The sequence below is a fragment of the Clinocottus analis genome, unplaced genomic scaffold (assembly GCF_023055335.1).
Source record: "Clinocottus analis isolate CAN_PGR_092001 unplaced genomic scaffold, fCliAna1.0.p SCAF_13, whole genome shotgun sequence".
NCBI lineage: Eukaryota > Metazoa > Chordata > Actinopteri > Perciformes > Cottidae > Clinocottus > Clinocottus analis.
In genome coordinates, this window is record NW_027175854.1 from 11,094,669 (window position 1) to 11,211,356 (window position 116,688).

Consider the following 116,688-nt stretch of genomic DNA (forward strand, 5'->3'; position numbering starts at 1 on the left):
TTTCTGAAAACATTGAGGACAGAAAGAGGTAGTGAAGTACTGTGTGTGTGAGGGGATTGGATAATGTATCAAGTTATCATATTAAAATATCATAACTTAAAAAAATCCAAAGGAATATCTGGAAATTATCCTATTACCAACTTGTTCCAGTCAGTACTAGTATTTTACACTAATACGTGAATACAGTTTATTTTTGTATTGTTGGTTAAACTGTTTAAAATGCAACTGGGCTTTGAATTTTAAACTGTACTCACATATTTGAGTAAAATATTAGTACTAAATGGAACAAGATGGTAATGGGCCAGAAAGGAAACCAAGCCAGGAGGAAACAGTCAAATGAATGAGGTCCTATCTCCTCTCTCTGCTCTTCAGGCTGATAAGATTATGACTCAGACAGTGAAGGCATAGGTAGATAATCCACGGCCAGCCACTGCAACTAAGAAACTTTCACACGAGATTTTGTTTTAGAGCCTGTTTTTCAGAGGATAACCAGCATATGAGCAACCTGGGATATCTGTGCTACATCAGTCTCACATAATGCTCATCTTGGTGGAGTCAGATTATCAAAATTTTCACTAGGATGTGACCAAAAACGTCAATGTAAAACGGATTCTCCACTCAAAACATTTTTTTCACCACTTTTTTTATTCTTGTATGTACATCTTGTTATGGTAAGTCTGTCTAACCTGCTCATGGTCATATTCTTTTGTACTCTACACACAATCTGGATGTTTTAAATGAAACATGTAGAAGTAAAATCGCACCGTCAGAGATTTGAATAGTGACCCTGATTGGGATGAGGGGCTGCTGACCTCATCGGGCAGGTAACCACTCAGTCTCGGGGTCCTGTGGGGGAGACCCATTAGAAGAGCCTAAGCGCACTAGCTTCAGGGTTTGTGTGGCGGCTGCAGCTGTCCTCCTGCATGGAGCTGCACGCTGCAGCAGAGCGACGGCGGCAGCTGTTGATTGGCAGCTCTAATGACATGCGGCAGTATTCAAACCAGAATGGAGGAGAGGAAGAGGCTGTCTGTTGGACAGATGCCAACATGTCCCTCTCCTTCTCTTCCTCCTTTTCTTTGTGTCTCCATTTCCACCACTTGTACATTGCTCCTCTTTCCCTCCATCTCTTCCCTTCCTTTCACCTTTCCTTTTTCTTCCTCTCCACCTCTCCTCCATTCCTCCCTCCTTGTGTTATTTTCTTCCATATTGTTTACCCCTCATTCAGCCCCTCGTTTAAAATCTTTTGTTTTTCTTCCTTTACTTTTTTTAAGTCTGTTTATTTTTACCCTTCTTTCCCAATTTCTATTTTTCAATGTTATCTTTCCCTTTACCATTTCTTTATACTTCCCTACTTTCCTTTTCTGTTGCTTTTCCTAGTTTTTCTTATTTCTCTCCATTCATTCCTCTCCACCCCTCCTTCTCGTCACTCTCGGTGTGTGTGTGCGTGTGTGTGTGTGTGTGTGTGTGTGTGTGTGTGTGTGTGTGTTGCTGACAGCTGCAGATCATTAGTGTAGCAGGTAGATGCGCACACACACCGACCACTTTACGCACACAAACACGCACATGGCGGATAGGCACACCGCTGCACCTGGCCTATTGCAGACAGAGCGTGTAAGAATGAGTATGCAGAGCCGAGGATGACAGAGATAAATAAACATTTTTGAAAAAAGATTTGAAATGGGCTTATTTTTAGTCGAGGCAACACACACACAAACATGCATATGCATGTTCAGATACAGTCTATAACCTCTGAGTAGTTAAGAGACCCAAAACAGGGCGAGATTAATGTTTCTACCCGCCACCAGAGACTAGTGCACGTAGGCTACACCGCAACGGGCAGGAAACACACACACACACACACACACATACACACACACACACACACACACACACACACACACACACACACACACACACTCCTTATCTGCTGACGTCTACATTTCCATTGTGGAATTTATGCTAAATATGCATATCTTAATTGCATTATTTGAAATAATTAGCCAGTGTATTTTTCCCGTCCGTTCATGAGCTGAGCAAACAGTGCTGCACTGCGGGAGGGTGCGGGGGCGCTGCCCCGCCTGCCGCCGCCACTTTGACAAAATTAATCCACTTCCCGTTTGCTAATTATTATCAGTTCTGCTGTGCGGTTACACAAACTGAGAGTCAGGGGTAGATGGAAGGGAATTATCCAACCTTTCCTCATGTCCTTCTTCCTATGTCAAAAGGTAATCGAATAAAAAGTGAGAGAGGGAAGACAGAAAATGAAAAGCGATGGATGGGAAATTGTGAAGTCGTTACATGCATGACACAATAACAAAATTGTCTTTGAAAAAAAAGGGTGGAATAGAGAAAACAACGTGTTGATGTTGAGGAATGGATTGTAGGATCAAAGTGAGCAGGCGAAAGTTAAGGGATGGAGTAGCATCATTTTGACTGCGAAGGAAGAAAAGAATGAGAAAAGTAAAGATGTGAAGATGAAAATAAAGAAAACCAGTGAAATAGGAAAGGAAGATTAGTGACAAGAATTGGGACAAATATATGCAGTCAGTAGGGAGACAGTAGTCATAAATTAACACTTCAAGAAAGAAAAAGACATAACATTTTAATATGCGCTTTAAACTTACATCACCAAAAATGGGAGCAGAATTCTTCATCAAGTCGAATTGAGACCAAAGCCACTGATTTTACATATAAAAAACAAACTATATAGCCTGGCCTTACAAGAGCATATAAGTCAATTGTACATGTTCATAACACAATTCAACCATTAGTATTAACATATGACTTAAAGGACTCGAAAGTGACTCGAGAGATCTCTTCTCAATCTATATATCCTGATGCCACACATGATTGGTGCACCTTTTTTGGAAAGCTTACGACCCACGGAATCCGCCAATTGTGCCAAAACCACTGTCTGACAAAATATCCTCAGCAAAATATCACTACAATAAACTACAATGCATTTTTTTCCAGCCAAAAAACTGAAATATGACTTACTTGTGGATTAAACAATACTTCCTGTGTGTGTATTGGTGCATCTGCTTGAGCAGAATTACAATGTTGTGGAACCAGAGGCATCCAAGGTCCAGGAAGAAAGTTAGGGCATTTTCGCTTTCAGCTGACCTAAACCTATGGTTCATGAAATCTGGAATAAATTAATTATTATATTTAACTTCACTTCATCAAAGTCAATCTTTACAGAAATACTGTTAACACATACTGCTCTTTTATAGTGGAAGAAACACGATGATTTGCATAATTAAAAAGAGGATTTTTTGTTGTCTTCTTTCCTGAGTTCTATTATTAACTAACAAACCAGTAACACATTTACTGCTATATGAACCTCTTAGCTGGTCACACAAGTGTGTTCTGTGTATTATACCTTTTCAAAATTATTCAAATAGCCATTGTGGTTGAGGAGATATTCTGTATTTAGTATGGGTATGCAAACCATTCGGAAATTGGAGAAAAATGGCTTGGGGGCTAAACACGTTTATATTACATAGTTTAGTTTTAGATTCACCAAAGAAAAATCTGAACCCCTTACCAAGAAGACAGGAGATGAAAATACACCTTCTTTACATTTAGTGCTTTGATGGATTTAGCTTATTTGTTGCCTCTGAGGTGTAAGAAAATGGCCTAAAAACTCAATGACGCCTATTAATCACAGCCACAGCTAATGATTGCTCCTTTACTTCCCATGAGCACGGAACATGTTATCTCCTCCCTGAAGATGAAAAGGTTAGTGTGATCCTTTAAACCTCCAAACACACTTAAGAGTTACTGAAGGGGTTAACGATACATGCTGAGGCCTTCAGGGACACACTGCGGACTCTGAAATGTGATGGCTGATTGAATAGTCACACATATGATGACTAGGGATGGGTATCGTTTGTTTTTTTCCGATACTGGTGCTAAACCGATGCTTTTAAAACAATACCGGTACCTAAACGGTGTGTGAACCATTTTTGTTGCTGTTTGATAGCCGATTTGATCCCTGGTTTGATTCCCGTCAAAGTGTCCTTGAGCAAGACATTGAACCCCCGGTGTTTCACGGCTGCCCACTGCTTCTTAATTACTAAGGATGGGTTAGAGTGCAAAAAATAAATTTCCCCACTGTGCGACTAATAAGGGATTAATTATTATCATTGAAGGAGTTTATCCAACTCTGTGGTCATTTTTTAGTCTTTATTCAGTGATGTTGTTCAGTTGTTTTGAGTTATATTGAATGGTTAGTTTTAGGGCCGGGCAAAGGAGAAACAATTAATTGTATGATTTTTCTGCAATTAATCGCATTATGCGCCAAATTCAATTATAAATTTAAAAAAAACTAGTGTATCACACACTTTCCAGGAGCCTTAAAACTCAGGACTCAAAATGGAATAAACCCAGCACTTCCAAAAATGGAGGCAGCATTCTTCATCAGGAGGTCTTCCTCACTGTTAAAGTCCTCGGTCTCACATGAATCGATACCAAAGCAACTGATGTAGCAAAAAAAAAACTGCATAGCCTGGCCTTAAAAGAGCATATAAGTCCATTTTACATGTTTATAACACAATTCAACCATAAATATTGACATAAACCATAAATAAGTGACTCGAGAGAGCTTCCTAAGTTATGGAAATATCTCTTTTCATATCCCTAGCTTCATTCCACACATGATTGGCACACCTTTCTGGAAAGATTACAACCTACAGAATCCGCCAATTGACCAGTACAGTTGAGATGTTTGGATGTGGTCAGAAATGTTCTGAACACATCCATATCAGTCACTACTTTGAAGACCGGATGTTGTGTCCCGTGGATCTTTCCGCTCGTTTGAATATGTGTCACGTCAGTGTCAGCTGCAGCTGATTGATCAGGAGAATGATCTGAGTGTCTGCTGAGTTTACTGCACTTGATGGAGTTTATCACCCACTTTGGGATGCATTCCCAAGCAGCCCGTCTTAGAAAAAGACGGAAACCAGTAACGGTTGGCCAAGCAGTCTTCAGACCGGCCCCGTTGCCGGACTCACACCGCCCCTTTTCTTTTCCTCCGCAGAGTTTAGAAATTTAAATATGCTTAAATTCAACGGGAAAGCAAAAAAAACAATAACACAAACACACGATTATTAACGTATTTGTAATAAACAATAAAATGTCAATGTAATACGTCAATCACAAACGTATTTGTAATATTGGTGGGGACAAGTGTGTCTTTCCCAAACTTTGGTCATGACTTGTCTCTATGGCCCCTATGCAAATCTATGCCTTTGACCTTCAGTCAGAACCTACAAGCAGGTCCCATCCACTACCCTTCTCTCAATGATTATTGGATGTTCAGCTGCCCCTCAAATCAAGAGGACCAGGAACAATCGTTCCTGTTTTAGAGATGCAGACTAACGCTCCTGCCTCCGATCACAAGTTAATGGCTGCTCTACATGGTCATCGGCACCCTCGTTTAAGGTGTTTCAGCCCCGCCGAGCCGGCTCCAGCTCAGCCTTCATCCTGAGCAGTCCACCTTAACAACACTCTGCCTGGCATTCAAACAAGCTTTGTTTACTGACAGGATTTGGCAGTCAGCCATTTTGTTTTTTGCACATTTACATAAACACCAAATGGTGCCTGTTTCGTGTGTGTGTGTGTGTGTGTGTGTGTGTGTGTGTGTGTGTGTGTGTGTGTGTGTGTGTGTATGTGTATGTGTGTATGTGCGTGCATGCAGGGGCCTCAGCTAGTCCCCTCCCTCGTCGCAGCAGCAGATGAAAATCGGAGGCAGTTTGAGATTCATTTGAGCGCGGCAGTCTGCCCGGACTCCGTTTTTCCCGCAAAAGCCGATGAACTTGACACAAATGCTCACGAGCTGCAAGTTCATCTCTCCGTACCTTAATGTAGTTGATTACTAAATTATGCAATGACCCAGCCAAAGACATCGAGGGGGGATGTGATGGTGTGGGGGGGAGAGGGTTTAGCTGCCAGTGATTTTTCCAGAATTGCCCTGTTTTTAGAAATACTTCCTGGCTCGCCGTCACCCCGGGCTAAACATGTGTGCCAGGCAGCACAGCAGAAAATAAATGAAGAAGTTTCTCTCTCTCGCCCCCTCTCTCCTTCCTCCCCTCCACTGGACTGCAATATAACCCTCATACATCAGGCGGACAGAGACACGTTCCATAAACTTAAATGTTCAGTATTATTAATTTGGCCACTTTAAGCAGCACATGCATAGACATGTAAAGTGAATCTGCTGTGTTCTGCGTTAAATGTGTAACATTAAACCAGGTTCAAACTGTTTTAACTGACCGAAGATGAACTATTCTGTATTTTCCATGAAGTGTTTCTCTATGACTCTATGGTATGTGTGGATTAATTCTTTGTCCTGTCTGTTAACCTATTCAGACTTCATAGTCAGTAGGAGTGTAATGGTGATGCCCTTTTTTATTTTTACTATATTTCTACTTTTATGAATCCCTAAAGCGAAACCAGTATGGTCACTCATTCACAGTAACAAAAAAGGAAAAAAAGAAGAGAGAGACAGGTCACAATATGTGACAAACTTCCCCTATAACACTAACATCTTCCAGGAGGCATCAAGTGTGGATGTTACTTTACAGCTGCTCCAGGGCTCCTGAAGCTGACCTTCTGTGTGTATATACTGTTTGTAATAGTTTAATGTAAACTATTTTTAAGTTTTAAATTTAGTTTTTGTTCAGAACTCAGCCACTTTTCAAAGCTGCGAGCCAATGGCTCAGCCGAGAGAGACGTGGAGAGGCAATAGACATTCACTGAATTAAATTTAGCACCTTCAAATTAGTTAAACAGGAAGCAATTCAGGGTTAAGTGTCTTGCTCAAAAACACAAGGATGGACCAGCGGAGCTGGGGCTCGAACCACCGATTGAAAGACAGGCATGCTAACTAACCACTGAGCTACAGTTGCCTTACAGCAACTGTAGCTCAGTGGTTAGTAACTCTTGCCTTACAAGAAAAAAACAAATGTATAACTTGTTTGTGCAAGCGACTTATTAGGACCCATATGTGTGTTTGTTTATGTAAATAAAGTCAGTATGACGTGAGAAAAGTGGTAGTCGGGTGACGTAATATGAATAGCGACAAAGTCCATGTAAGGAGGAGGTCGAGTTGGAGGGATGGATCAAACAAACATAGGACTTTCACCCGTGAGGCCGCTGTTTGTGTCCCATGTCAAACCAGGGTCAACACTTTGGGTTATTTTACGTCACGTACCAAACATCATTTAGTTTCATCTGAACCATGAACTTTTTTCCTCATGAAGTTCTGTTTCACAATATTGACCAACATTTTAAACTGTGACCATTTCACAATGGTAACAATTGCATTTCTTCACTCTGCTGTATGGTTTGTTAGGTTTGAGTGTACTCAATTTGAGATTCTTGATTGGAGTCTACACATAAACTTTTCAAACAGACTTTGACTTGCCTACTTATCGTATTCAGTTGTTTAGATATGATCATTCATCATTATATTCAAGGTGAATATTGTCATTTTGTTTTTTGTTCAGAGGGATGTTAAGTTGTTATTTTTGTAAGTATCATCCACTCTCTCTTCTCTCTCTGGTATGTGTGACTGCATGTGTGTGTTCTCTTTTTTTGTATTTCACAGCTCCATCAGAAGTAATATCTAATAAATACAAGAAGATTGTGAATGTTTTTAGAAAAACAACACTCAATTTAAGTCTTTATTTCCTTCAGTCCTCTTTCCTTCCCGAGATTCACAATCACGTCCTTTCTTCCTCCCTCCCTCTGTTTCCGCTCTGATGAAGACTCCCGTCTCTTCGGGCTGTAATTAGGCAGCTCTGCCTCTGCGTTCAGTCATGGGTGGCTCATTGTGCACATGGATTCCTCTGCAACGCTTAATTGGCTAAACATTGTTTAGCCCATTTAGTTTTTTCTTCTCTACTTGTATTCCTTTTATTATTATTATTACTATTATTATTATCATCATTGTTTCCCCATCCTGCCCTCAAACTCACCCTGTTTCCTTGTCCTTTTTGTGTTCGCATTCTCTCTCCATCCGTACCACTTTCTTCACGTCCATTTTGACTTCTTTTTTGTTCTCCCCTGAGTCTTCATGTTGCTCTCTTTTGCCTTCCCTCTCTCTGTCCTCCTCTCATCTGGCTGTGCTCCAAATCCAGCAGGGTTTTAGCCCGTGGTCCTAATTGTCAGGACGAGGCTAGATCCTGTATGAGACGGCCATATGGTGCCTGGCTGCAGGGTTAAACTCCCCGGGCGTTTTTAAGGTGAATAGAACACTGTAAAAGAGAAATGTATACTCTATATAAGCTCATTAAATTCTGGAATTAGGTGAAAATTACGAAAAATATGTGTTTATAATGATTCAATCTTGTACCTCTAGTGCTTTTCCTGAGAGTTCTAGATACAAATGTCAGACTCGTGAGGCTCAGCTCTCATCATCTTGTGGCTCTCGTTACTGGATGGCGAAGCACCAATAACGAGCAGATGATGTCGATGACATGGCAAACGTACAGATTACTGGACAAATAGGGACCCGCAGATTACCATCACAGTGTGAAATAAAGGTCTTCAGTTAAAATACACAACTAGTAGTTTTGGTGAGAAACTTGCATAAACATAGGTATCAAATAGGTATTACCTATATAATACCTTGAAGCTCCTACTGAAGATAACATTTGTTTTCTTAAAAAATCCATTTAAGAAATACAATCTTTTTTTCCTAATCATTTGAATTGTGTGATTTTGAGAGGGGAAACACTATATCACTAGAAATCCCTTACACCACCGACATACGGAGTTATTCACTCAGGCGACTCCTCAGTGAATGCAACCCTGCAGAACATTCAAAGGGCCTCAACGAGGCCCCTTTGAATGTTCTGAACCGTCGACTGCATTTGAAGTAGCACACCAAGGTGTCAGAGTGAAACTCTGTTTGAAATGTAAGAAGTGCAGGCGTGTGTCAACTGAAGTATTTCATATTTTATCAGACACACACTATGCACCTCAACTTAGATTCCCACAGCGGCCAACTGCTTATTTCCTCTTCACATTTAATGTTTCACAGCGGCTTCAGTCTGTTGCAATATTATTATTATCGTCACCTGAGTACCGAAATAATCTAACCGGGTGAGTTTAAACCTTTGGTGGGAAATCTGCTACACAGATTTCTATACTGTTCTTCTTTTTTTTGGAGCAACTGTGTATCTAATATTTCCTCACATTACTTCCTAACGTCCCTTTTGCAGTTCATGAAATGTTTTCTGTTCAACCAGAAAAAGCTTAACAGCAGAAATATCCTTCAGAGGCAACACATGTCCAAACAGCTCATTTAGCGGATGAACTGCATCTGGACACATTTACATCTGTAGTCTTTGCAAAAACTACAAGTTTTGGGCCCCTGGCAATCATTTGGGACAGGCTCGGTAAATATCCCAGAGAGTCCACCTACATTAACTGTTAAGTAACTGCCCAAAACAAGCTTTTTAACGCTTCTTCAGTCCTTAAATTCCCATCCTTTCCCATATGGGACGAGAAAACCCAAACAAAACCATCAAAAAGCACGAAGGATATCATTCGATCCTGAACAACAATCCAATCCTCAAAGACATTCGACATCAATTCAGCTGTCAGACCATCTGTGGAAGTGTTTTCTAAAATACAGTAGGACAAATTACATAATTTAAAAACATAATTTAGGACAACAACATGGGTTCAAATTACCAATATAGTTTGGATTAATATGGCAATTATTTTCCATTTTTATTCTCCATTTTATTCATTTTGCTCGAGTATAATTCATTCCCTATATTATGTAGCATGAATATCGTAGGAGTGCTATAAGTATGAAAAACATAATATTAATGAAAATGTGTCTTCATTTATATTATTAAGTAAATACAAATGCTATTTTTAGTGTTTCCTAAAAAAAATATGATCATTTAAGCAATAATATAACTAACAGGAATGAAAACAGGCTAACATTATTGAGTCATTAGGATTGGGTCATTTTAGTACTTAGTTTTGGTTGTTTATAAATATTTGAATGAAATAAAATGAGTACATTGACACAATAAAAAGTTATATATTACAGTGTTGTTATTAATATACACATGACATTGTCAATACTAATTGTATTATATGTGTTTAAAGTCAATGACATTTCATTTCAACATGAATGGAAAATTGGTTTAAATAAGTTCAATTATCCCGAAACAGTCTTTGTTTTATTCCACTTAAAGCGTTTGTTTCCATTTGTTTCCAGCAGCAGAAAAAAGAGCCAACAGATGAAGTTTGCTCTGCGCTCCGAAAACTTCTTTCAAAGGTTTGTTTTTCAAATTGCATCTGTGAGTGTGTGTGTTCCTCATGGTTAATGTATGCAGATAACCTGCTCCGTATGTTAACGGTCAGCAGTTCAACTATGCTAATATCCACACACATAGTTTCCATTACTTTAGAGGACATTACATTGACTTACACTCATTTTCTCCAACTTATTTACCCCAACCTGAAACCAAGGCTCCACCCTAAAATGTAATGGTTACCGTTATTGGTTATTACATGCGAGTGAGTCTACAGTGCACAGGTATGGCTGGTGTGTGTGTGTGTGTGTGTGTGTGTGTGTGTGTGTGTGTGTGTGTGTGTGTGTGTGTGTGTGTGTGTGCGTGTGTGTGTGTGCGTGTGTGTGTGTGTGTGTGTGTGTGTGTGCGCGTGTGTGTGTGCGCGTGTGTGTGTGAGTGTGTGTGTGTGTGTGTGTGTGTGTGTGCGTGCGTGTGTGTGTGTGTGCGTGTGTGTGTGTGCGTGTGTGTGTGTGTGTGTGTTGTAGGCATAAAAGGGTCCCAATGGGAACTTGGGATCCAGCTGCTGACTTCAGAACAAATGACATCTGCTGCTCAATACAAATACACACACACACACACACACACACACACACACACACACACACACACACACACCACCTCACCAGCACTATCAAGAGTACATATAAACACACACGCACATGCTAACTGGTGGTGCGACACACACACGTTGGAGTGCAACAGATGTAGTGTGGGCCTGAGACACATGCTCGCCCTCCGCCTTCTCAGGTGGTGAGAGAGCAGAGACAGAGCGAGAGAACATGTCCCCTGAGTGAAAGAACTGTCCTGAAGACTTCCGTCACATTTCCGACTGAACAATATATTTATTTTAAAGAGTAATATTGATAATATAATAAGAATTAAATCAAATTACTAAACCAGGAAAAGGAAAAGGAAAAAAAGATGATGGCAAACTGGATAAGTTGCAAATTAATACAGGAAACAAACCGCGAAATATCGTAATGTTTGTTGTTGCAATACTTAGCATATTGCAAAAACATCGCGATGGGACTTAAGTATCGTGATAATATTGTATTGTGGGGCCTCTCGGGATTCCTACTCCTTCTGTTTTTTTGTTTTGGCAAGATGAAGAGAATAGAAGATATACTGCATACATGTGTCTGGCACTGTCTCCTTCTCAAGTAATTATAGCTTTTGTTTGTTAAGGGGAAACAGAATTCCGGTAGATGTGAAACTACAATATTATACTTGGGTATTTTAGTAATATTCTAAAGTTGCTGGGTTGCATGTTCTCCTCATTAATACATGGTTTCCCTCCAGGTGGCCCAGTTTCTGTGTACTTTGAAACACAGTTGGTGCTCGGGCCCGTGCGTGATGCTCACTTCCCTCTGAGCTTCATCTCTTCTTGTTTTGTATTCTGGGTTTAACAATTTTGTTAAAAGAAATTCAGCCATTTGTAAAATGAATCAAAAGTATATTTAGTTCATTTTCTCCTCAGTATTATGTGTATATGTATTCTGTGAGTGTGCTTTTTTCTGCATGCCTAGTGCTTTGCATCTTTGCATATCCTCCTCACTTTTATATTTATCTGTAGCTTTATGTTTGTGTAAGAATGTGTGTGCATGTGTGCGTGTGTGTGTGTATGTGTGTATGCGGAGAGGGTGGGGGTGATTTGGGGGGAGGGGGTCAGCGGATCAGAGCAGCAGGTGCAGGGATCGTGGCGACGCCCCCGGGCCGACCGCGGGGCTCGAACGCTCGCTGTGGCGATTAATCACCCGGCAAAATGCTTCTGACGTGCTGAAGAGGGAAAGAGAGGAGCTTCATGTCTCTGCATCCTTCACTGACCGTGTGTGTGTGTGTGTGTGTGTATGGGGGGCGGGGGGTGGAGGATATGTGTGTGTGTGTGTGCGTGTGTGTGTGTGTGTGTGTGTGTGTGTGTGTGTGTGTGTGTGTGTGTTAAAGAGAGAGAGAGAGAGAGAGAGAGAGAGAGAGAGAGAGACAGAGACAGAGACAGAGACAGAGACAGAGAGGATGGGGATACACACACACACACACACACACACACACAGTTTAAAAGTTGTAGTGTAAAGCAAAATACAGTTTCACGCAACTTATTTCATCATCATTTCTACCAGTAATAATAACATTGTACTGAGTTAACAGCTGAGATCTAGGAGCACAGATCTTTAGTGATATCACTAAAGTGTGACGGGTCAACGACTACGAGCAGTCAGGCCATCAGGCGGGTTTTAAACAAACCTTTACAAATGTATTATATTTCTCTAGATTACTGTGATATAAATTGTGGCAAAAAAAGAAGGTTTCTGACTGACTTCCGCTTACGTAAACGTTCTCTCAGTGACTTCCCTGTCAGTGGGTCTTGTTCAATTAGGAAGTTTTCTTCTTTTTGGCTGCTTTCTTTAAATTTGTATCAAGGCAGGAACGTTTAACAACTCTGTCCTGACCGTCACTCACGTGCTAGCTTAACAGAAATTCAGAGAGCAAACTTTAGCATTAACTGATGTGCCAGAAAATAAGCTTTTGTGTGTGGCATAAAAACACTATGAATAAAAATGATGAAGTAAAAGTATTGAAACAGATGTGTATTTCTTTATTTAAAGCTACAGTCATTCTCCTTTGGGGCCAAGCTGAAAACATATTGATATATTGTATGTGAAAACAAAATATATTGTGTGTGGCACAACTAAAAACAGTAAGGTAAGAGAAAAGAGCAAAAGTATGTGCTGAGTATGAGCACGGTGAATGGGTGGGTGGAGTTGCTTTATAAAAAAAAGACCCTGTGCCAACTGACCCTGTTTGATCAAAGTATTGGACAATAATTTACATTTTCAACTAATGACGCAATAAATTAAAAGAAAAGGGAGGCCGGAAGTGAGTACAATATAACCTGTGAGGGACATGAATGTGTGACACTAACTGTCAGCACGAATATCTGGTCTAGGCTGAAATGGCAACTATTAGATGGAATAGCACTAAATTCGGTTCAAAGGGTTGCACTGATACACCGACATTGTCGCACAGCTTTCATGATGAAAACAATCTTACATTTTTAACCAGCAGACACAAACAATAACGCACACATTAGGACTCACAAAGAGGGATGGTGAATGCAGACAAAACAGATGCTGCTTAGCGAATCTGTATTGGTATTAGTCTGTCAGCCCGATGACGTTTTTAAGAGAATTATTATTATTGATGAGAAGCATAAATCTTTGCATATTATTTGCCCTTTATTGGGTTAGGTGTAACGCAATATTCTCTCTCTCTCTCTCTCTCTCTCTCTCTCTCTCTCTCTCTCTCTCTCTCTCTCTCTCTCTCACTCTTTCTCTCTCTCTCTCTCTCTCTCTCTCTCTCTCTCTCTCTCTCTCTCTCTCTCTCTCTCTCTCCCCCCTGACACTCCTCAAAGCATCCAATGAAGCAGACAGTCACACAGAAAAGAGCAATATACGAATGTTAATATGCACAAATCCAAACATGGCAAGATAACCAGATTTCACTTGTTTGAACTATAAAACAAATGGACCATGCTTTGACTCATGGCAAAAAATAAAAATAACAAGGGTGACAGCAAAAGATCTAAAGGATCATTTTTTCATTACAGATTTTTAACAAGCCCAGTCTGTGCATATTAGTTTGTTTACATGTGGTTTACGTAGTTTTAAAATATATTATTTGATTTAATTTGTTTGTTTTTTTAACTTGGTTTGGAAATAATAATAATACTTTGTACTGCACTCATAAGCTTTTCATCCGGATGTTCACCATCTATCAAAACATTTTGTAAAGTTTGGTGCTTTTCCACAACTTTATTGAGCAACATGCTGCTCGAAAAGCATGAGCAAGAAAAACAGAGATAATGAATCTCTGAGAAGTACATTTTACTCAGGGCCCCTCCACAACACAATTGTCACCAAAACAAGCAACAAGGCATCAATAGCATATTTTATAGTGAGTGGTATTCACATTGACAAGGCACCAATCTGCTGTGGTCAGTAATCAATTTTCTTCTAGTTCATCTGGAATAACTTTACTGCCCTATTTTGTGATCTTGCTTTTGTATGTTTTGTATTTTCTCTTAGCTGGACTCCAACTCATGTTGCCGTCTTGACGTGCAGTCCTGGGGACTTTTAACGTTCTTAGTAAACCACTGCTCTGGTGCATGATCCAGCTTTGAGAAGGAGTAAAAGTGTATGTAGAGACGTTTGTGTGTGTTTACTTACAGCAGCGTTTATTGTCTTTTGGGGGCAAGCTGAAAACACAACGAGGGACTTGTTATTGTGTTTTGTCTCCTACAAATGACATTCCCCTAGAACGAAAACATATTGGCCGCGTTTCCCAGATTCGATCGTTCTTAAGGACTTAAGAAGGCTCGAAAGAAGCGTTCGGCTAAGAAGGAGCGCTAAGATACGAGTGTTTCCCAGACGCGTTCTTAACTGCCTTCATAAGATCTCGTCAAAGAAGCTTCTAAAGACGCTCTTAGTGGGAGCTGTTCACCGCCGTGTTGCTGAAACTAAATCAAACGATTCCAGGCAAATCGATCACCACTTTATCAACGCATAAATCACACACAACACCCTGTGGTGCCCACACACTAGTGCAATTACGCTACGCGCGTGTGTGTGTGCCATCCACGACACCAATCACCCGGGGATCCCAGCCATGGCATAAAATCCACGGTGGACCTGGCGGACCTCGTCCAGTGTGGTGGGCATTCTGATGTGTGTCCTGGCATGAAGCAGGAGGATCGGTGTCACGGCTGCCACACTCCGTGAAACCGATGCCTTGCTGAGGCCGGTGCCGTCCCCCACCACCTCCAGGAGGCGCCCCACTGCGTAAAACCGCAGGCTGAGGGCAACATTGCAGCGGGTTGGCCTCTGGATGTGTGGTGACACTCGCGTGATGAGGCGTTGCGTCTCCACACGGGGAAGTCGGTACTTGGACTGGACAGCCCGGTACTCTAGCACATTAAGTGGAGAAGTGCTGACGCACATATGCATTTATGTAAACTATCTGGCTTTGCTGTTGGTTAGCAGCGAGATGATGCTGTATCGCAGCCATGGTGTCTCTCACGCGTGGACTTCAGCAACGCCTTTAGACGTGGAGCCTCTATTCATGAGGTTCCAGCCGGGTTCAGTTACACCTGTCGGTTTCCCTGATATCTATGGAATACCACAGGGTTGTTGATGTTTATATAGCTAACGTAAACTTATATGCAGATGCCGAATGTGAGTGAAAACGTAATGAGTGATAGTAATGCTGATTCATTTTATAGCTACAGGAACACAGGGGAAATTCTTTATTTTTATATCGTTATTTTTCTTTTTACGCTATTATTTTTCTTGCGTCAGTGTTCTGCAGCTGTGGGCGCACATTCATCATTACGCATGGTTTTAGTATTATTTTGAATGTCAGATATAACTTTCCCTGACGCGGCTGCAGTGAGCGTTTAGTCGCTAAGAAGGCTGGTAAGAGTGGGTCAGACTGATCTTACGTTTCGTTCTTAGTGAAAGAGCATCTTAAGCTAAGAACGACTCTGGGTAACACGTTGTTCTTTCACAGCGCTCTTAGGGCGCTCCTAAGACGCTCTTAGCGCTTAAGAGCGTCTTAACGAATCTGGGAAACGCGGCCATTGATGTTTACTGAGGGAATAAATCAAGAGAGAAGTCATTTCCTCATACTTTTCTACAACCAGAGGAGTCGCCACCTGATGGTTATTGAAATTTATGCAATTTTCAGCATTGGCTTCACTTTTTAGGACCGGAGATTGCCACCTGGTTAAAACAGTGATTAGGTGCAGCTTCACATACAGTATATAGTTTAATGCAGTATTTTCTTTCTGTCGGCTGCAAAAGAGTAAAAAAAAAAGCTGAACAGTGGCAGAGAGTTAGTGACAGAAAGCATCATTTGAGTCTTCATTAAAGAAAGGTAGGAACAAAGAACAGAAAGGAAGTGAGAGGGATGACAGAGAGCAGTGGTATTACCTCTGCTGGAAGGGAGAAACCAAGAGGATTTTTATAATGTCTTATTTGTATTGTTTGGGTCTCAGCTGGTGGAGAACAATGTCTTCTGTGTGAGAGTGTGTATATGTGAGATACATGCAAACACACACCTACATCAGTACTAAGTGAAACTGCCCTCTGAGGTTAAAATTTACATAACGATAACGTATTAGTTTGATTTATCGGTTAAAATCCACACTTCCTATTTTTTGTTGGCTTTTTCTTATCCCCTGGGTGAAGCAGTTTACTGATCCGCTGTCCCTAATCGGCAGAGCAAGGCACTCAAACAGCTCTGGTTGAGAGTTCTATTCCCTGTGGGGCCACACATGCTAAAACTGAGTGCTAACTTTGTCCAGCTAAATGAGATATATATCATAAATGTTTCATGTTAATAAAGTTATTGGAATAGGGGAGGAAGAGATTTCGGAGTCCCCTGGGGGGGTGAAGTGAGCCGAGGGAGTTGAAATGTTATGAAGAATTAGGTTACGCATAAAAGGAGAGGGCGCTTTAATGAAAAAAAAAAGCCTGTTTAGAGAGCATATCCCACAGTGTTACACAGTGCTGTGATACTTTTGTGTTGCATGTGTAACAATGTGCTGATGCATACTGTTGTACTCTTTATTGTCATTTTAATCCCATCAGTCAGAATATTTTCAACATGTTTTATGACATAAAAGATGAGGCTAGTATTAATCCCTATTTTGACTTCCCTGTCTGTGGCACTCATGCAGCCACAAGTATATACACTCCTGCTGGAGACATACATCTTTGCAAAGCTCACAAAATTTTATTTTGAAAATAAAAAAAGGCCCAAATATTTTATGAAACAGCTGGTCACTAGCATTTTCTGACACATTTTACCCAAAAGGGTGAAAATAAGGCATTTGTTGGGTACTATTTCCAGCAGCGGATTAAGAGACATTCAGTGCTCTAGTGTGTATTTACAACAGAAGGAATGTGTACGTGGGATTGAGTCAGAGTAAACACATATTGTATATCAGGAGGGTGTTGAACGTTCAGAAACAGAGACATCAGCATAGTGGCTCAGAGAGCACAGAACACTGCGACGTGACAATTTTTTGTATTGGTGACTCGTTGGCTAGCGAACAAGATACTTCAGGAAAACAAGAGTGTGTTCTCACACCTAATGCAAAGCAATGCTGCAAGTCCTTGAGCTAATTTATGCGAAATACACCAGGGATTTATTTCTGTGCTGAAATTAAAATCTGGAGGAAAGACTATCCTCGATTGGTTGAATGGACACTGATAAACGCCTGGATTGAGGATGACTCCTGTAAACAAAAATATTGGTGTCATTTCACCTAATACCTTAATGAAGGATGGAAGGATGAGTGGACGGACTGAGGAGGGTTGTAATGGGTAGAAGAGGGCAATCAAACAACTTGCAGGGGTTCTTCGCAGCTGCACTCACACATTTGAAATGCTTTATTTGAACACACCAACAAACACGCACACACATTAGCATACAGAGCGTATTTAATGCAATTGCATCTCTACGGTGCATCAGACCTTTGAGTTCAATCCAAATGAACAATTTCAAATAGAATTGTATTACGCCAAATCATATTTTCTTTCAAAGATTAGAATTTAAACCAAAGGTCCGAACTAACTTCTTTCCCCACTGCCTTGAAAAATAACCTAAATTGTCCTGAAGTCAGTGGAAACTGTGGACAACTCCAAATGTAATCATTTCACGTTGTTATTGTCATCTATAGTAGTCATTTGCATAAAAACTCCACTTAAGTGATTAGAATATAAATTTATGCTGTTTAATATAAATACTTGATTTGATTAAAGCATGTATTGCCATTAATAACCCTAACTAGTGTTAGGAAGTTAACAGGTTATGATTCCCTGTCTAACATCCAATATTATTGCTGTGAAAAACATCTCCTTGCCAAAATCGGAATTTTTACAAGATAAAATTTGAACACATCATGGTAGAGTTATCATTTTCCAGAGCTTGAATGCATCAGGATTCAGTCAACGCAACCTCCGTTGACATTAGCCATCAGCTCCTGTAGCAGCAGGAGAGAGCCGGTCCCTGTGACGACTCTGAGCAGCACGATGGGAGCAAATTGAATTCGTCGTTCAAAATGTTTTGGAGACTGTTCATCCACAGCTTATTTTGGGCCAAGCGTTATGGCTTCACTTGGGCTAAAGAACTTCCACACTGACGACAGACATTTGAGACCAATCGGCCAGTCACCGGTCTGTTTGAGTGATCAGCTGATCACACTCCTGAGGTGGAGCTAATATCAGATGAAAGGATGCAGCCGGACACACCGGTGTGTCCAGACTACATGGAGGGCAGAGGAGACACATCTTTTTACTTCAGCCAACTAGGTTGTGCTTGTAGTCCACAACAAGACCTCAAACAGTAATGACAAAACCCTGTTACGCTATTTCTTTTTACTTGTATGAGATGGACAGTGTAATTTGTCATTGCTTAACGAGTGGCTACATGTCCTGGTTTATGTCACGACTTCAGTTAGAAAAAGCAATCCTTCACGTCAAAATCCAATGTTTTTGTTGGCTGACCCATCCACCCAGACATTCACCCGCCTTCTTCCTCTGGTCCTAATGGACAAGATGCATGATTATTACGGCCACCAGGCGGCATCTTCCGTTCAAAGCAAACATGTTATGTTTTTATTTTTGCTCAAACAGCTACTGCTGTCGAGGATCCCAGTAAGCCCACCATAAAGCAGACTTTAGCATAATTTACTAAATGAGCATCATGCTGTATTGAAGAAGATTTTGAACTAGAGATTGAGACCTACACTCATGTTTACAATGTTGACTGTAATAAACTAAGAGAGAAGTAGAGTTATGTTCTCAACATAACTCTGATTGTATATATAACAAATGTATACAATCAGACATGTTTTTACAACCTGAGGAGTTGCCCCCTGAGGGCCAGTAGCGAGAATGCAAGTTATAAAACACTTCATAATCGGCTTCAGTTTTCTGAACTGGACATCACCCCTGCCCTGCACAAATGTTTAAAAAGGATTTATAAAAACTAAAGAATAGTATGAACATTCCAATGCAATTTTTCCATGCTTTAATTTAAATTGCAATTGTAATTTGCACATATAATCAAAGCGCCAACATTCCCAGGTAAGATGTAGCCATCAGTCAATCAGCACAGTCTCCAATCAACATTTGCACTTTGAAGCTGATCGATGAAATAATTTGATCATCTTTTCCTCATTCGTTTACCCAACGTCTACTTACACATTCACTCCTTCTTGCTTGTTCATCCAGTCAGTCATTGCTCCCTCACTCAGGTGTGCATTTATTCACGTCGATGTTGTTTTTTCTTTAATATGCATGTTGAGTGCATTCGGTGGGGTTTGACTTCAATCAAACATACTTTTTAATTTAATACGTTTGATCAGCAGTTTAATGAATTCATCTGTTCGTTCGTCGGCTCCATACTCTCCCAGTCAACACGATTTAAATCTTTCGGCTGTGATCTGTGCAGGTGTCTGCCGTGACTATCAAACTCAACTCAAACAGAATAACACTCACTCATACTCACACGCACACGCACACGCACACACACACACACACACACACACACACACACACATTAATATGATCTCTCTGTTGAGACAAACAACAACAAAGAAAATAACTAAATATAAATAGATTTGTAGGCTTTTGTCTTCTTTGTACGCAAAGAGATAATTTATAATTTATCCCAAAATAAGGCTGCGTGTGTGTGTGTGTGTGTGTGTATGTGTGTGCATGTGTGTGTGTGTGTGTGTGTGTGTGTGTATGTGTGTGTGTTTGTATGTGTGTGTGTGTGTGTGTGTGTGTGTGTGTGTGTGTGTGTGTGTGTGTGTCCGTTACATTTGCAGAACGGACCTTTAAAGGATTCGGCTCTTTTGTGAACACAATCGTCTGTGGACGAGGAAGTCTAGTGTCACGAGCTGATCCTCCGCTGTCTTTAGTGGATGAATCATTCTAACAAACAGCCAGTTAACTAACTAAACCATCAATCAGTTCATCTCCCTCCTCAAAATCTCCATGCTGATTATATTACATAAAATAAGTCATACGGCTGCATTTTGTGTTTTTTATACTAAATGTGTGTGTTTTGCCAGTAGCATGAGCAAGCCCTTCCCCGTTTCCCTGCACTTCTCCTTCTGTGTGTTTCTATAGTAACCTTGGCTAAAATCCAAACAGCCGGTAGGGCCCTCTGAAGGGCACTACACAGGCAAGATGAAAGATTTCCACCATGCCACTGCAGCTTCCAGGCAACAGATAAATGTGATTTTTAAAGGAGGACATGCTTCCACTCAGCGGAGGAGCGACAGTGAATATCAGGGTGACAGTGGCCCGTCCAACCTTTTTTAGATGGACTAATAATAGCCGGCTTCCACATTGGCCGTACCGGCTGGTATGCTTCACTGCTCCCCGTCTGATCAAATCTCAAAACATTTCAAATAAAGCTGTTGCCAACATGGTGCGTTTAAAGCCTTGTTGCAAAGCTCTGGTACAGTGACGACTATGACAGCTAAGAATGTCGCTTACTGTAGTACAGAGGAGAAACAGATAGGGACCATTCACTTCAATACAATAATGCATTTCTGAGGAGAAGCATCTAGTGGCCATTAGAGAAACTGCAGATTTCAGAACCCTGATGAAAAAGCATTTATGAAACACAACACACAAATAAAGAATATTATTGTGGGGACGGGACTATTGGTTCACCATTTTGCACCAGCTAAACGGTTAGCAGACTCATTAGCACATTAGCTTAGCTTTGTTTTGTACTTGCTGGCTAACGCTGGCGCAATGTCGAAATAGGTAAAAAGTGTGGCGGAAGTGTATTCAGTTGGATGCGATCTGAAACTATGCCGCCAGATGCTACCAGTGTGTCGGATAAAATGACAACCTGTGAGAGCTTCCTCTGTTGGTAATGTGTGTCTCTCTGACGCCTCACAGGCCCGCACCGTCAGGAGAGCTTTCTATTTGTTAAGTCATGACATTTTATTTTGTGTTCCTAAAGGAAAATAATGTTTTAGCCCTAGCTTGGTGTCTGTGATGTCAGCACCTATTTTAAAAACCTGTGAAACCTAAATGTGCAATCAATTCAACATAAGAGAACAAAAATGCTTTGAAAAATTGTAAAGATTTTTTTTTTAGGCATTAAAAAAGGAGGAAGGATGGGCTATTATTTCCACGCTCACTTAGTCGTGTGTTTCGTTCCCAGACACATCGCTGTTCGTACGGCTGTTGCGACGGCGACCGGCCAGGGAGCTCAAAGCTCTGAGCATTGGTATTGCTGTTTGTACCTTGAAAGATTCATAAAGCACCACATCCACATGAATCTTTCACTAAGGAAATGATTGTCGTAAACATGAAGTGCCATCCCTGCCACTGTGCGCTGAAAAATTCATGCTTTTTAAGGCATAAATTATGACACGGAGCTCTGCAGGAGGGAGGGACATCCTCCCCCTCCTGACTGAGGAACACACACAAACACACACACACACACACACACACACACACACACACGTAGCATAGCAAACCAGAATGAGACATCCAAAGGTTACAATACACAAAAGGGAAATAATCTCTGTTACACTAGATGGAGGTTCCATTCAACTCGGGTCTTATTGTGATAGTTTTCTCCATTATGTCAACATAACCAAGTCAATTATTAAGAAACATTGAGGGTAAAAAGTGAAGTTGTTACCTAAAACTGTCAGCGGGATAAACATCAATCATTGTTTACAGATCGGCCGTCCAGTTTAACTTTGAACCTGCTGTATTTAGGGGAGATGTATGTTTTCTTGTGCAACGAGGGATTACATTTTAAAAACAGAGATAATCAGAAAGCCTTTTCTATTCCAAGTGGAAGCTCATTTCCGGAGCGCTTTGTAAATATATAATGACAATTCAAAAAATACATTTTTGTTTTAATTAAACCATCAAGAAAAAAGGATTTCAAAAAGAAAAAAATGTAAATGCTATCTTGTCATCTAAAGTGGATTTTTTCAATCTGATTTGAAACAGTTCAAATGATTATGAAATACTTTGTGTATTTATTTAAATACTTGTTTGATCAAAAATTAATCTTGGCATCAGTCAGTCAATCAATTATGTATTATAGAGAGCTATAGAGATTATAGAGGGAATTATGACCTATTTAACTTCCTAACGCTAGCTCTAATATCTTGTTTAATATTGTCGTGAAAATATCTCCTTCCAACACGACTGAGTAGAGCTGGAACGCAGCATCATTCAAGTCAATGTAACCTCCGTCACCATTGTTATCATTGCAGGTCCTCGGTTTCACTCCATGGTTCTGAAGTGTTTGTGTGTGTGTGTGTGTGTGTGTGTGTGTGTGTGTGTGTGTGTGTGTGTGTGTGTGTGTGTGTGTGTGTGTGTGTGTGTGTGTGTGTGTGTGTTCCTCCGTCTGTCTCTTTCCCGCTCTCACTGCCAGGTCCTGATTTTTTTCCTGGGGAGTGTGTGGTCCTATCTGTGTGAGCATCCTCCTTCTCTTTCTCTCTCTCTCTCTCTTTCTCTCTCTCTCTCTCTCTCTCTCTCTCTCTCTGTCTCTCTCTCTATCTCTTTCTCTCTCTCTCGCTCTCTCTCGCTCTCTCTCTCTGTATATTCGGCCCTCACCTCGAGGCGAGTCGATCCTCTTACAGTAATACCATTCCCTAATCTCAGAGGCGTATCAGAGGGAGCTCAGAGCGCTCAGCGTTAATAGGTTCACACAAATGGGATCTAGTCAAAAAAAAACTCCCAATCCTCCTGCCACTGTAAATATGGAGAGCATTATCTAAGTCCGCCTGGAGGCCTCCGATGTGGAACTAATGCAGATTTGACAGAGAGACTGAGAGATAGCGGCCAAAAAAGAGAAAAAAAGAAGGTGATTTAACATGCTGTTAGCAGTGTTACAGCAGTCGTTTTATTGGTTGCCGGGATGAATTGGGTAGAATCTTAACTTTTTAAACCCAGATGGGGTTTGATGCTATTCATGTAGGATTGCCTTAACCAGGAGAAACCATTAAATGTTAATATATAAATGTGTAAGGGATTTAAGGGTATACAATTAAGTTATTTATTGACTTAAATGTAGTTAAAAGCTCATAAAACACCTTTGTTTTGGTTATTTCTCGTGAGAGAATTTTTGCATATATTTTTGTGTGTGTGCTCTTCGTATAGATTTAAAGTTGCCTCTGTCTGGTCTTTATCTGAGAAAAAATCAGCACCAAAAGGAAACAATTCTGAACCTGCACTAACTTTATTGATGACTGTTAATAAAGAGATAGATCACTCTTATTATTGCGCTTTTCCATCACAGTCTACTGTATATGTCTGACGGCCTCTTAGTAACGATGAAGATGATGAAATTAAAATGAATGTCCAAAGAAATCACACTCTTTAGTAAAGTGACGCATATGAAAGAAACCTGCGGGCTGCTGGCAGCTGGCAGTCAGATTTACTTTCATTGATGGATTGATGGATGCAGTGATAAAAAAGTTTTTTTTTTGGTGGATTCACAAAAAAGTGCCTCCAAGTGGATGTTTGGTATTTTACAACACTGTCAGCTCCACTAGAGCAGAAATGATGATCAAAGAGTGACTATTTTATGCAGTGTAAATTTAATAAGACAAATAAGCACAAACTAAACAAATGTCAAGCGTGTGCAGAAGGAAGGAGCGATTGATCGCTTGGATTAAAACTAAACGTCTACAAATCAGAGACATGTAATAAATTAAGAATCTCATGATGTGTCCAGTGTGTGCTCCATGGGCACAAAAACATTAAGCACATTAAAATAAATAACTTCTTCACTGAGGGAACGGGGGCCACGTCGGGGGAAAGTGTTGAACGGGACTCAAACTACACAGTCAGGGAAGCTGCGGGAACATATGATGGAAAAATATGATCTATGAGGGAAAAAACAAAACCTGTAGAGATGTGTCTGTACCATGTGAGCTGCCGTGCTCAGCTCCTGCACCTGAACTTCACACATGCTGAGAGGAATCAGAGCACAGCTGAGGGAGACAGATGCAGTCCTGCAGTGACGCCCAGAGGCTCCAACCGGTACTGCTTCACTCAAATACACAACACACACCGTGATGTATATTCACAAAGCTGCAGGTGCAGATATTTTCACCACTGTGTGAAGATCTTATGTTCAGTTGGTTTGCATTTCCAGAATTTCTTTCCATAACTAGAGTTATAAAAGCCTTAATGACTCAACCACTGCTGTCAATAAAAGTCCAGGACCATGATACAAAGACTACAGAGCTAGCGTTTGAGGTTCTCTTGTATTTCTGGATCTCTGTCCATTTTGGCTGCCTCACACAGCCCTCATTGTTATCATATGTTGATACTTAGTGAAGAGTTCTGTAAGATTCTCCGATATGTCCGGAGGAAACTCGAAATAATGCATGCAGCGCATAATTAGACCGATACCCACTTAGAACATAGATAGATGGATACGATAAAAGAGCGATTCAATTTTGGACACATCCAAGTAATATAGACTCCCTCTCATATCAGTAACAAGAGAGTTTCAAGTCTTCTTCAATTCAGCATAATTTTCATTTAGTAAATGTTGTTTTATTTAGTCAAACAGACCATAATGCAGGGTATACTTTAGGGTGGGTTTACTTTGATTGACAGGTCGTTGCAGAGACATAAGCAGTGTCAATTCTCCACAATCCACATATGATCACTTCCGTTCTTTGGCAGTTTAAAAAACCCAATCTGGCGAAGGCCGTAATCCAATAGTATCCCTTAAAGGCCTCCGTAGTGACGCCTCGCAGGGTGCCATGATGACGCCTCTACAGATCGCTGCTTCAGAGCAAACGCAGCACGATTAAAAGCAAAATTATAAAACAGTTATAACCATAATATAAACTATAATTCAGAGAAGGCTTAGAAGGCCCTGACGGCCTGCCACTGATGTATAGAGATATGTTTTGAAGACTTTTCAGCACAGGTATATATTTAAGTAAATGTCAGTTGCTTCTCAGGCCAGACTGAGAAAGACAGTTCATTAATAAGGAGCATACTGCCTTTTCTTGTAGAATTTTCACAAACTTACAAGAAATACTTTTCTTTTTTTTTTGAGAGGGGAAAAAAAAATATTTATTTTGTTCACATGCAATCAGTAAATCCTTTTCAAGTACTAGTACTGTCTTTCTTACATATTCACTTCATAAATGCAGTCTGTTGAACCTGTATATTATCCCTGTAGTGTATAAAAAGTATCAAAGTAATGATAATGACACATAAATATGTATATATGGGTTGAAATTTACGTTAAGTTGATGCATATTCTCAAATAATTGATTGATTATTTGGTCTATAAAATGTTACAAAATACTGAGCAATACAAATAAATATATCCAAAGACCCATAGTGACACTTTAATTATGAACCTGCTCATGCAGAAGAATAAAGATAATGTTGATGTTAGAAAGCGCAATGTCCCATTTTATGGTTTCTGCGTCTGTCTTTTGAACGGCAGCCTGTCAGGAAAAGGAGTCAGTCAGGGAAGGAGCACATGTTAATTTGTTCAACAATGTCAGTGTGTCAATATTTTCATATATCCGTCTCCACTCCCAGCCCCTTAGTCCTACATGCTTCAGTTGGGTTGGATTTGTTTTTTATGTCACTTTTTCACCACGAGGTGTCCCCCTTGGCCGAGTTTTCCTTTGGTGACTTTTAAAAGTCTTTCAGCACAGCAGAGATTTTGACTTGTCTTATTTTCTGTATTCTGTGTTTAGCTTTCTTCTGCTTTTTTCTGTTTTACTTCCTGTTTATTCACGTCTTTCCTTGAAATCTAAATGAATTCCATGGAAAACAGTTTTTATAGGAAGCACAGCTAAGTAAACGCTTGACCTCCTTTGGAAGCTGACTTATGCGTGTATTTACTTGAGGTGCTAAGGTATCAGCATGCATTTCACATCAACCTTGAGGCAATGAAGTTACAAATTTAAGGATCTGTTTTTATTGCAGTGTGAATATTGTGAAATTATGAATATCATTATTACATTGTCGCTGATTTTGAATTATCATATCACAATTATCATGATGTCATTGAAGCTGAATTTGAATTCAATTTTCACCCAAACAGTAAAATCTCAAGGCCATACACATGGACAGAGCAGGGATCAGTCTGAACAAGGCTGCGTTGTACTTTTAATTTACAAGTTTAAGGATATGCCGTTTAAATATGAATATCATTATTTCATTTGAGCTTTTAGGCTCGGCTTCTTTGTGCTGCGTACCGCCCCCGTACCGTAACACCTTGAATAGAGGTGCATTCAGAATTGCAATTGCGGCTCAAGCCTAGTTCATGCTTCTGCGTCAGGTCGACGGCGTACCTACGGCGTAGTACCGCGTCGACGCAGACCCCTACGCCACAGCTGACGTGCACCTCCCTAAAATATGCTATGAAACCGGAAATGAGAGACTCAGAAAGGATGTGGTTAGCGGACCAATCACAGCCTTCCGGGCTGCGTACGGCTCGCGTTGCTTTGACGGACAGTCAGAAATTTTGGGTGACGCATGCAAGCACGCAAAATGGCCGATTTGACCACGCAAGGTCGGCCATGCGTGGCTTGCGTGGTTGCGTGTCTGCGTAAAACCCGAGTATAAATCAGCCTTAAGATTGCCTCATCCATGTCTTCCATTTGTTTCATTCATTTATTCAGTGTTCCCTATTCTACTTCATTATTCACCTGTACTTTTGTTTCAGATCACCTCAGTTTTTGCCATTTTGTTTTCACAAAAGTTTCGATTGGCTGACCCACCCAGATCAGTTTCACCTGTCCCTCATAATTCCTGCCAGGGCTTGACCTCCTGCACATGTGTCCTCACTTCCCCAATTAGTCATTCTCACATAAAACTGTTCCTTAGTTGTTGTTTTTTGCCAGCTACCCCTCATTGTCATGTGTTCTGATTGTCAGTTTCCCTGCAGCCTTCTGACTATTTGTACCTTTGCCACCAGTAAACTGACTTGTCAATAAATGATTTCAGTAGTCCTGCTTCCTCCTCAACTCTCTGCATTTGGGTCTAATCCCTGTATGAGTGTTCCCTGCACTGTGACACGGTCAGGCTACAGTCCAAAATACAAGTGGTGACCACAAGACAGCTTCTATAACTGGGTTGTAAAAGGTGAGCTATGAAGTGAACAAAAATGACTCATAATTAATTAGATGGGTGTGTTGAACATTGTGTCATACAGCTGCTCCATACATAAACCAAAGTCTACTAAAGGGACAGAGGACGAGGTCAAAACATTGATTTCTTCTCTGAGCAGGGTAATCTGAGGTTGTGCTGTGTGAGGAGGATGTTTTTTTAGGTGGAATCCTTCCAATCTGATCTAATCTGAAACACATCACTTCATGTTCTAAAGAGGAGAATCTAAAACACGCTTACTTGCTTCAACCACTCCTCTCCCTAGAATGTATCAAAACCTGTGTAGTGGCAATTTTGCAATTCCACTTTGACAATGAGCCACAAGACAAGAATCACGTCAGTATTGTCACAGTTTTTTAATTCTCGGAGCATGGTACTCAAAACAACCTTTTCCTTGATTCCTTTTCTGTACATGCGCCCTCCTACCAAGGCTCTTTCTTCTTACAAAACATCCCTATCTGCTTCAGTTCTCATCTAAAGCAATGTGGCAATTTTGCTTCTCTCCTACAAACTATGGCCTCTCTGATTGTTACCAGTTAGCAAACCCTTGGCTAGTTCTCCAACAGGTCAAGGCTGAACCTTTTTGTTAAAGGTACAGTAGCATGAATGCAATATAATATTATTAGGCATGTTTTAATTTGTGTATAATCACCTGAAAATAAATTGACCACTAAGTTCCTTCGGTAGCCGAGATTGGACAAACCAAACACTGACTCTTAATGGGACCATTCATGTTTTCACTTCAACCACCAAGTTTCCACCTGACCACTCTGTGAATAACAAAACAAAGCTACTTGGTTAGGTTCAGGAAAAGATCATGGTAAATAATATGCATTTAAATATGGGACATAATATACTGTTTGGACAAATGCTCGATGAGGTTGTGTTCTAAAGGAGGACAGGCTGTGTAGTTCCTCTTATGCCTGATAAGTCCTCCTTCCTCGCCCTGCTCTCAAACACAGCCATTTCCAGTCAGTCCTTGTGTTGCCTGCTTCCTCCGCCCCTCACAGATCTGCAAGTTCACATATGGGTGTAACCAACATTCTGTAAGGTGCAAGTGGTCACGCCTCATTCAATGAATACCAGTAAACATGAAAAAGGGAGCTCAGTTCCCAGCTGATATATTGTGTGCCAAAGTGAAACTGTATTCTCTGTCTCAGAGATAAAATGGTGCAGCAAGGAATTCAGGTGGACCAGGAAAAGCTCTGCTGTTCGATCTGTCTGGATCTACTTAGTAATCCAGTGACAACTTCATGTGGACACAACTACTGCATGAGTTGTATCAAAAGCCACTGGGATGAAGAGGACAGGAAGAATATCTTTAGCTGTCCTCAGTGCAGACTGGCCTTCACACCGAGGCCTTTGCTGATGAAAAACACCATGCTGGCAGATTTAGTGGAGGAAGTGAAGAGGGCGGGACTCCAAGCTGCTGCTCCCGCTATGCGGGACCTGAAGATGTGGCCTGTGATTTCTGCACTGGGAGAAAACTGAAAGCCCTAAAGTCCTGCCTGCAGTGTGTGGTCTCCTACTGTGAGCATCACCTCAAGCCTCACTATGAATCCCTTGCCTTTGAGAATCACAAGCTGGTGGACCCCTCCAAGGAGCTTCAGGAGAACATCTGTACTCATCACAACGAGGTAATGAAGACCGTCTGCCGCACTGATCAACACTGTATCTGTTATCTGTGCTCCATGGACAAACATAGAGGTCACGACACAGTCTCAGCTGCAGCAGAAAGGACTGAGAGGCAGAAAGGACTGAGAGGCAGAAAGCCCTCGGGGCGAGTCGACAGAAGATTCAGCAGAACATCCAGGACCGAGAGAGAGACGAGAAGATGCTTCAGCGGGAGGTGGAGGCTATTCACAAATACTCCTGATGAATTATAACTATTTTTCCTTATCTTATTTTCTCATTGCACAGCTTCTGAAGAACCTCCCTAGAAAATGTATCTGTTGGTCACTGTATAATCACAGCTACATATTCATGAAACTAGGAATTTATTTCATCCCCCCAAAAAAGTTCCTGTTAAGAGTTATATTATTTTATATCAAATTAAATGCATTCAATAATTATACTAAACACCACTGTATGTATTTAAATTATTACAGATAGATAACATGTAAACCTGATTTATATTGGACACTCAAAAAACTTATTTTCAAATAAAAAAAAAGTTCCTGAAAAATTTCGCCAACTACTGACACTTAGGTAGTTCTTAATATTAATATTGCCTTAATCACGTTAAATTAAAACAAATAAAATGAGAGCCACAATAAATTAACACTTGTTTTTTAGATTGCCAAATGTGCCCTTGGCTTTTATTAACAACCACGCGATAAAATACAGTCGTATGACAGAGACCAAACTGTTGCCGGTACAATCAGCAGCCTCCATTCATTCCGTAATAAAAAGATATTGTCCGCATACAGTACGAGGTGATATAGTAACAGAACAGGAATGTGTCAGTTTTGGCTTACTGCTGTTTTAAGAAAGTTATTATTATCAGGAATCCTCATTGTGTCACATGCAATGTAACTTCCAAGAAGTAAAAAAAAAAAAACAACCTCCCTAGACATTATCAAATGGAGATAATCCTAAACCTCCTTGCTGCGTATCCTTCCATTGGAAGTAGTGCTTGAATTTACATTCTGCAAACACGGTTATTGAAGGAAGACAAACTAGAGCTCCTTGCAGCTTTCGTACAGTATCTTTCAGGCATCTCAGGATATATTAAAAGAACAAAAAGATGAGATATAGAACCAATGATGGGAATCGGGTTTGAAAGAGGTATATAAAAGATTTTAAGGCAAAAACAAAAAGGGTGAGGTCCCTTAAAGTAGTGACTATAATATCAATCTGGTAGGGACACTTTGGACAGATGATGCAGCACAGGATGGAAAATCACTATTTACAAGTTATTTTTAAATTAAGACACACTTTAGAACATCCAACCACCATGCATAGCCTGGCATAGTAACATCCCGTCATTATTTATAATAAAACATTAAAATAGCATACACCTTGATATGTTCAGCTTGAGCCTGCTGTAATTTGAAGGACAATCTTTGTATTTGCATCTCAACATATGGAAGTAAAACTAAACTAATGTCTGATTTAATGCAGCTAACGGACAAATTGACTGGCATGAATAGATATCTTATTTATTTGAATAAAACACATCAAGACATCCGGCTAAAACTCTGAATGCCACAAATAAGCATATTAAATAACGTAACGGCTCCACATCCAGTCTCAGCAGCCCTAAGCAGGGACAAACTGACTAAAAATAAGGCTTGTATTTTTAAAAATCCTGAGTTAAACCACATTGTCAGTCACATAGTTGCTGCATGACTTAAAAAACCTGATAACGGCAGTAGTCTTTTTGGTGAGCTTTTTTTCCCTTTTTGAATCGGATATTAACAAGGAGTCTGTGCATAGAGGAGAAACTGTCGGCAGGGAGTCAAAGTCTCCCTGTAAGGTACTTAAATAACCCACGGGAAGAGGTCGCTCTAAACGCCAACCGGGTTTCTTTGTGCCATTTTCGATATTGACCACTTAAGCGTTGATTCCACAGACCAAAATGAAGACTATCCAATTGTTCCTCAAACTCCTTGTGGATACAGTTCTGCTCCATCTCCCACTTTGCTCCATCAGATGTTCTCGGCCTCTCTCTGGGGAACCTCCCTGATGCTGTTCTGGGCCCCCCCGCGGCCTGTCGGGCGCCGCCGGATGCTTCTCCCAGACGAGATGAGGTCGGCATAGCCACGGGAATGAGAGAAAGCGTAGGCAGAGCGGCGGGATCGCTGGCCACGCTGGAAGGTCGGCGGCTTTTTCCTCTCCTCCTCTTCCATCTCTATCTCATACCTCTTCCTGTTCCTCTGGATCTGGAGGGGATGAGCAGGGAACATTAGTGGAACACTGATGTGTTGGAAGAAGTGACATCTTATGACCATTTCATTTTAAAGACAGACTTAGAAGCATGTATGTTGTACCTTATCTCCTATAGAGGGCCAGATGCTTTTATGGAGGAACTGGATGCAGATGATGGGCAGCAAGCTGATGCCCACAGTCAGGATGATGGTTAACCACAGGTAGGGCTGACGCAGAGCGTTTGACGCTGCACCTGCAAACAAAACAATATACGCGTTGTGAGAAGTGTGAAGACAGCGGGGTTTGATGTGTCACTTTAGAGCAAAATTCTTCAGGTTGAGTCATGCGTTTGCTTTATTCTTTGTAAATACACACAAGCGGCGTGTGGGCCTGATATCCCAATTATGAAATACATATTTTACCATTGTTGAAAATACATTTCAGCTGTTACTCTCAAATAGCCGTACAGTATACCTTATCACATGTGACTGACTAAAAGCGCTGCCTTCAGTCTGTGTGCCGAAGGGGATACTATTCTCTGTCCGACGACGGCCTGCGAGTAATAAGGTAAATTAACTTGTATGGCGCTTTTCTTGTCTTCCGATCGCTGTAAGCTCTAAAACACTACTCGTCATTTACTGATAGCTGGGGCTACCATGCAAGGGGCCACCTGATTTTCCTTCAAAAAGCTTAGCCTAGTTTGTCATAGTGCAGACATTTGTTTGTCAATTTATTTTTCTGGCTACAAAACATTTTTTTTTGTTTTGTTTCAGAAGCAACTCTGAGTGTTTAGGAGAATATGAAGCCAGATGAGCAGAAATAACCGCGTCGCACTGTGGTGGACGGTTGGTAACTAACCAGTGAAGGTGAACGGTGCGGGAAAGATGACGTGGATTCCTGCGCTGTGGATGTCAAACATAATGCCAAAGTAGATGGCTATGCTGCCCAGGACCGCAAAGCAGTTCACAAAGGTCCAGTAGGATGTATCCAGAGATATCTGAACAAAAATGGGGGAAGGAGATGACGAAGGTCAGCAGGTCAATCATGCAAAATAAATAAAATAAAACTTCCACCTCGTACTTCTCCTTAATTAGCTTTAAGATTGGAAAACCCAATTATGCCATAATGACAGCATCATATATATTAATTTCTCAAAGTAACTTACCTGCAGGTTGACGGTAAAAATGAGCGACGAGGCGGTGACAACAGCGAAGGACTGGTAGTCGGAGGGGGCCTCTCCGTCCTGCCCCATGGTCTGCAGGAAGGCTCCGTAGGGGATGAAGAAGATGATGAGCGAGATGAAGATGCCGTGGAACAAGCTGACGAAGAAGTTCTTGTAGTTGAACAACGTCCCCAGCTGGCCGGGTTGATAGAGTTTAGGGAATTTCAGGCTCAGTTTGTCATTAACGTCCTGCAGAGAGAAGAGGAGAATGAGGAGGAGGGTTAATAAACACATTGACCCACATCTTATCCTAAACATTATCTTTCACTCAACAATGTTGGTAAATCAAGAGTTATACACAAAAAAATGTATTTGTAAAACCAATAATGTACCCGCTGCCAATGACCTTTATCTGGACTGGTATTTGAGTTAACAAAGGCAGTTTATTACCTGGTCAAGAAGTCCAACAAGCAGAACAGGCAAGCTGCTGTAAGCGAGATTGTAGAGAGTAATGAACCAGTCTTCGTAGGCGACCTGCAAACAGGAGAACAATAGTCAGTGTGTTTGTTGATTATCAGCACGTTACGCAAGTTGTGATTAAAGGCGAGCTGTGAGGTAGTGGACTTCGTCACTGTGACGTCACCCATTGATGTCCGATGACATTTTGAATTTTTTTTGCAAACCGAAGGAACATGAGGAAGCCCTAAATCAGACTCTAATTTATGGTTAAATTGACTCTAGATTTAATTCAATTCAGTTTATATTATATAGCCCAAAGTCACAACTATAAAATTAGCCTCAGAGGGCTTTACCATCTTTAGACATAACATCCCTGTCCCGGGACCTCACAACGGATCAGGAAAAACTCCCGAGACAGAATATGACAGAAATTATTAATATAGTGAGTAGATGGACTTTAATTTACTCAATGAACATCAGACTGTATTGAATATTTGAAATTCATGTTTACTGAGGGAATAAAAGGGAGTTATTTTCTCAGACTTTGATTTAAATCTGACAATTATTATAATATATTTGTTTTAAAGTAGAGGAGTCGCCCCTAATAGTCATTAGAGAGAATGCAGGTTCAAGCCACTTCCACATTGGCTTCACTTTTCAGGAGCAAAAGCCCTGAAGAAGATTGTCTTTGTTTAAGGATATCTGAATATCTGATATCTGAACAAAAATGGGGGACAGAATAACCTTAAAATAATCCAAATTATTTCATATATATTCATATAAATCCAGCAACCCCCCAAAAAAATAAAAAAACAGGGACACAATTAGTTTATGGTTTTAAAAACATCTGACGGGGACAAATGCTGCTGACCTGTGCTGAGTAACCGTTGAAGAAGGAGTACCAGAAGTGGACCAGTGTGAAAGCGAAGTTCTTGAAGAAGAAGAAACGGAGGAACTTGCACATTCGAATGTACGACCAGCGTCCGTGCACCAGCAGGAGGCGCTGCAGGAAGCGGAACTGAGCGAAGGCGTAGTCACTGGACATGACGGCCTGCATCCCCTCCTGACCGCTGATGCCCACCCCAATGTCGGCAGCTGGGGGAGGGAAGCCAGAGGGTTAGAGATTAGAGTAGAGTCACTGGAATGCTTTGCACGCAGAAAGCAGTTTGTGCTTTAAAAGGGAAGTTTGTTTGCGTCCTCACTCTTGATCATGTTGACGTCGTTGGCTCCGTCTCCGATGGACAACGTCACAGCCTTCTTGTACTTCTTCACCAAACTCACCACATTGCCCTTCTGCTTCGGTGTGACGCGGCAGCAGATGACCGCCTCGCACTCACAGGCCATATCCACAAAGTCGATCTGCAGAAACAGTTTACCGCGTTTGTTATCGAGTCGACCCGTCATTCGATGTCACCATCTATGCAATCGCGTAGAATGTTTAAACATTCGTGCCACTGCACCTGTCTCATCTCCTTCTCCCAGTCGTCCATCGGCTGTCCGTCCTGAGGGTTGGTGGCAGGCGCCCGCTTTCCCAGACGACGCAGGCGCAGGCGACGACGCTTCTTCTTCTTCTCATACAAAATCTCGTTCTGGGAAAAAAAAAAAATAGTACAATCAAAATTCAAAACTTGTCATTTGAAAAAAGTGTTCATCTTGACATTGAGCTCACCAGCCATCCTCCAGTGATGATGAGAGCGTTTTTGCCCGGCGCAGGAAAGAAAGGCTCCGCGGGTTTCTTTTTGCCTCGACGGGAAGTTTGAGGCCCGGTTCTCCGGTTGGCCTGACGGACCCCCAGCTTTACACTGCAAACACAGAAACAGCAGACAAACTCTTACACGAGTCAAAAGACTTTGACTTCAGGATGTTGAGGTGAGGGATGAGGGATCGGTTTCATGTGAAATTTAGTTTATTTGTCACAAATCACAAATTTGTCTCAGAGGGCTTCACAATATTTACAGCACACCACATCCTCTGTCATAGGATCTTTGCTCCGGAACAGGAAAAACTGTCAAAAACAACTGTAAAAAAAATAAAAAGCAAGAGCGCAACAGACAACGTAATGTGACAATTAAATGTTAATGTCATTAATATTATTATCATGAAGAATAATATAAAAGTTTGACTCCGAGTTCCAGAGAGCAAGGCATTTGGCCAAGTATGAATATGAACATGTACATAAGCCTGTCTTCTAATATTGTAGAATAGGAATATTAAAGATCTCCTTAGTTGATCTTGAATGCTTTATTAGACATCATTATATTACTATTTAAGCAGTGACTTTTGAAATCAACTCACTTGATGTCTTCTCCGTAGTGGATCTGCATGTCGTCGGTCAAAAGTGAACAAGAATATCCAATGTTCTCTGCCGTTTCTGGGGGAAAAGATGGAACATATTGTGGAAGATTTTATTATTAATTCAAGAAGATGCCGTAGCATGTTCTAATCAGACAAATGGTTTGATCTGTAACTTATAAAAACAGCATGAAGGAAGCAGCTTAATAACAGCAACATTATTGGATTAAGATTGTTGGTGTCGATCCAGTTTAATGTTTCATAATAAAGAGAGGGCACGTTCATTCATAAATGCCAAAATGTACCTCAACCAAAAAACAATTGTTCCCCCCCACCTTCATTCAGACAGTGGTTCTTACTGCCTTAAAATCACAAGTTGAAGTCAGCTAACTGTGCAACTCTAATGGTACCTTTCTTATCTCCAGTCAGCACCCAGATCTTGATGTCGGCCTTTGCCAATGTGGCGATGGTCTCCGGTACTCCGTCCTGCAACTTGTCCTCGATGGCTGTTGCCCCAATCAGCTGGACAGAGAGACATGGCCGGTTAATTTGTACAGATTTTAATTGAATAATGAAAAATAGAGCTAAGGTAGCAGTGCGTAGGATATAGTAGCACCTATCGGTGAGGTTTCAGACTGAAACAAACTGAATACACACCCCCGCCTTTTCTATGCGTGTATTAGGTAATGTAAAAAAATAAAAAGGCTCCCTCTCAAGCCAGTGTTTGGTTTGTCCTTTCTGAGCGGCTGTAGTAAGTTGCAACAAAGTGGACTTTGTTAGTTTAAGTGCTTCCACACTAATAAAAACATGATTATATTCCATTTAATTATTTCCATTGTTGTTTATCCCACTCACCATTAGGTTGCCCTCAATCTGCTCGTAAACGTGGTCGAGGGCGGCGTCTCTGTTGGACATGGCCACCTGGGCCTCTTTGTGTGCTCGGGACCAGGCTTCGAACTCTGCTGTGGTGATGTCTTTGTAGCACAAGCACAGCGTCCGCAGGGTCGCGTTAGCAAAGACCTGAAGCACAAAAACACAAACCACGTTTCCTTCAAAACAGAAGCAGCTCCGTTCGCGCATGTTGCGGTTTCTCATTGTATACGGCAGTGAAATACAACAGTGTAAATGAGAGGCAGGCTCTGCAGACTCACATCCAGATCAGTCTGGGTGGTTTCCTTGTGTCTCGAGTTTGGGGAAAGTCGCTCGTAGATGACTGTATCGGCTCCTTTACAGTAGAGACGGATGCGTCCATCAGGGAACTTCACTGAGAGAGAGAATCAACAGAGTATTTAGCCTCTACACAAAGTTTAGGACTGGTCTTGAATTGTTGGGACTTGAGTCAAAAATTTGTAGCTAAGTGGGTGTACTCGTACAGATGATGGACATGCGCTTGCGGTCAGAGTTGAAGTCGAGCAATGCCAGCATTTCGTAGGTTTTCTCCTCATGCATCTCCCTGATGGTGATGGTGTCCTGCGTGCGAGACAGGAACACGTAGCCGAAGTTTCTGGCAGCAGTCACCAGGGCACCCTCATCGGGGGACGCCGCCTGGTACACTAGATCACCTGAGGGGAAGATGTAAACCTGTACATGAGGCCCTGTCCGATGCAATGCCTGCAGTTCTCTCTTTTATGTTAATGCACCCATCTGTGCTGTGTTTTTTATTTACATTATATTCATTGACAATATCTAAAATGCTGCTTAATGCAGCTTCAGAGGGATATTTTGTACCCAGTTTCTAGTCCCAGCCCAGGGGTACTGCTGTAGACGGGGACAGCAGCAAAAACGAGTTGTAAATGTCGAAAAGTATATTCTACATTTAGAATATTTTTACAGCTTTATCTTACCGTCAGAAAGCCCTTTCTGACGTGAAATTGAAGCAGTTACATCCATCTACGCTCTATTCAAAGCAACCAGACTCCACTGACAGAAACAATAATTTTACATCACAGGTCTACCGTCGCCTTGATCGGTTTGTTTGTTATCGTGTGACTGATTAATCCAAAGTAACCCTTTTAAAAACACAAAAGTTACACATCTGTTCTGTGAGGTAAAATTACTATTTTTGATAATTAAGTCTGGTGGCTTTGATAAGAGCACAGATAACGGCTGGAGTTACGTCAGAAATGGCTGATAATGGCTGAAAGATGAGTTAAAGACGTGACAATATTCTAAAACTAGCATACACATGAACTGATATTTATTTAGTTGGGTGTCTAAAATAAGTCCATATCAGCACATCACTTTTCTCCAGTGCTGCTTCTCCAAATTTCATCTCCTGTAAATAAAACACAGACTATGGAGTCACCTCATTCAACCACATTTCAAAACATTCTCTTTAGGATGCATTTGGATTGATACACAGGTGCTCAATAGATCCACTCCCTTTGCCCCAAACTCAGGATCTTGGGATTACCGTCTTTGTGCTCCACCATGACGGTATGGCAGAGAGAGAGCAGCTTGAAGAACTCGTTAGCATCTTTATCCTCCCCGGATCGGATGCGGGCAACCAGAGCATGATCCATGAACGTGAACTTTCTGTCTGCCTGCCGGTTCCAGCTCCAGTCCACTGGCTAACAGGGCGGAAAAACAAGTCCAAATAGTCAGCAATTATTAAGTAGCTCACTGATCAAAAACAATACTACTTTTGTAATATTGTTTTTTCCCTCTTTAGCTTAGCAGTCAAAACAATTTACATCTGAAGAGCAACTTGTTGTTCATTTTAATATTCAGTGATTATTGGTGATATACACTTATTGGTGTTATACACCGTTGAATATTATCATAATTTTGTATATGAAAATCAATTTACAACCTAAAGTATGGAAATTAATTAAATATAATTTTTCTATTGAAAATTTTCTCCTGCAAATTTGATAAACCTTGAAAACATTTTGTAAGGTAAGCCCTTACTACTAAACACACTGTTTATGTTGTTCCCTGAAAAAAGATAAATGTTTCTTCTGTTCATAAAAACTGTATACTGTTAACTTGCTGTTGCTCCGAGAGTGCCTGTTACATTGTGCTGATAAGATTACTTTAAAATAAAAGCGTGCAATACACTATTTTTTCATTTATTATTGAATTTGGCACGTAATGTGATTAATTGCAGAAAAATAGTCAAATGAATCAGTTTAATTGTTTTAACTTTTCCTAGCCCTAATATTTAAACGTTACCTTTCCTCGATCCAGCGTCACTCCCTCTGCTGTGGTCGGGTCACCTGTGGACAGGAGAGCAAAAACTTGGAATGAGTCATAGCAGTATAAATACATAAAGAACATAGACATGGATAGAGGCAAAGAAGAAGTACCTCATGAATAACATATTTTTTGTCTTCTCCTGATTTCTATGACGTTTGTACAAGCTTTTTTCCAACCTCGGGAGCTTTCACAATAAATATTGAGTGAAACGTAGTAATCATACTCTTAAAAATAGTGACTATAATAAAGTAATTTGAGATCAAGGGATTTGAGTCAAAGTGGGAGAAAAAAATCTGTCCCTTCTTTCTGCATTTGGTCTGCTTTAACTTGCGCACTGTGGCATTGAACCAGGCTGAATAGAAAAGTATCAGGCTTCGGAAAGCGCCCCATAGGAGTTCCCCGACATGTTCATTTTCCTTTGTTAAGCACCTTACCCACATGCCAGACTGACACAGCAAAGCTATTTGCAAACTTTTAATCGGTTACCTTTGGTCGATTTGTCACTCAACAATCAGTTTTCTGCTGTTATCTATCTCTTTGGTTTCCTACCAAAGGGATCATTAAAAGGCTTGTTCTTCATCTTTCCGATAACAGTGTTGTGAATAGGTTCAGGTAGAGAAAACACACTCGAGGACCTGCAGAAACTTCTTGTATGTGACTTTTTGACTTCATGTCACAACCACACTGTACATTTGTAGCCATGTTTAGTGCACTTTGTACACTGTTTGTGCAACATTGTCATCACATTCTTGTGCAATACCTTTAGTATATTTTGTGCCTTATTTTTATTTATTTTTTAACTTTATTGTAATTTGGTTTGTAGGACACATCAAAATAAGCTTCTCATTGTAAAAGTAACTTTGTTATATGTGAACATGACATTAAAACATCTTAAATCTGCAGATGGCTTTGGTATCATAAAACAGCATTCATTCTGATAAAAAGCAGCAGGTGTCATTCGCGTTTCTCTTTAATCGCCACTTCTCAATGGGTTCCTTTCCATTTCTAAGATGAGTGAGGCACCAAATTTTGCCAAGGAGACTCAGTTCTCACAAAAATGTCAAATTTAGACGCATTCTTGCATTTGTGCGAATTAAAGCGGATCGTACCGTAGCTGCGTCCAGCGATGGTGCATTTCTTGAACTCCATGATGTTCTGTGTGAGAGTTCCCGTCTTGTCGGAGAAGATGTACTCAATCTGACCAAGCTGCTCGTTCAGGGTGGTGGTTCGAGCCTGCACTCATGAAAAGTGAAAAAATGATCAAGGCAAAGATATCACTGCCGATCTGCTACTTTGTTTTTTTTCCAACTGCATTCCTTCGTGCTCTTCAGTTCAGAATAGTCAGCGGCCATGATTTATCATCTCAATATTAATCTTTGGTAATTTTATCAGCTGCCAAAACATAGAACAACTCAATTTCCTGTTGGAAATGCTGAGAAGCAGTTAAAAAAGCTTTGGAAAAAGCTAGTAAGTGAACCTTGAGTTAAGAAATATTTTATCTTTTGTTAATGGCTGTTAAAAAAAAGAGATAGTTAGAAAATACACTTGATTTTTAACATGTTTTCGTATTACCTGAATATCTGATAAATTGTATTGATATAGTGTCGGCTTTGTGGAGTACTACAAATACATGAATATGAGCTTTTGCTTTGTTTTAGTGAAATGGGAGTACATACAGCACTTTTCAAACTGGTGAATGACTTTTCATTGTGAAGGAACTTAAACTGTCGGCTTTTTACCATTTTCTATTAAATGCAACATAAACCTCAGCATATGATGTAAACAACACCCTCCCATAATATTTGGGGATAATGAAGGTCTATGGACTGAAATATGTCAATAGGAATTTATTGGTAATTTCCATCTCTTGGGAAAAAGTATTACATCCTCTGTGCACAGGATGTTCCGCATGTTACATTTAGAATCTAAACTTCTAAAAGCAGGAGTAATGTACCTTTGCTGGTGTGTCTTTGTCTGGGTAATACATCTGCATGTCCCAGTTGATGAACTTGCTCTGGCCGAGACGAATCACCTCCACACTGAACACAAAGCACACAAATAGGAGATGAAGTCTGGACTTGAACAACTATTTCTTGGAGGTGGAGTTGCTCTCTGACAACGGTGCGTCAGAACTCCTCAGGTTTTCTTGCTGAAGTCTACAGGAAAATTGGTAGAGAGGAAGAAACCAATGCCATGAGGCCACTCCTGCTGCCAACTTGACATCAAACCTAACCAGGAAGCAAATGTGGCTCTGTGTTAAACTTAAAGAGTATTAATTGAAGATTTAAAGATGCACTGTGCAAACTCCCTACAGATGTTTCCCAAAGGAAAGCCAAATTAACTTCTGAGCCATGTAAATGACATCAGTCCCTCAACAGCTCCCAAAAGAACAGTAGATCTTTTGGTCCAACATTTTTTGAATATAGGTCAAACCCCTTCTTCTTACATTTTAGAAAAGGGTAAAACAAACTATATTAAAAATGTCCATACATTACATTCATTGCATAGAAACTCCTTCCAACCTCTGCCGATAGTGAGCATCCCTATCACACAATGTTAGACTAGCTTGAAATCTACAAAAGTAGCTTGAAAAGGAAAAAAACTTGATTGCATGAGAGTCTACGGAGCCGGACACAACAGTTTGTCTGGTTAGTGCCAGCCAATGCTACGCAATGTTTAGCCGGTCTACATCAAAGCGAAGGTTTCCCGAGATTGGTAACAACCCCATGTCTAGCCAGAGTATAGAAATTCTGTGGTAGGTCTTTCCTATGGAGCGTATAGACACTTAACAGTATGTATGAAAAAAGCCAGTATACTTAAAACTACTCATTCCAACACCTAAATATGTGGGCGAAGTTTTATTTACCTGACATATAGTGAAATGGGCACCATGGTGTTGAGCACGATGATGTATCCCCAGAAGCTGAGGAAGCCTCTGTAGGAGGCACTCTGGTTTTTGTTGTCGAACAGATACCAGGCCTTGGAGCCGATCTCATCATACCAGAAGGTGTGCCCGATGGCCAGACCTGCCGCCACCAGGATCAGCAGCACGAAGATCTACAGGAAGGAAATCAGAAACACAATTACTCAATGGGTGACTCTCAAACAGGACCAGAAATATTGGTGAACAACCAGGACCAGTCTAGGTAAAAAAATTGAATAAATTACGAGGTTAGAGGGTAATATTCCAAGACAAATGCTGGAATATTATGAATTCATAAAAAGAACTACATCATTTAACTTTGCGAAGTTGGATCAACCTCGTCACACAACAGACCCAACCTTTAAAGACTGCTGTAACTTGAGCCGCCAAGTGCAAAACTGTGGCAATGCATAATCATAAATAATACAAAATGTTGGCACTTGGTTACCACAGTCTTTAAAAAGTTGGCCTCTGTGGTGTGATAAGGTTAATTAAACCGTGCAAAGTTGTGGAACAAAGTGTTTTTCAACAAGTTTTTGTGTCACAAACTTAAGACTTTCTAATTTTAGAGCATATTCAAGTTTTGCAAATTTGCAATCTTGTTCTTGTAAATTACCACTTTAATCAAAGTATTTACAATAAAAAAGTTTGTTACGGTGATGAGTTTCACATTTTATATGTCTTACCGTGTAAACCATGTAGTTCATCAACTCGTCAATTTTGGTCCTCTTGAATCTTGTCTTCCCTCCGTTCCTCATGATTTTGGTGTCGGCTCCTACGACATCGTATATCAAAATGGTAAACGCAAGCCGTTGCAATCAGTCATAGTGAATTTTTCTAATTCCTAAATAGTTTGGAGTGTAAAATGTACAAAATAATGAGAAATGCAGAAGACTTCTTCAAAAATATTTCTTTGTGTTGGCAACCAGCCAAATCCCAAAGATAGTCAACAAACAATCATGTCAGACAAAGAAAGCAAGTTATCAATTATTGAAATTGCTGCCGATTCCTTTCTTTTTAGTCAATAAATTAATCATTTCATTGTCCCTGCCTCTGGATCAGGTGTCACCTAACGTAAGTAAATCCAAAGAAATGTTTTCATAATTTATGTGGCAACGTCATTTTGTGTCAAGGGTTTTGCACCTGCGAAGATCACAAGTCCGTGACACGCCTCGGTGTTGCGAATCGTGCAGCCTCGGAGCAGCATGTTGTCCAGGTCTAGAGGGTAGCGCACCCCGTCCCACAGCATCGTCCCCATGAACTTGTCCAGGCGGTTATTCGGCTCCTCGCACTCGATCAGTGCTTTGAGAGAAACGAAAAAGGACACGAGGGCGGCTTTCAATTATATTAGAAAGTGAAATATCCAGAAGTTAAGGAGAGCGTCGATCTTCATAAGAGTATCCTGCATCAAGTTGTTCTTTTTTCCATGTTGGTATAAATGAAAATGTTTCAAGTTTTTTTCCATTACGGTTAGAATTATTATTCCTCTCAATACATAGAATAAATAATTTTAGGAATGTAAATTTTTTATTTAAAATAACAACTTTCTTCTGTTCTCAGAAAAGTCTGTTGGAGTGACTGTAGTGCACTATGCCTACCATTAAACTCAGCCAGCTGACGAACCTCCTGCAGTTTCTCATCAGTCACTCTGAGTCCCAGCTTGAACTTCAGGTTGGTTTCCCTGCAGGAAAAAAAACATACGGACTAAAAACCAAGCCCTGAGGAAAGCAGAATCTCAGCCAAACAAAATAAAATTCTGTTTCCTTCCATTTAAATAAAAAACATTGTAATTGAATGTAATGATTTTTGTTTTTCATTTAAAAATCGCAAAACATACGCTCACGCGGTCAGGCCTGTTTAGCTCTTTACACATTTGCTCTCCTTTTATCAGTGAGTCATGTGTTGACGGAACTGAAACTACGGCTCAAACTAAAAGTTGTCAGAGCAAAAACGCTCTTAATACTCTAAACTAAATATATTCCATTACTTAACATCACAGCAATACTATAGTTCAAAACTAAGTATTGATAATCAGTGGCAGGCTGTGGATTTGGTACCTGCAGAAGCTGTTTAGTTTAACAGCTGATCGTGGCTTGCAAAAAAAAAGTTGGAGAGTCTTACCCATCAAGTTCAGCTGTTTCTACATAGGTGAGGCTGTTTGGGTTGGTGCTTGATAACAGCAGGATGTCAGCCTCAAGAGAAAAAAACAAAATATATATACACAGTATTAAAAAAAATAGAATTTATCAAGCAGACTAAAGGGTTTAACACTCAAATCTGACCATTAATTTGCTTCAGGTGCATTCTGCCCCGCTTCAAAGGGGCCCAGTGTGCAGGATTTAAAAAGGGATCTATTAAGCAGAAATGGAAAATAATATTCTAAAACTATGTTTGAGAATGTGCCACTGTCGTTGTTGTTAATCAGTTGATTTCACAACTAAATCAAAATTTTATTGTATCTGGGTTTATAAATCTTTGTAGAACAATACTGCACAATAAAGTCACATATGATCTCTTCTTATTCGAAGCTAACAGACTCCATTACTTTGTTCCTCGCAACAAAACTGGGTATTGGCACAGCCTTTGACTTTATCACTCATCAGATAATTTACAGGAGTGGCTCAATGCATTTACATATGGGCCTAAAATTAGCTCTCAACTTGGCTAACAGGAAACTAGATGTTGGACCTCACAGACCTTTCTGCAGCCTAATAAAAACACAAGAACGAACAGGGCTACTGATAGCACTCGCAGCTGTTTGATTGTCAAATAATTTGATTCAGTGATCACTGTCGGGCAGGAAACAGAATATAAGTACATTAGCTACCTGCCCTAACTTTAGGATGGGCTTACTTACTGACCGCGAGACTGAACAGATCTACAGCAGTTAGCCACGTTATCACTAGCTAACTAGGATACAGGACCCCCATTCTACCAGATGTAACCAGGTAATATGGTATGTTTATTTATGTAATACAATACATTGATCAATAGTACCAAGTTCACATTTAATAACCTGTTGGTTTCAAGGTCACCCTTTTGGGTTAGCCGGAAATAGCAAAAATCCTCATACCGGAATAAAGTCGTTCTTCTTCAGACGAACCACATCTCCAACCTGGATGTTCCTCCACTTTGAGTCTTGAAACCTGAAGCAGAGACCGATCAGAGTTTCTATATTTATATGTTGTCATCACTTTTTAAAAAAGAAAGTTTGGGGAGCATATACTTACTGGCCCACATTGTACAGAAAAAAAACTCAAATACAACACAAAACACATTTGGATATATGTCAGAGAATTTGAGCTACTGGCATTTTTCAAAAATGGCTTTAGTTCTTAAAGATGGCGGATATCTTGTTTTATAGTAAGAGTAGAAAATTTTCTTTGTTCTGACCCGCCGTCCAGTAGCACGTCACACTTCCTGTTGTTGATCTCCTTGTCCATCCTGTGCCGCGCCTGAAACAATTGTAATTAAATCTTTGTCTGAAATTGATTTCTTTGCACTTGTATGTACAATGTAATGTACAACCTTGTGTAAATAATATTTGGCTTCAAAACAAATATACTTGTGTATTGGCTAAATTAAAACTGACTAGACATATTAAATGTATTTAAATTCTCTGAAGTTATTGACAGCAATGACAGCATTCTCTCAAAGTTTTTTGGATGAAGGATTGCTGGAGATACATGTTGCTACAGCAGAAGTTTGACGTTTTTTGGATTAAAAAGAATCCTAATTGAAATTGTTGAAATAAATTATAAAAACCTGACATTGATTAATCAGCGTGCGTGTGTCATGTCTTACCAGATCGTCCACCAGGTCTTTGATGGCAGTGATTCCCAGCACCACCACCAAAGGAATCAGTGTTGTGTACCAGGGCAGAGTAGTAATGTCTGGAATAATCTAGCAAAATAAAATAAAAATAAAACAGTTGATGGCACTTACTGGCCTTTTTATCATTGTAAGAACTCCGTAAATCAGAAGAGAGGGTTGATGTGTTTTTCAGATATACCTGTAAGATAAGCAGAGCCAGGAAATAGAGGTTGGCCACTCTCTTAAACTGCTCGTACAGGTTCAAGGGGAGAAAGGTGAGGACGTTGTACTTGTAAGTCTTGATGTCGTTTCCCTGCCGAGGAGAAACATAATGATATGATGGGGTGCAAAGTCAGTGAGCATTTTATCCTGTGCTGATGAACGTACATGATCTCTTAAAAAGGGAGACTCCTCTGATTTTACACATGAAATGTGGTCTGTTGGTCATATGGAATACTACTCAACCTGTGAAAACAGTTGTATGATGTTGCCTGTAGGATACTAAAAAAATAATCGTTATCGTGATGAGATCCAGCTTATTTATCTGATCAAATTGATAACAGAAACAACGCGTTTTAAAGTGCTTATCAGGCAGTTTTGACCATGCTAATAAACACTGCTACTTATATTTTGAGCATTTTTAACTTCTATAAGAAGTGAATGCAGTCGTGGTGATGTCAAAGTAGAGTAATTTTCTCATAGTACGTACTGTTGCATGCAGTGGATTACATTGAAATTTAGCTGATGCTTTTATCCAAAGCAACTTACATTTTTTCTAGACATTGTAGACGAGGTAATTCAGGGTTAAGTATTTTGCTTAAGGACACATTGTCATGGACTAGCATAGCCAGGGCTTGAATTATTCTCTGATCAAATTGAATGCCTGTCTTTCAGACAGACAACCAATTGCACCAGGAGCCATTTGTCCAGAATTGGCAAGTATCATGGGGTCTGGAGTACTGAGGCAGTGCTGGGTTTCATCTGAGGATAACCTTTTGAACTTTTACATAACAGCCTGGTTTCCACTCAGCAGAGAGTCCTTCCCTCCCACAGTGCCCCCTACCAAGACACTGAAGCCCTACCCACTCCATGTCTGTTCTGAGAGTTTTATTTCACAGAACAACATCAACTGTGCTGCATGGAGGCCAGTGACTGTTCCACCTGACCCCAAAGGTGTTGGATGGGCTCACAGTCAGGGCTCTGTGCAGGACAATAGACTTCATGCACCAGGTCAAATAAAGTGTTGGGACAAAGTTGGAAACACGCCACAGTCTTATTATATAATTGGCTGGCTTATAACCAACTCTGGAACTAGCCTAAACCAGGAAAAACAGCACCAGACTAAAAGTATGTGGACAGGTGACACTGTTAGAGTATTGCTTTGCTGAAATGTTTCATTATTTATTTTTTTAAACATTCATAACCTTGTCTACCATCTCTCTCAACCATTTTTATGGGTCAACCTAGGACTCTAAATGTACAAAGGGTTACTGTTGAAGTTGTTCGAAACATGTTTTGGGTTCAGTCCCACAAAGTCCTGCTGTGTCTAATGTGTCCATTAGTAAGATCCAGGTCAGCTAAACTGGGCGATCAGCTTTCAGCCTCCGCAAAGACTGATGACACAAAAACACTCAAATGACTCAGCAAAAACAGAGAAGTGACATAAGGAGGAGGCAAACACAAAAACTAATTTCCAATAAAAACACAGCTGACTTCCTTGTTAGTATTGTACAACAAGTTTACCGAGGCATTCATGTTTTATTCTCACTTTTCTTTGGGAATTTTATCAAATGTTGTACCAGGCCTAAAATGGACATGTATAGTATGAGGTAGGTTAAAGTGAACTGATGCCTATCTTACACATGGTCTTGTTTGCTCAGTGAAAGATACATTTAGTATTTCATACTCAAAACCAACATCACCTATGGTGCATCAATTTCTTTGCCATTAAAAAAATGTTCAATGTTTTTATTAAGAAAAACCTCGCTATGAATTACTATAACAAAGTTAAAGGATAAAATATCAAATTAATAATTGTTTACAGACTTGAGAGCAGTTGAACTATTTTTTTGGAGACAGTGGATTAAAAAAAGAATAAAAAAGTGTGGATATTTGTAGACCAGCTGCTATAATCAAACAGCAAAGTGGTCTGTATCTGCCAGTATGGATCATCAAGGGTCAGTAATTTGTATTGGCAGCAAAAAAACACAATCAGGGATCTATAAAAGTTATTTGCTCCCTTTTTCCTTTTGAGATTAACCAATCTGTGACTGATCCGAACTGTGAATTTAAGGTTCCGTTGCACCACTAAAATGAACTGAAACCAATGTCTTGAAGGAAGACCATTTACCTGCTGACTGATGGCTGATTTGAAATAGACAGCAGGATGAATAGCTCATTCAAAACATTTCAAACACAAAATCTATTGGTCAGTGTGTCAGCTTTGCTCAGTTCAGGATTAATTTCTACCAGAACCAACAACGGGAAGGATAAAAGTTGCCTTTGGACAATTAAAGTCCATTAAATAGCAGTTGTATGTAAGGCATGACAGAACTTACTGAGTATCTGCTCTTCTTGATGCATAGGAAGACCTTTTTCTGAAACTCTGGCAGGTGGTGATAAGGTCGGTCGTTGGCTTTCACCTTCCATGCCATCTCTGAAAAAGAACACAATATTGAATATGGTTTCCTTAACTAAAATGTAATATGTAAACTGCAGAATAAATATTTTACTTCGATGCACAAACTGAAACTAAATAAATGTTCTTATATGTGTGAAGTTCATTCATAGAATGAAGTAAAAGAAAGTCAGAAGTATGTCTATAGCGTCTCACCGCTTGGCCTCGCTTCCGCCGGGGGTTGCGGGGCTCCTGGCGGCTCTTCTGCTTCCTCCTCTTCAGAGCTTACGTCCAGTTCGTCATCAGTCTCGTCGTCGCTGTACGGCATGACCTCATCATCAGGCCCCAGGGAACCCTGGGAGTTCACACGATGCCGATTCATCTTGGCACCTCCGGTATCTCTGAGAAAGAAAATGTTTCATTTAGGGGTTTTTTTTACCCACATTAGCCATTTAAGATAGCGAGGCTTTAGCCCCGACTGAAGTTGTCTGGACTATTATGATATACGACTCGGCGATTTTCTTTCGAAGAACTATAACAGACAGCAAGGCTTTTTTCACCACCATCACAAAAATCATTTAAAATTCCCTGAAGTTAGCGTTATCGGTCAGAAATTATCTTTTTACTTTATCATCAATAGTAGTTATTTGATTTTAAAAAAAGACATGCATTCAAATGAATAAATGATGGTTGCTGCCGTGTATCCAAACTGGTCAAGGAAAGATGGTAAGGAGAATTCATGAGGGAGTGGGGATTAGACAACCAGTGTTTAGTAAATTTAACTGCACTCTGAGTAAGTGGAGTAGTTATCACCAGACGGCAGGCAGATGTTAGTGACGTCAGTCTGCAACGTTAAAACTACAATGTTCCGAAGATAGACTACAAAAAAAGATCTTGAATACTTTGTCCGTGTGTGTTCTTATAATGTTGTTTCGTGCAGACGATTTAAACAACCCGGTTCATAGTGTGACTTCATTAACGAGGTTCAAATAGAAATTAAAGGAGGAATATGAAAGTGAAACCGTGGTAAACGCTTAACTAGTTTGACACCAACTATTTCTTTAGTTTCAAACTAACAACATATCCATTTATGGTTTATATAGAGATTATAATCTGATTATAAGAATATACAGTTAATGAAACACCACACAACTCAGTTTGACCTAGAAGTGTAGACTTTAGTGTGTTATTGTAATGTGACAAAATAGTTGACTCAAAAGATAATACTCGAGACTGAAGAGCTTGTCCTGTTTCACACTTATCCAAGCTTCTGTAACTGAAGTCAAATAAAAGAATGAGGGGCTAAGGCACAACACCAAAGAGAGAATATCAACAGCAGTTTTTAGCAACAGCAATATAACATTTGTAGTTTTCCAGGAGGTTCAACAGATTGAAAGTCTTTCCAAGTTACGGCAACTGTTATTTACATGATCTGCGTTCGTCGGTCATGATCGTTTGTTCTTGTAAACGGCCAAATGGTGCATCATTTTAAATGTTGAAGCTGCAAGGAATTGTGGGGCGGCATCATCTCCTTTCCTTTCGTAAAGGAAGATCCAGTGTTTCCAATGCTAAATGAGATAAAGTAAGCAAGCATTAAAACTCCTTTCCTTTGCATTAAGAGAATTTAACCAGCACTTCTACTGGCGGCCACTTGGGTACTTCCGGGTAATTTCACTCAGTTAGGCATCTTTCTAACCAAAAATGACTATTTGACCGCAGCCCTGTTGGTTGAAGCGGTTATGAAATCATCTGAAATTAGATGCAGTCTAACCTAGTTCATTTGAAGCATGCTGAGGTCTTTGGGATTTTGTACTTTAAGTAAAATGGTGTTGAGCAAAGACCAGTGCTGAAAACGCCCCTTCAGAAACTGACAGTGCAGCCCTTTTTGTATGGGCAGTAAATGCCGTACATGCACTTGTTTTTTGACGTCCATACATTTGCTCTAAGTGTATGGATGTCGAAAAAACAAGTGCATGTATAGTTTAGATTATAGATTACCAAAATAGGCCCAAGAATAAAAGGTGCGACAGAAGCAAAGAAACGCTGAGACAGATCGCAAACGTTTGCAGCAACTGTCTTTACATCGACCAGCCAAACATGTAAAAAAGAAAAAGGCACATCATGACTTTTTACTTTTGAAACTAAATGTATCCAGAAAGACCGGACTGCCAAGAAAGAACTCTGACAGAACAGGAATGTAGATTCAGTGAGTCAGAAAAGAAGAATGATAAATGAATCAGCTGTTCGTAAAAAAGACAGAAGTTTATCTGGCGCAATACATCTCAACTTTACCATCCACACGCAATCTATTGTCTATAGCCATCGACACCCAATAAACAAATACAGAAATAGAAAGCTGCAGTTTAGCTCCTGATGTCATGTGATCGTTGTGAATGACTTTGCGTTGCACATTTGTGTGTTAAAGTGTTGTAATGAATATGTACACATCTGCGACTGAGGAATGGACCACACCTTCTCGACGTAGGATTTTCCTCTCACGAGACACCAACATATTCATTCTAATCCAACGGCGCTTGTGCGTCAACACTAATGTGTAGCCACGTCAACGTACTGGTTTTGCCGAAGTTTTTAAAGAGTGAAGGGAGCAGAGTAAACACACAGCACCAAGTCAAAGGTCGGTGGGGAGGGAGGATTCAAAAAGTCTTGACCCAGTCTAACATATTCCTGCTGCAGAAAAACCACCCAACAGCTCCTGGTTAGCAGGTACTGAGTTTGGGTTAGCGCTTGGAACCAAGTCAGCTTAATGTTTAGTGATGCGGAGTGTAGCACAAGTGATACGGTTCTTTAGTCCGGTTTCCAAGAAAAACTGCACCTAAAAGACCCTCAACAGGGTCACACAAGGACTATGGCAGGACTCAAGCTTGTGAAATTAAAAGTGTGAAGAGAAAGATGGTGGCAGTTTATAATCGAGACCAAATGTCTTTTTCCCCTTCAAGATATGTCAATTTTCAAATTCCATCACTGCGTAGATTTTAGTTTTCTTGGTTGGTAGGAATTTACATTGTATTTTAATTTAAAACTTCATTGCGGGACATAAGTTTACAGTCTCATAACAAGAACATTTGGCTTAAAGCACCAATGTGCCCCAAGTACAGCCTCACAGGGCTAATAGCATGGCTGTGGATTCTTGTTAAGATCCATTTGGCAGTGTTGGTTGAAGTTCTGTACTCTAAATATTTTTGTAAATGTAAAAAAGTACATTAAAAATGTAAAAAGTACATCAGTACATTTTCGAACTCAAACTCAAGAGATGGCCACCGGTGGTCTTTAAAATGAGTCTCAGACACTTTTTAGCAAGATGGATTAAAGACGCCTCGACTGAAACACGTCTTCATCTGAAGATAGTCTGGCGTGTCTTCGTCTGTAACATCCAGTCAAACAACGTGCCACACCAAATTACCCGACCTAGACTGCGTTACTCGTTTAGAGATGCGCCAATGCTGGAGGAATGTGCGGTGCTTTAAATAAGAGCTTGATTCAGAAACACTTCTACTTACACTTACTTTGGAGTGTCAGTAAACACATAGTCCAAATGAGGCTCAGTTATTAAACGTTACATATTTTAAATCATTGAGGTTCATGATATAGTCAACTAATTATACTGATGGGCTGTCAGGCAGCATAAGTCTGAGTGAGAGAAACGACCATTTCTAAAGTTTTAGTAGTTTTGGAGTTCATACCATCCCCTCCCCGGGCGGGATTCTTCAGATCCCTTTGGTTTTTGCTTTTATGGCATGCCCTTACATGCAAATAATGCAAAAAGAACAAAAGTCAGGCAGCAAAGGCCGAGGCGATGCAAAGGCCGGGGTGATCCATGTGGAAACAACAAACAGCCCAGACTGCTCTAGTGTCGGCAGTGCATAAGAGTCAGTTTCGCAAGAGTTCAACAGAGATGTGAAAAATCACATGAACGGATGACATTAAGTTCATTATCTGGTATTGTTAGCCGGGTGTGAAGAGCCGCTGGTATCAGAAGTGCTTTTCTTTAAGTGATACTCCCACACAGCATGGTTTAAAAATTACATATTTAAGTTATGACCAACATAAAGTTATTTTAAACCAGTTTTGCACGGCAGACAGGTGTCAATACTGCAATTCCCATTAGCTCATGGAGAAGAAGACAGTCCAAGGTGTGAATCACAGCAGCAGTAGCACACTTTTAAGAGACAAAATAGTCTTGGGCTGCAACAAATCATTTATGTCGTAACCAAATAAACTGACGATTAGTCTTCTAGATTAAAAGTCCGGTCGATAAAATGTTTGAAAATAGTGACTGTCCATCTAGATTGTTATCCAAGGTGATGTCTCTAAATGTCTGTCTGAAAGCCAAAGATACTAAGTTTAGTGTGATGGAAGACAAAAAAAAAAACTGTAGGAAATCTCCAGATTTGAGAGGATTTAACAATTAATCAATTATCAAAACAGTTTGCGTTTAGTTTTTTCGTCAATGATCTGTTCAATTGAACAGATTGTTGAAGCTACAATACATTTGAATTGTAAGCCTATCCTCTACGTAGGCGTCTAACTTTTATTTCAACAATTTGATTAGTGCTCAAGCTGCTAGTCAAGTGTGGAAACACTGTCTACAGGAAGCAAACCAGCACTTATGCTACCGGTAAGTTCCTTTTTTTTTTTTTAATTAAAATTTTTTAAAAATCAGCCCTTTTGCGGCTCCGCTGAAAAATACCAACTAAGAAAATACAGAACTGGGGGTTCAGCAGCAGCAGGTCTGCAGGAAATGGCCATCTCGGAAAACAGGTTTTTGGTAATTGGTTTTGTGCCAAGCATCGCTTTGGCAACAACAAAGAGCAAAGAGGGAGGGATTCATGGGGGGTTGGGACGGAGAAGAGCATACCTGAGCAACGACAGTGAAACCTGAGACGAGGGACGAGGTGCGGCTCTCACTCACAGGTGAGGAGGAGACTTAAAAAAATTGTTTTAAATGTGGTAAAGAAAGACACTTTGCGTGGTTAAACACGCCCTGAAAGCACACAGAGAATCTGTAGAAATACTTGTTTAGTTTTCTATTGTCCTGTCCAGTTCTAAGGCTCTGTGAGTGATGGAAAGAAAAAGATCAACTCTTCAAATATTATTTCACATCAGTGATCAGTTTCTTTCTGCAGCAAACTACTGGCTAAAAATAAAACTAATCCAAGCGGGAAACATACAAGGTTCCTGCACAATTTTACCAATACATTTCCATGACTGTTACATTTTTTTACGGCAAATCTTTATGACCAGAGTTCCTCTAAAATATCTGTCTACACATGAACATTGATAAATGGTTCTGATATTATCCGGTGAAATGTTCAGCGACGAAACAGAATTGTCCCACCATAAAACTATGGCTTGACCAATAGATTATTCTCCGTAGATTACTCAACCACATGAACTGCATTATACAGGTGGTTGGTAAGCAAATATCCAGGACTTTTACAAAACTTTCTGGGTGTATTCATACTTTAAATAATAACTACAATATTGAGCAGTAGTTATTGTAGTAGTGGTATTTGCTTGATATGAGATTTGTGTCTTAGTTTCAGGACGTAGTATCATCTTCAGTTGGTGAACACAAAAACAGACACACAAGCAGAGGCATGCCAGTGTAAGCCAAAAACATTTTTCCAGGACAGTGGAGAAGATTTTGGCTAAGGTAAAAAAAATATCCTTGTGTTCAACCGTGTTGTCAAAAAACAGAAAAAAAGTTTTCTTCATTTTTTAAAAAAAAACATTCAGGGCATATTTGTATTTGATCCATTAATGTTGGTAGAAAATAGATAATATAGTACATTTTCCAATCATTTTTTTTTCCTGCAGGGACATTTTTCTTTAAACCTTTGCAGACATGGCAAACGTATCGACCTTCCTCAAGTGATCATGTATGGTCGGCAGAGCCGGTGAGTTTGAGACGAGTGAAAGATATTCCACTTATTAGTTCTGTTTTGGGATGAGCTCCGGGTGTGATGCAGTTCCGGGTTAAAGCAGAGGTGGAAAGTAAGTGCGTGTGTGTGACTGAGCGTATGAGGTTAATGCAGAGTCGGTTTCTGCAGCACCTTAGGGTGGTGGTGGGTATCTGTTATGAGTCTGTAACAACAGGTGGGAAACAAAAAGAATACAAGGCTGCCAGTTTCTCTACTGCCTGGTCTCTACTACTCTCTACCACTTAACACAGCGACTTTACTCACAACCGTGCACAATGCGCTGCTCTTTTGCTTCATCCATCCTCTTTTGCTTTTTTTGTTAAAAGGAAATAAAGCAATCAGTTAAAATTCACCTAAAAATAAATATAAGGAAACAAGAAGCAGCTTCCTCATTGATTTCTATGGGAACATTGGCACGCTCCAAAATTATGTAAAGCTTTCATGCTAAACATGAAAGAATTAGCTTTAAAGTTATCAAATGTACAGTGTCACGCACGCACATCTATGTTGTGGAAGCTGCACAACGCACTGTTCCAATGGGGAACTACCTTATTTACAGCTTGACTTTCTTGGGTCTTTAAAAAGGCTAAGAATGTGTTGAAATGCATTTTGTAGCTTTAAAGAGTCAATTTCAAGGCTTTACCTGACAAGTATTGTCAATATCAAGTAATCTAAGGACTATTTTTATTATTAATTTAAATGTTTAGTTGTGGGAAAGGTTAATTAACAATGCTATAATTAAATAAATAGCTGTAAATCTTCCCTCTGAAGAAGCTGGATTTCTGCACGACAGTGTGTGTGTGTGTGTGTGTGTGTGTGTGTGTGTGTGTGTGTGTGTGTGTGTGTGTGTGTGTGTGTGTGTGTGCATGTAGATAGATAGATCTATATATCTATACAGATAGATTTTTTTTTAAACAACAAACAAAAGGAATTGGAACAAGCAACACGTCGCAGTCAAAGAGCTTCAGTCCCAAACAGATTCCAAAACAAACAGGAGAGGCTGTGACGTCGTCACTGCTGTGAAACCGTCGAGTTCAATTTGACTCTCAAGACACAATTCAAAATTTCCCGTCGCTGGTCTCGCGGTCAAAACCATTTCCATCAGGAGGCAAACATTTCCATAAGCAAAATGGACTCGGACTTGCTTTGGCTGCAGAAGGAGAACTCCGCTTCTTGTATATGGAAAAACATAAATAAGAAACACGCGTCACTTGTGTTTGTTTAGACACATCAAAAGCCACAGCAGCTATTTGATCATGTGGGCGTGTTTCGCAACCTGTCCGGCTTCTGTTTGTGTTGTGACACGGAAGAGTTACAACGCACTTTATTTTATATAATGTTTATGGATGTAAGATTAATAAGATGACATTCATTTAATTTTCTCAATAGGGTTGTGACAAGTGAATTTAAGTTAAAAAAGGTATCACAATGAGAATACAATGTGTACAACACTTTTATTTTTTTTGTGACAAGTGCATTTCAGTTCAGTGTCTTCACTGCTCATTAACTATGTGCAATGAAAGTAGTTTTGATTATTATCAATATGTGATATACATATTAGGACTAGCCAGGTGGTACACAGCAAGTTGTAATTTTAGCTCTATTTACTGCAATATGTATAATACCATCATATATTGTGTCACGATACGCATTGTATTGAGACATGTTTGCCAATACAGATTGGATTCGATACTTTTGGTATATGGGAGGTTGTGCAACATTATTATAATAGATCGTAAACAATTAAAATGTACACTATGCGAAGAGGGACTTGGAGACAAGTATCATGCTACAGTGCACGGTCTATCAGTTGAAGTTCTGCTGGAATGTATGTTGAGAGCACTGTGCCAACTTCCCTTGATATAAAACATAGCCTTTTAACCGGTCACGCGGTAACTTAGGAGCCACTTTCTCGAAAACCATAACTCCTGAAAAAAAACATGTGAACCGGTGGTTGATGAATTCATGCTGATGTGAATTTCCAAAAGTATTTGAAAAAGTAACTGACACATATAAAAAAAAAAAAATTCTTTAAAGTTTTTAATTTGTGAATAGAATTTGTTGTGCTGTATTGTTACCTTGTAAGGCAGCTTTTAGTTGTGTTTTTAATGGAGGGAAACTGCTCAGTGTCTTTGAGAAATTAAAAACCAATGTGAAGTTTGGCTACATCACTACTTTTATCATTGCCTTCCTTTATGTACAGTTTATAAAAAGGTACATCTAGCTAAAACTGAGGCAGTCCACTAACTTTTAAAAACAGTCCTGACTTTGCAGGTGTGCAGCCTACTGCTTTTAATTTATTAACAAAGTCTTCATTAATTTATCTGTGGGGATGGGAATAGACACTATTGCAGTAGTAGCCTACTTTACATGTGTTTTAAGCTAAAGGCGCTCAAAATACCAACAAAAAATATATAGGCTCATGTTAACGTTTCAAGCTAACATTTTAACCCCCAAACAAACACAAAGCTTCGAGAGAGCGCGAGCTAGACAGAGCGACGCCCAGGTGAAACCCTCACCTGCCCTATGTGCATTTTAAACGACATTCTGTCATGAAAAACACATTTCAAAAACTCAAAGTACAACACGCTGGAATAGCCACATACTCAACTAGACTTACCCCGTGTCCTTGGTCAAATTTCTTGCTTTTTTGTTGTTTGAAAAGGTGAACGTGGTTCTCAGTCGGTGTCCCGGGCGTTTTGTCACCGCACCATGTTTTCCTCTTCTTCCTGCTTGTATAGAGCAGACAGGCAGTTGTGGCTCTGCGCCCTCCTCCTTCTCCTCCTCCTCCTCCTCCTTCGTCTTTTTCTTATTCTTCCTCCACCCCCTCGCTACCTCGCCTCACCTGCTTTGCACGCGGACTAACCTGCCGGACCGGTCCGAGACGTCAAAAGCTTTATACACAACGCGTGGCATTCAGTGAGGCGACGCGGAAGAGGGCGCGGATGGGTTCCTGGTCACGTGACACACAGGTAAAAGGTGTGTAATTGAATTCCTAATTGTGGCCCTTTAAGGGGCGGATGCTGCCTGCCCGCCGTCACTGGCACAATTAAATGAATATTTGTTTGTGGGTATTTTTGTTTCCATTATTAAAAATTAACATAATTTACAGCATTCCGTTTTTGTTTAAGTTTGCTGCATATAGTTATGAATGATTTTGCCAAGTAAACATCTCAGATGGTAAGATGTAAAATATACAACCAAAAAATATAAAAAGTAAAGTATCAATGTTTTTTTTTATGACAAGGAAGAAATAACATTGAATAATACATACAATATAAAGCACGTAGTGCATGCTTACATAAAAAAAAAACATTGACAAGTAATAATTAAATTGTAGTAGTTGTAATAATAGTTGCGTGGTCAAATTGGGAGTTATGTCTGTTTTTTTACTGGTTGTGCACCGGGGATTGTTTTTTTAAAGTTGTTGTTTTTTCACTGCCAATTTGTACGAGCATCATTCGATTTGTGCAAGCATAATTTTTAGGAGAATGTGATTTGATCGACAAACGCCATCGTGAATTACAATTTCCCTCAAAGTCACTCAGCTTTAGGTAGACCAACCAACGTTGGGCCCAGGATTTCATCTTATGCACCTTGCACCAAAGCCTAATCTCAACCATTGGGACAGAGCCCACTGTTAAACATCAGAGCGCCATCTAAGGCCACGGGTACTGTGGGTGTTGCCACTGTTGATTTGCCAACTTTCCCTCGGATGCTGTGACACAAAATGGATCGTTTTTTGAAACAGAAAAGTGATGCAGGAGACAAAGTCTGTACGAGTTAACGCTGCAAAGCGTGTCATGAGGAAATATGACCTTGTATACATTAGATTTGGATTCATAATGTTCTTTAGCTCATTAATAACACGTAGATACAGCCCAAATTGCGTTTTTGTCATGTTGTTTTTTTTCTTATTTAAGGTGGTCCTCAGATTACCATATACATAAATGATTAAAAAAATATAACTTTTATGAATTTTATGTCAAATCTGATTCATAGTGTTGTTAAAGTACAAAACTAATGATGGCGTGAGTGACAACTGGCTTTAGAGAGGAGTCAAACCCTTAAATTTGTTAGTGCCTTGCTCTATAGATTTGTTGTCAGAACTCAGTTTAAATTTTGTAGCTTAAGCCTGCAGGTACAATAAACTAAAAGAATTTTGAGATTTTTGGGATAAGAGATAAGCTATTTTACAATTGTGGCTTTATAAAAAAAACGCTTTCTGTCTTCAAAATATCATAAATAAACATTTTTTTGTATTACAGTTAGGCTGCAATATGAATTTTTACAAAAAGGTAATGTAAAATCTAATAAAACAGCTGACCCCTGAGTATTAAAAGAACATTCCACTGATTGCACATCAAGTTGTCACAAGGAGTAATTGTCATACTTTGCAAAAGTCTTCTGTCAATTCAAAGAGAGAAAATAACCCTAATGATGTCAGAGTGATGTCATCAGGGTTATTTCTACTTGATCTTGAGCCTTACATATTTATTTTTAGCAGAGAGTCTGTAATATGGATGTTTGGAGTTGTTATAGCCTTGCATTCCAAGTTGGATCAATGTAAATGTATGATCTAATAAACCCTAGGGACAAAAAGACAACATATCTGGTCTTCTAATTTTGACTTCTTTTTTTATGATCGGAGTCCCCAACTGGAAATAGAAGTGCTATACCAAATCACTGGAGTGCCCTTTTAATTTTAAATTCAGGCATGACAGCATGACCAATATCCTCAGTAACTTGATTTAAAACAAACAAACAATTGCAGCACCAGCATGCTGTTTTTTTGGAAGTGGTTTAGTATTCAGCTTGCAAGGTGGTGTAGTGGTTTGCGCTGTCACCTTGAGTCCCGTAAAGTAGAACACCATTTAGTAAAAGAGTTATTGATCCAACAATTTCGAATCTGTGAATTTCTTTCCAACTTTACCGGACTGTCACCTTGAGACAAGCCCGTGTTTGGTTCCCGGTCTGGACAGTCATTCTGTGTAGACTTTGCATATTGTCTTTGTGACACCCCAGGTTTTCGGGCTTCCTCCCACAGTACAAATACAGGCATCTTAGGTTAATTTAATTCCGAGTTGCCCGTCGGAGTCAATGTGAGCGTGAAGTGGGTGCGAATGGTTGTTTATCTAAATTTGCCCTGCGGTAGACTGGCCACCAGTCCAGAGTGTACCCTGCCCAATGTCAGATAGGATCGGCTCCACCGTATTGAATGGTTTAGTATTATTTTTTCCTTATCCTGTAGAGGGCAGCAAAAAGTAAAGGAGCGTTTAAACTGCCAAAAATAAATCGCAGAAGGAAAAAAAACGTCTTTCCGGTGGTCTATCGGCCAATCAGGAGGCCACATCCGGAAACAGCTCACTGTACCTGTAGTGTGGTTCTGAAAGCAGCTAGTTAGCTAATATAGTGTCAGAAAGCTAAAAACACAATACTTGATTTTAATTTGGTCACCCAGTTTCCTGTCCTGAACAACAACCGGGTTACCAGCTCACACTGCAGCCCCACACGGTACCATGGTTGGTGTTAAAGTCATCGCCAGCGACCCGGACTTCCAACCGGAGCTAGCGGCCGCCGGCTCCAGGCTCGCCGTGGTGAAGTTTACAATGGCTGGGTAAGCTCACCGACCCGGCTTCCGAGGCCTTGCTCACCTACGGCGCGGAGCACTTTAGATTGTCCCGTCAACGCAGGACTGGAAGGCGTTCGCGGATCGTCGTTTCGCGGGTTTAGGAAGCTGACACGAGCCGGATAGCCACGTTAGGTGTAGATTTATTTGTGTTACTGCCGGGAAAACAAGTTTAGCATGCTATCCGTAGTAGCTGTTAGCTCTATTGCCGACAATGACATAGCAGTATTACAACGACTTGGCTGCTCGTTGTTCGTGAGATTAAATGATAAAAAAACAACGACAATACCCGTTCATAATGGTAATATTTCCCCTCGCGACTGTCAGGGTTCTTTGTAATGTTAGCTTTGTCTTTCCACTTTAACCGAAAGGCTTTTACACGGTAACTGAGTCTGAGTAGGTGGCGTTACATGAGTTTCTGTACTATGCTTTTATACGAGAACCATTTCATTTACAGCTTGGGAAATATGACTTTTGTTCTGGATTCCCAGGTTAGCTTGTCATGAAGTCGGTGAATGAAATGCCTCTGAGATTTATGTGAGAAATTCAGGCAAGATCCATTTATGACCTATGGTAATACTTTAATGGGCGTTTACCAAAGCTGTCTTCATGCTGCGGGCTGAATCAATTAATAGAATAAGTGTGTGTGTGTATATATATATGTGTGTGTATATATATATATATATATATATATATATATATATATATATATATATATATATATATATAATGTGTGTGTATATATGTGTGTATTGGAGACTGTCAGGTACTAAATTACTTTTTCATCCTTTACTATCACAGAAACTGTTTGTTAATAAAATGTAGTAGGTTTATTAACGGCAATTGACTTCTTGATGACAGACTGATTGTTTAAGCACTACCCAAGAGACCGGAGCAGACAACTAACACACTGTCCTCTGAACCTCTTCCTTCAGGTGTCGGCCCTGTGTCAGGATAGCTCCCGCCTTCAACACGTTGAGTAACAAGTACCCACAGGTCGTCTTCCTCGAAGTAGATGTTCACATCTGTCAGGTAAGTGTCTGTGCTTTAACCTTATAAAAACCGCGCCCACCAAACCGCCCCCGTGCCCATTACGACACGCAAAGAAAAACAGTTTTCATCTGTCGTTTCCTTTATTTTCCCCACAACCACATTATTTGATTATTGTTTAACTTCATTTCACATTGCTACAATACCGCAACCCTTTTGAGAAGACATCAGCTCTGTACAAAATATTAAACGTAACCGTTAAGTTTATGTACTTAGTTAAATATATATATATATATATATATATATATATATATATATATATATATATATATATATATATATATATATATAGGGGCTATAGGGCGAATAATGTGTTAAGGGGAGGAATGGCTGTTGAGTCACTTTCCAGGTGTAGCATTCATGACAGTGTTTATCAGATCATGATTATTTTGAGCAGTGTCAGACCAGACTAAAGTCAGGTCAGGAAACTTGAGTTGGTTGAGTTGGACCCAAAAACTTCTACTTTTCTGTGTGGCTTGGTGTTGCAGAGTCAAAGCAACAGAAAGTAGATCTGTTACAGAAATGTAGAATACACGGCAGAGAGATGTTGCACAGTAAAATAACTAACCAGTTTCAGCTCAAACTTTTCAACAGCGTTTCTTCTCTCTTTCTCAGGCAACAGCGGCCGCCAACAACATCTCAGCCACGCCAACGTTCCTGTTCTTCAGGAACCGGGTTCGGGTGGACCAGTATCAGGGGGCAGACTCTGCGGGTCTGGAAGAGAAAATCAAACAGCACACAGAGAACGACCCGGGAAACAGCGAGGACTCCGACATTCCAAAGGGATACGTGAGTTCTCAACATTACTGAATAACTTTGGAACTTTGTGTGCAGAATTTAATATTACATTTAAAAAAGTCTGCCACTCCATACACCCTTTTTCTAGAAATAGAGATAAAGATCTAATATAGATATAATAAATGAAATCTAAAGGGAAAAAGAAATTAACCAGAAAACACACAAAAGTTGGAGACAGAAGAGAAGCATGTGCAGAATTACTGTGAGTCGAAGAGGATGTCAATCAGATGCCTTAAAAAGACATGTATACATGCTTTTTAAAAGAAATAAACATTAAAAAAGGCAAAGGAATTCATTTCTGTCTGGTTTGGTTTGTGTTTGCAGATGGACCTCATGCCTTTTGTCAGCAAAGCCGGCTGCGAGTGCCTCAATGAGAGCGACGACTGCGGCTTTGATAACTGCTTAATCAAAGACTCCACCTACATGGAGTCCGACTGTGATGAGCAGGTACGAGCGGTTCACTCCCAACACCTCGCCACCCGACTGCGCGGTATCACAATCGCAAGAACGATGGTCAACTCACAACTCTGTTTGTGCATTATTTGCACAAGTATATCTTTTTTATTTTAAATTGGAAGAATGTTGGCATTTTCAATCGGGGTCTTAAAGGAAAGCCTGCCTCAACTTTTGCCGCCTCATAGCACACTGCATTGGTCAATCTGCATCCTCAAAGTTAAACAGTTTCTTTCAGACTATGGCTTGTGTGTAATTAATGGTACCTCATTTTACTTGGAATTTGATGGTCATTTTGTCTATTTTGTTGCCGTAACTTGATCTCGTCTAGTTGCTGATAACTATCGCCTTCAACCAGCCTGTGAAGCTCTTCTCTATGAAGCTCCTGTCCTCGGACTTAGGTGAGTTTTTAATGCTGCTTTGCACTTAATCATCTAAATCCCCCATCTGGAGGTATTGCAATGAGAATATATTGTTGTTCTCTGACAGCTAACATCCTCTCCGTTGCTCCTTCCTCCCTGCCTACTTCCCTCCCTCCTCTCGTTGTCCCCTCTCCTCCACGTCGCCTGTCTCCATGTCAGCCCAAGCGCCCAAGGGTGTGAAGGTGTTCATCAACCTCCCCAGGTCAATGGGCTTCGACGACGCCGAACGGAGCGAAGCGACTCAGAGCCTGGAGTTGTCGGAGGAAGACTACAAAGACGACGGTTTGATTCCGCTGCGCTACGTCAAGTTTCAGAACGTGCAGAGCGTCACGGTGAGGGCCAGGTTGCCAAAGACAAAAGCCGTGGTCAGGCCTTAGACTAAATGTCATATTGAGTGTAAGACAAGGGTAAATGATCAACCAGAACAGAATACGGGGCCCACCGGGCACCGTATTTATCAAGTGGTTGGTCCTTGTCCTATTCCAAAAACTCTGAGTGAAAGGGTTTTATCATCTTTCTCTAATATTTAGCAGAGCTCCTGTTAGGAGATGCTTTTCAAATGATGGTATGCATAAAAATCACAGACAATACAATAAGAGCAGAACAGACTTTAAGCTGTGTTTCGTTGGTCACTTAAGTAGTGCCAAAGGAAATGTCGATCGTTGACGGTTGCTTCAATGACAGCGCAAGTCCGGAGTGGGGCCGAAAATTGTGGAAATTCACGGAAAGAAAGCGCAGCTCTGAAATTCTGGGAGGCTAGATTAAACAGGGGCTAAGGCTCCGCTCACCTGAACCACCTCACTGGCTTAACTGGTGCGTCAGATCCTCAAACGACAGTTCAAATAACATCTTACAAAAAGTTATTCCTACGTTTTTCTTACGTTCTCTCGCGAAAGCCTGCAACATGGTTCAGCTTCCGGTCATTACATGCTTACAAACTTTTGTCCTCAAAGGAAACTCTTATGCAGTCTTTTGGTCCATCTACAAATTGCATCACATGATTTCTCGTAGGTTTAGCTATGAACGCCGGATGGGAGCAGCCTGACTGGTTAGTGTGTTTTTATTGATGCCATTTGTGTTGCTTCTTCTTTCTTTCCTTACCAGTTGTTTATCAAGTCAAACCAAGGAGGTGAGGAGACAACAAAAATCAACTACCTGACGTTCATAGGAACTCCAGTACAGGCCACCAACATGAGCGACTTTAAGAGGGTACGGACCAGTTCTAACCACCGCCGCTCATCCAGGTTCAGCTTTGTCTGTGGGCGTGTTGTACTCACTTACCCATCATTTCATTCTATCGCCATGTAGGTTGTAGGAAAGAAAGGAGAGAGTCACTGAGCAGGAAAACCAATGGGATGTTGCGAAGAAGAGGAGGCTGAGAGATACAACCAAGGACTTTCCCTCTGCCAAAGCTGCCACACACATACACATACACTCAGCCTCCAGCTGAACTCAAGATCTGAGTGAATTTTTCGTCTGTGGAGACTCAGTCTACAAATCGTTTGTATTGTAATTCTGATTAAAATGACTGTAAATAAAACACAATCCTTTTTCAAAGGCATGTGAGTTGTGTCTGCTTTCTGGAGGACAATACAGACAAAAGTGTGTGTGTGTGTATATATATATATATATATATATATATATATATATATATATATATATATATATATATAGTAATTATTATGTATCTGGTCACCCAGACTGCTTCATTGATTGGTCTCAGGTTGTGTGCAGAGAAAGTCTGACTGAATTTTGTTACTGGGAGGTAAACTGGAATGTAAGTAGTGTTTATTTTTAGCAGTCTCATACAAGAAAATGATCAGGGCAGGAAGAGAGGGTTCATTTGGAAACGACAAGTCTTAGGCACTACAATGTTTCCACGACTGTTATAAATTCTGGCACATTTCTTGTTTTAAATATATTTATTGGGAATAGTAGTTTTTCTTACTGTACATTAGTTAGGTATTGAGGGAGACTTCTAAATGTTGAAGGAAATGGTAGCAGCGTGGGATATAAATATAGTTGGCGATAAATAACTGAACAAAATAATAGTTTATATTGTCCTATGGATTTCTCTGAACAAACATTTATTTACCTTTTGTGACAAATGTGTTGTGATTGTTGAGCCTCTCGAGTGTTATTTGATATGTCAAGTTATATGTATGCTATTGCTGCTGTATAATTTCCAGTTCTCTGTTTAGCTGCATGGACCTTGACGAAGTGGCACTTCTTCTTATCACAACATTGCAATGAATCAAACCTATTAAAACCCTTTGAATCAATGTTTTAAAATCTACCCCCATCACTTCCCCGGTAACCTTAAAATGATATATTGCATATCTACTTAAGATGATCTGTTTCCCCTAAGTTGCATTATATTTGTGTATGGTTTTGCGTCGTTAATTTGTTTAACAGAAACTATTACTCAATTGCGTTTAGATTTTATTTGTTCTCTAATTGGCCAACCAGTTTGCTGTTACGGAAGTGACGTCCTAACGCTCGCCAATCAGCGCCGGTGAAACGTACTGGAATTGCCTCTCCCTCGCTGTGTGACGATTGTAACAGCGAACTGCGGCCAGGCTGACGTAAAGTTGCATTTCCGCAGCTGAAGAGACGCATCCGACATTCACTTTCGTGGGGTTTCGTTTTTAATTGTATTCTCCAATACAACAATATTTAATTCCCTCTCCTCAGCGGACTGCCGTAGCACCAGCGCTGACATGGCGACAGAGTTAACGAAAGGTATGGGACAAGTAACAGTCGGTAAGTTACAATGAAACGGCAAGCTAGTGAGCTAGCTCTCAAAGACATGTGTGTATCTCATATTGCATCATTTGCGGTGATCTTAGCAGTTAGCACGCTAGCTAATATCGATATCTAAATCTGTGGGTCTCTGGTTCGATACGCGGAGCCGCTATGCTCACGTCTCTGTGTATCACACGTCGGTAGACTTCATTCAGTATCCACACGTGATACCTTCTCAAGTCGTGAGGAGTGAACTGCCGGCTAACGTGTAGCTGCCGGCCATGCCAGCTGTTGGTCTGCTCTGCAGCCTCGTCGAGGGGCTGCGTCAAGCCAGTTATCGTTTATCCGGTGTGAGTTTGCTTTGCAATTTGACTTTGTTAGTCAGCAGATAGCGTAACATAGTCCACAAGGTTGCGCTCTGTAACCCCAGACCTTATTCAATTCTTTTTTGATTTCAGTTTGTGATGCTTTAAGTTTTATTTCCTAACCTGACACTATATGCAGCGTCAAGATGAATCCACCCAGAGATTCCTGTGGTGTGTATGTCTGTGTAATATTACCCACATTTCATCTCTTCTGATGTTTGTGTCTGACGAGCTTTACATCTTCACAGCCAGAGTCTCAGTCTCAGAGCAGAAAGAACATTTCATGCTGTCCTCTCGTCACCTTAAGCCCCGAGGTGTTCTAAGCTCATATGATCTAAAAATGAATACCAGACCCTATTGTCCTTGATATAAAACGAATCCGCAACTTCTTGCCTTTAAAAAAATAAATGATGAAAATCATGATTTCACTAATTAAAAACAGTGATTTTCATCTGAAATAAAAATAACAGGAAACCAGGAATGTAAAACACAGGATCAAATTCAACTAACAAAACTAAAGTGAGATGAAATTAATTTGGATTTACTCATTCATACATATTTATTTTATAGTACTAGTTTGTTCATAAAGTCACTACCACACACCACATTTGTGTTTTTTCACTTTATTGCATAAATATGATATAGACTCCTTGATTGCTCCCCGAGTTTTTATTTGTATTGTTCAGTGCCTCCCCATTATCCCCCAGTATTACTGCACATCTTTTTAAGACCTAAAGCATCTACATCTGCAATAATCAAGTATTAACATGTTCTGAAGCATTTTCAGTCCAAAAACTGTATTTTTCGGTTCAGAAATTGAAAAAATTACCTTCTTTGACCTGAATCTTGGCAATTTTGAACTGACCGTCTCCTTCCGCATGTGTCATTTGACGTACTTTCAGGCGAGTCTGAGCACAAATGAGATCGTAGGAGCTCGAAACGCCCCAAAAATCGAAATAAAAACCTCTGGTTCCTGCTTTGCAATGCGAGACACCAATACTGATTTTCCTCTTCCACAGTCGTATGTTATAGGGAAGTTACTTTGAGGAAAATTTATCAATGTTAGGGGTACTTACAAGGGCTTTAGGGAAACGTTAGCGCTTAGTCGAGCTTACGGAATTACTTAAATGTAGATGATGAGATGGCAGAGTTTTGGTTTTGAAAAAACACACTTCGCATGTCCAGATAAAAGGGGCTTGGGATTTCACATTATCTTTGTGTGATCATATCACAGTCCCTATGCAAAACCTGCCGTCCAGCAGCAGCTTGTGCCACATTGGCCCACATCGGTGGCGGTCCTCGCCCAGAGCTCTCCTTCTTGGTTTGTCTTGCCCTTGATTGATAGGTGTTTTCGTTGGCTCTCTTCCACTTTGACAAAATGTGGAATTTTTTGCTAAAAACAAATGGTGACTAGCGTTAGCGCAAACAATTATTGGAAGCCTAGTGTAGCCTCCAGAATTCAGTTCGACAACTTCTCTCATTCTCGTAAGCATTGAATTGAACAACCAACTTGCAGGTTGGCAAAAGAACAACTGTCCCACAAACTGAAGTGGAGCCTTTTTTATACCCAAGTTATCATCACAGGTTCGCCTTTCATCGCCCTACCATCTGATTTGCTCTATCCTGTCAGGAGGATGAGAGTCCCGTGTTCTCATCTTTTTCTCACTGGGACGTGCAACGTGCCAATCTGTTTCCCTAGTGTCAATATACTGATAGACAGGTGTGAGTCTTGGGGAGAGCAGGCATGTGACTGGTTTGGCCTTGAGAACCGGACATTTCATAGACAAAAACAACTACAGCTGCACATTGTTTGCTGACCTTGCTAACCTGACCTTCACTAGACATGCATTTGAAGAGCATCTACAGAAAGTAAGGATTCATATTATCACTAGTCGGTAAATCCTTGGGTCCACAAACCCGCCTGCAAAATCCTATTGGCGACATCGCCAACAATCAGAGTGAACTCAAGTATATTCTCTATTAAATCAGACACTGATGGTACAGCGCTGTGAATCAGAACCATTTATTGCCAAGTAAGTTTACACATACAAGGAATTTGTCCTGGCGAGATGTGCGTAACATTTAACAATAAACATGAAATGGAGTGCAATAAAAAGGGAGCATGAATATTTACAGTCCTGAATATTTACATTTGGAGCCACAAGATAAAAATGTAAGTTAAGATGACAAAGTTCACCGAATGAAGTGGTTATGTAAAAGTGACAAGTGTAAGGTAGGTGGCAAGTGTATTTAAGTAATAAGGTAAACCTTATTACTTAAATACACTTGCCACCTACCTGACACACTTGCCACTTGGCAAGTGTGTTTAAATATAAGGTTTGAAGGAATGTGCAGGAAAGTTAACGGAGAATGTCAGGGGGGGGGGGGGGGGGGTAACAGAGTCAGTCAGTGGGGGACCTAGGCTCTGTTGATGAGGCCAACTGCCGATTGGGAAAAAAACTGTTGGTGTGGCGGAAGGTATTGGTCCTGATGGACTGCAGCCTCCTGCTGAAGAGAAGGGATTCAAACAGTTTATGTCCAGGGTGAGAGGAGTCGGTGACCATCTTTCTTGCTTGCATCAGAATCCTTGAAGCAAATAAGTCCTGGAGGGACGGCAGATTGCAGCCTATCACTCTCTCGGCACAGCGGATGATGCGCTGCTGCTTGTTCTTGGCCGTGGCTGCATTGTGCCAGACAGTGTGGGAGGAGCAGAGGATGGACTCGATGATGGCGGTGTAGAAGTGTACCATGATTTTCTTTGGCAGGTTGATTTTCTTCAGCTGCCTCAGGAAGAACATCCTCTGCTGTGCCTTCTTTGTGATGGATCTGACATTCAGCTCCCACTTGAGGTCCTGGGTTAGGATGGAGCGCAGGAAGCTGAAGGACTCCACAGCGTCGATGGGCGAGTCACACAGGATGAGAAGGGCGGGTGGGGCTGAGCTCTTCTTTTAATCCACAACCATCTCCACTGTCTTCAGAGCGTTGAGCTTCAGGTTGTTCTGGCTACATCAGGTCTCCAGGTGGTCAGTCTCCCACCTGTAGGTGGACTCGTCCCCGCCAGAGATGAGTCCAATGAGGGTGGTGTCATCCGCAAACTTCAGGAGCTTGACGGACTAGTGACTGGAGGTGCAGCTGTTTGTATAAAGGGAGAAGAGCAGAGGGGAAAGAAGAACACAGCCTTGGGGAGAACCGGTGCCGGTGGTTCAGGAGCCTGAGACATGTTTCCCCAGCCTCACGTGCTGCTTCCGGCTTCAGGACTGCTCCATTGTCTTTCAACGCGACAGTACTGTAGAACTCGTTTGCTGAGAGCTGTTGTTGCAGTTTAGTACAGTCGTTTAGCAGTTTTTACCGCCTTGCTAAACCTGTATTTTGACTCTTGTCCCCACTCCTAAATGCCTGATCTTTTTGCAACAAAGACAAAACATTGAGCACCAACACATTGAGGCGGCCATTTGCGACGCCATCTTAAATAGATGTATTGCATCAACTCAAAAAATATATATATTTTACATCACTGATAAAAGTTGGAGAACCACTGACCTAAGTAACCCACAGCAGATCTTTGCCTCGCTGCTAGAGGCCCAGGCTGTATTGCTGGGCCCGCTGAAGAGACGGGAGTTTTTTTAAAGGAAAATCTGGTGCCTGCAAACACCACCGCTTCTGTCCACAGGGACCTCTAAAATTAATACAAAATGAGTGTTCTTATTATCCAAGATATTGAATAAGATTGGGAGGAAGTGCTTTATCTCAATTTGCTTCTACTTCACAGGTGAGCTGTACGTGTCGGACAAATGCGGCAACGACCAGGACGGGGACGGCACAGACCAGAAACCCTTCAAAACTCCCCTCAAGGTAAACAGTCATGTAGTTTTAACTACATCCAGTTATTTGCTTTAACTGCGTTCAGGCGTGTGTTGTTTTAAAATGCTTAATGCTACAGGATGTAGCGTCAGCATCTCATTGTGTTTTCTACAAATCCTTGCAGGCTCTGATGTTTGCTGGAAATGAGCCGTTCCCAACCATCTATGTCGAATCACAAAAGGAGGGAGAGGTTGGTTTAAAATGTTCTTTTCTTAATGTCTCAAACTTTACACACAATGATTTGGTAAAAAAAAATACGATTGTTATATACACTTTTTTAAAGTGGCAGGTTTTATTCCAAATTAGTCTGTTTTCACTAATTACTTTAACCATAAACCGCTTTTTATTTTTATTAGTCCTGTCATGTATGGGTTTCTCCTCTTTGTCTTCCTCAGCGTTGGGCGGTGATCTCTAAGACGCAGATGAAGAACGCAAAGAAAGCCTTTAACCGTGAGCAGTCGAAGTGCGACTCCAAAGAAAAGAAGGAGGTGTGTGTGCCATTTACTTCACATAAATGCATTTTTTTTATTTTCATCATAAAAAAACTCTCTGTCCAGTTATGCTGCTTGAACCATAATCATTGTCTAATCCAGGGGTGTCAAACTCATTTTAGGGAAGGGGCCACATGCTGCCCATTTTGATCTCAAGTGGGCCGGACTAGTAAAATCCCAGCATAATAACACATAATTAACGACAATGTTTCTCTATTTGTAAATCATTGGTGAAGGTTTTTAGATGATAAACTCTATTTTAAGGTCTTTCAACAATTACCTAGAAACATAAAGACCAAAAATTCAGACGTCAGCCCTCTGTTTATTTAACGACTTCTAACACAATAATATCAGTGCTCGCATCAATTGCGACTGTGCATCAATGGTTTGCATGTCTGTATTATAAGCAGAGGATCAGAGGTTTGAATCCCAGCTCTACTAATTTTAGATTTTTTTCGATCGAACAGCCTGGCGGGCCGGACTGGACCCCCTGACGGGCCGAATGTTTGACACCCCTGGTCTAAACGATCAAAAGGCAGATATGGGCAAGGAGTTGAATATGCACTCTGATTTTGAGTCCACCTTTTTAAATATCGACTGAACAGTTGTTCAATTCTCCTTTGATCTTCTTGTCCTTGTCTTTGGAGTCCTCTTCATCGTCTGATCCTACATCATCAATTCTTGGCTTGTCATTGTCTTTAAATGTTTACTATGTGGCAGGCAGAGGACACTGAAAGGAGAGAGAAGAACCTAGAAGATGCCAAGAAGATCAACATTGAGAAGGACCCCAGCCTGGCTGAGCCTGATACGGTCAGCCATATTGTTTCCACCCTTATATTAGTTGTCTAATATTTATTGAATGTTGCAGCAAATAAGCGCTAAACACTTGTATTCCAACCTGCAATCTGTGATTTTGTTCTTAATCACAACTCCACACAGAAAGCCTTGCTAACTGCAGAGTAAACAGTGACTGAATGCTCGATGACACAAAACGAGTTCATATTATACTGATATCGAATGGTTTTTGAGTCATGGTGCTGGAGGCAGTGGTTGGCGGGTTTCTGCTGGTCCAAGTTGAGAACTTCCTCTTTGCATTATACTGAGATGTTTTCCTTAAATCTCCTATTTCAGCAGCTGACTTTGTATCTGTATGTTGTTCCCTTTTGTGCTAATGAACTAAAGAGGAATGTGGACTATCTTGCAGGTTAAAATCCATCTTCTGGAGCCCAAACGAGGTCAGAGAGTCAAAGTCTTCGGATGGGTTCATCGCCTCAGGAGACAGGGTGAGGAGCCCGGCACCAAAAAATATAAAAACCTAACATTTAAAAAAGAAAAAAAAATAGAATCCAATTGCTGTTTTAAAACATTTTTTTGGGTCTTTCTATTTTAACTTGATTGAAAGAAAGCTTTTCTTTTTTTGTCTCCTACAGGAAAGAACCTGATGTTTATCGTGCTGAGAGACGGCACTGGTTTCCTCCAGTGTGTCCTGTCTGATAAACTGGTACAGTTTTTCCATTTTTGTGTGTGTGTGTGTGTGTGTGTGTGTATATATGTGTGTGTATATATGTGTGTGTGTATGTATAAATATCTATCTATCTATCTATATCGATCGATCTATCGATCGATATAGATATCTATATATATCTCGTATTGAAATGGTTTTGTTCATAACAATTAAAGTTGAGACAAATGTTTCACATTTTATTTAAAAAAGGTGTTTTGTGTGTGTGAAGCATTTAAAAAATATATATATATATATTTGCAGTAAGGCAAATGTAACAAAACAGTGATTTTCATCTGAAATAAAAATAACAGGAAACCAGGAATGTAAAACACAGGATCAAATTCAACTAACAAAACTAAAGTGAGATGAAATTAATTGGGATTTACTCATTCATACATATTTATTTTATAGTATTAGTTTGTTCATAAAGTCACTACCACACACCACATTTGTGTTTTTTTTACTTAGTGACTAAGAAATACTGATATGATTCTAAAAGCTTCAAAACCTCCTCCACATGTTTAAATAAAAAAAAGCAGCTCTTTATCTGAATAGCTCAAAACACATCTGTGAGCTTAGAGCACTTGATTCGATCCCCTGAGTAAGTGCTTTGAACTCAAGTAATCGATGTCACAGAAGTTTAATAAACATTTTTCAAGCTACCAGTGAATGATCTGTATTCTTCCCCCTGACTCCAACTAACACTTGTGTCCTCGCTCTTTCCTCCAGTGCCAGTGCTACAATGGCTTGGTGTTGTCCACGGAGAGCACCGTTGCTCTGTACGGAACAGTCACTCCAGTCCCTGAGGGCAAACAGGTAAACACACCCGCTGCGTAACAGATGGAACCAGCAGGAAGATATCAGGTTGTTCATGAAATCGGACAACCTGGTTATGTGAGCTGCATTAACCTCGTCATTGTAAGATCCACATCCGACGTAAAGTTTTCTTAATACTTATTTAAATGCATCATTATTGTGTGAGTGAGACATTGCAAGTCATACTGCAGGATGGATGCAATTAATCTTCTTTAGCCCAGCTCTTTTTTTTTCTTCCTTAAATTGCGAATGACTTGCATACCCTCCTCAACCACAACAGCTATTTGAATAATTTCAAAAGGTATAATATACAGAAAACCCTTGTGAGACTACTTAAGAGGTGTGCATAGCAGTATGTTTTACTGGTTTATTGGATGATAAAATAAAAAGACTTCCAAGATTCATTTTTACTTTCAAATGTCGCATATGGTTGCTTTTCTACAATATATCGCAATTTGTTAACTGTATCTCAGCAAGTTTGATTTTGATTAAGTGAATATATTTCTAGTTATTTATTTAGTACAGAAGTTTAGCCAAATCTCCAAAATCTACCATCTATGATTTAGTGTGTGATATTGCCATTTTCTCATGTAACACACTTTTTATTTCAGTTTCTTTTTTTTTTTTTGAAAGACGCAGGTGGTCAGTGATTTCTTGTTTTCCCTCTTCCAGGCGCCGGGAGGCCACGAGCTGCACTGTGACTTCTGGGAGCTGATCGGCTTGGCTCCAGCAGGTGGCGCTGACAACTTGCTGAACGAGGAGTCAGACGTTGACGTCCAGCTGAACAACCGACACATGCTGATCAGAGGAGAGAACGTCTCCAAGGTCCTGCGGGTCCGGTCCACCGTCACCCAGTGCTTCAGGGAGCACTTCTTCAGTCGCGGATACTACGAGGTGACGCACAATAAAATAGTTTCTCGCCCAGGGTTCAGTTTTTTTTTTTCTTCGCAAAGGGCAATGAACAAAACAAGGATTTTATCCGGTTATCAATGTTGCTTTAACAGGTTGAAATGATGGCAGATTATATCAGCTTTAGCTGGCACTAGAATTTAAATTTAAAAAAAAGGTGCTGGGTTGTGCAAAGTTAAAGTGTTGAACTTTACTTCTATTAACCAAAAGCTGGTGTGCAGCCTTTTCTTATTTTAACAACATTATCCGTTTTCTTTCTTGTGTTCTTCCTGGGTGTAGATCACTCCTCCCACCCTGGTGCAGACACAGGTGGAGGGCGGCTCCACGCTGTTCAACCTCAACTACTTTGGGGAGCAGGCGTACCTGACGCAGTCCTCTCAGCTCTATCTGGAGACCTGCATCCCCGCCCTGGGCGACACCTTCTGCATCGCTCAGTCATACCGGGCCGAGCAGTCGCGCACCCGCAGACACCTGGCAGAGTGAGCACGCTGTTCGACACGTTTGCTAAGCACACTCGATTCACCCTCATGTAGGAACTGCAAATCAATAAGTGGGGGGATACATACTAATTAAAACTGTGAATTACAAATATTTTCCCAGGGCTACATGGTCAATCCGTTCAGCTTATTTGGGTAAACTTGCATTCTAACTAAATGATTCGCCGGTAGAGGTGATCAATGTGTGTGTCAGTGGGGACAAAGATGAGTCCTACTAAAGAGTAAGCGGAAGAGGTTGTATAAAGGCTTTTTACTGTCTGATAAACAAACCTCGGCAGCGTGAAAATTAAAAGAATCTATCAGTCATAGTGAGAAGGAAGTGGGCTAATGCTGTGTTCACACCGAACGCGCCGCGAATTTGACGTGCGACCAGATTCCATGTAAAGTCAATCCAAAGACGCGCCGCGGGGCAGGAAAGCATTTTTTTTTCGTCGCGCGGCGCAATAGACGTGTTTGAGGTGGCGCGAACAGCCCGTTTGATCCGAACAAAATGAGGGTTTAATGCGGTGCGAATTCGCGTGACCTCAAATATCCCAAAATTGCGTGAGTCATAGCCGCGTCAGCCAATCAGCGTTAAGAAGCTCTGTGCAAAAACAATGTTAAGGCCACCAGAGCCACTGAACGCCTTGTCTGTCTTCTGCGTGTTGGTTCACTGACTCGTCGTCTGTGTCCAGGTACACTCACATCGAGGCCGAGTGTCCCTTCGTGTCATTTGAGGATCTGCTGAACAGACTGGAGGATCTGGTGTGTGACGTGGTGGACAGAGTGCTCAAATCCCCCGCCGCACAGCTGCTCTACGACATCAACCCCGTACGACACGTTATTTCTTTATTTTTTATTTGTGGGCATGTTTAAGGCATCTCAGTCTTTCATCTTAATTAATGAATACATTCCCCCTCAGAACTTCGAACCCCCCAAGAGGCCGTTTAAGCGGATGAACTACACCGACGCCATCGAGTGGCTCCGAGAGCATGACATCAAGAAGGACGACGGCTCCTACTACGAGTTTGGAGAGGTGACGACTGAAAACCATGTGCATGTCAGAAAATCTAACCCACATATCACTCTCCAAATGAATTCTCATGCACTTTCATTGTGACTCAGTAGCCCAGAATTCACTTTGATTTCCCGCCAGGAGTCTTGTAAAAGTATGGTGTTGGCTTTGACTGTCCCTGTAGTTTTCCAGTTAAACATAACCTTACATTATTTAACTTTTGAATAAAAAAACATATAAATTAAAACGAGACCGAAATAAATAGTCCAAATCAAAGTAGCAGGGGGGGGAGAAAAAAAATCCAATATTTTTAGTACCTAACATGGATCTTATGTTTCCTACAAAGCAACTCCACAGCATCATTTCATAAGCAGCAACAGAAGGCCTTTTATTAGTTTGGACCGGCCAGGGTGGTGCTCTCCTTGACGAGTAAACTGAACTTGCCGTGTAGAATAGGTGCAGTGCCCTTTTTAATATATCGTTACTGTCTTCCTTTAGTTGTGTAGCTGGTAGTCAAATAAGTTAGAGGTGTTTTGGATGTCTCTTGAGTTGGTCATCAGAGCCAGTCTAAATAAAGCTTAGCTCTTTATTTTTATTTTTTTACATTTTAGTTGGCAATCATTTGTAAAATGTGTCCTCAATTTGTTTTAAAAAAAAAAAAAAAGTTTCTATGTTACCCCTCTCTCAGGACATCCCTGAAGCTCCAGAGAGGTTGATGACGGACTCCTTCAACGAGACCATCCTGCTCTGCCGTTTCCCAGCAGAGATCAAATCCTTCTACATGCAGCGCTGCCCCGAGGACAAACGCCTCACCGAGTCGGTACGAACCTCAGGGGTCAAACTTTGAGTGAGAAACTGGAGGTGTAGTGGGGTGGTGCGTGACTCTCGACTGCTGGGGTCTCATACGACAAGAGATGTTGATGCCTTGGTGTGTGTGTGTGTGTGTGCGCTGCAGGTCGATGTGTTGATGCCAAATGTGGGCGAGATCATCGGAGCCTCAATGCGTATCTGGGACGCTGAGGAGCTGCTGGAAGGATACAAGAGGGAGGGGATCGACCCGACCCCGTACTACTGGTACACTGACCAGGTAAAAACTGAATGCTGCTTTTTTTCGTCCAGAAAGAAAGAAACAGCATTTCTTAATAAAAACTTCACCCTTAAAATGACCATTTGTGCATCAATGACAGTACTACTTTTTTTTAATGGAAAATAACTACTATGTTAAGGAACTCTGAAAGAAAAAGAAAAAAAAGGTCTTGATGAATCATAGTAAATTGTGGCAGAGCTTCACTACAGCAAAATGTTTGTTTGCTAACTCTCACAACTCGTGCAGTATAATTTAAGTTTTGTTTCTCCAGTTGTACGCTCACTACACCACAAAACATCTTCGCTATAAGCTCACTATCTGAAGTCCTACGAGGACCGGGAGTCACGCCGTCTTCTGGCTTCTGTGCTGTGACGTAATTCAATTCAGTTTTATTTTGTATAGCCCAAAATCACAAATTATATATTTGCCTCAGATGACTTTACAATCTGTACATATACGACATCCCTGTTCCAAACAAAAACATAGTGTTTGCAGACTGATATCCAAACACACATCTCTACCTGTCTCTCTGTATCGCTCTGTGAGCTGCTACGACCCACAAGCGGGGACCTGTGTGATATTTAATTGGATGATTTTTCAAACAATTTGAAACGAGAGTAGAAAAAACTGATTTGATGGAGCATAATACCCTGATACTGACTTTATTTAACATGTGTTTAAACGGTAATGAAGAATGAATACGGGGACACATGATTAAAGCTGGGGAAGTGTATGTTTTACTTACCATTCATTCAGGATACATTCCGTTTTGGAGTCATGTGAGAAAATAGTTTTTTCCCCTCAAAAGGTCGAGCTAATGCTTGATGTACAAATGGTCCTTTTTGAGGATGAAGTAAAAAATATGGTTCAAGAGTGTGTACAGGGGAATCAGAGTGGCAGCTCTGGTCACCAGAACACAGCCGGTGAGGAGAGAATTATGTGGAAGCGCGGGACGTGAACGAGGCCCCCATGCATCTTGGCAGCGGTGTGCGTTAACAGGCTGTTTGTGTTTCAGAGGAAGTACGGCACGTGTCCTCATGGTGGCTATGGTCTGGGCCTGGAGCGTTTCCTCACCTGGCTGCTGAACAGACATCACATCAGAGACGTCTGCCTGTACCCTCGCTTCATCCAGCGCTGCCGCCCCTGAGCAAACAAACAACAAACGAACACACACACACACTCACACTCACACACTCACACACACAAGCTCTCTCTCTCTCTCAGTGTATCCGGACCCCGGCATGTGGCAGCACCCGGTCTGTTATAACTAAGTCAAATCACAAGGAATTGTGTGTTTTGTCCCTTTTCGCTGGTTTATTTTTTGTTTTTCTGGTGAAGAATTAATATTATGAGTGCTCTACAGACAGTTTGATGCCACCTGCTGGGCTCTGCCTTAACTTGACAGCTTTTCCTGTTTGTTCTGACTATAAGCCTGAATCTGACCTGTGCTGCCTCAGCTTGAGCTCGTTTGGCTAGTTTTGGATAAACACTGTAGTTTCCTGTGACTGGGGAAAAACATCACTCAATTATAGCATTCCAAAGATTCTTTCAAATTATTTAAAGAATATTGGACTGAGGAATTTGATTAAAAAAAATAACATTCAAATGAAGCTGCTAGCATGGGCATTATAAAAGCTGCACACATTTTTAAGTTAATATTGGCAGAAAATTATTAAAAATCAAACTGCTGGTCTTCAATGTTGTGTGGAACACTGAGCACCTGCCATACAAACTGGATATCTCAGCATCTGTTTTTTCAGTTATTTGTATAGTTAATGGCAGTACAAAGATCTTGAACACAAACTTGAAGCCGCCCTGTGTTTCTGTGCCATGTTTTCATCAGCTCAATAAACTACACTTCAATAAATGTGATTCAAACACACAGTTGTGAGGGTTTTCTTTAGGATGGTGTGTTCAGGGCCACTGCCACATATGGATAACTGATATTTTTAAAATTAAATATTCATATTCTAATAATACACATAGGCTAATATAGTTACATTACATTTAGATGACACTTATCGAAAGAGACTACAATTGTTGCTCTATACAACGTGAACAGCAACAGGAAGCAATTAGGAGTTAAGTGTCTTGCTCAAGGACACAACGACATGGACTAGTGGAGGCAGTTTTCGAACCACCGATCCTCTGATTGAAAGAGCCACAGTCGCCATAATAAATTAATATATTTAGTATTTCTATCCCTGTAACAGTTATTGACAATTCTTCAGTCCAAGATGATAAAGTAGTGAAAACCTGTCAGTCTGCATTTGCAGACTTTTTTCAGACTTGAACCATCTATTTGAACCATTAATGCCACAACGTATCACTCACCGTGTATTTAATTTCATAAACAACTTATATTATCATGCTTTTTTTTCACCTAGTCTTGTGACACTTTCTTTTTCCCTCAACATTCAGACTGCTTCACAGACAGCATAATGCATGGAAAAGGAAATTCATATTTTAGATTAAACTGGTCAAAATATAGCAAATATATAGACAAGAAAAGTTTAAATTGTAACACTTGGGTTACACATCACCAGGACAGTCATCCTACACGTAAAATATTTAAATAGGTACAGCTTAAGTATACTTTAGCTAGGAAGGTGCTTAAAAGTTTTGTTTATTCAAAATGTAACCCACTTGAGTAGAAAGGTGTTGTGTGCTTAAAATGCTAAACTATCATTAAAAAATATTTTCACTTTGCCTTAAAGTGCAAAGGAATTCAAAGTTCCAGATGAGTGACTTGAGAATATGAAACGTATGTTCTAAAATATTTTTCCCTAAATCGTGTTTTATATTATTATCATTTGCCATTAACAGACCAACATAATAGATGAGCGTGTGTGAACTTCCTTCTTCAGAAGTAGGTGTGTTTCCTTGCTTTGTGTTTGGTTTTGAATCCACTTCCTGGTTCCTCTTTTTCTCTCTGCTTCCTTCTCTCAAAGTCATTTTGAAACGCAGTCTCAGACCTCAAATCTAAAAAAAACAATCGCATTTCAGAGAAATCCGAGTTGTTTAAAAACACTTTTTTTAACCTGCCAAACAAGATTTCTCAAGGAGGAAATAAAATGAGTCCTCCCTGCGTGCTGATTGAAGTCTTGATCATAAAATCACAATCATGTTCTGAAAACATAAACGCGTGGAAAAAATAAAAGTCCCAAATGCCAAAAGTCCCATTAGACACGATACTATGACGTATCGATGACTGTCAGTCCAAAGTCAAAGTCAGCTTTATTGTCAATTTCTCGACATGTACCAAACTTAGAGGAATTGTAAAAAAAAAGTTTCTCTCCAATCCCAACATATAAAGGGAATATAGATAATAAAGTGCAACTAGATTTTTTTTTTTTTTTAAAAACCATTGAGACAACATATATATTAAGAAAAACTATCATTCTGTATTTAGCAGCAGTCAAACATAGGAGTCTGACATCAAAGTAGACAATATACTATGAAGATTTTATGACTATGAAATTCAATTCAGACGTTTTATCTCCTAAACTGCAACTTTGTGACTATGATTTGTTTTATTACATGCTATACTATGGCTTTTTATGACGTTTACCTTTTTTATGAACATTTTGGACATACGACTCTGTCGTTAAAGATATAATTTACTATTACTTTTTAATGTCCGGGTAGTTGCAGCATTTTTGTTTTCTGAGATAGTTGACCTATAGATTCCACTGAAGAGAGAGGCAGATGTGTTACATCATTTAAACATGACATCTTTTTTTAGCAGTCCTTTCTTTTTGGCTGATGTTGAGTGGGGCTTGCCCCTTAACATGCACGCTCATTCTAAATTTGTTACACACACACACAACGCTAAAGATAAGAAATGCTCATATATTCATTTAACTGATGTCTGGACTGTGTATTTTGCTTTTTCAGGAGATCCAGCAATTGGTGAATACGTAACTCGTCATTTCTTTGCAACTATCATGTCCAAACTTCAGAAAGGTTTTTAGATTAATTTGATTTTATTGTTGGGTAATGCACATAGCGAGGCATTCATAAGGGCAAAGTCAGGGCAAAGGATGCATTGAAAAAGTTAGGAAGTGTTTATTTACACAACGGAGGTGTTTGTGCTCAGGATGCCATTTGATGATCGACAGCTATGCACCGTAAGGAATGTTCAGTTTGTGCCAACAGGAGATAGTGCAGTGGAAATACATTTTCCATTAGGTGTGTTAATACAAAAGGCAAACTCTTTTTACTCTGTGGTAAAGTCTTACCACAGATGACGTGTGTATGACGAGTTTGGTGGACCGTATCAGAATAGGCTAAAATGATGCCATTTTTAATAATATGTGTTTATTTTGTCAAAAAAGTCCACAGTAAAAAGAATATCATTAAACTACAGAATATAGGTTTAGCTTTTGTTCTGAAAAAAAATGTGAAGACAACCTGCAGACAAAATGTCCAGAAAAGTTGTATCATAGTATTCATTTGCAGTTGTTTATGCCCTCTTCGCTGCTTGCAGCTCATTATTATTCTACTATATCCACTGTTGCTGTTATTTTTGGTTCTAACCTTTCATCATGCCTCCTTTCATTATATGAATCCTTTCTGTCATATGCATTGAATATGTTGTAACTCTGATTTGTTGTTCATTCTGTGACAGCACTTCCGTCCATCTTCCGATTGTTCCTTCCTTTTTCTCCCCGTTAAAAGTTTTTTTTTTTTACATAAGTTTCTTTTGAATTGACGTGAGGTCCCCGGAGAGAGGAGGTCGTATGTGTACAGATTGTAAGGCTTTACGAGCTGTACACATACAACCTCCTCTTTGAGGCAAGTTTATAATTTTTGATTTTGGGCTACACAATATAAATTGAATTGATCGTGCAGCTTTTATTTTTTTTAATTGGCCTAATTCTTTTATTTTGTATTTGAACAGGCAGTTGTGTTGGTTCAGTGATGTTTTCTCTTTGTACGAAGCTGTTTGAATGACTTCCTTGGAACCAGACAGCGGGTTAAACCCAGGTGGTTCGTGCTGATAATCTCTCTCTCTCTCTCTCTCTCTCTCTCTCTCTCTCTCTCTCTCTCTCTCTCTCTCTCTCTCTCTCTGTCTTTCTCTCTCTCTCTCTCTCTCTCTCTCTCTCTCTCTCTCCCTCTCTCTCTGTCTTTCTCTCTCTCTCTCTCTCTCTCTCTCTCTCTCTCTTTCTCTCTCCCTCTCTCTCTCCCTCTCTCTCTCTCTCTCTCTCTCTCTCTCTCTCTCTCTCTCTCTCTCTCTCTCTCTCTCTCTCTCTCCCCCTCTCTCTCTCTCTCTCTCCCTCTCTCTCTCTCTCTCTCTGAAGTGGGTGTGACCTGCACGACCGGGGGCGTGGTTATCTTGTAACGTAGTCAAACGTGACGCCTTAACAAGATAACCGCCCTGCGTCAAATAAACCCAGAGTAAGCTAGCTTCAGTCCGGAAATGTACCAAAGTAGTCTCCACAAGAAAAGCATGAAATCGTTCATATTTCCAAAACAATATGTATAAAAAATACATATTTTAAAAATGATTCATACAATCACTACATACAAGCCATGGCTTTGACTATAGTTTCAATCTCACAACATTAAGAATAACATTTCATAGAATATTTGTTTTGGTTATTTAATGTTGTATCCTCACATTTCTGAATATATGTGTATATTAAAAGTAAGTGTTTTCCCCCTGTACATTTGTATTCTAGATTGTCAAATTGTCTCACTTAAATAGTCATGTTTGAAGTCCTACTTTTGAAATGACTCAGTGTCGCTAATATCTTTTTTTTTTCTTGTTTTTCTTAATTGAAGCCGACAACACTTTATACGTGCATAGGACAATAAAAAATATCTTGAATCTCTTGAATCTTGAACAGAGAACACATGTAAAAACTAGTCTATTAAAAAACAGTAATAAAAGGACAATAGCAATTATGAATAGGAAATCAATTATGTATGTGATTATAATATTCCCTGGAATGACAACAAATCAAAGCCTCTAAAACTTCACATGGTCCCAGATTCGTCGTCGTCAATGGTTTTATTTTGAATTTACAAACCGGATGTGTTGAAGCCATCGTTGACCAACTTGACAGAGTCCGAACAGCCAGCCGGGCGGTAGCTGAAGGAATCTGACTGACACGTCGTGTGACCAGCGAGTCACTCAGTAAAGTGAAACAGGCGTGAGACGGCCGCGGAGTGCACAAATATCCAGCCTTCACCACAGCGGGAACGGAGACTTTGTTGGCAGGGAAAACAGGACGTTACAATGATGGCAGTCCTGGGCAGTGCAGGTCGCTTGATACAACGTGAGTGTGACTATAAGCTATCTTAGTCAGGACAGAGCTGCGAACGGATACCTTCAAGTTTCACGATGTAGCTCAGAATGTATTGTCACGGAGCAGACTGTGTCCCTCCGCTGCTTTGATCCAGTTTACGGTGGTTTTTAGTGACGCTGTGCAGTCTAACGGAGTGTAAACTCAACAACACGCTGACATTGGCGTCAACATTTCGTAATGCGGCGTTAAGTTATCGAGAATGGTGTCAGTACGACTTCCGGGCAGGACTTTCACAATACAATCCTTGCCGAAATGTTAACATGGAATCATCTGTATTTTTACTCTGTAATCGTCTGCATCCACGTGTTCTTGCTCACACGAGCTGTGTGTTGTATTCCTTATCCGTATTTGTCATTTACTCAAGTTAAAATCATAATATTGATGGGAGATGAATGTACACGTGCTTTTATTTTGCAGACAAATAGCCGCGGTTCCGTTTCCCCGGGTCGCTAAGCCCATCATTACTGTGGCTTGTAGTTGGACGTTACATTATGGACTTATTACGTACTTGTACTGCGTTTGGTAAAAGCCAATGATCCGAGAACAGTGCACGTATCAATTAACGGTCCGCGAGAAGGAACTAAACATTTACATGGAGTTACACAAGTCCAGCATTGTGAACTTGCATAATGGCAGTTGGCCTCCTGGCGACGCATTTGAGTATTGCATCCCATCTTATGAAAGTAAAGCTGTCCTTAAAGACTGTCACGGTAGTCACTAGTGTTATTTATTGAACCAGTGTGTTTACATCAATCAGTAAAAATTCGGTTTGGTGTCAATGTCTTTTTTTTATTTCATAAACTGATTTAGTGCTAATTAATCAAGTTAGTGTGACACTATTGAACACAACATTTTATTTTACTTTTTTAAGCATCTGTCTTTACGAACCTATGCTTGTCGGCCATTATTTTTCAATTCTTGAGAAGATCCCTGACTTTCCAAAGATGCCAAATGCATCCAGCTGAATTTTGTGGTGCAGCGAATCACATGACCCCTAGAACGTTTTTTTAAATTGATGAAATGGTGCAAGGTGCAGCCACTATTATGACTCGTACTGTGTCCCAAAACCAAACTTGCCACTAATTATAAGAAGGGCTGAAGGATGCAGTGCACTAGGGAATTGACAAAGACATAAAATATATTCAAAACCGTCAGTGTGCAACTTTGGATGACAAACAATCATTCAATGAGGTGGGACAACAAGAAAGCAAGAATATAAAGGCACGTTATGTAGTTTATAATGATTAATTGAAATCATCGATTTGCTCGCATTTTATTTACCGTCTTGTTAACATAAGAATCTGTGACGAAATATTTGTGTGCATGCCTCGTACCATATACTCACCCAATAAAATAATGTTTGAGAGAGTGCTGAATATGTTTCCTTCTTCCTGCTTTAGTGGCCAGGAGCGGTGTCGGTCTGGGTGTGAGGAGACGCTCCACTGCCGCTGCCTTAGCCAAGACTTCCACTCCAGAAACACAGGACAACAGGTGACGCTCGCACAAACAACCGTCCGGCAACACACTTCGTAACAGTTTAACACTAAATGGATGCAGCTTCATTGAACCCTGAACAAGACAACAAGACAACAGTCTGCTGTCAGCCATCTGTGATCCATTGTGCCGTCGTCTGGCCGTTTGTTTAGCATCTGTGGCTGACAGCCTCTGTGTCGTGTTGTTGCCTCCAGTTAGTTAAAGGTGCCTTGTGTGATGTGTCCCAGGGTACAACAATAGATTTGTCACTGATTCAGTGAAGGTGACTGGTTGAAGCCGATTGGTTAAATGTGATAAAAGACAGAAATTAACAAATGGAGAAGAATAAAAGTAAAGCAAAAGACACTGTATTATTATTAATTTGATTTATTATTAGATTGCAATGCGTACAGGTGACTTCTGTTCCGCTATGCCAGCCGCCTGGAGGCAACTTTTGCTTTAAGTTAATGTCTTTTGTCGCACAATCCTTCCGGTCTCTGTCTGGCTCTTATCTCTGCTCTGAAGATGACAGCCAAGCCATGATCATGAAGGAGATGGCAGGTTCTTCAGGGCCTCATTTTATAGAATTGCATTACCAGCTAACATTATCTTGAGTACATGGACAGTAAAATACACATACTGCCTGTGTGCACGTTAATTTCACGAGCTGCCCTACAAGCTAAAATTAGCGACTCACGCGATATGAAATCCATAATAAAAAATGGTCTAGTTCTGGAGTTTGTGTAATGTTAGATGTATAAATTTTCATTTTCTTGTATGGGCCATTTTATCGAATTAGTTCAAAGTCAGGTTGGAAATATTTTTAAAAAATCCCAAAACATAGTAATACACTCTAGTTGAACAGTATTATTATTATTATTATTATTATTATTATTATTATTATTATTATTATTAACCTGTGAAGATTGTGTTTCCTTCCATTCTCTGAAGAGTATTTTAAAAATTATTTCTTGAAGGTTTTCACAATTAAAACAATATAAAATATTTTATTACCAAATTTATAAGTTCAATTTATTCAATTCATTAAAATCAAAATACAATATTTCTTTGTAAAATGCATAATACTGATAACATTGATTCCAGAGTTGATAATTGATCAAATTGAACATACATTAAACCAAAGAGTATCATAACATTTTAGTTGATTTTTAGTTGGGACCACAGTATTTGGTTTGCAAGGTTGTATCATATTTGCTCGACTTTAAATTATAATTCCCTGTTGGATAAATTGCTGATACATTCAAACTTTCCTTCTTTGTTTTGTATTTCGTTCTCTTTCCTTCCTCAAATATTCTTGTGTTTCACTGGGTCATCCCTCACTCTTTGTCTGTATTCTCTCAGCTCCACTTTTTCTAATTGCTTTTGGCATTTTGGTGTCATATGGTTCTTTCTCCCCTCAACAATTTCAGATGAACATCAGCATTATCTACATGTTTCCCATTTAGTCCACACAACATATTTATTTCAAAATGATGGGATTGAACTACTCATTCAATTGTCAAAAAATTAAACCCATAATAAATCTAAATCTTACAACTTCTTTTTTAACCTAATCATAAAGATCTTTAAAATTACACCATTGAAAAAAATCAAATTGTTTTAAGTGTCTTTTACAGAAATTTAGATGTCAGGGTTGGGGATAGCTGCTTTTCAATAGAAAGTATCCTATACATGATGATTTTGTATATGTTAAGCTTATCAGTTTCTTATGTAATACTTTGGGTTTAAATAGACTATAGCATATTCTTACTAAATACCTGTCTGAATACTTAATTGTTTTGTTAAATAGTTTTTCTTGTTGGGACAGCCCTCTGAATGATTTCGGTAGAATGGCTCCGTATAACGCTTTATAGCTTTTCTTTAAGAAATCACTTTTAAGATTGGGCTGTTATGTTCTTAACATTTTCTAACTTGTTGTTGTAGTCTTCTCTGCTTTTCTTTACTTTTATACAAGCTGGTAAGGTTGTTCATTGCTCTGCTGCTTTTCTCCAATTAAAAGGAGCTAAAGTTCTTACCACAGCCTAATAGCAGGATTATATTAGTGTCACAGACTGACAGGGCGAGCTAACTTTTGGTGCTCTCAAAATTCCCCAAAAAGTATTTCAGTTGAGTTTAAAACACAGACACTGGTATTAAGTATCAATAAACTATATATTTGTATAAATAAATATATTTCAGATTGTGTTTTATTTTGGTAAAATGTCATTAACAAACAATAGTTTACAATAATATGGGCACAAAGAAAACAATCAATATATTATGAGATTTCATTGTTGAATGACTAATTTGTTAACTGTCATTTATAATCAATAAGATACATTTTCTTTTAGGGAAGCCGAGGCATTGTTAAATATGAATTATTAATTATGAATTCCTCTGTGCCTGCAGTAAACCTAAGACGGGCATTTTGATGCTGAACATGGGAGGGCCTGAGAAACTAGAAGACGTGCACGACTTCTTGCTGCGGTTGTTCCTGGACACAGACCTGATGAAACTCCCCGTACAGAAGTATGCACCGTAAAGACACACACACACGCACTATGAACAGTTCAACAATGGGTTTTTTCTTGCTGAAAATGTAGTTTTGACCCAAATATGTTACATATTTTTTGTTAAGTTGACACACACACACTGAAGCAAACAAATGGGAGAAGGTTGTTAGGTCACATGCCCTGCTGCATCTCTGCTTGTTTGTTTCATAAAAACTGACTAGTGAACAGAGTTTGTTTTTTGACACTATTCTGAACATCACTGATCCTTTTTATAAACAAGTTTTTTCCCAATGTTTTTGGGCTTCGTGGTTCTTTTTAAAATGAAGCAATACTTTCTTGTGTGCAGTTCAACTAAAACGTTGGTTTTTTTCTATCTCAGATGGTTTTATCTGATGTAAAAATGCCAAGTGATTCAGAAACAAACAAAAAAGGAAAGTTATTGGCAAAAGAAATAAACATTTGTGTTTTCCTTTCTTATACCTTTCAATCACAGTGTGACTCCAATTAATCTGACCTCGAACAGCCTTTGATCACATGATACTGTGCACTTGACTGAACTAAAAAAGAAAAATCATTTGGTCAGCACATATTATTTTTCTACATTGCTTTATTATTTTAGTTGTATGCTAATGTTTGAGGAACCAAATATCTCAGTGTGTAATTCCCCTATTTGGTTGTAAACCAGCAATACAAATATGTTGTTGTTTTGATTGTTTGCATTCCTGAAATATCTTGCCAAAATAGGAAACTTGGTTCAGACAGTCATTCACAATCTGTCCTCTGCTCTGCAGTAAGCTCGGCCCATTCATTGCCAAGCGCCGCACGCCAAAGATCCAGGAGCAGTACAGCAAGATCGGAGGAGGCTCGCCCATCAAACACTGGACCTCCATGCAGGGGGAGGGCATGGTGAAGCTGCTGGATGAGATGTGTCCCGAGACGGGTGAGACAGTCACAGATCTTACACACACTCTGCCAGAGCTCTCACTCCTTACTGTTGTAGACTTTAGGAAGCCTTGGTCTAGAGTTAGTGCTAATCATCAGGGGAAAGAAAATAGACAAACAAAAAGCCGTTTGGGTGTGAACCATAGATAGGGAGGAAGTGAGGGAGTGTCACTTCACACGCCTGCACACACCTACCTCACTGATAACCACTGATCACCACCCGAACGACGGTCCCTTCATTTCTTTTTTGACTGTATTTTTTGATTCTTCCAATATTTCAGTTAAATTGCAAACACCAGATTTGTGGTTTAGTTTTTTCCCCGCAGCCAATCTTATTAAAACAGTTACAAGTGTATTTCACCTGGTTGCCAATTGTTGACTAACAGTCTCTCTGTTCAGCTCCCCACAAGTTCTACATCGGTTTCCGGTACGTTCAGCCGCTGACGGAAGAGGCCATCGAGGAGATGGAGAAGGATGGAGTGGAGCGAGCCGTGGCCTTCACACAGTACCCGCAGTACAGCTGCTCCACCACAGGTGACAGTCACACACAGGGGAGTTATTGCTCATTTAAGGGAAGGTTTAACTGTGCACATCAATCTTGCATTAGCTGCATAAAGCGGCATATATTTTGAGTTAACAATATTGGCACCATTGAGAACACTATTCCAGTCTAGTGTGTATTCATCTGCGTCTCTTCTCCCTCTGATCGTTTTTGGATAAAGGAAACACGCAGTCAGACAGTGCTCCCTGCTTATCAGCAGCTTGTCTTGTCTTATTTGTGCCTTCGAGCGAAGGCACTTCATCCCAAACCCTTTCTCAAATAGGAGACTGCTTGTTGCGTATCGGAATTGGCTTCTAACATGAGTGCATTTTTTTGTTTGTTTGTCGGGAAAACAGGCAGCAGTTTGAACGCCATCTACCGTTACTACAGCAACAGAGGCGACAGGCCAAAAATGCGATGGAGTGTCATCGACCGTTGGCCCACACACCCTCTGCTGGTGCAGGTTAGACACACACACACTCTCGCCAAAGTGCCCTCCATGTTTCTCCTTCTCTCAGAGACAAACCTAGAAAAATATATATTGGATAATGCATGGATGAGGGTAAGAAGTCGTCATAGTAACTATTGAGCTGAAAGTGGCCGTGCTTGGTCATCATAGCGACGAACTATTCTCTCTGTACTACTAGAGCTCAGCATGTGGCTTCCATCGTGGGAAGCAGTCACTAGTCAGAAAATTACTATAATATTTCAATGAAACAGAAAATAAGAAAAAGTACATTAAATAAAATATTGTTTGTGCAGTGTTTTGCAGATCACGTCCGTAACGAGCTCTTGAAGTTTCCAGAAGAAAAGAGAGACGATGTTGTCATTCTGTTCTCAGCACACTCACTGCCCATGGCTGTAAGTAACATGAAGTACTAGTATTTTCGTACAAGTAGTGTCGGCACTAGTAGTCACAAGCCTGCATGACTCATGACTTCAGAAATGTTTCGCCGGGATCGCTGGCTCTGGTAGACCATGGGTACATCCTAAGTCTCTAAATTGTCATGTCCTCGCTCTTTAATTGAACCACAAGTGGTTCTGCGCCACCATATTGAAGGCCATTCCAAAGCTCTTATTCAGTTCGGAGGAGCGAGGATCGAGCACCGGGGAGGAAAATCGGAGGAGTCATGATCGAGGAGGCCCGAGCTCAGGCTTCCAGGAAGTGTTTTAACGCTCGACACGCCCCCTCACTGTTCCTCAGTTATTTGATTGAACTCTGCAGCTGAGCGGACTGATCGCTGGAGTTTCAGTCATGGAGTGAAGACGATCACAGAATAAACTCAAGTTATATATTTTAGTGTTTTCTTATTCACCATCTGGTTATGTGTTCATTCATTGTAGGTCTGAACAAAAAAAGGACCACAAACTATATTCTTCAAAGCTTGGATCTGTTGTTTCCCTCAATAACTTTTATTATGTATGTAATTAAAATCAGAGAGCTAGAGAGAGGAAACACTTCTTACAACATGTATAGTTATTGTATAATGTCACAATTAGATTTTCAAAACATACCAACATAATTAATTAATAAATAAGACGCATTCCGCTGGTAATTGATCCTGCATATAAGCAGGACACAGAACCCAACATAGTATACAAACACTCAGTGTAGTTTGTTTAACAGGTAACAGACGACAGAGAAAACATGTCTACTTTGACACTAATGAAAACTGTGACTTTATTTCTATAAGTTGTAATTTAAAACCATTAAATCAATTGAAAACATACAACCATTTTTTATCAACACTTTTAAGGGGAATTTCTTTTAGAAGGTTCGCTAAAAACGGTCCGGACCAGAAAACAACTCTGTTACTCTGATCAGGTTTACAGTCACAAACTCTGTCAGCTGTTAAAGTGACACAGAGCTGATCACAGCTGATCCAGTCCCTCCTTGGGAAAAGTCTTTCCCCCAAAAAAGGTTGAAAAAGAGGAAACCTCTGGAAGAGAAACCAAGGAGGAATCCCTCCTCCCCTCACAGATGTGCAGTAGATGTTTCGGGTAGAAAATAACAAACGAGATATGGTTACAGTATCGATCAGTGTTTCCCAAACTTGCTTTTCTTGGGACCCATGCTTTAAAAAAAGGTAAACTGCAGATGTAAATGTTAAATAATAGACTATATGAAAGAAATGCTGCAAATTTATGCGGCGACCCAGAAAAACATCTACTGCAACCCACCTGTGGGTCCCGACCCTGTGTTTTAGATGACAAAATAGACATGAACAAAAGGTCGAGCAGCTTCCAGGTGTTGTTCGAGCCAAAGCCACAGGGCGTCCTCCTCAGCATACAACCTGGAGAGAGGACAGCCTATAAAAACAGTGCAACAGCGAATAATGACACCGGTGTCCATAAAATGTCTGGTTTCTACCGCTCTGAACCTGGTTTGAGGGTGTACTCACCTAAAGGAGCAGTGTGTAAGATTTCTCATGTTTTTTTTAGCAGAAATGAAATATTGTATGTTATGTTTTATTAGTGTATAACCACTTGAAACAAAGAATTGTGTTTTCTTGGAATAAGTTGTTTATGTACACGTGAAGTCTTCACAGAGGTGGGCATGTTGCATCGCTGGAGTGTCGCTACAGTAGCCCAGAACAGAAGAAACCAAACGCTGACTCGAGAGGGAGCCTTTTGTTTCTCAACTGACTATTAGGGGGCAACTCCTCTACTTACAAAAATAAGTCTGATTGTATAGAAGTCTATGAGAAAATGACTCTACTTTTCCTTCGAGTTACTCTGCTCACTAGACATTGTAAACATTAGTTTATGGTCGCAACCTCTAGTTTCAAGTCTTCATGATGTTCATTCAGTAAATGATGGTCCATTTAGAATCAAATCGACCATAAAGCAGGGTATGATTTAGGGTGGGGCTTACGGTGATTGACAGTTCGCTGCCACTATCACTCTGCCGCATTCCAAATCTGGTAACTTCTGTTCATTGGTTGCTAAAAACCAACATAGCGATGGCTGTGATCCAAACCGATGGGTGACGTCACAAGTGCTACGTCCACTTCTTATATGAAGTCTATGGTTCACACTTACGGGGTGCCACTGCTATCTTCCGTGTGCAGGTTGTAAACCGAGGCGACCCATATCCTCAGGAAGTGGGAGCCACTGTTCAGAGAGTCATGGAGAGACTTGGACACTGCAACCCTTACAGACTAGTGTGGCAGTCCAGGGTGAGTACACACACACACACACACACACACACACACACACACACACACACACACACAGACACACAGACACACAGACACAGTAAGTAAGTAAGTGGAGGTTTGTTGCCTTGCTCAAGGGAATCACATCAGTGCAAAAAGACAACCAGCACTACTGCTGCATCCGCCCTGCATCATTAGCCTTATTTGGTTACACTATAGAATACAGCCAAGACTCTTCACTGTCATTTAAGTCTATGAATTAGGTACTAATAAAACTCTAATTGTGTACTAATAGTACAAAATCGGTTCAAAACCTATGATGTTATCAGTTTTGTTTCCAAGTACTGCACCAGATGAATACATTTCTTAGCCACCAGGGGCAGTAGAAGCAAGTAATGAACACAACGCTGACATATCATCACCTGTTTTAAGTTGATGGCAAACAGTTTATTATTCACCAATGAGGGACATATCTAATCATATTATGTTCACCAGCAAGTCTAAACTGGTAGTGTACAGTGGCTTTTTTACAGCATCTTCTTTTGAACCGGCTGCCTGCTCATAACGATACGATGAGTGTTGAGCGAGAACCAGAACGGTAGAGTCGCAGCCTGACAACTAAACAATGAGCTCACTTTAAAGCTGATGATTATCTGTAGGTTTGTCAGTACAAGCCACACTTTTTTCACTTGATCACATACACATTGTTATTATACAAATATTGATTGTGGCCTCCTGTGCCTCAGAGTAAACTTGAGCACCAGCAGGAACCAGTAGGTGTTGCATTGGTACCTGATTTTTTCAACGCAATGACTATAAACTGCAAGCTCCAACAACACCTGACATTTACCCTTTTAAGTGAATTCTCCAGGTTTCAGATGGCAGGTGTTTAAAGGATTTTGCAGCTACCTATTTATATTATTATTAATATTTACTTACCAGCAGCGATGTTGTACATCGCTGCTGGTAAGCAGAGACCATTACATGTGTGTGTATAACCACGTAATACAACTATGCCAGGATGAGGACCCAGAGTGTAGTTCATTGCTTCTATCGCAGGATGTTTCTTTACTTGGAACACCACAAGATGGAGCCACCCATCCATATGATACTGCCAGCTGTGTTAGAGCGGAAATCCCTCAAAGCTCTTAGTCCTCAAGTTACTATGTATAGAGGAGGACTGGGATGTGTTGCTGGCTTCCTGTCTAGCAGTAAAATAAACCAGACATTATGTTTAAATACTCTGTACGTTACACCGGATGCATAGGTGTGTCATTGTGGCGTCTTTTAATTTACTTTTAAGACTAAAAAGCTCAGTGAAAAACAAGAGTCTTCCAGTGACAATATTTTTATGGGGCAGTCATAGAGGTGTGAGAGGTGTGACTTCTTCCAAGTCACACCTCTCCAGCTTGATTTCACAAGACTTTTCACACCTGTAGTTGGCGTTATTTGGTCCGGACCAAAGAAGAAAAAAAAAAGAAGATAGTTCACAAACAAACCAAGTGGAGTAAACATGAAGTTACCAAAGCCAAAGTTCAAGAAGGTTTGCGTGACGTAAACTTCATCATATACATGAATGCAAAGACACTGTGCGGACATCCGTGTATCGTCATTTTGTAGCAGCTGCGGAGGGATCTTATGCCCATGTGTGGGAGGAACGACGAGTATGAACTGAACTATTACGTGTCCGCAATGTATCCGAAGTTTAGTGTCAACAGCTTCAATCAGGAAGAATACCCTCGCTGACGTCCATACGTGTTCGCATGAATAGGTTCTGTACACAGATTAGTGTGTATCAGTATACAGATTAATTCTAAAGATCAATTGTAAAAATCAATTCTAAAGATCGCGTCATGAGCAGATGATGTCATCACCAGATGCATTTATTAGTAGTTTAGCTTTTCGAAATCAAGCTAAAATCTCATGATTTCCATTATATAATCCTATAGGTGGTTCTTTTTTTTTTTTCCTCCACACCACAAACCAAACCGCAGCAGCAGTCTTGGTTCGATTGTTTGGACCGTGCCAGTTTTCACGGCCGAATGAAACGTACTAATCAAACAAACTGACTCAAGTTGTTGTTTTTTTTTAAAAAGCAGCACCCGCAAACCTCCAGCCGACTTGGACTGAGCTGCTGTCCTATCTTGTGTTTGGTCATTCAGGTGGGACCCATGCAGTGGCTCGGACCCCAGACAGACGACGTGATCAAAGGTCTTTGTAAGAGAGGGAAGAAGAACATCCTACTGGTGCCCATCGCTTTCACCTCCGACCACATAGAAACTTTACACGAGCTAGACATCGAGTACGGACAGGTGCTGGGGGAGGAGGTAAGAAAGAGCAGATGCTAAACGATTAGCAAGATGGTTGCAAAAGTGTGTGTGTGCATGTATCCTGTTTGTGCGTGTGTGTATCCTGTTTGTGCGGGTGTCTCTCTGTGTAAAGGCACCAGTGAGGTGACTAGTTTGTACCATTTTGCAAAGCTAAGCTAAATGCTATGGCAAGAAAGAGCACATTTCCCAGAATGGCAGACTACTCCTTTTTTAACACAAGTGCTGTTTTCATACACTACTTCTATCCAGTTGCTTCACTTGTGAGAACCATGACATTATTCATAATTTCCGAGCCTTAATCTAAGATATGTATGTACTGTATGTATGTTCACTTTGCAAAACATATTCTCACTTGTCACAAGTCCTCGCTGCCAGCTGTCCGCTGGCTCAAAATTAAATCTGCTGTTAAAAATTATTAGAACACTTTGAAGACAATTATTTAGTTTCTTGAAGTCCCCAATATTAAAAAGTAATACTAGAGGTATTTTTTACACCTAACCGGTGTGATTGAATTAATATGAACAGTAGTGCGTTTGCATGTTCGGTTTTGTTATAAACATGCGTGACCATGGCTTGTTCCGTCTGTCTTTAGTGTGGGGTGGAGAACATCAGGAGAGCGGAGTCGTTGAACGGGAACCCTCTCTTTATGAAGGTACGTTATGCTCACACACACGCACATACACTCATAGTTCTTTCATCATGTCTACAAACATTATATTGGCCGACGCACAAAGGTAACTACTGACTCATTTAAATTGATGGAAATAGAATTTAAAATGGAGAGGCAGGTTTAAGGGTGTTAACAATGGAGCACATCTGTATTTAGCAAACAAGAATAGACTTCCAGCTTGAGAGCGAGAGAGAGGAAAATACAGATTGCGAAATGTGCGAGAAAGTTTGGACAAAGAGGGAAATGATTCAAATGCAAAAAAGAAAAGTACACTGAGAAATATATAAAGAATTGGAACAAAAAAGAGAGGGGACACTGTAGGAAGCCAGGAAGGGCTTTAATAATAGAAAAAGGAGACGGCAACAAAAGGTTCTGTGAAGTAAGTGAACTCCAGCAAAGGAGATGGTCAATAGATGGCTTCCTTCTTTCCTTTCGCTACGCTTTCTCTCCCTTGTCTCCTCCCTTACATCCATCCCTCCTTTCCCTGTCTAACCTCCCTTCTTCCCTTCATCCTCAACCCTGCAACCTTTCTCACAACATTCAACTCCTCCAGTTGTGTGTGAGTGTGTGCCTACACGTGCACGTGCATGCAGGGTTTATTAAAGGAAGAGGGCAGATCAATGGGAACCTTTAGAGCTGACTACAGTAGAACTGAACCGCCTGGCTGGCTGGTCAAACCTGCCGCGCTCAGAGACCCCTCGCCAATTGTGTGTGTGTGTGTGTGTGTGTGTGTGTGTGTGTGTGTGTGTGTGTGTGTGTGTGTGTCTGTGTGTGTGTGTGTGTCTGTGTGTGTGTGTGTGTGTGTGTGTGTGTGTGTGTGAGAAATCAATATCCAGAGGATGATTAGTTGGTAGTTACTGAAGGATGGTTTCCTTGGTGTGGTTTTAGTTTCTCAGTGAGCTGTGTCAGTCTGCTAGCAGCAGTCACTGGGGTGTAAAGCAAAATACATTCATCACAATTTTTCACTGCAGAGCCAGCTGGTATCAAGGTTTACCATCAGCTTGTACTGTTACCTACTAACTATATTTTAACATTCTTGCCTTTTAAATTCTCTCAGATTATTGTTTTGGCTCAAAGATAACACGTCTTTAAAAAAAAGAAAAGAAGCCAAAACCTCATGTATATGCACATAGTATGAATACTAGTTTCAATCAAATAACAGCCATGACCAGCACAAACAAATGAAGGTTGAGTCTAATGAAGGTCAGGTTCAACACAATGAGAAGTGGTGGAATTAGCTGCATTCTAATAGCACCCAAAGTTAATTCATAATACTGTAAAAGTCGGGTTACAAGCCGCTCCTACCTTTGGTGGGTGTCCACGCTGTAGCAAGCTAGCGCTGCTGCTAGCTCCCTGCTGACCGAGTCGGGCATTGAGCCGGGTCTGATCCCGCTACCTTCGATGGTTGTCAGGGAGCTAGCAGGGAGCTAGCATCAGCGCTAGCGGAGAATTAACAACAGCGCTAGCTTGGGACACCTACCGAAGGTAGTAGCGGCGTGTAACCCACCTTTTACGGTAATGCACATTTCCACAGTCGAACTAATTCCATCATGACAACAGTCATGTCATACTCTTAGTTTCAGAATACTTCCAGATTAATGGGTATAACCCTTAGAGACCTAAAACAGTAGGAAATAACTATTCTGCCTCTGTTCAATGGTCATCAGCCTACGAGCACAAAGCTCACTGATTAACACTGTTTTGTTTTGTCCCCCTTTTCCAGTTTAATGCTAAGCAAAATGCTATGGCAAGAAAGAGCATATTTCTAAGAATGCCATACAACTTTTTTTAACACAAGTACTGTTTTTATACACTACTTCTATTCAGTTCTTTATACAGAGCAGTTTCTCAGAACACGTTACATTTCTGTAAATAAAACTTAAAACCTACAGATATTTCAAAATAGCAGCCTGCTGGGAAACCAAGGGATCAGGCTTTTTGAGCCACTGGAAGGCTTTTACAGGTGCTCTGTGCAGTTTTGTTGTTAACAGACTAAAGTACTAAAAATAAATAGTTTGTATCCTTGAGGTCTAACAAAACCGGGAAAGCAGTCTTATTTTCTGCTTTTTCATGCCCCTTTACTATTATATGCCTCTTGGTTTGTTATTACCTGCTATAGATCAGTGGATTAATGTGACTATGAGAAAATTACTCTTCTTCCCTCTTGATTTATTTCCTCAGTAAACAGAGTGTATGGTCTGAATCTCATGTATCAAGTCTTCTTCAATACAGCAAATATGGGGACATCTGTTCACTGGTTGCAAAAAAACCAACCAAACCCTTCACTCATAGAAGAACAACTCCATAGGAGGTCATAAACTCCATAGGGTACTTTATGTGAAAGCATGTATGCAGGAATTGTTATTTATTGAAAAATCGGCAACGTAGAAACAACTATAAATAACTAGTGAAGAAGAGCAGTATTTGGTAATCAGTGAACAGACGGATCTCTTTGTCTGACAACACAACCAAGTGTTCACAGAGCTAAAGAAGAAAGCAACTCCCTTAATTATCTCTGTCTCAGGACTAAATGTATGCCATTTGTCCTCTCTAGGCTCTGGCAGACCTGGTTCAGTCCCACCTGAAGTCCAACGAGCCCTGTTCCCGTCAGCTGACCCTCCGCTGCCCGCTGTGCACCAACCCCACCTGTGGAGAGACCAAGGCTTTCTTTGCCAGCCAGATCCTCTCATAGAAACAAACATACACTCAGGTGCCCTTCCTGCAGCAAAGCTACCTGTGAAAAAATGTAATGCGTTCTCAGAAAACAGATGACTCTCACACACACACGCACGCACACACACACACACACACCGTCTCTCCAGCTGGAGGGCCACTTAGTTAGAAAACGGGACAAAATGGTTTCTGCGAATGCTTGGGAGTTTACTTTATGGGAAAAATATCTTCAGTTCAGAAAATCTGTGACTCAAACCCAAATTAGCATTTTGTGAAATAATGCATTAATCCTGCATCAATTTTATGTTGTTGCTTTACAGAGAAAACGTTGCGTGATTTCTAGATTAAAACAGTGCAGTTGTAGTTCATCTCAGATAACAAAACAGATGTTTTGATCGCCCTGACTTTTCCATAACTTGCCATTAATATACATTTCTTTTAGGGTTCAGATTGTTAAACTGAATCCTGTCACTTGATCAGGTTACTGACTTGTGTGAAGTTGTGACTTTTCCTTATCAATACTGATCAAAGACTTTGATTCAACAAACTGTCTGATTTCTCGACATATTAGCAGGTATCAGGAATATTTTCGGTCATTTTACGAAAGGTTTCCGTTAACCACTGAATATATAATGTCTAGGCCTTACAATTTCATTTTAAAATGTCGAGACAAAAATGTTTTTACAATTTAATGTTGGTAATATTATATCCTTGTAGGTGTGATCAAAGCAGGAAAAAATGTCACTGCAGGAAAAGCGTAGAATAGCATAAATCTACAATGATGCTGGAATTGTCTTTCAATAGCAAGATGCAATATGTGTTCTATTGCCATTACTTTGTAGAGAAGTAGCACAGATATAGGTGTAGGATAAGAGTTAAGTTTTAACGTAGATCGACTCTGACTTAGGTTTCACTAAACCATCAATGCAGTCTTTGTTTTATCCACTTACACGTCCCTGATCACAGTAAACTAAATGTGAGAAAACTAATCAAATTAGTTTATAGGTTGAATTCAATTCTTAAAAGAAAATTTGTTCCGGTCTCAGGTGCTACAGCTAACAGGTTTGATCCTCTCCTGTCCTATTTGGGATGAGACTCCCTAATGAAGTGCGCACTTTTTATGGGTAGTAACTTGACCTCGGACCTCTGGCCCTTTCCCCCTTCACTGTTTTCCTCCTCTTATGCCATGATGATGTGCCTTTTAACACTGGCTATGTAGAGACACTGGACTTTGTTTGTTTTTTTCGTGCGCTTCAACAAAATGCTGATGGGAAGAAACCATCTTGAAATTTGAATTTTCATGTTACTGCTATGAACTTAGACATCAACAGCTTGTTGTTTTTTTAGGCACGCCTAGAGTTGGTAACTTCCTGGTTCCCTCAACAAAAAGCCGGTGGGATCTTTCCACTGGCTTTCGGATTATTGCAACAAAATTGCTCTCTGGCAAACAACGTTTATAATACTTACTCGTTCAGTTCAGAGAGGTAATCCACACACATGAAGGCCACTTTTATGGTTTCTGAAGCATAATTGCAATTAGCAGAAGTAAAAAGCAAAAGTTATTTCCTAAACAACCTTTGCTATGGACGCATGGGTCCAAGTAGTCGACTTGATCCGTTCAATGTCCCAGACAACCTCTTTAGCCTCATTTAGCCACCTGATAACAACCGCATTCTGGAAGACACGTAAAGGCTTCAAATTTAACAAGAGTGGTATTAACTGACGTGTTTCATATTGTAGAAAAAAGGGTTTAAAACCTCTTAAGCTTGTGCTAACCACAGACCTCACTTCCGGCATCTTACCCGTAAAACCCGTTGAAATAAAAATAAAAACAGACTTTGAGGCGGGCGAATCAGAAGTGAAAGCTAGCACATTTCTGTGTCTGTAGATTAATTAAAATAGTTGAGCTACTGTGTATTTCTAAAGTAGCTGATGTAGGCTACTTACATGCCGCAATTGTGTACAAAGCTAACAACCATTTTGGAATAATGCACAAACCGTAGTCGGAATATAGTCCCGATCCTCCAATTCTCCTCCGAATGTGGCTCAAATACATCTGCAAAAAAACACTTACTTGTTAGCTTATGCTTGGCTTTTGCAGGAGCTTGTCTCACTCCGATCAGTCTTTTTTCCAGTCAGTACAGACAGCGAACCTTGGTGCTTTCGGATATTGTTATTGATAGTTTAAATAATATTGTCACTCAAGACAAACAGTGTTACTTTGTGCTTTCAGTGCTCTTCCACAGGATCGAAAGGGGATGGTTTTGTCTTTGAGGAATGCTTTTACCCAGAGTTATTTCCCTTAGTTATCAGCACACGCACAAATGAAGGTAATGGTAGTATTATCATAGTTTAGCTCAGTTCAATTACTGGACGGTTTGAAGGAGCATTTGTCGTCTTCTTTTTGGTCGAGAGCTGCCACCGACATTAGGCTAAGCTAAGATAACTTCGCTGTGATACGATACTTTGAGACAGAGGGAAAATTAAAGAAAGTCAACTGTCACCTATAACTTGGAAAAAAGTCCAATTTGTGCCGGGATGGCAAAATGTTCAGTTCAGGACGGAAACACATGCTAATATCTGCGACGAGCGGGTTTTCCCTCCACCAACATGTTTTCTTATTTATTTTTTAATTATCCTCCGTGTGTGTTTTAATTATCCTCTGTGTGTCTGTAGCTGTAAATGCATTTAGCAGGGTTTGGGATTCACATATAATAAAGACGCTTACAGATTTGTTGCAGCTATGGCATACGTTTTTGTTTGGAATTATTTATTTTTGTCATTTTGATTGTGTTCCTGATCACACAAATCATCTTGTCTCCGCTGTTATAACACATTTTTTGTATATGTATATTTGAGACACATGGTATTGCATTGCAATTACACATGACGACGAGTCTTCCCTAAAAATAAAATACAATAAAAAAGAAACGACTGGTGTGCCTGTGTGTTTTTTTTTGTGTTAAGCCCCTAACCACAAAGAATGGAATTTTTGGCTTTTCATTTTGGATGAAAGTTGATCTTGAGTCGTCAACAAAAAATGGTAGTCATAGATCTCACTACCATAGACTCCCAAGCTTTGGAGACCTTTGTGGATGAAATGTGGTTCTGTTGGCTCCATTAGACCAGGAGCGGTACAACAATTAAGCACTAGGGAGGTTTGCGGCCGAGCAAAGCAGTCGGGATAAGAGTTGGTGACTCCATGTCATAAGCCACGGTTCTCTGCCAGAAAAAAATGGAGTCCACCTACCGGATTGGAAGTGAGTCACTGCCCCGAGGTTGGGAGTTCAAGTCTCTGAAAGACTTCTTCACGAGTAAAGGCAAAGTGGCGTATGAGATGGAAAGGTAGTTTAGTGTGGGGTCAGCAGTGATGCTTTTGCTATACCAGATTTTTGGGATGTTCCAACCCTCACCTATGGCCATGAGCGTTGGGTAGAAATTAGGGTAAATTGTAGTGGAGCTTCTCTCTCGCATCGAAAGAAGCCAGTTGTGGTAGTTCCAGCACCAGGATGCCCTTTTCTTTTTATCTTGCGGGCACATGTAATTATTGAAAGGCCCCAGGGTAGACCCAGAATTTGCTTGAGAGATTGTGTATCTCATTTGGCCTGGGAACGCCTCAGGGTTTCCAGGCCAGAGCTGGAACACATTGCTGGGCAGAGGGATATCTGGAATACACTAAGTGGATGGGATTGACCATGAATTTTACTATTCAGTGCCAACATAAATAATTTTTTAATGAAGGTTTGGCAACGTATCCTCTTTCAAGTTGGTGTAGACACCATGGTTTCCAGACCATGAGGCCCTCTCACTTTGGTAATCCATTGACTTCCACGAACACGACACTTGGCAGGTTGAAATATGTAGTTTTCAGTCCACACAACACATTCATGTCATCCTCAAGATAAATAGTCATCACTGTAGTATCTTCTCCACACCCTCACCCGTTCCTTCCCTCCTTCCTGCATCTATTTTTGTCCCCCAACACCCCTTTCCCCTTTCCTTTCTCCTCTTATCCTTTCCAATCTTCAGTCGTCCCCCTTCCTCGTGCTTGTTCTCCCACCTCCTCCCCATGTCCCTGTTCCTCACCCCCGTTTTCCTTCCCTTTCCAATCTTTTTCTCATCTCCCTCAACCCCTCCCCCACCTTCCCATTCATTCCCACCTCTCCTCCCCTTCCCGCCATCTTTTTTTCTTCTTTTTTTCCTAGCAGTCCCCCTGCGGTGTTGCAATCACCTCTGCTGCTGTTGATTAAGCTGAGAGAGATTGGCTGTCCACGACCCAATAACCCCTGAGGGTTCCAGGCTGGGAGTCCCCTCCCTTCCCCCCTCCCTTCACCCCCCCCCCCCCCGCCCGCATCTGAGCCAGCTGCAATCTCTCCTTTTCATTTTAATTTCTTCTTTCTTTTTTTCTCTCTCTGCACCTTCCCTTTCTTCTCGTCCACCTCCTTGACTTCTTTCTTTCTTGTTTCATCGCTTCCCTTTCCGGCCGTATCCTTGTCTCCTCTCTCTCAACCTGGTTTTCTCTCTTGTCATGTTTTTGCTACTTTACCTCAAGATATGCTATCATCCCTTATTAAGTGTGCATGTCATTTTCCCTCAGTCTGTCTGACTGGACCAGAAGATTCATGCAGCAAAAGTTTGATTTCTGGGGAAATAGACAAAATAGCAGTGGCGGGCAATGGAAATGGTCACTACGGCAGCTGTTAACTTTTAATTCTAAATTTTTTTTAAAATAGCTATAACTTTGTAATTCTGTTTAGGCCAGCAAAGAGGGCTTAGCGGGCCCTGATGGCCCGCCACTGCAAAATAGTAACATCAGACAATTTTCCCCTTATGAGCAGAAGTGAATATTTGTCATCCTTAACAATCTCACAGTGTCAGAATGACCAAGACAGCATTTCGAGTCTTTAGAGCATTGGCAACGACAATGTTTTTTTCTTCCAAATTACATACAGATTTAAGGGCTTTCTGTCTCCGCTCCTGGTACTCTTATCAGTTATTAATGTTTTGGTGACTCCGTTCTGCTGCGATTTAAGTGCTTCTTGACGCATTATTTTAGTCAACAAACATCCATGTCACTGGTCAACTACCAAAGACTGCTTCCCAGAATTTGTACCGAAGTAGCTGAAGGCAGACTTGAATCATGGTACTTGTGCAGTGACTTTATGTGCTATGAATTTGTTTGAAAAAAATGCAGATATCAATACTGATGGACTTCATTTTATACCCATCACATTAATGGGAACTGTGTGTGTCCCATTGTGTGTGCTAAATGCCGCAGCACTGTACAGCTCACACAGACCCAAGACCCACAGCCATGGGATCGCATTGTCACAGGAGTGCTATTCATTTTTTTATAGATCTGTGCACAAAACGGATAATTTGCATGTATTGTTTGACTGGAACAGTTTAAATGCTACTTGCTACTTAATTATTTCGGTGCGTACCTTAAAGGTATGTAGAATCTTTATCAGTTCTAGCCTTGACCATAGACTGTATATAAGAAGAGCACGTAGTCATCAGGACGCCACCCATTGGTTGGTGGACTGGCGTTTTGAAGCCTTTACTCCCGGCCTCGACTGATGATTCATGAACGCAAAAACCAACAAGAAGACAGACTGAGGGAGACCTCTACCATGTCCTCTAATCTTCTGCCTGAGCTCCCACCTTCCCTATCTAACCGCTACTCTTCTCATTTCTCCTCCCCAGACCTCCTTATGCACTTTTTTTAATCGTCACTCTTCTCTTCTTTATTCTTCCTCCTTTTTTCCCACTGCCCTTGTGCCTTCCTCCCCTCACTTTCTCCCTCTCTTTTCAACAACCAACCAAACTGCTCTCTTTTCCTTTCATTCTGAAATCTTTACTCTGTTGTCCTTTCTGTCTGCCGGTCAGCTCAATGGGGGAAGGGCTGACAAAAAGGTGTGTGTGTGTGTGCGTCTGCGTGTGTGTTGGGAGAGTGGGGGAGAGGGGAACAGGGGTTGGTGGGTTGGTGTGTTGTGGTGAGTGCAGGCTGCTTGTAATTGAAAAGCCGGGACGCCAGCGACTGCAACCCCCATGACCTCTTATTGAGAGAAGAACCATTGATTTCTACACAGAAGGAAAGAGAGGGAGAGAGCTCAAGAAAAAGAGAAATTAGAAGAAAAAATAATGGGAGAAAAGAGAGGAAGAAGAATGGAAGGCAAGAGGGCAGGGAAGACAGAAGGTGAGGTAGATACAAAACTAACAGAAAGCCTTAGAGGTAAACTGGGAAAGAAAAACAGGGAGTGAACGAAGGGTGGAGACAAAGGAAGGTATGGAGGAGGCCAACAAAGAGGAGAAGTACAGATAATGTGAAATAAAAAACTGCAGCAGAAAACAAGGAGTAGAGGAGGGATGATAGAGAGAAGGATGAATGCACAATAATGAAACAGTTCAATCTGAAAAGTAATTCAGAAGAGAAAAGAGAAAGGAAAGGAAAGATCAAGGCAAACATGCTAAGTCAGCAAAAAATTCTTTTTTTTTTAAAAAAACTGGAAAGAGAACACTTTACAGAGGGAGGGAGGAATCAGACAGTGTGGTATCAAACATGTTAACAAGCATGGGATAAGAAAGCAGAAAAGGAACATATAAAACTCTCAAAACATGTTCACGCTCAAACCTCCTGACAGAGCGAGACTCCTCTACAGATGTTGTGATAGTAGGCCTATAAGAAGCTAGTTTGACAGTTACCTTTAGCGACATAGGTTATGGCAGGGCTATTCAAGTTTCAAATCTTCTTCAATACAGCACGATGTTGATTTGGTGCATTTTGGTCCATTTATGACCAAATGGACTGTAGAGAGGAGTCTGCTTTTGGCCGTACCTCAACATCACTCCAGATATGGTAACTTCCCTTCATCAGTTTAAAAAAAAGCCAAGATAGCGATGCCAAAGTCGTGGAACTAGAGGCTTCATAACGGAAGGCTACAAACCAACAGGTGATGTCACAATAATGTTAATGCAAAAGCGACATGTACACAACAACAATAACAACAGCATCCACCAAAATGAGCACAAGATTGAATCAACTCTTATCAGATGGCATCAACAAAAACGGAACATTATGAGCTTCAAAGACAGGATATAATGCAGGTCTGATAGGCACTGGATTAATTTGTTTATATCCCTGCAGAGTTTGTTTATATTTACTCAGAGCGGTAAGAAAAATATCTGCTTTCCAAAGTTAAAAAAAATACCTTTTATAGAACTCAATTGTGTTAATGAAGACCAACATTTTACAAACGTTTAAAGTGAGTCGCCCTTTGGTTTCCCACCCTTTGTCCTGCTTATCAGGCATCTGACCCACGGGTAATAGAAAGACAATGTCACCAGATTAACAGCCAGAGAGTGGGCCGCTGTTTCCCTGGCAACAGAGCGAGGAAGATGAGCAGGAGGATGGGACAGAGTGATTAAAAGAGGAGAGGGGGAGGTTAAAGGAGAGAAGTGACGAGGTGGATTGATGAGAGGAGATGGACGCTGGAATGATTACACACACACACAGAGCAGGACAAAAATGAAGGGGGCAAGAGATGTAGAAAGAGACAGAGGGTGATAGAGTCATTAAAGACAGAGACAGGACCAACTGGATGGATTGATGGATGGAGTGGTTGAAAAAAAGAGAGGGAAAATGAGCAGGTGAGAGGAGCGACTGATCGGACTTATAGAAGAAAATGGAACTTTAAACATCTGTGTGGGAAAATTAGGTTGCTGAAGCATATGTACTGCAGAGAAATATTAAATAGAAGCAGAGACCATACAAGTGTATGACCCTTGTCTAGTTGTGTTTTTTATTTAATTTTACCATGTGGGAGTTTTAATTAAACAAGAGGGGGGAAAAATATCATCTAAACCAGTGATTCTTAACCATTGGGCCGCAACCCCGCCGAAAACATTTTGTTTTTGACCTGTGGGCAGGGAGGCCAGCGGGACCGCATAGGTAATGAATCGAAGACACCAGAGTTCTCCACGAGACGCTGAGTTACACTATTACACTATAGTTTCCCACCACTTTGTGGAGGGAATGCGTCAGGCATTTGTTTAACAAGCTCCAATATACAGAAAGAGACACTCACCCAGCCTCTAGTCTGTAGCAAAAGTTAAAAGTATTTATAACGAAACAATGAAGATGAAAGTGCTGCCAAACATCCCTCCAAACGTCTAAATGTTTGTGCAAGTATAATCCTGACTTCACGAAGTAGGGCTTTGTGTGTGGAGTGGAGTGTAGGCTAACACCGGCTAATGCTAATGTACGCTAACGTAAAAGTTTATTTAGTTTGAAATAAATTATTTTGAATGTACATTGTGTGCACACTTTTAACGAATGCTCAGTGGCGGAGTCACCTCTGGTGGTTGAAGTGGCTTAATGGATCAGTCCATGTCGGTCAACAAGGGCGTCTCTTTTTTTTTTCTTCTCGTGACCTCCCTCCATGCTCATGGTGGTGCCGTGTGGCTCCGCGAGTCTTTGCTGTCCACACATGTATGAACGCACCGTATAATGAGTGTGTTGGTCTGTGACAGTAACTCCAGGAACACTTTCCCCCCCAGTCCACCTGTGATGTGAACTATACAGCCCTTATTAAAGGCCTCGATCTGAAATTCACGCCACGCCACTGCAAAGCATGGTATCTTGACACCAGAGACAGAAGTTTTTATTCTGATACTCCAACCCAATCTTACTCTTGGTATCCACTTAGATTTGGGCAACATAGCTACTTGGTTAGGTTTAGTAAAAGGTCGTGGTTTGGGTTAAGATAACTACATTTGTTACTTCAGTTAATAAGTTAATTACTTACATAACTTAAGTAAGCCAACTTTTGGTTTCACACTGGACACGAATATCATTCTCCTGTGTTTGTTTGACCCATCCATCCGAATGGTCCACCGCCATACACAGACTTTGTTGCTCTTTATATTATGTCATCTGACCTTTCCTTCGCAGTTGCTCTGAGCGTCTAATATTACAGTGTATGGCTTTACATTAGGGGCAAAATGAGGACTATGATTAATGTTTGGGAAAGGTCATAGTTTTTGTTAAATGTTAATAAGTATGTTATGTTTAAAGTCTGTGTGGCTCGAACGATACCACTCGGTATCGGACTACAAGCAGAAACCAAAGTGTTTTCATTTTATGTCCATCACATTACAGATGCAAATGTTGTACTATGATATTCATTAAAATCCACAAATGTGAAATCTAAGCATGTGAACCTGCAATCGTGTGTTCCCATCAGGATATTTCTAGTCGAGAAAAGAATAACAGGAGGATGAGTTGTACATGGATAAGACCATCGTGATTTCTTTATTGATTTTTTTTCTTCTTTTATACATAGAGTGGAACAACAGTAATTCTTCCAATATTTCCTTCATGTTTGATCATTGTTTTATTCCACACCACAATTTTTCAGTCACTTCTCTTTTTCTGTTCCAACCAAATGTCTCAAATAAAATTCATCGTTTGATGTTTGATTACTGTATGAAAACCATGAAAGAATAATTGTAAAAAAGAAGAAATGAAGAAAAGGAAAAGAACGGGTCAGTAAACAGAAAGGTCAAGCTTGGTGTATGTGGAGGACATTTTTTAAATAAGTAATCTGATACAGTTCTATACATTTAGCTGAGCGGTAGTGTGTTGGATGTCTGACAGTAATGTCAGAAGTGCACTAGCTGTAATTTTGTTAAAAAACTGATGTCATGTATCTGCTGGAATTTAAAAAGTTTGTTTTGTTCGAACTGTAACTTCATATCCTATTTAATTGAATCTGATTTGTTCAGTACGTATCCTTTGCAACGAAAGTCCCAAAACATGATATTGATGTTAATGTACAGGAATTGGTTTACAGCCAAAACTCATCTGGAAATTTCACCATCCAAAAAAAAAAAAAAAAGACAAAATTATGCAGTTTGATAGCTTTGATGGTTTCAAGTTGCTAAATGCTTTTAAGCTTTTTGGGAACGGAAGACAAACAGAACTGGAAGGGCTATAAAATATACTTTGGATTTTCCTCAACTAACACCGCATGAACTTGAGCACATACACAAAACATTTATTTTGGTCTTTCAAACTCCTTGAGTTGATATTTACCATTTGACATTCCTTTCGCATTGAAACCTTTGATTTCTTTTTTTGGCTTTACTCTCATCTTGTACATTGGGCCATTTGTTCCCTAACTCTTAGTCAAAGATCAAGTTAGTTGTTGCCGATTTATTTCAGCCTTAAATGCATCATTTATCTGTGCAATTAAAATTTAAATCCACTAGCAAACAGCTACCCTCTCACTCACCTAAGGGTCCATCATATTAGGGTATAGTGTATTTGTAAATCACAGTTGGTTTAAAATCAATTACCAATATTTTGAAAGGCCACTGGAAAGATCAGGTATAAGAACAGGATTCAATAAAATCCCTCAAAAAGCTTTTTTGTGCGTTTGGGAGCCGGTATGTACAGGAAAGATCCTGGCTAAAGCTTGGACAGGCTAACAGAGCACAGCCAAGCTGCTGCAGCCAAGCCCTCAAGTTCACTGTCAGTCAGCAGCTAACAACCTTTTCTTTTCTTAAATTTCAGTTTCGGTTAAAAGTGTGTGTGCTTTCCCTGCATGACGTTGTATCTGACAATGGATGGTGTCCAAATGTACGCGTAGACTGTCGGTAGCTCGCGGTAATCCTCATGGTGACGATAACGCTCTGTGCAGACTCTGACACATGGCCCACTGAAATCGATTTAAAGAGTTTGCAAGATTTCTATCAGCAGATCAAACGTAACACTAATGCCTGATGGTACCCAAAGTTGTGTGTGTGTAGCATACACTGTGGGAAACTAAATGAAAGGTTGATAATAATATTAAGGTTAATAATAAGTATCACAATGCATTACATGGCTAGCTAATCGTAAATATACTCATGCATAAAGTCTGGGCTAGAGCACTGCTGTATGGGTAATGTAACGGCGATGCTAGCTTAGAACAGTTGAGAAAGCACCACCAAACAAGAAAAAGTTACGCATGAAAATCAACTGAAACGTGGCTGGATACTAAACGAAACTGATGGATCAAAGAAGCTTATTTTGGGATTCGTTCCAACAATGTTCCCAATCCCCCCAAAATCCACACGATGGGACAATGACCCCTTCAAAACAAGAGACCAAAGAAAGAAAAAAAATGATTTGAAATTATAAATCCCTCAATCCTCGGCAGATGGGACAGAGAGAGAAAAACAGTAATACATCAACAAGAATGAGAGCATAGAAGAAGACAAGCATTTTTGGTTTTAGCGCACCTTTTTAACAATTACAAAAAAACTTAAAACTTAAAAATGTGTCAAGCTTTTTTTCCCCCACATTTGTTCGTTTTTAAAGTTACAGTCACCATGAAAAAAAAGGAAGAAGAGCAAGTGAATAATTTATGACATATGCTATTATTACATCATTCTAACACTAGTGTCTATGAGGTATATCTGCAAAAGTTTGGTAAAAAGAGCGTGGTCTGCGCACAACTCGCACAAGTTTGCCTCTATGGTTTCTTTTTGATTATATAAAGCTTTACGACCGTTTGAAGAAAGAGGAGGGAAGGAGCTGGGTTCAGATAGGCTTTTTTTTTTTTTTAAATGCGTTTTGTTTTTAGCGGTCCTGTGATCCGAAGAAAGTATACTAATGTTGAGATCTTAATCTGAATTAGGTATCATAATCAAGACATTACATTTGTTTTTGTGATGGCATCTTGTAATATATTGAGTTGAAAAGATCAGTCAATGATCGTGAGAAAATAGGTTTGACAGCCCGAAATATTGCAAGATCAAAGTAAATATTTTGTCAAAAAAGTCTTATCATCTGAAGTCTGTGTAAAAATTCTAGGGAAATGAGATTCGCTAGTTTGGACCGCTGTGAAAAGATGACGAGCTGCAAATAAAATCAATTAAATAACAGATCTAAACCCAGCTTGAAAATAATAAAAGAGAAAGAAAAATAGAAGGGATAGTAAAAGATAAGAGCCGAACAGAACGGGGGGAGCCTTTTGGTAATCACTCTGGATTTATTTGTGTTGATTGCACGGCAAATTACCAGAGCAGAGAACAGAGAGGTCTGGACTTTGCTTTGGTTCAAGCGAGGCACTCATACTTTGCAACAAAAGCGCTTTTTGGGGTAATGCTGATTATTTGCACTAAAACAACGGATGACAATTGTTGTGACCGTCCCTGATCTCTACTGAGCTGGTTACCCTGCACAATGACGTACAGTATCACATTTAGATTTTTAGCCACGCTGACCATTTGGTTGGTCGGTCGACCACTTTGGTTACACTGACTGAAATATTGAAAAAGAAAGTTGTAATTACATTTGGAAGTGAGAGCTGGAAGTGGTTTGGCAAGATCCACCATTTTTAGGCTCTTTTTGAGAAAGCAGCAGAGTGATTTCAGAACAGTTTTGCTTCCTTTGATTTGACTTTACAGACTGTTATAGGGACCACAAGTAGTTTATCAGGCTTGCCACCAATCAAACGGAAAACTTCAGCCGCAAACTCACAGGGTCTGAACAGCGTTGGACCACTATGGTTGCTACGCAGCACAAAGCTGGTACCAATCTGCCGTCTAATTGCTGTAGCGAGATGAGCATAAACAGAAAAAAAAGAGGAGCATGTCGTTGGAAATAAAGCCCAGTGAAAACTTCTTGTTTATGAAGAGACGGGATGTCGGCATCTGGAACAGAACACCAAGAGATTCATCTTCCTAAAACTTCATGAATGAACAGCTTTTATGTTTCAGTGCAAAACATCTTTTTTGTTGTGCAGCTCAAAGTCTGAAGTCGTCATTATGTTTCGAACATAGCGCTTGTCAGATAATGTAACGATGGCTTCATTTAAAGCATACCGAGGCCTTAAAGCGAAGAGAAGGCAGGAAAACAATGGACAAAGCAGGTCCATATTTGATCCATTTATCGATAGTTACCATTATTTACAGTCACATACATTCCTTTTTCTCCAGAAGCCTTATTGTCAATTCTGATATTGCTGAATTTGTAAATGTAAACTTTCCTGCTGTAAGGATCATCACCCAAACAAATGTAAAATTTAAGCGTATGCACTCCCTGATATCTAGCATCCAGCCAGACCCCGCACTACCCCTGCCTCTTATCCCTTCACGCGCATTTGAGGAGACGAGACAACGCAAGGCCAAGAGAGAAGGAGGGAAAAGGAAGAAAGAAAGAGAAATGGGAAAGAAAAGGAGAATGTGGAAAAGAGGACAACGTGAGGTATCACCATTATGGGGTGAGAACGCAAATGCATGGAGCTGAGCGCAGACCGCACTGAAGAGGACAAAAAAAATCTTTGGTTTCTTTGGTTTCATCAACACGATTAAAAGGACAAATGAAAAGTCAGTGAGGTAGCCTCTCTGGTTCTCACTATTGAAATAGAAAGTTTTTTTTTTCTTTTTCTTTTTTTACACACACTCACGCACACACACACACACACACACACACACACACACACACACACACACACACACACACACACACACACACACACACACACACATACGCAGGCACACACACACAAAGTCAGTCTTGGAAGCAGCTACAGCTTTAAGGGACTCCTCAGTTTTTCTTTCCTTAACGTGTGGAACAAGTCGGTGTGTTTGCATTCTCGCAGTCACACACACACACACACACACACACACACACACACACACACACACAACGATGTTCGGGGAACAAATAGGAAACACAGCAGATATTTTCCTGTAGAGGTGGTGTGTTAACATCACATTCTGTTCACAGTAACCTGGATAAGCTCTTATACCGACAAAGAACTGTAGAAAAGTTGGAAATAAGCAATGTTTCAATAAACGCAAAAATATGAAACCATTATTTGATAGAAAGTCTAATAAAGTCTATACAGCATGATGTTCATTGATTCATTCATGTTTTTTTTTTTATTTACAGTCTCCGCTGCGCACCATAAAATGTTTTGTGCCCCTTAGGATTAAAATTGTTTTCTTCATCATACAAATAATTGAAATGATCTTTACCCACATTCCATTTAGCCCTACATACTATATAAGAGCATTATTGATATTGTTTAAATTAGTTATGCAGGTGTTTGAGACATTGAATGGGGATAAAATGTTTGATTCTAAAATTAAGTATTTTTTTCTTTTTTTGGGCATTAAATGTTGCTTTTGAGTATACTGAATATAATTTATACTAAGTCGATGTAGGAATAAGACCTTAACCAGGGTAGAGCTGCGTGGATGTAAACACACACTGTTTATTGGCCTCAAGGATTCCGGTTATCTTTGGTGAATCAGTTTATGTCAATGCGCGGCCTTTTCTTCACCTGATCAAGTATCACTAGAACATCAGTCTGAAATGCATTGCTTGTTCAACAATGGTCAGCAGGAGGCAAAGAAATTAAAAGCAAAACAACCAATATATTAGCCATAAAAATCCCAAGATGGAAAAGAAAAACAGATGCAGTGCTCATTATTTGGTAGGCTATTATTTGTCCTAGAGAGATTGTTTTCATTTTAAAAAAAAGAAAAAAATCATGACCTAGACAAAAAAACAACTTGATTGTTTAAAAAGTGAGAGCAAGTGTTTGACATTCAGAAGTACCCAAGTCTAATCTGACATTCCTACATACTGTCATTAAGTCTAAACATTCATGAAACAACATTTCATTTGCTTTTTAAAGTAAAGCTAACTAAGAATAAATTAACAGGCCTGGCATAAGCACTGCATCTTTGATGCGACTAACATTCTTAAATACTCATAAATATCCATAGAAAACCCAATTACATCTAATTAAATAACATTAAATTATTAAGTACAAAACTAGTGTGTTCTAAAACACCTCATAAATAAATACAGCATTGAACAGAAAGAAAAGGGAACATACAATGTAAACTTTGGCAAAGCTAATCATCAAGGGAAAAGGGTTCAGAGGGAGATTTGGCAACAAATATGTTCGCTTAAATTAATTCACAATTAAAATGAAACATAAATTACATTAAATAAAAAATAAAAATCGCATATTGCAAAAACTTTGGAAGGAACGTAGTAGTAATAGTAGACATAAGAAGTGGCAAATTATTTTTAAGTACTTAAAAACAAACAAGGAAAACCTCTTTGGGACAGTTTTTTTGGTTTCATACTCATTTTTTGTTCTTTTTTTGGTTTGGCAGGTTTAGCCTGTGTTACATCCAGACAGAACTGCAAGTGGGAATGGAAAATGGCCGCCACCCTCCTGAGCCACAAGCCACGCCCCTCCATTGGGCGTGGTCAGCAAGATTGGAGGGTCAGGTGGGCGGAGGATTTCTTTGGACTAGAAGCTTCAAATACAGTAAGAGAGAGAAAGAGAAAACTAAGAATAAAGCTATTTGACCGATATTTTAGCAGTTTCTCTCAGCAGGCGAAGTATTATTTGGTTTTGTTTCATTTATTTTCGTTGTATATATGGAGCAGCAGCATAGTTCCTCCCCCCTAAAGAACACACTAACGTGGGTTTGTTAGCAATGGACAGTTAGCTGGTCCAATTATCACTCTCTCTGAAGTTACTCCTCCAGCATGGCAGTGTGGGCTATAACTAACTGTGGTGTAATGATATTTCGACAAGTTGCTCTCCACTTTTTCAAAAGTTTTCCACCCAAGCAAGCAGTGCTTTTGTTCGGTAGCCAAAACTCAACTAAGCAGACATCTCCTGGATTGTCGTCGGTCTTATGCCAGCTAAATCTCTTCATTTTGAAACATCAAATTGGAATTCAGTGGGTTGTTTCCCTTTTTCAAACAGGAAAATTAAGGAAGCCGGTATTCTATTTAATAGGCTTGTGAAGGTATGTTTAGAATGGGTGATATATTTTTTTTCAGTTTGTTTATTTTTTCACTTTGCATTTTTATCTGTAGACTAAATGATAAGGGTCATAATTGATGAAGGACCCAATTTCTTTTCTTGAAACAATCTGAGTCCATCTGCTTCAGCGGGTTCCTACTAGACTTGGGTTGAAAAGGTAAAAACTCAGAGGCAGTGAATTTAACAAAACTGTGATTGACATTGATCGATCTAGAGTGCAGATCAAGGATCTGTCCTAAAATGAGTATGAAGAAAATGAAAAGGTATCTGTGTGCCACTGTTTGTACAGCAGAAAATCTTTGGTATGTACTGTACGTTTTACATAGCATAACATTGTCACTCTCTCCGCAGTAGGAAGTGCGCCAGACAACAGCCAGCTCAACATGAAAAAAAGGCCTAATTGAATCCCTAGACGAGTTGGAAGCAAAATGGAAGATGGAAGCTTTTAAGTAATGGTCAACAGCTACAACAGCTAGTTGATGTTTTTTCTCTCGATGCTGATGCACAAAGCTGCTTGTGTCAAACTGCATGACCAGCGAGAGAAAATAAACCGGCCCTGTGCTGTTGTCTGGCAGCTTTTGTTTCTACTGCTGGAGATTGTTGGAGGTAGACTTTGTCCTGTGGAGCAGGTAATGACTTGTGGTAAAAAAAAAAAATTAAAAAAAGGAAAAAAGAAAACACAAAGAGCAACAGCAGCCATCTTAGAAACTATTTCCCTTTTTTTTGAGAATCAGTAGTTTGCATCATAGTTGTGGGTATGAAATATTGATAATAATAATGGGTGCATGTGTTAACACCATGCTGGAGGAGTGACCAATCAAAATACCAGATGTTTTCATTTCAACTTTGTAAGATACAATACTGTACAGACCCATATGAGTGTCTGCCATGGGAGAAATTAAGTGAGCTATTCACAGGCAGAATGCTAGCTGCGATTGAGATGCGATTGAGAGTTCTGGCGCCCTTTCTCAACTTGAATAAGTCCAGAAGGACTAAAAACTGTGTCAGGTCTGAAAAATAAAGAATAGACTGGCTTGATTAGCCTACATACTAACCCAGACAATTTGTGCATGCAACAGATGTAGTAAAATATTAATTAGTTAGTGAAAAGTCCAGATTTTTCCTTTTCCGGGGGGAGGAGGGTTTGCGACTGCAGTTAACGGTGAATCTTTGGTTTGTTAGCTGATGAGGTTTCTGTTGTTCTTTTAACCATTTTTTTTACTTTGAAAAACTGCATAGGCACACGTTAAAGACACTCTTCAACCGTGAGAGACACATTAATGTTCTGGCGTTTTTTGGGGGTCGGAGGGAAGAAAATGGTCGACGGCGTCCTCCGTTGGTTCCTTCCCTCCTTTCCGTGTGGTTTTACCCTTTTCACTCCCCAACTTGCTTCCCCTTAAAGATGGCCTGACACAACATCAGGCAGAACCAAACTACTTCTCAGATCCTGTGATGTCGTCTTTTCTCCTATCTTTCTTCTCTTCGTTGTCGACATCCTCCATTCTCAACATCGTCGCCACCAATCTTTCTCTTTTTTTGTGTTTTTTGTGTTTTAGTTTTTTTTGGTAATATTTCTCTTCCATCTTCAGTTTTTCCATTTGTTGGAGAAGTTAGGTGCAGAAAAAGGTTTTCTTTGGTTTCGATTTGTCAATAAATAGAAAAAGTCTCAAGTGTCCATTTTTTTCAATTTTCAATTGTTCTTAAAGCCTTTGGTTTGCCTCTTACCAGGCTGGGTCTCAGCCTGGGGTTTTCTAAGGAGCAGGGGCTGCTGACTGATGCCTTTCCTTTGGTTTTGTTTCTATTTTTGGTTGGATAGCTTAAGTGAAAGATGATTAATGAGGTGATTGTGGATGGTAAGGCTGTTAAACTGGTGGCGGTTGAGGTTTTTTGGGTGCACTAGTATTTACATTATGTGTCAAGGCTGTACAGTGTGACAGAGCAAAGTAAAATCATTTGCTGTTGCGGGATTTGGTAGCGATGGATGCTTGGTGAGGTTTGTACGAACACTAAGAGAGTGAGGCAGAGAACTGTTGTCTCAGTGTCTCAGTCCATCTGTCCTTTTTACCAAACATCCAACTCCACTACACTGCAAACATGTTCCATCTTGAGTTTCATCTGAAGTATTGTATTCAAACTGATTTTTTTAGTGGGAATTTTCACCTCTAGCAACAAGGAAACAAGTCAATTCAACAACCGGAAAAAGTTAAATTTTCTCATGAATTAACATAATTTTAAGTCTGAATATATTACTTTATTAGCGATTGCAGCAATAATACTGATCTTCCAGTCCACTGACCTTCGAAAAGAGACGGACCTGTCAGGCATCGTCTTGAGATTGTCCTCTTTAACTAGTACAAAGGCCCTGATCCGCCTGGACAGTTCGCCTTCCATAGGTTCAGACGGTTCACTGGTTCTGCTGTTGACTTGATGTGTTAAGAATTTGCGGTTCGTTTTTTGGGGTATGTGTAATGGCAGCGGGAGGCTTCCAGAGAGCATCTTAGTTACAATACAGCTGGAGTTACACCAAAGGTCAAATCATAAGGATCTGAGCAAATTTCCATTTTGTAAAATATGCACGGACTCTAAACATGGACACTGAAAGTTTGTAAGAATTTCTTGATCGTGTTAAAAACTAGTCGGCCCTTCTGCAAAAAGGGAGGAAAAACTGTAAATCAGGCGCACACACACTGTTTCACACAGTGATTGGTCAGGTGTGCTGTGGTGTGACAGTAGGCAAGGTTAGAATTTCTCACTCGAGAAAGTCTCAACTACATCCATCACTTTTGTGTGTATAGTCGCACACCACGAATGTCTTCGAGGACAGATTGCTGCCATTTGTATGAGTCGTTGTACCTCGTCTCTCATTATGATTGGGGCCATTTGAGACTAGTGGAAACAATTTTGGCTTTAGATGTAGTCGGGCAACATGTTCGAAGCATACCTTGGCCTTCTGTGTCAAACTATCTCTTGTTTTGGTGCTGTCCGAGCTATTTTTCCAAAACATTGTCAGAAATGGCTCAAGAAACAAATGCGTGTATTGTCGCTTCTGTTAATTTGTTGAAAGTCCAGGACCTCTTGCCACTTAGCAATCTCTTGACTCTTAACTCTAGGGATTGATGATTTTCTGGTTGTTCTGTGTCCAAACAAACTTAATTTAGTTTGGACACATTTTATTGGGCTTTTTGTCTCTGAACGAGAGCAATAACTGTAGAGAAGATGCATGTTGGGAGTTTGTGCATATAAAACATGCCTTCAAACCTTTAATCAACACACAGTATCGTTTGCCGAATTGTTGAAAAAGTTCAGTGACAGTTCTCGTGATCAAACAGGACCACTCTTAACATTTAAGAAATAAATTGATGTATTTGTTCTAATTGGATAAAATGCTAGGCTGGAAACCGCTTCCCTGATGGATGAGTTACCATGGTAACACAAATGATGGGTGCGTGAAGCTCGGGTAAACTTTGGTTCGCTTTGGTTTAGTTGACGTTTTAGTCAGGTTGGGGATTGTAGGGGGAACGTTCTTCAAAGTTGTGTGTCTTTGTGTAAAGCGGGTGTATTTGTTTGTCTTCAACAGAGTGTGTTAACGAGCATGTTTGTACATTACAGTGAGTAACAACAGAATGCCTTATGGATTTCAGCCACTGTTTAGAAAAAATGGTATCCTGAGTTTTCTAAGATGTGAAGACCACTCGGCTTGGCAGAGCCCCGGTTCTATTGCAAAGAAAATGTGCTTCAAGATTGTGCTCACATACGTTGTATATATTCAGATAATATAACCCATTACTCCATTAACGATGAAGTATGCTAAGAGAGAAAGCTTGTGTGTCAGTGAGCGGCCATCTATCTGTGTGTTTGTGCTTGCATATTTTGCCATTTCCTAACTTTAAGAATTGTCAATGCCCCCCTTAAAGAGTCCAATCAATACATGTTGCTCTTTTTTTAGGTAAAATTGAAGAGTTTTGTCCACAAAAAATTACTGAAATTTAAATAATTAAATAATAAAGTACATAGTTGAATGAAAAAAATGGAAAGAGAACATTTTGGATGCAAACTCTTCAATTCTAAACCCAGGGGAGAAACTGACTTTTTTTTCTATTTGTGTTTGTAAGCCTGATTTTGATGAATAAATAATTGAATGTTTGACTAAATCCTTTTAACATAACACCCACCAGCTTTTCTCAAGCATACTGGGCACACTCAGCCCAAGCATTTTGTCAAACATCCATTGGTTGCTTATAACTGAGAAAATGTCCCCCGGTACATCTTTGGTTTGGTTAAAAAAAAAAATTATCCACGGTCTTACCTCAGGCTAAGCTGCACAAACTGACCTCCTGTTGTTTTAAATGAGGATTGAGCAACAGCTTTCTGAATTTAAGTGTGTAATCTCTAAAACCAGACTTTTCAACATGATCGTCTTCAAATTTGTCCGACACAGATGCATTATTGCCATCTTTGGGACACTTGAAGGTCGAATACAATTTCAAAGATAATTTTACATAACGCTTTCATTGGTTTTCTTGTTTGGTCGGTTAGCTCCTAGCTTATATATTGCATATTAGAAAACATATATCGTCTTCTAGTCTTTGGTATTTGGGCTAGTGTGTCAACTTATTGTCCTAAAGGAGACATCAGCAGTGAAAGTCTTTGATTTAAGAGTTGTTGTTCCCCCCCCCAGTGAGGTTTCTATGTTTTATAGGTGAGTTTACCCTTTAGCTTTGTTATGGATTCACAATGGTTTTGCAAGAAGGCGGTTAGGCTACAAACAAGGTGTCGCAGTGAGCAGCCCCTCTCTCA

General features: G+C 40.2%; 4 protein-coding genes across 5 annotated transcripts; 3 read left to right on the plus strand and 1 right to left on the minus strand.

Moving 5' to 3' along the window:
- Positions 1-29,843: 29,843 nt before the first annotated feature.
- Positions 29,844-56,575, minus strand: atp8b1 (ATPase phospholipid transporting 8B1). Its single transcript, XM_068573575.1, has 30 exons — positions 56,426-56,575; positions 48,080-48,264; positions 47,805-47,902; positions 45,446-45,559; positions 45,238-45,336; positions 44,827-44,888; positions 44,507-44,579; positions 43,555-43,625; positions 43,032-43,114; positions 42,577-42,735; positions 42,120-42,208; positions 41,377-41,567; positions 40,465-40,549; positions 39,620-39,743; positions 38,487-38,530; positions 37,726-37,882; positions 36,686-36,874; positions 36,464-36,576; positions 36,168-36,332; positions 35,723-35,834; positions 35,316-35,391; positions 34,690-34,822; positions 34,481-34,609; positions 34,223-34,379; positions 33,892-34,115; positions 33,012-33,095; positions 32,565-32,810; positions 32,258-32,396; positions 31,522-31,652; positions 29,844-31,413 (listed from the first exon to the last, which is right to left on the minus strand). The coding sequence occupies exons 2-30, from the start codon at positions 48,243-48,245 to the stop codon at positions 31,180-31,182; spliced, it is 3,747 nt and encodes a 1,248-aa protein (XP_068429676.1). The 5' UTR covers positions 48,246-48,264; positions 56,426-56,575; the 3' UTR covers positions 29,844-31,179.
- A 2,569-nt stretch (positions 56,576-59,144) lies between these two features.
- Positions 59,145-63,718, plus strand: txnl1 (thioredoxin-like 1). Its single transcript, XM_068574193.1, has 8 exons — positions 59,145-59,422; positions 60,370-60,466; positions 61,100-61,273; positions 61,607-61,729; positions 62,067-62,136; positions 62,317-62,489; positions 63,262-63,366; positions 63,466-63,718. The coding sequence occupies exons 1-8, from the start codon at positions 59,325-59,327 to the stop codon at positions 63,493-63,495; spliced, it is 870 nt and encodes a 289-aa protein (XP_068430294.1). The 5' UTR covers positions 59,145-59,324; the 3' UTR covers positions 63,496-63,718.
- A 996-nt stretch (positions 63,719-64,714) lies between these two features.
- Positions 64,715-77,300, plus strand: nars1 (asparaginyl-tRNA synthetase 1). Of its 2 annotated transcripts, none has more exons than XM_068574708.1 (15): positions 64,715-64,920; positions 69,037-69,119; positions 69,253-69,318; positions 69,524-69,616; positions 70,340-70,429; positions 70,824-70,902; positions 71,050-71,120; positions 71,853-71,939; positions 72,612-72,833; positions 73,128-73,327; positions 74,020-74,155; positions 74,247-74,360; positions 75,028-75,159; positions 75,295-75,426; positions 76,442-77,300. In XM_068574708.1, the coding sequence occupies exons 1-15, from the start codon at positions 64,878-64,880 to the stop codon at positions 76,571-76,573; spliced, it is 1,680 nt and encodes a 559-aa protein (XP_068430809.1). In that variant the 5' UTR covers positions 64,715-64,877; the 3' UTR covers positions 76,574-77,300. The 2 variants fall into 2 exon arrangements, with proteins under 2 accessions (XP_068430809.1, XP_068430810.1); XM_068574709.1 differs by having other exon boundaries at positions 64,715-64,899.
- A 4,168-nt stretch (positions 77,301-81,468) lies between these two features.
- On the plus strand, positions 81,469-98,938 carry fech (ferrochelatase). Its single transcript, XM_068574707.1, has 11 exons — positions 81,469-81,710; positions 83,141-83,231; positions 85,623-85,742; positions 86,518-86,666; positions 87,068-87,202; positions 87,566-87,672; positions 87,972-88,070; positions 90,281-90,388; positions 92,530-92,694; positions 93,290-93,349; positions 95,922-98,938. The coding sequence occupies exons 1-11, from the start codon at positions 81,671-81,673 to the stop codon at positions 96,057-96,059; spliced, it is 1,212 nt and encodes a 403-aa protein (XP_068430808.1). The 5' UTR covers positions 81,469-81,670; the 3' UTR covers positions 96,060-98,938.
- The last annotated feature ends 17,750 nt before the right edge of the window (positions 98,939-116,688 follow it).

Coding starts and splice junctions, on each gene's coding strand:
- atp8b1 (XM_068573575.1), bottom strand. CDS start 48,245: ATGAATCGGCATCGTGTGAACTCCCAGGGTTCCCTGGGGCCTGATGAT. Junction 39,744..40,464: donor ACAAAGACACACCAGCAAAG/GTACATTACTCC, acceptor TCATGAGTGCAG/GCTCGAACCACCACCCTGAA. Junction 37,883..38,486: donor TGACGCTGGATCGAGGAAAG/GTAACGTTTAAA, acceptor CCGCCCTGTTAG/CCAGTGGACTGGAGCTGGAA.
- txnl1 (XM_068574193.1), top strand. CDS start 59,325: ATGGTTGGTGTTAAAGTCATCGCCAGCGACCCGGACTTCCAACCGGAG. Junction 59,423..60,369: donor GTGAAGTTTACAATGGCTGG/GTAAGCTCACCG, acceptor CTCTTCCTTCAG/GTGTCGGCCCTGTGTCAGGA. Junction 61,274..61,606: donor CCGACATTCCAAAGGGATAC/GTGAGTTCTCAA, acceptor TTGTGTTTGCAG/ATGGACCTCATGCCTTTTGT.
- nars1 (XM_068574708.1), top strand. CDS start 64,878: ATGGCGACAGAGTTAACGAAAGGTATGGGACAAGTAACAGTCG. Junction 69,319..69,523: donor AATCACAAAAGGAGGGAGAG/GTTGGTTTAAAA, acceptor TGTCTTCCTCAG/CGTTGGGCGGTGATCTCTAA. Junction 75,427..76,441: donor ACTACTGGTACACTGACCAG/GTAAAAACTGAA, acceptor TTTGTGTTTCAG/AGGAAGTACGGCACGTGTCC.
- fech (XM_068574707.1), top strand. CDS start 81,671: ATGATGGCAGTCCTGGGCAGTGCAGGTCGCTTGATACAAC. Junction 81,711..83,140: donor TGCAGGTCGCTTGATACAAC/GTGAGTGTGACT, acceptor TTCCTGCTTTAG/TGGCCAGGAGCGGTGTCGGT. Junction 83,232..85,622: donor CCAGAAACACAGGACAACAG/GTGACGCTCGCA, acceptor CTGTGCCTGCAG/TAAACCTAAGACGGGCATTT.